Raw genomic sequence first — 142,231 nt, 5'->3', positions numbered from 1 at the left:
CATTAGAAGAGGTTCCAATTTATGATGAGCTTGCAAAAATCAACGAAAGAAACATTCAAACCTGTGAAGAATTTTTGTGAGTTTATTTAAGCCAAACTGGTGACAATTGCCAGGAAGCAAAATCTCAATGGATTGAGATAATGCTCCAGAGAATGGAAGTTATGCAACTTATTTTATACATTACAATCAAAAGAGAAGATGCAAGTGGGTTACATGAATTCCATTCATGAATAGAGAGGCAGAAGAAAGCAAAGCAAGGAAACCTCTGGTATTGGATTAAAAAATAAAATGATAGGCATATACTTCTTTTTTTATATATTTTTAAAATATTTTTATTGATTTCAGAGAGGAAGGGAGAGGGAGGGAGAGATAGAAACATCAATGATGAGAGAGAATCATTGATTGGCTGCCTTCTGCACACTCCCCACTGAGGATCGAGCCCACAGCCCATGTGCCCTTGACCGGAATCAAACCTGGGACCCTTCAGTCCACAAGCTGATGCTCTATCCACTGAGGCAAACCAGCCAGAGCTACATATACTTCTTTTACATAGTTGGGCACAGGATAATTAACAGTCAACAATGAACTCTATAACAATGAGGAGATTTATGGTCTCCGAAGAGTGGTGCCTGTGCTTTGAGGGGTCCAGAAAAAGGAAATTACTTTGACATTCCAAAGATACGTTACCGTAGCTGCAAAAAGACAACAGACTGGCTTAGTTAAGATGGAAATTTACCCTAGTCAGGGAAGATTTGTAGCTTCGGACATGACTACCGACCATAAACTGCTTTTAGGTAAAAAGTCTTCATTTCAGGCCATTCTTTGTGGTTACTGTAGGTCTCTGAGTTTGTAAGGCCACCACACGGGCCTCCCCTGAGCTTGTCAGGTTTAGTATGTGGCCCCTTTTCATTCACATGAAAAGGTGAGGTAAGCAGGAATTGGAGTTGGGAAAGGAAGAAGTAAGAATGTAATTAACCGGTTTGCAGGCACACATTGAATGTTCACTAAGTCCTTGTTGGATTATTAATCTATTGATGGAAACACCTGTAAATAACTAAGGATCAACTATGCTGAAGGCAAAACAGTCCTACTTTCATTTCCCCTAAACTTGAAGAGTCTCACAGAACTGTGTCTCCAGTACCAGTTGAATAGGACTTGAATGCTTCTGCTTTACAAAATCCACTTAAACCAGAATTTCCCACCTTGCACTATGGAAATGTGGGACTGGGTAATTCTTGGTTGTGAAGACTGTGTGATTCCCGTATTATTAGCAGCTTCCCTGAATTCTACACACTAGACTAGATAGATGGCAGTGGCACCTCTCCCACAGCTGTGAAAATTTAAGATGTCCTGGACACTAATAAAAGTTTTCTAAGGGGTAACATCGCCCCCTTGAGGACCACTGATTTAGAGTGACAACCCAGAGGAACTAAATATTTCTTCAGGGGTTGAGCGTCACCCTGTACACCGAAAATCACAATTTGATTCCTGGTCAGGGCACACACCCAGGTTACAGGTTTTATTTCCGGTCGGGGTGTGAACAGGAGGCAAACGATCTGTGTCTCTCTTCCCCTCACTCTCCCTTACCCTCTCTCTAAAATCAATTTAAAAAACATTTTTTTAAAGAAGTAACAGAAAGATGGCACAACCTCTGGGACTGCCCTTAAGAAGAGGAGCTGTCCCCACCCCCTTCCCCTTATTCTCTTCCCTTCCTTGGCCGGGTACACCTAGTGGCATGCCATGTGGGATCAGGAAGATGAGGAAGGAGGATTCTGGGATGATGGAAAAGGAGGAACAGGACACCACCAGCTCATCTCACCTGCCCTGGGCTGTTTCAAGGTGCCAATGCAACTTCTTCGTTAAGGCCCTCTTATCTGGGGGCAGTGTTAGAGTCACTGAATCTAGGTCATAATGAATTTTGTTTCCAAGCAAACAGGTCAGGCGGGGAAGAAGGGACACATAGCTTCCCAGGAGCTTGGCCCAATATCCAGAGGACACCAAGACTCCTGTTTCCAACCTCTCATGTCAGGCAGGGTAATCACTGGAAACCCAGGGTTATGCATAGCTCACACCCAGGGGAAATGGACAGTGTCCTCTCTCCTGTTACCCTGACAGTGGCAGCAGCTGGATGCTCTAAGACCTGAGGGGTTTACTCCCCCAGCTGCAGGGAAGCTTGTGAGCCAAGACTCTCAGTTGTCAGCCCTCCCTGGAACTGCCTCAACTGGTGGGAGTTCCTACACCAAGGTCAGGCCCCTCTCTGGTGCACCTGGAGAGTGCAAGGTTCAATGCCCTTGCCCCACTGGCCAGCCCAACAGCTCCCTGTGAGAGCCATTGTAGCCAGGGAGGGAGATGTGGTCTCAGTAGATCTCCCCTGGGTGGCACTTTGCCCACACCTGGATGGCTGTTGGTCAGCCGGTGGGCATCAGGAGCACACACTGGCATTGAGCAGAGGAGGGCCAGGCCAGGTTGGGACAGCAACCCCTCTGCATCAGTCCCTCACCACCTCCCATGACGACCACCTTGGAGAGGCCATACTGCCTCGCTGCCACCTTGAGGATCCCAGGCATGTGCCTCCTTTAGGGCTGACCTGGAACTGCAGGGAAGGGCCTGGGAAGCCGTCCCAGCTTTGCCAGGTTGACGCGCACCAACTAGGCCAGCAGAGACTCGAGATGCCTTTCAACTGGAGTCCTGCTGCCACAAAGCTAGATGCCGAGACAAGGCGCGTGATATGTGCTGAATCATGTCCCCTCAAAATCCTGACCCTACGAACCTTGGAGTGGGACCTTATTCGAAGACAGAGTTTCTAAGAGTCATTAAGTTAACATGAGGGCACTAGGCTAGGCCTTATTCCAAACTCACTGGTGTTCTAAGAAGAGGAAGTTAGGGGCAGTTGGTGGTATCACTAAATGGTGACATGGGAGACCCCAGCCTCTGCACTCCCTCAGAAAGATAAACAATTGGACAGTTATCCATGAACACGAACAGCTCTGGGAGAGCTCCGGAGTCCACCTAAGAAACTTCAGCCCAGCCGGTGTGGCTCAGTGGTTGAGCATCGACCTGGGAACCAAGATGTCCCCTGTTCAATTCCCAATCAGGGCACATCCCTGGGTTGTGAGCTTGATCTCCAATAAGGACGTGCAGGAGGCAGCCAATTGATGTTTCTCTCTCATCAATGTTCCATCTCTCTATCCCTCTCCCTTCCTCTCTCTTTAAAAAAAATCAATAAAAACATGTTTTAAAGAAAGAAACTTCAGCAACACATCAGAACGGAAACATGAGAATAACCACACGAGAAGAGAAGGACAGCGGCTACGTTTTGCCTGCATTATCCCACCCCCAGGCCAGCATGCTCGGCACCCAGAGGGCACTCCCCAACTAGAATGAGCCTCTCCCCGGGGAAGGAAGAGGGGCCACTGTCCCATATCAGCTCCCCCTTACCCAGGCCAGCAGAGATGAAGTGCATAGGAAACCCTTGGAGGGAGGAGAGGGGAGGGGATACACGTATCAACCCACAGTGGGAGCAATTGTGATTCACAGTGACCTGCTCTGCAAACCCAGAGATTTTACCACGGAAGATACTAGCAGCCGGCACACCCTTTGCAGATTTCACCTGCTTTTGCCTCACAGGTCATCGAGTTTGCTGACACCATCCACCTGAGTCCCCTATCGCTCTACCCTCCCACCCTGCCAGAGCCCAGGAACCATGCCAGCAGCCAGCCCACACGCTGTGTGGTTCTGTAGTGATCAACGCTTACATAATAATGTAAACCCTGCTGATTGGTTTTCAGCATTTAGGTTCAGACTAGGCCAGTGATGGTGAACCTATGACACGCGTGTCAGAGGTGACACGCGAACTCATTTTTTTTGGTTGATTTTTCTTTGTTAAATGGCATTTAAATATATAAAATAAATATCAAAAATATAAGTCTTTGTTTTTCTATAGTTGCAAAGATCAAAAAATTTCTATATGTGACACAGCACCAGAGTTAAGTTAGGGTTTTTCAAAATGCTGACACGCTGAGCTCAAAAGGTTCACCATCACTGGACTGGGCAAAGGATAAGAGAAGGTAAATGTAGTCAGACTTGACTGTGAAAATACTTAGATATTCCTGACTATCTTAGTTAGAATTTGGATTTGATAGCACCTAACAAATAAACTCAAAATGGCAAAATAGAATTATATTTCCCAGTCACGTAAAAGACATCTGTGTAAACAATCCAGAGCTCTTGTGGCAGCTTCATGAAATCACTATGGAGCCAAGTCCTACCTACACTTCACCATCCCTAGGCTATAGCCCACATCTGCCTGGTCCCAAAGGGCAGCCAAAGCACCAGCCCTCACATCTGCATTTCAGCCGTAGAATGGAGAAAGGGGGAAAGCTGGCCCAGCCTCCTTACCTTTAGGAAGTCCCCACACCGAAAATTTCATCTTCTCAACCAGAAATGTCATATGTCATAGCTGGACGTGAGAGAAAAGAGGAAGCATGGTCTTCAGACTGGGTGGCCATGTGTGACATTACACGTACAGACTCCTATAGACTCTGTCCAAAGATGGGACTTAGGAAGAGATAGTTGAAAGAACTTGCTATTTTCATCCAAGAGGACAGAAAGAGATGATATTCTCTATCATTGATATAGTAGGAAGCCGAGGAGTAAGTACTTATTTAAAGTTATAAAGGTAACCGTTAGAACTAAACACAATGAAATTGATTAAGAATCTATTTTGTAAGTGAGCTTTCTTGTAATGGAGTCACTTAAGACTGCCTAAGTTGATGAATCAAGCAAAAATTATAGATATAACAGTCAAAAAAACAAAAAATATAAACAGTATCATGGATTAGCAGGGGGATGGGAGGGCAGGACAAGAGGCAGTAGCTTTTCTTTATAAATTCTCTAATAGTATTTGGTAGGAATGCCATGGACCAGAACTTGGACTTAACATTATAAAATTTTTAAAATTTATATTTAGAGAGAGAAAGGGAGAAGGAAAGAGAGAGAAACATCGATGTGTGAGCACAAAGCATCTATCAGCTGCCTTCTGCATGCCACCTACTGGGGATCAAGCCTGCGACCCAGGCATGTGCCTCAATCGGGAATCGAACCAGCAACCTTTGGGTGCATGGGACGTTGTCCAATCTACTGAGCCACACTGGCCAAGGCTGGACTTAACATTTTAAGTTAAAGGCAGCACCTGCTTTCTCTTAGGGTGGAGGACAGAAGAGTTACTAGAAAGTAGGCAGAACCCCCTGGACATTCACTGACAGCCCCCTTCTTCACCCCAAAAAGCCAGGCCCTCCCAAGATTATGGAGAATGAGGCTAGGAGGCTGGGGACTCCATTGTCATGCTGAGCTGCTCCTCCCACCCACTCATCGGTTTGTCACTTTTCCCCATTCTATACTACTCCTCCATTGCCTTGAAACCACCCCGGGCCAAAGTTCAAAAGGCCAAACATTTTACAAAAACACTAACAAAAGCAGCATTTTGAGATAGCAGCTTGGGGATTCTAAATAGCACCCGAAGTGTAAGTCCCCCTGCTTTGGGAAGGCCAAGAACATGTACTTTCCGAAGCTTCTAAGACTTCCTCCCAGTGAAATAAAACACAAAAAAAGCCCCTCAGCACACTCACCTGTCAAGATACAAGCGATATTCTTGGACTTTGCAACATTTTCAAATGTTTGATCTAGAAACGGAACACTTTCCTTTCACGATGAGCAAAACCCAACCAGCTGCAGGAAACAGCTCATTCCAAAGCCTAGCCCACACTCATGTGGCAGTTGCTTTGAATAGCAACTCAGAACCTAAGAGCAGGAGAAGTCCAGACAACTTCAAACAGGAGAAAACTACGCTCGATAGTTAGGTCTGAACTAATTGTCAGGGAAGTGGAAAATGTTTGGTTTAAAACTTTAAAATCACTAGAGACGTAAGAGGTCCAGATTCCAGGTGTGGATTTGGAGGCATTTTGTTGCTGTTGTTAATGCTCCAGAGAATGGCAGTTTTGCACCTTATTTTCAATGAAAAGAGAAGACATAAGTGGGTTACATGATATCCACTGGTGATAAATTGGGGAGGAGGAACAAAGCAAAGCAGGGAATCCTCTGGGATTGGATAAAAAGTAAAATGTTAGACACTTACATCTTTTACATGGGTGGGTGCAGGGTAGTTAAAAGTCAACAGTTTAACTCAATAACAGTAACAATGAGGGGATTTGTGGTCTCCTCTCTGGCATGGTTGTTGTGCCCAGATGGGTCCAGAAAAAGGGAAGTGACCTTGACATTCCAAAAGTATGTTATCCTAGATGCAAAAAGACAATAGGCAGGCTCAATTATGGTGAAAATTGACCTTTGTCCGGACAGATTCTAGCCTAGGACATGACCACCTGCCATAAACTGCTTTCAGTTAAAAGGTCGTAATTTCAGGCCACCCTTTGTGGTTACTTTAGGTCTCTGAGTTTGTAAGGCCGCCACACAGGCCTCCCCTGAGCTTGTCAGGTTTAGTATGTGGCCCCTTTTCATTCACACAGGAAATTCCTTTTCTTGTGACATCATAAGAACGCCACTTCCACTGTAACAGATGGGGACATGGAGGGCACCCCACTGATAACAAAACGACCCCCTTCATGCCCTCAACCCTCAGGAATTGGTGTGTGAATGTTCCGGCTCCCTATCCCCTTTCCAGCCCTCCAGGTGGGTCCTGAGGTGCTGCTGCTCTGTGCTGAGTTCTGCAGCATCCTTGGGCTCCAGTAGCCCACAGTGGAGCTGGCTGAGTAATCTGATATTTGATTCCAACACCATTTCAATTGGTGGGCTTTTGCCCCACACCACGCAATTTTCAGACACCAGCTGGGTTTCCCACAATTCCACTCAAATCTGGCACTATCTACCTGGAGAAAGCATCGGTCGGATCCCAGAAGGTAAAGTATCTGTCCCGCAAGTCTGTCTCCACTTCAAATGACAATCACAAGTCCAGGTTATCACCTGTGCTTCTGACCGACTGGCTATAAATTAGGCTCTCATTGCATTCGATTAATCTGCTATGACAGTTTAGAACTCGCAGAAACATTTTACTTATTAGATTAACAGTTAAGACTTGTCAACATAAGAAACATTCAAACGTATAGAGAATTTTTGTGAGTTTATTTGATCCAAACTGTCGACAATTGCTGGGAAGCAAAATCTCAACGGATTGAGATAATGCTCCAGAGAATGGCATTTTTGCACTTCATTTTATGCATTACAATCAAAAGAGGAGACGAATGTGGGTTACATGAAATCCATTAGTGGTAGACTTGGGAGGTGGGAGAAAGCAAAGCAGGAAAACCTCTGGGATTGGAAAAAAAGTAGAATGATAGACACATACATCTTTTACACAGGTGGGTGCAGGATAGGTATTAACTCCACAACAATGAGGGGATCTGTGGACTCCGCAGAGCAGTGCCTGTGCTTCGAGGCGTCTGGAAAAAGGAAAATTACTTTGACATTCCAAGGATATGTTCTCCTAGATGCAAAAAGACAATAGATAAGCTCAGTTAAGGTAAAGACTGACTTTTGCCTGGGAATCTGGGGAGATTCTAGCCTAGGACACGACTACCCACCATAAACGGTCCTTAGTTAAAAAGTTTTGATTTCAGATGAGCCTATGTGGTTACTTTGGGTCTCTGAGTTTGTAAGGCCACCACGCAGGCCTCCCCTGAGCTTGTCAGATTTAGCATGTGGCCCCTTTTCATCCACACACTCAAGAGCAGCCTGAAGAAAGAGACACATAGGGCAAGCGCACCACTCTCCTCGAATCTCCGTGTATTCACCAACCTAGAAGCCCTCCAGTCCCTGTCTTGTTGGTTTTATGGAGGCTTCATTACTTAGGAAATTTATTTAGGCTTCATTATTTAACCAATCATTGCTCATTGGTATTGAACTCAAACTCCAGCTCCCCTCCCCTCCTGGGAGGTACAGGGGCAGAACTCAAAGTTCCAGCCCTTTCATCACTTGGTTGAGCCTCCTGGCAGCCTACCCCTGTCTTTAGGTGCTTCTCAAAGCCCCCTCATTAACATAATAGAAGATACCATGATCCCTCTCAGCACTTAGGAAATTCCTAGTGTTTTAGGAGTTCTATGCTAGGAAGAGGATAAAGACCAAATCAGTATTTCTTACGATAAATTACAGTACGACATCCACTCTCCTTATCTCAATTCCCCACTCCTAGACCTGTGCTCCTGCACTTACCAAAATCCACACTTTGCATTGAATCCCTGCTCTCGATGCCCTTATTGGAGAATCCCAAATAAGTCTACCACACACGGGGTACTTCATACACATTAATTCATGGAACCTGCTTAGAAGCAAAGAAATAGGATGGTCCTCTGATATTTAAAGGTCAGCGAGACATTGATTGGCACAGACATATACAATGTCATCTTTAAGAGGAAAGGAAATTCACGCCTCCCTGGCTATGTCAATGAAGGGATTAAGATCTCTCTCAGCAGAGTGCAGAAACGCACAAAAAAAGGAGTGGTGAACTTCACAGGGGCAAAAATGGGTGGTACTGGTGGAGGGCATTGTGCTCACAGCACTGAGTATGTCCCCTAGTGACACTTTCTTTTCTGGAACATAGATCTTCAGGCCTGTCAGCTCCATGCCATTTGCTTCTGGAATCATGCACCCACCATCTCTCCTTGTTCTGCTCTGTGACCTGGAGCCACCTCTCTGGGCTGCTGTGGCTCTCACCTCATCTGCTCACACAGGGAGAATATGCTTGTCTTGCAAAGGGGGTGTTCTAGTTTCCTGGAAGCTGGTTCTGACTGTAGATAAACAAACTGACCCACCACCACCCCATACAAACACAAACACATCAGAAGCACAGCCTTGTAATTCATTTTCAGAAATCAGTAGGGAGTCAGCCTCAGGAATGTACTGAGTTCTTTGAGGTGATGTCATCTTCTAAGGCCTTGGGAGTGGGAGGCTGTCTTCGGGGATCCTTTCGTAGCAAGTAGCAAACCCAGTTCATAGAGTTCATACCGTTCAAAGGGAGGTATAATTGACTGGAGGCACTCTCCTGGAGCCCCAAGGGGACTCCAAGGATGAGAATGGAAAGAATTCTAACTGGCTTGCTGCATAACAGACCACCGTGAACCTCAAGGCTTAACAGGGCAGCTGTCACTTGTTTTCACCAACCAATCTGCGCTTTGGGTAGGGCTTGGCAGGGAAGGTTCATGTCTGCTCTATGCCCCAGCAGCCCCAGCAGCCCAACCCAGGACTGCAGCATCCATTTCCCCAAGGCAGCCCATTCCCACAACCCTGGCTTCCAGGATAGCTCAGCTGGTTCTCCACACGGGCCTATCCATGTAGCCTGGGCTGGGCTGTGCACAGCCTGGTAGCGTGACTGGGTTCAAGGACATGAGTACCAAGAGCCCAGCAGAGGCTGTGTCTCAGAAGTTACACAGCGTTGTTTCTCCCGAACTCTGTCTGTCCCATTGGCCTTCCTGAGCCAAGGGAGGGGGCTTGACACCATCTCCTGATGAGCAAGGTGCTGGATGAGCACATGGGACTGCAATATTTTTGTGGCCATTTTTGGAAAATATAACCCACCACAATGAGAAATGAGAAACCAATAGGAATAAGGCAGCCACTCTCCATAGCTCACAAGTGTGTGTGTGTGTGTGTGTGTGTTTACTCTAGCTCTTCCTCTCCTTCCCTCTCTCTCTCTCTAGTCACAAGGCTTTTCTCCTCTACTTCATTATCTCCTCTCTGTGCTCACAGCCACACCTTACCTCCTAAGATTAGGGTCTCAGTTCTTCCTGCCTTCCCAGAATCTCCCCAAAAGGCAGGTCCTCAGGTGACCTCCCAGAAATAGAGTCCCAGCTCACTCTGATCCAGCTGTAGCTCATAATCCTTTTAAGTCAGGGAGATAAAAACAACACACATTCAGTTTTTTGGTGGTGATGCATTAGAGGTACAACTGCCCAGCCATCGCTGTAGATTGCCTGGTTCCAACCTCTCCTGGCAAACAAATATTAGGTCCTGTACCAGAAAACTAGGTTGAAAATGAGGAAAAGCTCAGTCCTATGTTTACAGACTTCAAGATCCAAAAGTCGTCTATCTTCAGAGCTGCCAGAGGCTCAGTGTGACCAGATGTGGCCTTTTTCCTTGGATGCACTCCGCACAGCAAATGGAACCACTTGCTCCACTGCTGAAGCCAGGCTCGTCTTCCAGGAGGTGATCATGTGACTTGGTGACAAATCCTACCAATTTGTCAGTACACTTGTCCCAAGCTTAAAAGCCAGTTGTTGGAGGAATTGTTGGCAAATAAGGCAGTTGCGGTCAATGCAAAATGTCAAAGCATATTAACATTTTCTAAATGCTTACTTGGTGCTTGGTCCTGTGCTGAAACTGAGCATGTATTGTTTCATTAGCTCCTCATGTCAACCCAAGAAGATGGATATTATTACTGTCCCCACTCTACAATGAGGCAGCTGAGCTTTCAGGAGGTTAACTCCCTTGCCACAATCGCTCCGCTAGTACACTAAGTCATAGTAGTTAACTGACAAAAGTACCTTTATATTTTTGCCCAAATTTAAATAGTATTTTAAAAAGGAATTAATTGGCTATTAAAACTGAGAGGCCCAAACTTCAGGGCTGATTTCTTTCCAAATATAGTCATCAAAAGTTTTATTTCTCCTTATCTCTCCTGTCTGCCTCATCCTTAAGGGCTCCCCCCCTCAGGGGATAAGATGACTGCAATAGCACCATCCACATATCACATGTCCAGAAGGAGAAAAGGGAAAAGAACTTTCCCAAAATCTCCTATGAAACCCTTCTCCAGACTCAATGTTCCAAACTAGGCCCCCCACTACTCCACAACTCAGGACAGAGCCTTAGAGCCAAGAGTATCTCTAACCTCCCCAAATCAAGGACTACAGGGGAGATAAACACCAGGCTTGCTTCTAAAAGTAGGGAAGTGACTGTTAGAGGGGAATCACCACCATTAGAATGTTGTGGAGCAATGATTTGAACCCAGACCTGTCTGTCTATTTACATAGTATTTATTGGGTCCTTGCTATGGGTCAGGCACAATTTTAGATGATGGAGGCACAAACCAGTCCTCTCACCCTCCTGCTATTGGTTCTGCTGGCTCTCAGGGCTAAAGCTTTGTTTTCACAAGACCTTAGAGCTGGACAAATGTCCTCCTAACCAGCTTTTCTAGATTTGAAGCAGCTCTATGGCTCCAGGCTGATCATTTAATTTGTCTCTCAGCTCCTCATCTGTAAAACTGAGAATAATGATACCTCCACCAAAGTTATCAGAATGAAACCATGGACTCTGAGAAAAAATATACCTGTCGGGAAGGGCTCCTCCTGGCTACTTGGACTCAAATTCATAACCAGAACCTGGCAGCCATTGCTGACTCAGGCCTCTCATGCATAATGCATCTTAGGGAGGCACAACAGGTCAGGCTGCCAAGATTTCTTGCCATTGGAGCCAATGCTTATAAAGAAGTTTCTGGAATCATATTTCGACCGAGATATGCCCTGTTCATTTGGAACTGTGTGCTACATCCTCCTTTGCATCTTTACCAACCAATCAAAGCATCTCCATAAGGACCAAGTGGGTGCATGATTCTAACCAATCAGGACAATGCTAAGTGGACCAATTAAAATGTATAAATTTGGATTCAGCATTTGCATAGAAATAGACCAATCAGGGACCAGGGCAGGGACTTTATAAAAAGTGGGCCTCTCCTTTGGAGAGCGAGTGGGAGAGCACACCTTTCGGTTTCCACCCCAGCTGTGTTTCTCTGGTTCGAAAACAGTCTCTCCTTTTAACCACCTCAGATTGTGGACTCCTGTTGGCATTGGATTGGTGGCAAGGACCATTTGTTAACAAAATAAAAATGGCTTTGATGGGAAACATGAGGAAACTTAAAGCAGTAGATATTCAACCTAATGGGCATGTAGTAAGTCAACTCTCATTTTCATTCCACTGATGCTATGATTTGGATTTCTGTACATTACATCCTAATTTTATTGCCTCAGGCTTTATAAAGTCATTTTAGTGTGAATACTGCTCCATAGATGCTAGTTCACCCTCTCTACTTGTTGTGCCCAGATTTCAAAGTTCCCAAGACCCCCAGGGAGCCAGTCAGTCCGATGCAAAAGCAAAGAGTCCTTTATTATGCAAGCCGGCCTGCGCTCCCCGTTCACCAGACCCACCGACACAGCGGAAAGTCCAGTGGCCGAGAGAGCGAGGCCTGATGGGACAGGGGGTTTTAAAGGGGGGTGGAGTGAGGGCAGGAGAGGGCACTGTGGGCCCGGCTGATTGGCCAGGCGCGAGTCGGTACAGGATGTGGTCATAGTGATGGCGTGCACTTCCCTTGATCACCATTGGTTAATTCAGAGAAATCCTGGGTGTGGCTAGCAGCGGCTTCTTCCCGTGAGGAAGCACATGGCCCCATCCCAAAATGGAGGACCCAAGGCAAGATGGAGGGTGCACATGGTTCTGCCCCAAGATGGAGACCCCAAGGCAAGATGGAGGGCGCAGTCCTTGTCCGGCTCCTGCTGCTGCCGCTCGAACTTGCCACAAGGCAGGATGGCCCCCCACATGGGGCCCGGCGGTCGGCCCACGCAGGCCCCGGTCCCCCCCGACCGGGCCCCGAGGGCCGCATGGACCCTCGGCCTCAGCGCGGGCAAGCGGGGAGCCGACCACGGGGGAAGGGAGGAAAGAGCGAGGCGGTGAGGCCTTCCGCCCCCATGACCTCCCCAGTGGTCGGTCGCCGCCAGGCCCCCACCCCTCGGCCGCCACCGGCCACCACGCAGCCGGTCCGGAGACTCGACCGCTCCGGGGAGGCCAGGCCCTACGGCGGGCGCGGAGGGATTTCAGAGCCAGGCGGTCAGACTCCTCCCCCCGCACCGCCCGGAGAGGCAGGCGGTGCGCCTTTCATACTCAGTCTACAACTTAATTTTTTATAATCCAAATTTTTCACCTACTCTATTTAAGTAGGTGGGGGTGGAGGGATACCTGCATTAGAACTCACCCAGTTCCTAATTTGTCCTGAAATCTGAGCAAGGATTCTCTTAGGAATTCAAGCAAAGGTACACCATAGTGTAGGCAGCTAACAAGGTACGAGCTGAATGCATGCACATTCTAAAGATGGGGCAAGTCAGTAAACCTCGAATTCCCAGAGGGCCCCCACAGATTTATATGCAAGGAATTATTCAGTCCCTCAGAGCAGCGGATGGACCTGAGAATCTTGTGTCTGAAGAAACCAAATTTTTAAATTTATGTTGTAAACTCTAAATTTCCCAAAGCCTGTGCTAACTGGTTCCATTCTTTTTTTAAAAAAAATACATGTTTTTATTGATTTATGTTGTAGAGCAAGAGGGAGAGAGATAGAAACATCTATGAGAGAGAAACATCAATCGGCTGCCTCTTACATGCCCCCTACTGGGGATTCCGCCTGCAACCCAGGCATGTGTCCTGACGGGAAATTGGACTCAGGACCTCTTGGTTCATGGGTCCACACTCAACCACTGAGCCGCACCGGCGGGGCTAACTGGTTCCATTCTACTGAGCCTGTTGTTTTAAACAAAAATCCAGTAAAAAAAAAAAAAAAATCAGCTTAGGTTCCAGATTAGCTGAAATGCAGCTAGTTTCAAGGCGGGAGAATAGAAAGAATCAAAATATCAACCAAGCTCTGAGACAGAGCTGGAGCCAGGCGGTTTTCCTAGCCCCGCAATTCACAGGACACAAGAAGGTAAGTTTCCCTATTTGGCACACTTTTGCCACTTCAAGCCTGACCCACACCCTCAACTCTTGCCTCACTTTTAGTTTAAATCCCCACTTAACGTAAATTGGTTTCCTCTATGTATTCTTTAGGACCAGCTCAGGCACTTGAGCAGGTGGAGCTCAGCAGAGGTTCTGCGGGCTTCACTCCCACTCTAGGCGGGGTTTTCCTGGCGCCCTCGGGGTGCAGCCTGACTTCCCCTCTGCCGGCCCACCCCCGCCCCCCACGGCACACGTAGCCCATCCTCCTACTGAATGACCGCCTCACGCCGGAGAGCCCACCCACCCCCGCGTCCCAGGACGGAACTTGGAGGTTTTATCCAATCAGAGGTCCCACTAGCCCCTTGGGCGGGAGTCTATGATCCGGTTGGACCAATGAGAACTTCGGCGTAGATTGGCCGCGGTCTTCTGGGAAAGCGCCTCTCCCGGAAGTCTCCCGCTCCTCTGAGCCACACGTAGGCGGAGCTAGCCTGCGAGCTCGCCGGGCCACTGGCTGGCACAACTGCCATTCACGGCAGGTGGGCGGGCGCTGTCGGGGCGCTCCGGCCAGCAGCGGAGGGGCGCGGAGCCTCCGCAGGCCCGCCCCGCGACCTCGGGGGGCCAGTTCTCCGAGGAGCTGTGGTCCGCGCGGGGGGCGCCGGGAGGAGAACCGCCAACGCCAACGCCAACGCCAACGCCGACCCGGGCTGACCGAGGTCGCCGCCCACGCCGACCCCGGCCTTCGCCGGCGCAGGTAGGTGATCCCCGGGCGGGCACTCGGAGGGATTCCCGAGACATCTCCCACGTGTGTCCCCCACGCCTCCATTGTCAGGGTGAAGCCGGGTGTTGCCCCTGCCCGGGCGGCAGCGCTGCGGGTCTGTGTCAGGCTTTGGCCTGTGCGAAACGCTGGGCAGTCGGTGCGCTTGTCGATGAAGTGCCCATGCCCTGGAGCAGGTTTGGGTCCAGGAAGAGCGTGCTTTCCTGGTTCGGTTGACAGCCACTCGCCACCAGAAACGGGGCCTGTTTCATCTCAGGTCCAGCCTCAAAGACCTGAGGGCGGGGACCCTGGGAAGCGGCGAGCTTCAGAGCCTCTCCGGTCCTGCTTGTTTCCAGTCTCCTTTTCTCTGACTTGATGGAGGCGGGCCCTCAGCCCTGTAAGTGACCCACGTGCCGTGGTCAGTGGTCGTTGTGTGAAGCCTCGGGGCGGGCAGGTGGTTACCTGTGTTTGGAAAGACCACTTGGGGAACCCCACAGGGGCTGGGAACGGGGGCGGGGAGCAGAGGCGGGTGTCTGAGGTCCGCGAGATGGGAGAGGGACTGAGGTTATGTCCAGGCGATGAATGTGGCTCTGAATTCCAGCAAGACAGAAACTTGGGCCCCTGAGCGGAATTTTCAAACTAGCATCCGGGAATTGTGCTCCGATAGCCTTGGTTGCAAAATGCAGGAACTTTAAAAAAAATAAGCCAGTAAAAGGTCAGCATAATCTTGACAACATGTTTTTAAGGGCTACACACGTTCTTGTAAATGATCAATTAGGAGTGTGCTTACTTTCAAGACCTTGACTAAACCTGTTTCAATTTTCTTATTAAGTACTAGGGGCCCGGTGCACGAAATTCGTGCACTGGGTGTGTGTGGGGAGGGGAGTGTCCCTCAGCCCAGCCTGCCCCCTCTCACATACTGGGAGCCCTCAGGCATAGACCCCCATCACCCTCCGATCTCCTCATCGGCCCCTTGCCCAGGCCTGACGCCTCCGCCAGAGGCATAGACCCCCATCACCCTCCAATCGCCTGATCGGCCCCTTGCCCAGGCCTGATGCCTCTGCCAGAGGTGTCAGGCTTGGACAGGGGACCCCCATCTCCCCCTGATCACTGGCTCTGGCCCCCGAATCATGCCTGGGCAGGGGACCCCCATCTCCCCCTGATCGCTTGCTCCACCCCCCGCCCAAGCCTGACGCCTCTGACCCAGGCTTCAGGCCTGGGCAAGGGGACCATCATATCCCCCCAATCCCCGGCTCCGCCCCCCACCCAGGCCTGATGCCTCGGCCAGAGTTGACCCTCATCACCCTCCGATCACCAATCACCGGATCGGCCCCTTGACCAGGCCTGAGGCCTCTGGCAGAGGTGTCCAGCCTGGGCAGGGGACCCCCAGCTCCCCGCGGTTGCAGGCTCCGCCCCTGCCCAGGCCTAATGCCTCTGGCCTAGGCGTCCGGCCCGGGCAGCGGGGACCCGCAGCTGCAGCGGCCCCGCAATCGTGGGCTCCACTTTAGGCCCAGGCAAGGGACCCCTAGCTCCCGGGACTGCCAGCTTCGACCGTGCCCAGCTCCCATCGCTGGCTCCACCCCTACTTCCTGCTATCACTGGCCAGGGCGGAAAAGGCGCCTGATTCCCCTGCCCCCCAGCTCTTAGCTCCCCCCTGGGTTTCCGATCACTGTCAGTGGCAGGGGGCTTCTTCCTCCTTTCCCTTTCGCCTCCCTGCATTGTGCCTACATATGCAAATTAACCGCCATCTTGTTGGCAGTTAACTGTCAATCATAGTTGGCAGTTAACTGCCAATCATAGTTGGCAGTTAATTTGCATATAGCTCTGATTAGCCAATGAAAAGGGTATCGTCGTACGCCAATTACCATTTTTCTCTTTTATTAGATAGGATAATTGTTGTTTAGTGCTACTCATACCCTCTCGCCCATTTGTGGCCACCATTCAGTGAGGCAATGCGTGCAAAGCATTTAGCAAATACCAGCCGAGAGTGTCTGCGGAGGCTTGACTTCAGGTTCATGGAGGGAGTGGGAAGACCAAGGTGGGCATCTGGCCCTGGACCTGCTCACCCCTAGGACGGTGCTCCCTCCCGGCGCCTTACAGTTCTTTACGGGAGGCGGAGGCCTCCACTTTTCTCAGCCCCAGCTTCTTCCAGGTCCTCTGTGTAATCTTTTATGGATTTCATTTAAAAAGTTAAGGTCTGAGAAATTTAAGGAAAGGTTTAATATTTAATTTTGTAAATGTAAGCATATCCACTATTTCAGTAATGTTGGATTCTCTTTTAGTGAAATATTTTATGATCCGGTTGGACTAATGAGAACTTCGACATAGATTGGTCCGACATGCAAAAAGGAACAGGGAACTATAACAATTGTACCATACCCTTAAAAAAACAAACACACACAAGTAATACTATTTCTTTATGCTTTGGGACATTTTGTTTTTGTTTTTTCTGAGGGAAATGTAGCATTGCAGCTACAGTTGAAATTATTTTTGCCGCTCTCATACCCCTCCCCACCACCCCATAGACTCTCTTTGGTTCTGTCTTGTCTTTCCATTGTGGCTTACAGGACTTACCCGGTGGTGGGTATTTGTGCTCACAGATGCTAGGTGTTCTCCATTCTCATTCCCAGCCAGCTGCCAGGTTTGCTGTTGATAGCTTATCATGAGAATTACGGCCATCATTTTGGTTCTGCCCTTGTGGCATTTGTTCTCTTACCCTCTTAAGAAGCTTGACTTTTTTTTTTTAAACCCTTTTTGTCTCTGGAGTGAACCCATGAAGACTGTCACCAACTGATGAGCTTATGCCATCTGATTGGCCTCTATTGGGCCACTGTTCCCTTCAACAAGGTCCACTGTCTTTACCGGATAAATTTTCCTCACTATCCACACTTTCAGGAAAAACTGACCTTCCATAGTCATGTATACTGTTTTATAAAATGAGATTTTTAAAATTCATAGTAATGGCTACTATTTTCTGAGATGTAGGTATCAGGCTTTTCTAACTAAGCAATGTCTCACATTACAACTGTGCCACAAGTGGTAATATTTCCATTTTAAGAGGAGCAAACTGAGGTTTAGTAAGATGAGGTGTCGGCAGCCATTTGAGACTAGAGTCATCTCTCTATAGTATGTAATTAAGTGTTTTACCACCAATAGAAAAGGAGGATTGTTCTTTGTTAGGATAGAGCGAAGTTTGGCATTCACCTGGGTTCTCTTCAACCTTCCTGCCCCACAGCCCCGGCTCCCTCAGGTGCAGGAAGCACCTGGGTGGAGGCCTCCTTCGGGAGAGCCAGAGATGGCATCCGTAGACTTCAAGACCTACGTGGATCAAGCCTGCAGGGCTGCTGAGGAGTTCGTCAACGTCTACTACACCACCATGGATAAGCGGAGGCGCCTGCTGTCCCGCCTCTACATGGGCACAGCCACCCTGGTGTGGAATGGAAATGCAGTTTCAGGACAAGAGTCCTTGAGTGAGTTTTTTGAAATGTTGCCTTCCAGTGAGTTCCAAATCAATGTGGTTGACTGCCAGCCTGTACATGATGAAGCTACCCCAAGCCAGACCACAGTCCTCGTTGTGATCTGTGGAACAGTGAAGTTTGAAGGCAACAAACAACGGGACTTCAACCAGAACTTCCTTCTGACCGCCCAGGCCTCACCTAGCAACACAGTGTGGAAGATAGCAAGTGATTGCTTCCGGTTCCAGGACTGGGCCAGCTAGTAGAGCTCTGGAGAGAAACACATCTCAAAATGTGGGGACACCAGTTCCTTTCTGTTGTTGTGGGCTACGCTGCCCAGGGTGAACTCTGCATTTGCTCAAGTCCAAGGAGCCTCTTTACGAGTATACTTATTTGTCATAGTTGCCTTTTCGTAGTACAGTTTTCTATTTTTCTACTTGTCCAGTAGAGACCCTGGTTCTGGAAATTCTGACAAATAAAATAATACTACAAATGTTGTTTCTTTTCTCTTGCCTAATGTGTTTGACAGGTTTTTAGAAGGTAGGTTAAAGGCAGTAAGCTTAGTAGAAGGCACCTGCAGAGGTATGAGGCCTGGGGGCAAGCACCTGCCAGGCACGGGTGTGCACCAAATGTACTGGAGCTGGGCTTCATGGCCATCTCCACACTGGAATTCCTTGCGACACTGAAATTACCTTTGCTCAGGCCACACATCCCAGACTAGCTGTACCCTAATGTCTGAGGTAGTGCTGGGCATTGGCATTTTACAAAAGACCTTGGTGTCTCAGTGTGTAGTTTACTCTAGAAAACATCAGAATCACCTAATGTAGGTAGCTGGGCCCTACCTTAGAACCTTAGCTGAGAGGTAAGTGAATGAGAACAGGTGAAATACTAAAGAGCTAATAACTGCTTGTAAATGAAGCAACTATATTAACTGCTCTCTTATGAACAGAAGATAAAGAACTGCTTTTATGAGGAAGAAGTACTGAGGTTGGGGTGGGGGAGACATTAGAATTAGAAGCTAGTTTTATTGGCCCTGAAGACCAACTCTAATTGCATTTCTCCAATGTAAACAAATAAATAGAAACCTAGAAAGTTCCATCATCCTTGAACCAATAGAGGAGATCTCGTAGCCAAGTGGCTTCCCCAGTTAAATTTTCTTTGATAAGTGTGCTAGTTTGGAGGTGGAGTAGCTAGGATTTCCCTTTGAGAAGGAAACTACGGATGTGTAGGGTGGTGCAGATGACAGTTTCCTCCTAATACGCTTCCCCTTCTCTAGTTACTGAAGCCCAATGCTGAGCGAAACAAGGTACCCACCTGAAAGAGGACTTCCCACTTGATTTATAGCTAAATAAATGACCAAGTCCCAGCTAATGTAGAAGGGTTGGACTTGTAGGGGAATATTGCTTCAAAAGACCTTTCTTCCTGTGCCCTGCTGCCTGGAAGGCAGCTTTGATGGCTGGACCACTGGCTCTGGCTCATTCTTGGGCCAGGAGGACAACTTGGCTGTACTCTAGAGCAGGGGTGAGGAACCTTTTTTCTGCCAATGGCCATTTGGATATAACATCACTCTTGGGCTATACAAAATTATCAGCTTAAAAATTAGCCTGCTATATTTGATGAAACATTTAATTAACTCACTCCTAATGCCTTGGCAGGACCAGACAAAATGATTTCGCAGGCTGGACTGTCCCCACCCCTACTCTAGAGGTAGGTTTATGTTGAGCTGGAAGGAGCCTGGGTCTCTGGTGACCATGTGAAACCATCAAAATGGCCTCAGTTTGCCTACCCCCAGCCTTAGAAGTAAATCCTATCTTCAGGCCATTATTGCTTCAGGGCCTGTGTCACGTAATGTAGCAAAACCTTTGCCCAAGCAAGAAAAAAGGTTTGGAACAGGCACTCTAGAGACCTAGAGCTGTGCTTCTCTGGACCATCCCCTGGGCATTTGCTAAGGATTCGGGTTCTCAGGGCCCCACCGCTGACCAAATAAGCTGTCCATGAAGGCCCTGGTGCTCAATAAGGCTGGAGGACCACTGAATTTTTGGAATAGCCACTCTTTTTCTTGCTGGGAGACTGATCTGTCAGAGAAGAATGAAGATTAAAAAATGGGCATTGCAGGGACACCAACTGCGGTCAAATTTCATCTACTGCTCAGCATCTGCAAGCTTCAGTTTCCTCATCTGCACCGTGGGGTAGGATTTTACGTGGCATAAGTGCACAGTGTTCTTAGGACAGAGCCTGCTACATGGATCATGGTTACAAAGGTGAGCAGGATGGTGTGTATCTACTGAGCTTGGAGCTGACTACATTTAGATGCTTTCTGGCATTTTCTGAATAGCTAATCTGAGTTTAAATGGTCCATTAGCACCCCCTCAGCTTTGCTCACTGTCCATTTCACCTCCCACCCATTTCACTTCTACCAGAGGTTCCAAGCACTCAGCCTTCACCCCCTCCCCTCCCCAGGCCAGCTCCTGCCCCTCCCACCTCTGTTCAGTTAGGGCAGTGATGGCGAACCTATGACACGCCTGTCAGAGGTGACACGCGAACTCATTTTTTTGGTTGATTTTTCTTTGTTAAACGGCATTTAAATATATAAAATATCAAAAATATAAGTCTGTTTTACTATGGTTGCAAATATCAAAAAATTTCTATAATGTGACACGGCACCAGAGTTAAGTTAGGGTTTTTCAAAATGCTGGCACGCCGAGCTCAAAAGGTTCGCCATCACTGAGTTAGGGCCTCACCACTTCTCCCTCAGACCATCCAAGACTTCCCTCTGCTCCCTGCCCACCTTACTGCGCTACCACTGTAGCCTTCATAGAATTAAAACCAATTTGAACTAACAGACCGCGCTTTGTCACAGCCTCCCAGCTGCAGTGTTGCCCCAGAGCTGACCTGCCTCAGGGACATGGAAGTAGCCATCATCAGGAGAGAGTGAAACAGAGAAAGCGAGCTCCCCTCCTCCCCTTCTCCACACCATAAAGTTTGTGGATTTGGGCCAGAATAAAAACCCACACAGGGATTAACATCACCCCTAAGCACAATTAATTTTTTTTTAAAATATGTTTTTTTAAAATATATTTTTTATTGATTAAGATATTACATATGTGTCCTTATCTCCACGTTGCCCCCTTACCCCCACCCCCACTCATGCCCTCACCCCCCCCCCCCCCGTTGTCCGTGTCCATTGGTTAGGCCTATATGCTTGCATATAAGTCCTTTGGTTGATCTTTCCCCCCTTACCCCCACCCTCCCCTACCTTCCCTCCAAGGCCCGACAGTCCAATCAATGCCTCTCCGTCTCTGGATCAGTCCTTGTTCATCAGTTTATGTTGTTCATTATATTCCACAAATGAGTGAGATCATGTGGTATTTATCCGCTCTCCAGTTCCATCCATGCTGTGGCAAATGGTAAGAGTTCCTTTTTCTTCTTCCTCTTCTTAAAGAATACCTTTCAGCATTTCATATAATGCTGGTTTGGTGGTGATGAACTCCTTTAGCTTTTTCTTATCTGTGAAGCTCTTTATCTGACCTTCTATTCTGAATGATAGCTTTGCTGGATAAAGTAATCTTGGTTGTAGGTTCTTGCTATTCATCACTTTGAATATTTCTTGCCGCTCCCTTCTGGCCTGCATGGTTTCTGTTGAGAAATCAGCTGACAGTCGTATGGGTACTCCCTTGTAGGTAACTGACTGACTTTCTCTTGCTGCTTTTAAGATTCTCTCTTTGTCTTTTGCTCTTGGCATTTTAATTATGGTGTGGTCCTCTTTGGGTTCCTTTTGTTTGGGGTTCTCTGCGCTTCCTGGACTTGTAAGTCTATTTCTTTGACCAGGTAGGGGAAGTTTTCTGTCATTATTTCTTCAAATAGGTTTTCAATATCTTGCCCTCTCTCTTCTTCTGGTACCCCTATAATTCTGATGTTGGTACGCTTGAAGTTGTCCCAGAGGCTCCTTACACTATCTTCATATTTTTGGAATCTTTTTTCTTTTTTCTTTTTCGGTTGGGTATTTTTTGTTTCTTAGTATTTCAAATGTTTGACTTGATTCTTGGGATCCTCTTGTCTGCTGTTGGATCTCTGTATATTATTCTTTATTTCAGTCAGTGTATGCTTAATTTCTAGTTGGTCTTTTTTCATTTCCTCCAGGGTCTCACTAAATTTATCGGCGGTTTCCATAAAATTCTTGAAAAACCTTATAAACGTGGTTTTGAACTCTATATCCAGTCGTTTGCTTTCCTCCATTTCTGTCATTTGTGACCTGTTTCTTTGTCTCCACATTTTTTATGCTTCCCTGTGTTGGTAGAGTGGTTTTGTGTGCTAGGTGTCCTGTAGGGCCCAGTGGCTCAGCCTCCCCCGTTACCTGAGGTGGACACTCTTGGTGCACCCCCTTGTGGGCTTTGTGCACAGTCTTGTTGTAGTTATGCCTTGATTGTTGTAGGATCACTGGGAGGAATTGCCCTCCAGGCCAATTGGCAGTGAGAATCAGCTGTGTCTGCAGTGGGAGAACTTCTGTGCTGAAGACACCCTTCTGGGGCAAGACTTGCTTCAGTAGGGCTTTGGTGCTCACTGAGTCTGCCCCCTGAGAGTGTCCCTTATGGATCTGAGGAGTTGTAATCTGGATGGTCCCCCTCTGACCACTGGGTACACTGGCTCTTGGATCTAAGGAGGTGCTAATTTAGCCTCTGCCTGAGGTTACCCAGCAGGAGCTACGAAGAGAACTGCAGATTCCCCTTCTTTTTTTGGAGTTTGGACGTGCCCTGATGAAGCCCAGCTGTGAAGCAATGCAAGCTGCTGTGGGTCCCTGGGCCTTCTCTTGGAAGTTCTGGGTCTGTCTGGCCCAGCTGCAATTTGTTAGGTAATTTTCAGGTTGCAAAGGGCCAGGGCATTCATATGCAAAAGCCTCTGCTGCAGCTTGGGTGGGGCTGCATCTCAGGGAATCAAAGGGCGGAGCAAGCAGCTATGGCTGGTCCTCAGCCCTGCCCTAAGGGGCCGAGCGTCTCAGTGTCCCGATAATTGCTGCAAGCACCTCTGAGGGAAAGCCGCCCTCAAGTTCAGAGTTCTGCCTGCTGCCAGGCAGTCCAGTTTCTCCCCGTATGAATCCTGGGTCCCCAGAGACTTCCCGGAACCGGAGTTCAGAGCAGTCGGAAGCTTGTGACTCCCTCCCGATTCAAAAAGATAGCCGCGTCCTCAGGTAACAGCCCCTTTCCACGCACTCGCTCGAGCCTCCATACCTTTGCACTTTACTTCCGCAGCTCCTCTGAGTCTCAGTGTGCTTTTCTCTTTTCTTCTAGTTGTAGAATTTACACTCAGCCAGCCTTCCTGTAGTTCTGGATGATGTCCGTTTTGTCTTTTCGTTGTATTTTTGAAGTTGTTGTGGGAGGCAGCAATTTCCCGGTGTTTACCTATGCCGCCATCTTAGTTTTCTCCAGCACAATTAGTTTTAAATGATCCTTAGTATTAAAATAATTTAAAATGTATAAAATTTGCAAAAATAAGTAGTAACTACACCATCTAGATTTGCCTTAAAATTAATTTTCTATACCAGATTTAGAAATTTGTGTCCACTTTCATCTGTTTTCACAGCCTGAAAATATAAATGGATCCGCAGCTTTGGTTTCAAGGTCCCTTCGCTGGGATGAAGGGAATGGATCGAGAAGGATGAGAAAACACTTAAAAAATTCAGACTTTCATTCCCAACTTTGTGAAAACCTTTGCCTGAATGTCTTGTAATCTCAGGAATGATGGAGGTGGGGGCAGAGTTGGGCCACCGAACTGGGTTCCTTTCCCATCCTGCCTGCCCTGCTCCAGCTCAGGGTCCCCTCCTTGGTTCCCACCAGCTTCCTCCGACCCCCACCTGGTGGGGCAGGGCTCCTGTCACCTGGAAATTCGGCCCATCTTCCACATCCAGGAGCTGCCTATAAGACTAACAACCTTGTTGCAGAAACTAGAGGCGCCAATCCTTTGCAACTCCCCCAGCCCTTTGCAAATCCCTAGCCCTTTGCAACCCCCCAGCCCTTTGCAAATCCCCATCCCTTTGCCAACCCCCCAGCCCTTTGCAAACCCCCATCCCTTTGCAACCCCCCAGCCCTTTGCAACCCCCCCAGCCCGTGTTGCCTGTAAACTGCCCATTTTGCATATCCATTCTCATCCCTTTTGCCTACTTCCCCATGTTATCTTTGTCCTTCTACCCCAGTATCAGCAGCCGGCTTATGAGGGAGGGAGGTGGAGAGCAGAATTTTGTGGGTGACCTGCTATTCTCCCATACTGCCGGCATTATTGGAATAAAAGCTCATATATGATTCAGCCCTGTCTCTAGTGAATTGGCTCAAGTAGTGACAGGCAGCCCAGACCCATTGATTGTCTGGCTTCAATTCCATGTGGGCTTGCTCTGTATGCATGGACTTTCTGGAAAAATTGGCAAAAACTTAATGATGGCTGCCCTTAGGGATTGGATTCTAGGTTTTTAATGTGGGGACAAGGTATTTGGTGAAATAAAGAGCTGGTTAGTGTGCAAAATGTAAGGAGGTGCTGCTCTCAAGACCACACAGGGACAAGATCAGCACCTGAACATACGTGAAAGTGAGCACTTCCTTTCACTGTGTGCCTTAGTGCCCCACTCCCCTCACCCTACTCTCAACCCAGTTTAGAAAAGCAATGGAAACAATCTTGTGACCAACTTTTCCACGTGGTGGTTAGGAGTGGGGTTGGGGCTGGAAGTGGTAGTGGAGGTAAGCTTGTGAAGAAAGAGATGTTCATGGCATCCTGAAGGATGCCAGCGAATGGGGGGAAATATCTGTTACATAAGACAAAGATAATTTAACACTTAATGAGTTTATAAATCAGCAAGGCTTAGCAAAACGGAAACCTTGGAAAAGGACTAATGCATGCAGATCACAAAAATATAGATGGTCTATTTATATTGAACAAGGTGCTCAACCAGCCTAAGTTTAAGTTGCACGTTATAAAGGAGGACTATAGTGGATGTTGTGGCCATTTTGAAATCCTACTTTGTAACTTATTTTCAGGGGATTGAACCCCTGCTCATCTGTGAGTAGACCTCCTGCTGGGTCTCAGGCAGAGGAATCCTATTGTCCTTGCAAGAGTGGCAGGTTCAGGGACCTGGCCCAGCAAACAAAAGCGAAGAGCAGAGGGGAAAAGGAAGCCTCGATCCACTATGTGACTGAACCAACCCCAAAGCCCATGTACTCCACCTCCAGGCCTTCTGGGAGTCAGCACATCCCTCTTAACAGGTAAGACAGTTTGATGGGCCTTTCTGCAACTTGCAAAGTTGTCCAACAGGTATGAGTCACCACTTTTCATTTATCATAGTGAGAATGGACCAACACATTTTGCTGTACTCCCTGTTGGCCCGGGTCCAGGAAAAGGAGCATTCCTGCTCCATTTTTGGGGGATTTGATTGGTGCAAGTTCTTCAGAGGGCAAGTGGCATTTAAAACTCACCTCCCTTATTCCTGAAGTTCCATTCCTATATGTATTTTGCAAACACAATTGCCCATATACAAGATAATTCATCGTAGCAGACTTTTTAATAATAGTAAAAGCACTCAAAGAGTCCACCAATAAGCAATTAAACAGGTTACACTATTCCCTCAGATGGATTATTGCGTAGCCTTGAAAACAAGAGGCAGACCTGTCCATGATATGCATGTTTTAAAAAAGGAGAGGGGTGAGATCCCATATAGTATAGGCTTGCTCTGTAGGCACGGATTTTCTGGAGAAATGGCAAAAACTTAATGATGGCTGTCCTTAGGGATTGGATTTAGGGTTGTTATTGTGTGGTTTTTTTAAAAATATATTTTACTGATTTTTAGAGAGGAAGGGAGAGGGAGAGGGAGAGAGAGAGAAACATCAATGATGAAAGAGAATCATTGATTGGCTGCCTCCTGCCCGCCCCCTACTGGGGATCGAGCCTGCAACCCAGGCATGTGCCCTTGGCTGGAATCGAACCGGGGACCCTTCAGTCCACAGGCTGACACTCCATCCACTGAGCCAAACAAGCCAGGGCGGATTTAGGGTTTTAATGTGGGAACAAGGCATTTGCTGCTACATATCCTCTTAGACCAGCTATTTTCAGCCAGTGATTTTTTTAAAACATGAAACACCTGACTATTTAGTCAGGGGCACTGACCTCTTTTCCCTTAGATTGTCAAATAATAAAATGATAAGAGAGAGAGAGAGAGAGAGATCAATTTATTGTTCTACGTATTTATGCATTCATTGGTTGATTCTTGTTTGTGCCCTGATAGGGGATGTAACCTGTAACATTTTTGTATCAGGATGAAGCTCTAACCAACTGAGCTACTTGGCCAGCACTAGGCACCTGATTTTTTAAAAAGTCACTTTGGAGTAAAAAGGTAATTACTATTATTATTATCGGTTAATCAATAAAATTATACCTATTTTTTGTCAGATCAGCAAAAATATATGTATTTTTTGATGTGGTACTGAATTTTATGTGTGCCATCAGATGAAAAAAGTTGAAAACCGCTGTCTTAGACTTCATTTTTTATATAGCCTGCACATCTTGCTTTTTCATGTATTTATGAATTAGAAGTGTTGCAGCCAGAAGTAAAGGGCTGAAGTTATTGGGCAATGTGGGAAGTGGTCTCACTTCTCCCCACAGAATAGCCCAATCTGAGACTGAGCTGAGCAATGAAGTCTCCAAAGAAGTTTCATTGAAATATGCTGGGGGTAGGGTCTCTCAAAAATATAGTAAACCTTTGATTTTTTGGACCTCAATTTAACGAACTTTGGACTTAATGCACAAAATTTCCAGTCCGTATGTCATATGTGAAAATTAACACCCTGCTAATTTAAAAAGGCTTTTAAGCAAGATTTGCTTATAGTTAAATTAACAGATTATTGTTTTGTTATTAATTCATTGTTACTTTGAACAAATTTAGTGAATAGGCCATATGTTGAAAAAAACACTATAGTAATTTCTCTGACATAAATATTACATATCTACAACTATAGTCTACATATTTAAATCCAAGAGTTATCACTCCTAAACAATGTTTGGTGAATGATTAGCACATGATCATACTGCATTTTGAGTAGTAATTGGTTCTGTTATTGAGTGGCATGACTTTCTGTAGCAGTTTTAACAAGTGCTGGCTGATTTTTCAGAAGTGTGCTAAGCCATGTCCCAGCCATGTGCATTTGTTTACTCTCAGTGATTAGTGAATGCACACATGTACTAGAACTATTCAGTGTAAGTTTAAAATTAAGTATAAATTTAAAATTATGTATGTACTAGAGGCCCGGTGCACAAAAATTTGTGCCCTGGGGGGGGTGGTCCCTCGGCCCAGCCTGTGCCCTCTCGCAGTCTGGGACCCCTCGGGCGATGACCACCTGCTGGCTTAGGCCCACTCCCCAGGGGATTGGCAGTCAGACATCCCTCTGGCAGCTTGGGAGCCCTCGGGGGATGTCTACTTGCCAGCGGGGAGCAGGCCTAAGCTGCAGTTGGACATCCTTAGCGCTGCTGAGGAGGCAGGAGAGGCTTCCACCACCACCGCTGTACTGGCAGCCATCAGCCTGGCTTGTGGCTGAGCAGAGCTCCCCCTGTGGGAGTGCACTGACCACCAGGGGACAGCTCCTGCATTGAGCGTCTGCCCCCTGGTGGTCAATGTATGTCACAGTGACCAGTCATACCCAGTCTTTCTGCTGTTAGGGTCAATTTGCATATTACCCTTTTATTACATTGGATAGAGGCCTGGTGCATGGGTGGGGGTCAGCTGGTTTGCCCTGAAGGGTGTCCTGCAGCAGGATGGGGGTCCCACTGGGGTGCCTGGCCAGCCTGGGTGAGGGGCTGAGGGCTGTTTTCAGGCTGGCCACACCCCCTTCAGAAGTAGGGGGGTCCTGCTGGGGTGCCTGGCCAGTCTGGGTGAGTGGCTGATGGCTGTTTGCAGGCTGGCCAAGCCCCCCAGCAGGGACCCTCACCCCATGAGGGTGTGGCCAGCCTGGGTGAGGGGCTGATGGATGTTTGCAGGCTGGCCAAGGCCCCCAGCCAGCCACCCAAGTTCCCAGTGGAAGCTGGCTGGAAGCAGGTATCTGGGATTTATTTATCGTCTATAATTGAAACTTTGTTGCCTTGAGTGGAGGCCACAGCCAGCCAGGGCAGGCAGGAAGCTTGGCTTCCTCCATCGCTGGGGCAACCAATCCTCCTGCTTGCTCCACCTCCGTGGCTGCTGGCCGCCATCTTGGTTGGGTTAATTTGCATACAGTCACTCTGATTGGCTGGTGGGCGTGGCTTGGGGTATAGCAGAGGTGTGGTCAATTTGCATGTTTCTCTTTTATTAGATTAGAAGATAGTAAAGCACATAGTTGTAACCCTAACCTTAAACTATGGACAAACGGAAAAGAGTCAATTTAACACTAAATCTAAAATTGGAAGCCATACAAACATTGAAGTCGGGAGTGTCTGTGTCTCATATATGTGAGCAATATGGCATAAAGAAGCAAACTGTATCAGACATTTTAAAAAACAAAGATAAAATAAAAGCATTGCATTAATATGTGATGTAGGTGCAAACACTAATTCCAGAAATCATGAATTGGCATATGAAACTTCAGTCGAAGAAGCACTGTTGAAATGGTACCCACAACAACGTTCTTGTGGGGTTCCTGTTCGGACAATTGAGTTGAAATCTGCAGCAATTAAATAAGCAAATCATATAAAGATATCATTGAAAGAAGTGATGGATGCCTTTGGCTCTTTCTCAAAGGCACGGAATTATGAACAAAGGAATTTACAGTGAAATTTCAAGTGCTCCAAGAGAAGATACTGAACCATTTAGGCAAAATTTAATAGAATGTATAAGTAACAAAATGCTATTACAATCTCAGATTTAGTGTGACAAAACTGGTTTGTTCTGGCATTCTGTGCCTGAAAACACACAAGCCTCCAAATATGAAAAATCGACCTCTGGAAGAAAAATCAGCAAGGATAGGAGGCACTACTTTGTGCCAATACAGATGGAGCGCATAAACTGACACCTGCCTGGCCAATGTGGCTCAGTGGTTAAGCATTGACCTATGAACCAGGAGGTCAGGGTTCGATTCCCAGTCAGGGCACATGCCCAGTTTCGGGCTCAATCTCCAGTAGGGGGCATATAGGAGGCAGCTGATCAGTGATTCTCTTTCATCATTGATGTTTCTATCTCTCCTATTCCCTTACTTTCTGAAATCAATAAAAGTATATTTAAAAATAAATAAACTGACACCTGTAATATTGGTGGAGAAGAGAAGTAGTTGAGGAAGGTGTTGTACAGTGGTTAGAAAATGAAGGTGACCCTGGGTATCACATCATGACAAAGTGAAACAGATGAGGTGATGACCTTGGAAGATGAGGATGGGAGTGAAGATAATGAGGAAAAAGAAATAACACACCCAAAAATGACGTTATCAGAGATTGTACCTCAACGTTCTAATAACATTTATTAACAATTCATCAGATAACAAAATTCAGCTTTATTATACCCATTTTCATAATTTTGGGGAGTTAATTATAAAAAAACACCAGACTTCAAAAGTTCAAACAAAACTTGATAGTTTTTCAAAGCAGGATTGCCTGAAGTAAGTGCCTCAGTATTGAACATTTCATGCCACAGTGGGAGTGTCTGGATATATCATCATCTGGAGACAATAATAGAAACATTTTTTGTTTTTATAATTTTTTTTTAATATATTTTATTGATTTCTTACAGAGAGGAAGGGAGAGGGATAGAGAGTTAGAAACATCGATCAGCTGCCTCCTGCACACTCCCTACTGGGTATGTGCCCGCAACCAAGGTACATGCCCTTGACCAGAATCGAACCTGGGACCCTTGAGTCCACAGGCCGACGCTCTATCCATTGAGCCAAACCGGTCAGGCAGTTTTTATAAAATTTTATTTGTTTAGTTAAATACTAGAGGCCCGGTGCACGGATTCATGCACATTGAAAGGCAATTAATTAGAAGGTGGCCAGCGGGGTGGGACTGGGTGAGATGGGCCGGACATGCCCTGGAGCCAATCTCCCCCAGTCCCTCCCTGGCTGGCTGCACCTGGGGCATCTGCAGAGTGAGGTGGTGTCCCTCGGCCTGGCCTGCAGGGATCAGGCCGAAACCGGCAGTCCACCATCCCAGAGTGCAAGAGGGCACTCTGCAAAGTTGCTGTCACTCAGCAGCTCCTGTGTTGAGTGTCTGCCCCCTGGTGGTCAGTGCACGTCATAGCTACCGGTCGACAGTCTAATGGTCAGACAGTTGCTTAGGCATATATATTGAGTGGCCAGATTATTATGCCCACCTGATGTTTGTAGGCAAATTAGCCATACACTGCATCATATGGGCTATGGAAGCCTAAGGCCTGTTCGAACACCTTTGCTGTCTGCAGTTACCAAGATAAAACATCTCCAATTTGCACAGCAACACAAGGATTGGACAGTCGAGCATTGGACAAAAGTCATGTGGTCCGATGAATCACATTTCCAGTTGCATCATGCAGATGGCAGAGTGAGAATTTGGCAGAAACAGCATGAAAGCATGCACCCCACATGCATGAGTACAACCCTTCAAGCTGGTGGGGGCAGTGTTATGGTTTGGGGCATGTTTTCCTGGCATGATTTGGGCCCTTTAATTCGTGTGGAACAACTTCTGAATAGCACAACATACCTAAGTATCTTTGCTGATCAGGTTCATCCTATCATGTTGATGGCGTATCCCAATGGAGATGGCTTCTTCCAACAAGACAATGCGCCATGCCACAGTGCTCGTATTGTGCAGGAATGGTTTCAAGAACATGAGGGAGACTTTACCTTGCTTAGGTGGCCCCCACAATCATCAGATCTCAATCCAATTGAGCATTTGTGGGACAAAGTTAAAAGAGCCATCAGGCAGCTGGTTCCATAACCATCAAATCTCACAGAACTGGACAGTGCTTTTCATCAGGCCTGGTGTCAGATTCCTCGCATCACCTTTCAACATCTCATGGAGTCAATGCCAAGAAGAATCGCCGCAGTATTGAAGGCAAAAGGTGGCCCAACGAAGTACTGATGGGGTGGTCATAATAATCTGGCCACTCAGTGTGTGTGTGTGTGTGTGTGTAATTAAAATGTACTTTTGGAAAAATGTTTAGTTCTATTTAGATTGCTTGTTTATTACAGTCTCAAAATTATGGTGAGTACATAAGCACTAACACATATAGAACACTTTTCTGTGAAATTAAACTTTTCGTATATACTTAATTTAATTGCACAAATGTGTCCACATAAGTAAAAACAGGTAAACTAATTTGTCATTTTTTAAACATATGCATTCGAAAAATTTACTTTATTATATAATGGACTTCAGCTTTAACGGATACCTCCTTGCCCAAATTAGTCAGTTATATAGAGGTTTTACTGTATATACATTCTAAATATATTTTATTGATTTTTCACAGAGAGGAAGGGAGAGGGACAGAGTTAGAAACATCGATGAGAGAGAACCATCGATCAGCTGCCTCCTGCACACTCCCCACTGGGGATGCGCCTGCAACCAAGGTACATGCCCCCGACCGGAATCCAACCTGGGACCCTTCAGTCCGCAGGCCGACACTCTATCCACTGAGCCAAACCAGTCAGGGCATATTCTAAATATTTAAAAATGACAAGTAACCCTGTGTGAAATAACTTAGTTCTACTAATTTGCCCAAATTAAACGCACGTGCAAAAACTCAAATAAGGTCTTAACCCCAAACTTCCCTAAATATGCTTAATTTGACCCACTGCAATATAACCTAATTTGTAGCACTATAGAGCCTTGGAATCCACGTATTAAGAAAATCGCCCACTAGGGGGAGACATCATTCCTCTCCTAGAGGCCACCCTGTGCCAGGGCTGCAGGTAGCCTGACCTTGGTCCCCCGCGGCTGCTCTCCCCTCGCGGGGGCTCGGAGGTTACCCACCCGGACACCCAGCCCGCAGCAATGGCCTTCTGGACTCACAGCGCCCTGCTGATTGCTCCCAGCGCCTCCGCGGGACTGAGTGCAGGGGAGAGGGGTGGACCAGACCAGACGCCTGGGAGGCCGAAGCTTCGGCCCACGCACGCTGGCTTAGCTGTACATCAGTATCCGGGATGGCGGCTTGTTTCATCACCTCCCGCGACCCACCCTCTTCCCTGGGGCTTGAGCTGCCCATCCAGCCCCTGCCCCGCCCCGCCGCAGCGCTTGGCCAGCCCTTGCAGGGCGCGGCCCGACCTGCCCCTCCAGCCCTCTGACCCAGGCAGCTCAGGAGGAGTGGTGGGGCGGTCGTGCCGGGCGGGGCTGGCGCAGGTAGGCTGGGCCTTGGAGCTGCGCAAGTTTCTTGTGCGCTCACTCTCAGGGCAGTTCAGAATTTGTTATAGTTATTTCCAGTCTAGTTTATTGACATGTTTTTAACTTAGATCATTCTCTATGTAAAAGAATGGAGCCTCCTTGACCTGGTCGGGAGAGTCCGGGTTGGAGCCTCGTTCAAAACACGGAAAAGTTGTGGGTTCGAGCCCAGGGCGAGGATGGGAGGCAGCTGATGGATGTTTCCCTCACATCAATGTTTTTCTCCCCGCGCCCCCCCCCCCCAATCAAACATATCCTCAGATGAGATACAAGTAAAATAATGTAGCCTTCTTTACTCATTATATGGTAAGCATTTCCCCAAGTCATTAAACATTTTTCCAGCTTTATTGAAGTATAATTGACAAAACAGTATTTTTAAAAATGTACATGATACTTTGATATGCATATATATTGTGAAATAATTACAAGTTCCACTGAACGTTTTTAAACGTTATTTTAATGACTACATAATAAATCAGTGCATGGCTGATGTATCATAAATTACTCAGTGGTTTCCTTGTGGGTGGATAGGTTGTTCCCATAGTACAGGAGGACCTGAGAGCAAGGCTTTATTTAGCAGTGGCTAGGAGCAGGACCTAAGGTCAGAATTAACTCGAAGCTTGAGTCCAGCCGAGTTTTGCAAAACGGGGTTTTTATTATAATTGCAAACAAATGGGTGGAAGCAACAAGGTTTGGAGCTGAAGGATTCAAAGACTGGTAGGGCATAAATTGTTTTCCACTGCGAAGCTGATGGGTCTTTGGGGGAAGTTCCATAATGACCAATCAAGCCATGTGCTTGGCTGGGGGCTCCCGGGACAATCACGCAATCCGAGTGAAGGATGTCCGCAACCGAGCAGGCGCCCGCCCGAGCGAGGGGAGCTTTGTTCGCTGTCCGCCAGCCCGAGGACTGCCGCAGGGCGCCTGCCCCTTCCCAGTACCTGGTTGGAGGACCGTGGCCCTCATCTCTGATCCCCCTTCTCAGAGACCAAGCCAGGCCTGGGCCACGTGCAGCACGCAGGCTGCCGGTACCGTGGGCCAGCAGCTGGGTCGGACTTAAATAGAACAACGCGCCCCCGCTCCTCACGTGACCTCCGGGGGTGCCAGCACCGCCCTCGAGTCACAGCCGCATCGCCGCCGTTGCTGCCTTCTGCGCAGGCGCAGATCTTGGCCTCGGGCCAGTGACGCAATCGTGCCCCGCTCGCAGGATGCCGGACCCCAGTATACGTCGGACTACGTAACTCTGGCCGGTCGGCCTTCGCAGGAGGACGTGGGTGCGTAGGCCCCGCCGCAGCCCCGCGAGGGGCCGGGCCAGGGAGGGGAAGGGGCGGGACCGAAGGCGGCCAATCGGCGGCGCCCGAGCCGGTGCCGCGCCGCGCCCCGCCCAGCAGGCGGGCCTGCCCCGCGGGCCTGGAAGAGCGGACGCGCGGCGGTGGCGGCGGCGGCCGGGAGGTGAGTACTTGGCCCACCCGCCCGCCCAGTCTCCTTCCAGCCGCTGTCTCCCGGTTGTCCGCGCGGGCCCATCCCGGAGGAGCGGCGGCCCGCAGGGTTGCAGGAGCCGGGCGGCGGGCGCGGCCGGGCGACGGGAACAGGCCCGGTCGCGCGGGCCCCGTGTCTACGTGCGGCGCAGCAGGCACCGGGTCCGGCCGCCGCTGGGGCTGGGTGTCCTTGGGAATGTGGGGGTTGGAGGGGCCGAGGGGCAGCCGTGCGCCGGCAGCGAGCTCGCTGGGGAGGGTCCGGGGTGGGCGCTGTCGGGTGCGGTGCCCACTCGGGCTCGGCCCGGCTGGAAAGCCGCGGACCTCAGAGAGCGGCCGAGGTAGGCGATGCCCGGGGACGGAGGTGCTGCCAGGGTGCCGGCCACTTACACTGGGAGGTGCCGCTGTCCCTCAAGCCGAAACATCTTTGTTGCGTGATCACTGCTTCCCATGTCCTGCGCGGGCAAACTGGGAAATGGTGCTCAGAAACCACTTTGACTTGGAAGTCAGCATCAGGCCGCCCTGTGAGTTCGCACATCTGCTCAGGGTCGGGCCCGCACGAGTTTGGGGAAAGCGGGGGCTGCTGGTGAGTCTGGGCAGGAGGCTGCGAGAGCCGTCCTCTGCGGTTTCTCCCGGCGTGGGGGCTGACAGCCCAGCCCGCGTGTTGGTGTTCCGCCCCCCACGTCCCCCTCCTACAGCCTTGATTAGGTTTGATCGGTTTCTCAGCTTACTGTGCAGTCTCCCCCAGGTGACTGCTCGGCTCCCGCACATGTCCTTTTCACAGCTAAACCTCAGACGCAGCCGTTTTTGGTGTTGGTGGTGGGGGCAGGCATCATTGATGGGACTGGGGAAGTGAGACTGGTTTTCAGGGGAGATGAGGAGAGTTCTGCTGCAGACACATGGAGTCTGAGGCGACACCTAAGACCTGGCTGAAGGAGGTTAGAAGGAAGGCGGGCACTTCGGATGGGTGGGTGGAGAGGCAGGAACCAAAGGGACTTGGAAGAGGAGGGAGATCCAAGAGTAGAAGGTTGGGGGCGAACCCGAAGGAGAAAACATTCAGGGAGCCTTAGGTGAGAGGAGGACCGGCCAAGCAGAAAGAACCGCCCAAGGTGGTGTGGGGTACCAAGGAGAGCAAGGAGGGGAGCCCTGGGGATGGGGTGTGCCCACGCGGCGGACAGATGCAGGGAGGGAGCGCAGCTCTTTGCATTTGGCAAGGCTGAGGTGAGGGGTGTGCTGAGCAGGTTCGTTGTCCAGACTCCCGCCAGGCTCGGCGGTAAGTCCCAGCCCCACCACTTCCCGGTGCCTTGTTAGGTCCTTCCTCCTCTGTGAAACAGGGATGATCGCGCCTAGGCCTGCTGCAAGGGAAGCAGGTAACTAGCTAACGGGTCTCCGGGGTAAGCATTTGACATGTTTGTCCTCCCCGAAGCCTCCACAGAGGACAGAACTAAGGTTCAGAGAAGTTACCTGCTCAAGGTGAAAGCTGTGGCCCTTGCATTACTTCAGTAGAATAATGGTAATTCAAATTGTCTGGGTTTTAGGGGTGTTGGAAATGGTCATGGATTGTGGACTGCATTTCCATGAAGTTTTCCCATGAAAGTAGTTTATTTATTTTATTATTATTTGGTTGTTTTCAAAGGCAGACATAATTCTCTTCTCAGGTTTGTTCCCAGATAGTGAGGGCATGTGTTTTGTTTGGTTTGGTTTCCTGATCAAAGAACTGGACATAAATTGTTGTCATAAATTGTTACAGTTTCGGGTCTCTGTCTATACGCAAATTAGAAATTGAACTAGAAAATTTACTGCATTTCATTAATTATAGTTTTAAGCATTCATGTTCATCCTTGGGGAAACCTTAGCAATATGCTATTTTTTTCATGCAAATATTATCTGATGAAGGTACTCCAGGACTTTGGAAAACTGCTAAAGTGAAGTGTGATTTCACACTTTACATGAGAAAAGTTAGGTTTAGGTTGTGAATAAGTTTATATCATCTAAAGAACGGAAATAACCCTCATTAATTTTTAAACCTTTTACCTCAGTAATTGCTTATGCATGAAATAATTCTTGTTTTTGTTTTCAAGGCTGTTTTTGGAAAGAAGAAACATGGAAAATGGTGCAGTTCTGCTGGAATCCAAATCCTCACCAGTTAACCTTCTGCATGAAATGCATCAACTACGCCTTCTGGGTCACCTGTGTGACGTGACTGTGAGCGTGGAGTACCAGGGTGTCCGAGAAGAATTCATGGCCCATAAGGCGGTGCTGGCAGCCACCAGCAAATTTTTTAAGGAAATGTTCCTTAATGAGAAGACTATGGATGGTACTAGGACTGTCTACTTACACGAAGTGCAAGTGGTTGACTTTGCTTCATTTCTTGAGTTTGTCTACACCGCAAAGGTACAGGTGGAAGAAGATCGGGTGCAGCGAATGCTGGAAATGGCTGAGAAGCTAAAATGTTTGGACTTATCAGAAACTTGTTTTCAATTAAAGAAACAGATGTTAGAGTCGGTGCTTTTGGAGTTGCAGAGTTTCTCCGAGTCTCAGGAGGTGGAAGGGAGCAGTGGCTCCCAAGGCAGTGTTACTTCTGACACTGGGGCAAGTGTGGCCGTGGACAGTCCTTTCACCAACGGCCTTGTGGCCTCCTTAGCTCCTCCAGTGCAGAGAATCAGCAACGGTACGTTGCCAGAGCTGTCCCCAAGGAAGTCCAAAGAAAAACCAGACAAGAAGAAAGATGGAGTTAAGCCTTCCTACCCCAAAGTCAGAAGAGCTAGTGGAAGGCTGGCTGGCAGAAAGGTATTTGTGGAAATTCCTAAAAAGAAATACACAAGAAGACTCCGAGAGCAGCAGAAAAGTGCTGAGGATGATGTGGGGGACTACGGGTGTACCCAAGACCCCAGCCCAGACACTGTGGGGACCGAGGATGAGCCAGTGACAAAAAGTGAGGATTTCAGTGCTGGAGTGGAGGTCGGGGAGGTGCTGCAGAAGGCAGGGCAGGTGGGGGAGGAGGAGGAGGAGGAGGAAGGGGAGGAGGGGGAGGAGGAGAAAAGGAAGAGCAACTTTAAGTGTACCATCTGCGAAAAGTCCTTTCTGTATGAGAAGAGCTTCCTGAAGCATATCAGGCACCACCACGGTGTGGCCACGGAGGTGATTCACCGCTGTGACACCTGTGGCCAGACCTTCGCCAACCGCTGCAACCTGAAGAGCCACCAGCGCCACGTCCACAGCAGTGAGCGCCACTTCCCATGTGAGCTCTGCGGGAAGAAATTCAAGAGGAAGAAGGACGTCAAGCGGCACGTGGTGCAGGTTCACGAGGGGGGTGGCGAGCGGCACCAGTGCCAGCAGTGCGGCAAGGGCCTGAGCTCCAAGACGGCCCTGCGGCTCCACGAGCGGACACACACCGGCCACAAGCCCTACGGCTGCACCGAGTGCGAGGCCAAGTTCTCACAGCCCTCGGCACTGAAGACCCACATGAGGTGCGTGGACCTGGCTCCAGCTCCTGGTGTGGGAAAGCAGAAACCCTCTCAAAATGTTTTTTCCAGAATGTGGCTTAATTTTCTTAAAATGCGTGTCAGGAATTGAAGTAGTTCTAGGATTTGGACCAGTGTGGCTACATTTCATTTCATAACTTGTTCCCTCTAGAGGTTTGGGGGCTGTTTTGAGATATCATTGAATTCTTTCTGGGTTGAGATGTTAGGAGGTGGTCTTGTTCTACAACAGAAACCCCCTAGTGTTCCTATAGGCCTTGGGCTGAGGACCTCCCAGCTCCTCCTGTCTGTGGTCACAGTGCAGAAGAGGACACAGAACCAGGGTGGCCGACAGCTGCTGAACATGCCAGGTCCTGCAGATCTTGGCTGGCATGTACTGGAGGCCAGGGCTCTCCCACTCCCAGAGGCACACTTCCCACCACACCTGATGCTAATAACCTGTATTTTTCTTTTGACTTATTTAGAATTTCGGCTTGTGACCATCCTGGTCCCACAGTCTCAGTAATGACCTCAGGGAGATGACATTTTTAGGGCTTTAGGACACTTCTCTGATCATGTTTGATCTCCGGGCTTGGAAACTGTGCCATTGGTTAGTCTAAACTCCAGAATTAGGATGGACAGTGTTTTCTGCTTAACTTTTGTACTGTAGGTGATACTATTTTTAAATAGATTTCCTTATGGTGCTCAGTATTTATGTTTCCAATCCAGATAAGCAGTTTTCTACCCTATTCTAGATCTGCCCTCAAACTTGGGCTGGTCTGTGGGGCAGCAGTTTGGTGTTCATCTTTTTACTGTATATAACAAGTTTAAAAACCTGGCTTATTAGGAAGGGCTCAGTAAATCGTGGTTGATAGCTACTTCATACCATTTGTGAAATTAAAATGAATATGCATTTTTGGAACCAGGTTTCTTCAGCATTTTGAGAACAGTTCTTTCTAGACTGGTTATGTTACACATACTAGGAAATGATAGTTAATTTTTTGGCTATGTGGTTCTTCATAGCAATAGTTCCTAGGGTGTTTGTGGTTGATTATTCTGAATAAGGAAACTTTAGCGATATTACACAATGCTCTGTAGTGTTTTTAAAAATATGTAAAGGCACGGTCTCTGGATGGGCTGTACAACATAAACCCCAAGACAGGTGTGGGTGGACATTCGGTGTCTTACTGGGCAGCGCATCGCAGTTAGCTGGCCTTGTGTGGACGCAGATTTGAGGAAGAAGATTATGGGTCTCTTCACCTTTCACTCTCATCATTCTCATCAGGTCTCCTTGAACAAACTATCTTTCAGGTTAGAGTGGAAATTGTATTGCAAAGTGAGGTTTGAGATACATCCTAAGTTATCATCTGAATGTTGTACTTTCAGAATTCATACAGGGGAAAAACCTTTTGTCTGTGATGAATGTGGTGCAAGATTCACTCAGAACCACATGCTGATTTATCATAAAAGGTGTCACACAGGTAAATACTCCTGCTGTTGTGATTGAATGTCTTGCCTAGCTGTAGAAGGAAACTGCAGTTTATTAATTTAGAAGTTGGCATCTACCAAACTAGTACAGGTTAAAGCCAGGAATTAGCTTTCCCATTTAAAAAGTGAGCAAAAACGAATAAATAAAATATGCTTTGGTGATGGCCTTTTGCATACTGGTACTTCGCAGTAGGAACTGGCATGTGAGACTTAGGTATCAAAAAGGTATGCAATAGTTCCTGCTGCCTTAGCTCCAAATTCCATTTTCAGGAGTCTGTCCTAAAGAGATTGTTCAGAATATGGGAAAAGCTCTATTTTCCTTCTTGCTATTTCTAATAAAAAAGCATTAGAAACAACCTGATTGTCTAATCACAGTAGTTTAGTAAATTAAAAACTCTACGCTCACCCACTGGCCATTTGGGCTGAGGGCTCTGAATATTATGAAAAACACCTGTACTTGCATATTGACTTGAAAAGTACACAGTGAATCCCAACTATATTGAACTCCTGTACAGAAGACTAGAAAATAGCTATATGATGTATTAAGGTGGTGGAATGATCTTATTTCCAGTTCCTAAAATTTTGTGATAGGATTTTATTATGTGAGGGACAAAATTTAAATTGGCTTTATTCTGATTCAGCATAGTAACCCTGAGATTCAGAAAACTGTTTATGACACAAAGTATACAGAACCTGCTCTATACTGTAGTTATCATGCTCAGTTCCTTATTTGTATTTCTAAATTTTTACTTCTAAACTCTGTCATATGATCCTTAAGTTCAAATGCAAGTGAGACAGACATGAGTCATTTAATGATATGAATTACTAGATTGTAAAATGTAAGCAGCAGAATTGGTGTTGAATGGATGGTTAGGAGTAGAGATGAAGTCAGGTTACATTGAAAGATTTAGAATCAATCATTTGATGAAAATATTAATATATTCAGATTTTATTAAACCCAGTATTGTTATTTTGATGTTTGTAAAATCAGGGGTACACCTGATCAGATGAATCTGATTTGTAGAATCAAAGGATTCAAACTACACAATAAAAGAGGGACTTTTATTCTGTAAAAGATCAATAGCAGTGCTTCTTTGAGAAAAATCTTAATTTCTCCAAACAAGTTGTATAAATTTCTAAAATGTGAGCTGGCTGGCCTATCTCTTATTTCTTCTTTGGGATTTTACACCAACTTTCAGCAGGTAGTAAGCATCTTACATGGCTAGACATTTTATGACAGCAGGCTGCCTGCGCTTTTGGAATTCATATGGATTTTAGAGATTGGACCCACTCTTCCTGTGTGTTTCTGTGTCTGTTATTTCTAACCTTTTGTTTCATCTTTTCATGTAGGTGAAAGACCTTTTATGTGTGAAACATGTGGCAAGAGTTTTGCTTCTAAGGAGTATTTAAAACATCACAATAGAATCCATACTGGATCCAAACCCTTTAAATGTGAAGTTTGTTTCAGGACTTTTGCCCAGCGGAATTCACTTTACCAGCATATTAAAGTCCACACAGGTATGGCTGGAACGTCACCAGAGAAGGGAGTTCAGTGTGCCAAGAAAAAATATCCCAAATGTTTTTAACTTACTGGAGAACTTGGAATTTAGCTTTAGGATAAACTTTTGTGTGTCATAATAGCATTTTTAAATTTTTGAAGTTTTAGTTTCTGGCTCTGAGAAACTGAAAAGGTATGGATATGTGAACATTTTGCCACTTTCAGATTAAAATCAGGGATAATCTATACATATCAGTGTATATATACATGCATACAAATTCAGTTGTGGGACTTGGGAACTTTATATTCCGCTAGAGGCCCGATGCATGAAATCCATGCAAGAGTAGGCCTTCCTTCCCCCAGCTGCCAGCACTGGCTTCCCTCTGGCACCTGAGACCTGGGCTTCCTTCTGGCTGGCCGCCGGCAAGCACTCAGGACCCAGGCTTCCCTTGCAGCCCCAGCTTTCGTCCGGAAGGTCGTCCTGTCTAATCAGCATATTATGCTTTTATTATTATAGATTACTATGGGAATAGGTAAAATTTCTATAGATATAATATGAGCTACAAGTATGGATTTTGGCTCTGTTTTAGTGTAGGCCATACTCTTGGTATTACAGGTATTCCCCCCTTCCAAAAGTTCACATTAGGCCCCTTTGTTTTCACAAGAGACCTACATTCACTCCTGTTTTCACTAACTGGAAAAAGTGTGACATGAACTTTCAGAATGTGAGGGATACTCTTCATTTTATGCCGTTTGGCTTACAAAAGGTTTCATGGGAACACTGCTTTGGATCATGGAAACCTGTGTAGAGGTGGTTTGTACCTGTCAGTTGACCCTCCACTGATCATCCTTATGGTGGAATGCTGACACTTCCTAGTGGTATACAAACAGCATTACTCCACATTTTATTCAAAATTATATACACCAGGCTAAAGAGATCAACCGTTTTCCTCTCTTCCCATCTCAGGCGAACGTCCCTATTGTTGTGACCAGTGTGGTAAGCAGTTCACCCAGCTCAACGCTCTCCAGCGTCACCATCGGATCCACACAGGAGAGAAGCCGTTCATGTGTAACGCATGTGGAAGGACATTTACTGACAAGTCCACTCTCCGGAGGCACACCTCAGTAAGCAACAGTGTGGCTTAAGAATGACAAATTGCTGGTCCCTAGATATGCAAAACCCTAGACAGTAAGAAATGCCTGGTGTTCCATAAGCTGGTTATAGAAGACAAACAACAGGTATTTTCTTCCTGAAGTTTTGTCTGCAGTGAGCACATTCATAGTGTGAATGAAGTAAAGAACTAAATCGTGAGGTCCAGGAAGGCACAATCCATGGTAAACATGTTCTAACAGTGACAGCAGTGGCAGAAAGATACTTGGCAATTAGTAAAGACATTGCTGCCGTAGAAACTTAAATTGAAGAGAGACTATTGTTTTAACAGATGTATTTAATAAGTAAGTAGAATTGGATGATTTACAGATATTTGTTCAGACACATTTGGTGACTTTTGTGTTTGATTTGTAGGTTCATGACAAGAATACGCCATGGAAGTCCTTCCTTGTTATTGTAGATGGCTCACCCAAGAATGATGAAGGGCATAAGACTGAACAGCCTGATGAAGAATATGCATCATCCAAACTTTCAGATAAATTGCTGTCTTTTGCTGAAAATAACCATTTTCACAACCTGGCCACAGTCCCAGGCAGCGTATCTACTGTGCATGAGAATAGTTCTGCCAACACAGCCTGCAAGTCGGACAATTCTGTGGTGTCCCAGGATGCTCTGCTGGCCACCACCATCAGTGAGCTTAGTGAGCTGACACCACAGACAGACTTGATGCCCACACAACTTCACTCACTGACCAGCATGGAGTGAGCTTGAAGTGACCTGCCAAGCAGGCCCCATCCTGCATCTCGTGTGATAGTGTGTGCAAGGTGATGTATCAGGAACCAAGATAAAGAACCGTCTGTAGGCAAAGAAGTGGGCATTCAAGAATGGCTTCTGATTTTCCACAATTTCTGATAACTTGCACGCTTTTATCAAAGCATTTTTGAAGCTTTCCCTTAAAAATCCTGATCTGCACGACCTCAGCTCCACTTTATCAACACATAAGGCAGTTAACATAACCTCACTTAATTCTGGTGTAGGCTGCTATAGGCATTCATCATTCTAATGCTTGATTGTCTTGATGTTTATGAAGCTTAACTATTTACCTTAATAGAGTACACAGCATTGATCCAGCTCATGAAATTGCTTTTAATGGTCTCCCTAGTCTCTCAGCCTGCCTTATACTTCCATGTGGGTGTATTTCTCTGATACTTTAAAGATAGTTTTCTACCAACTGAAATAAAACTGGGGCCATGTATTTTTAATTGTTTCTTTCCTGCCGAATTGAAGCAAATCAGATTTGCTCTAAGCACCCTTGAACTGAAGAGATGAATTACTGCATTCACCCCTTTCTACTCCCCCAACCCCGCACTAAATAAAGGAATGACAAATTGAACACCTGCAAAATAGTTTAGTATAGCCTCTACTCACAGCATATGTGCAGCTAGGAAATTTGTCATAAAGTAGCTTTTGAAATGAAATGTGGCTGTTCATTTTCATTCCTAAAAATCCGATAAGGTAAAAGCTGTCCTACCAAAGATTTTAGGAGCAAACTAGTATTTTCTTTTTATTTTTGCAGAGGTACGAAAAATTAAGCAAGAGGCTTTAGAACACTTGAAACTTATGTAGTCATTTTACTGACGAGTAGCAATGAGGTGATTGTGGCTAATCTTAGAGCACAGAGTATTAGTATTTCTGCCTGGTTTATCTGATTTAATTTTCAAGATTTTCAGAAAATCAGAACTTTCTCATTGCCAAATCAAGAGCTAGAAACAGGCAGGTAAATGTCACACCTTTGTTTCCTCGGGAGTATGCGAGAATATAGCAGAAGGGACCAAAAGCCTTGGCACACATCATTGATTATGCCTTAAGAGTAGATTGTGAAGAACCAATACTTGTCTTAAATGCTCCTTCGGCTGTCTCATGCTGGACTTTACAATGAAAAGATAATTCTGCTGTATTTGCTAAGTTTGATTCTTGGTTCCAGTGGCTTTTGTATGTAGCCGTGACTCATATGTAACCCTAAACATATTAATTTAAACAACCTTAAAGTCTTTTGTTTACCAGTTTTTCTACATTTTAATTTATTGACTTGCCGTGAAACACTTTAATTTTTGAGAAAAGTTCTAAGAGAAAGAACTTATCCATAAGTTCCAGGATGAACACAGCTGTACTATGCCAGGAACTAATGAGAGACTTTCTTCCTATGTGCTTATTTTCTAGTTTGTGACATGTTACATACTAAAGCCACTATAAGTTGTTTAGGTGCTGATAACACAGCAGTACTTAACTACTTCAAATACAGTTATGACAACATATCCTAGTTGTGTTTACAGAACAACAGTAACAAAAAACTGACTGTCATACAACCATTTTATTCTTGGTAAGAGAATGAATTGGCCAACTGATGTACTGTTTCATGGAGTAAAGTCATTTTAATGAGAAGGAATTTAAATAATAGATTATTTTGCTACCTACTAGAATTTTTGTCTTGAATTCGTTTCTTTAGAAATTCTACAAAAAAATTGTTTACTGTGTTAATAAACATTTGCTTTGTAAAATAGTTTTGCAAGTCTGAAGTTTTTCCCCCATTATTAAAATGTAGGCTCTGTAAATAGAAACAAGTATAATTTCCTTAATGTCATGGATAATGAAGTTTAATATCAAGGTTATAGTCTTAGGAGTAATCTCTTTAGTTATAACCATGTGGACTGCACATTAATTCTCTAGGAATAAAAGGCCGGGTGGTAAGTAACACTACCCTCTGCTTATGCAGAAGTAACCTGTGCAGCTGGCACTGTGGAGTGTGTAAATGGACTGGTTTCTTCAATGTCATGTTTAAGTTGCATCATGCAGACTTCAGTATATGTACTTCTTTGTCTGCTTCCCAGGAGGGTAAAACTGCATCTGAGAACAGAACTCTGAAAACTGGAAGACTCATCATTGAGGGTTTGTGGGAATCTACCCCTATTTCTCTTAATCCAAGTACAGCCTCCCGGAGTGAAGCAAGCTACTGCCTCACCATGTCAGTCCTAACGCCACGGTTAGGAAGTGCCCTTGGTGTTGGCACTGCTTCTCCTAGGGCCGTGGTTGGCAAACCGCAGCTCGCGAGCCACATGCGGCTCTTTGGCCCCTTAGTGTGGCTCTTCCACAAAATACCACGTGCAGGCGCGTACATACAGTGCGATTGAAACTTCGTGGCCCATGCACAGAAGTCGGTAATTTTGTGGAAGAGCCACACTCAAGGGGCCAACGAGCCGCGGTTTGCCGACCACTGTCCGAGCATCAGGCAGGCAATTGTGAGGTGATTTAGTGCCTTCCAACCATGGTGTGGGAAATAATCTCTGCCCGAACTCCAAAGACCTCTACTGCCTTTGGTTTTACCAAAACTTTTATGTTACAATTTGGGAAAAAATAGGTCATGTGGTAGGAGAAGACCTTTGTTAAAGGTAACTTTAAGAGAAATGTGGTTCTGCTATCAATAATCCAAACCAACAAATTTGAGTATGAATTATAATTTAATCCTAACCTGTTAAATTTTATACCTTGCACCCAGGGACATTTTTTGAGATAAAATGAGTGATTGTCCCTTTAAACTTGACAGTGTGAAACTTGAAGTAACCATATTATTTCAGTGGCGGGAGGACACTTGTGCGAAGGACCATTTGTTCACATGTTACTATTATCTAGATGGGGGCAGTATGACTGAGCAAGCTTCAAAGACAGGTCAGAGGACCAAATAGCATGTCACCTAGCCAAGCCCCAGAAACCACCCACTTACCTTTGCCAATTTTACAGGGACTCTTACCAAGGCTGGCAAAACCAGGTTTTTAAACCATCATTGTGGCTTCTTTCTGTTAGGAAATAATGACTGTGAGATAAACTAACCTTGAATGATCAACAGCTTCTCAGGATTCCTAAGATGGTCTGTTACACCATTCTTTTTTCAAAATTTAGTTTGAATTATCTTTAAGTTGTAAATATACTCACAGACTATAACACTGCTCTTTGATGGGATGAGCTGACCCACAGTAACCCACATGGCACTGTCTTCCTCCACAGAACTTGTGGCCTGAGTGGCCAGGGGGGTTCAACCTTCCCCAGGGGCATGTGCTGGCCCTGCACAGGTATCTGCGAAGGTAAATAAATGCCCACACTGCCAACAGAGTTGAGGGGCTTCATCGTTCCTTTATCCCCACCCCCACCTAGCAGTTTTCTGTGAACCAATCCTCAACTTTGCAAGTGACTGTAGCCCAACACTCCTTAACAGGGCAGCTGAAAGGGATGAGAATGGGAGGCGTAGAGTCACTGCAAACTTTGCGGATTATATCAACACACTAAAGCCAGGGCTTCTTTTGTAAATCCCCAGCTTCCAAAACCATTACAGTGCCCTGAATTCCCACCAAGTAATAGAGATTTTAACATAGTCAAACTTATATTTCAATGCATATACAAAGAACCTAGAGAATAATGCTCACTGTCTTCAACTTACAGGAACAACTTCAAGAAAAGAAAGCTACTTGTGACTTGTGTAGATTTAGGTAGGAAAGACCTGTCAAAAATATTACTCATAATTTCCACTTTATTTACTGTACAAGTTCACACAAAACATACATACTCTTTTCTGCTAAGGTAGATTTATGGTTAGTTTCCATAATACAATACTCCACCGGAGAGCATGGGAAAGAACACGGTGACCGGCTCAACTTCGCAGGCAGGACCCGCACGCACGGCCCTGGTGGTGGGTCACGGGCAGCATGCTGTGCTGCCAAACCCTCCAAAGGAAGCCACAGGTGTGCATTTGAATGTTTTAAACGCACAGTATCAGAGGAAACAATAAATGCACACACTTTGATTATAGTGACATCATCACACACAGTCAACTGCAAAAATACTGTCTTTAAGTCATTAAATAAAAAAGGAACTCGCAGAAGCTATAAAAATGTTGCCACCACTGATTTTGACTATGAACTAAACCCCGATTTGCTAAAATACAAGAACTATAACATAACAGTCATTACATTTTGTTCATAAATAACATTCCCTAGATCCTGAGAACATACCTTGGGCCTCTGTGTCACGGCACTACCCTACATTCAACAGTGGAACGTTTCAAGGAAGGAAGTTTGGGTATTGTTAATGGGATTTTCTCCCTCTCCTTTTCCTTTCACCTAGCAAGTCTGTTCTAGTCGTCACAGTTACTTTTACTCTTTCGTGTGAAATATTTGAAAATTCTTAACGCAGGCACTGATATCGTTGTTTATTTCGAAACAGCAAGTCCCTGACTGACATCACAAAATGTTACCAATATTATTTTGTAAAAACCATACCTCTTTTTCAGGTGTGTTTGTTAAGGAATCACAATAAAGCTAAATGGAACTGCCTTAAAACAAAAGCATTTAGTTTTTACTTTTAAGTGGTCAGACCAGAAGGCTCTTTTAAAGAGTGGAAACACACTTTCTAAACTAGTGATGGAAGAAGCATGTTGACTGGCTGGGATTTACATGCTCTTCAGATGGGCAGACCTATGGCCAGAGGACACGGGCTGCAAAAGCACTCCCCACGCCTCACTTTCGCAAAAGTGCATTTGGAAAAAAGCTTTGTTACAAAAGCACAGTTGGGTGGTTGTGGAATATATTAGATAAAGCAACAAAACCCTACTTTTCTATATTTTCATAAGAGAGTCCAACAGGAAATAAAGTACCAAACAAGCTCCGTTCCAAATTTGTACTGTAATAGCCAGCTTTCTTTTAAGAATCCCTGACTTTTGAAGGAAAAAATAAATCCTTATCAGATTCCGGGGCCCAATGCCAGAGTGCCCGTGTCTTCTGGTCGATTCCCTCTGCCTCAGATGATAGTACGACGCCTTCCTCTCCATCAGCCCACCTTGCACACATCACTGCAGGTACAGCCAGGGATTCCTCAGCCACCTGAGAAACAGCCTCCCAGCTGGGCCTCGGCTGCCCTTTTCTTCTTCTGCTACTTTCTCCTTCACCCCAGGTTAACCCATTCACCATCCCCAAACCTTCTTCCTCACTGAGCTCTTTGGGCACATTCTACTTCTATCCAACAAAGCCTATTAATTCCAGTTGAGGGCCACCCAAAAATGAAAACATCATTTAAATACTAGTTACTATCTAACATAACATGGGAAATTTCATTACCTGTCATTAATGAGAGCAGCACAAGTCAGAAAAAAACACAGGCTATATATGGCAACAAATGCACATCAAACATAAATCATTTAAGCCTAAAAATGTGCACAGAGGAGCTCTGGACAGTTTCCCTCAGTGGTTAGAGCGCACCAAAGGGTCATGGGTTTGATTCCCGATCTAGAGCACATACCTGGGTAGCAGGTTTGATCCCGGGCCCTGGTTGGGTCACGTGTAGGAGGCAACCAATTGATGTGTCTTTCTCACATCAATGTTTCTCTCTCCCCCGCCCCTCCATCCCCCCTCCCATTCACTCTCTCTTAAAAAATCAATGGGAAAAAATATCCTTGGGTGAGAATTAATAAGAAAAAAATATGTACAGAGGAGATTCAAAAAACAAGATCACATCTAAGTACAATGTCAGCATGTAACATAATGGGTAGGGGTCAAGTTCGTAAATTAATAGAGCACTTATCATGTAAAATAAAAGGATAGAATTTAAAGTTCAAATACAAAAGCTAAAGCAATCCCATCAGCTAAGAAGAAAATACAGTCTCCTGAAAAGCTAGTTGGAGGCATATAGTAAGCCTCTGTACCATATATACCCTACCTAACCCATCATGGTCAATAAATGGATAAAATTACTGAAACCCTTTCTCACGCTTTGACTCATAATCTCTGGGCCCCAGTGAGGATGTGATGACTGTGGCATAAAGGAAGGCATCTCAATGTGGGAAAGAGTATGGCCATGAAGGTAAAGAGAAGGGGGATGCCAGTTACACCACCTTTATGCGAATATAAGGAAAGGGATTTCCCCGCCAACTAAAAGTGGAACCAGGTCTAGGAAAAGGAAAATTTCCGTTTCTCATAAATCTTATATATTTGTGTGTGTGTAAATACAAAGCAGTCAAACCCACCTTGACATTCATCCACACACATAAGCAAGTTTAAGTGATGCAGGCAGACCTGTGTTCCGAATTTTCACATGCATGTTAGCATAGGGAACAATGTCAAAAGCAGAAACTGGTCATTAGTATCATCAAAAAATCACAAGATAACAACAACAAATTTATAATAAAGAAAGTCATCAACTGATTCCTAACAACCACCCTAAACTAAATACATACACTTAGAGAATACATCCAGATGCAAATTTACAGAGAGTATGCAAAGCAGCGATTAGAGCAAATTGGGTTAGATACTCAAGTCCAAGAAAAAGGACAGAATATGTGGCAAAACTAAACATGACTCTGCAAATACCAAACAAGAATAAAATTCTGAAGTAGTACTCGGAAAACTCTGGGGACTCTGGCAAGCATGAAATAGCCCATCACGCCCACAATATGCACAGGAGATTCTTTTATCCATTTGCTTAACAGTGATATAAACACAGAAACACACACGCATTGTTGGGTTCATGTGCAACAAAACTAAGCCATTAAATGGGCATCCCATAAAGATCACTTGGCCCTAAGAGGAACTAAAAAGGAGTTAGCTGCATGCCACAAAGACGTATAAATGTTTCACTTTAGGTCTCCGTCTCCTTCTCCATCCCCTTGGATGGACTTTTTGATACGAAGCAACATGGTAGTAAGCCACTGATCCAAGCGAGATATTGAGTCAAATTCCTTCACCTAGTTTAAGGTTAAAGGAACAGGAATTAGTCTATGGAAATGCAATTGAAATAAAGCAGCTGTTTAAACTTAAATAGTGATAATCAACCAACTTTCTTCATTTAAAATTATTCATTCCAGTTCATAACAGTCATTAAAAATTGTTTGTTTTTTCATTATTCTCTGCCTATTTTGATGGAGCTATTAACAAGTTTCTGTGCCTTTTATATTGCTCTGTATATAACACGTGATGACAAAAATCCCTAACAGTCTTTATAATTGGAAGAAGATCACAATTAATATGACAAAGGAAATTAGGCCGTGCATAAGACTTAGAAGGGAACATGGAAAATTAAGTGTTCCAATATTCACTGAACAAGAAAAAAGGTATTTGCAGAGACAGGATGTATGGAAGCAGGATTCCTTTAACTCACTGCAACACATTAATAAAGAATAAGACTTCAATAGGATGTAAATGGTTTTGCAGCAAAAGTTAAATGGGAAAACATTCCTTCCCACCACTGCTTCAAAGCCATGATAAATATATTAATGGCAGATACCGAGAAACTTGTTTGACTCTAAGCATAAGATGCCAAAATATGGGAAAACAGAAGATAGATGAATATAAAGAAAAAATCTTCCATTTATGTTATGCCAGGAATGTAGCAAACTCTCACAGCTTTATTTTTATATTTTAAATTGTACTGAACTGATTTGACTTTACACTTATTTCCGGAGCATATTATTTTCAAAAGAAAACATTCAAACAGCAAATTATAACAGTATATGATTTTTTTTCTTGAATTTGACTTATAGTTAAATTCACCATGGCTAATGAAACAATATAACTGTACAGGTTTGTGGGATATAAAAAAACATGATCTTTGGAAAATACAATTGGGTATACTGGAATAATGTTCAAATAAATATTTACAATGAAAAGAAGAAAAAGATCCTGTAATAAACCTTTTAAGTATGTATTATATTTCAAAGACATAACTTACTGCTTCAGTGTAAGCTTCACTGTTCTGTTCTTCATGAGCTTCTAGAAGTTTCTAGTAACATAAATATGGAAAAATTAGATTGGTAGGCTAAAAAAGTTCCATCTGTGACTAGAGATACTTTAAATACAGAAGTAGCCTCAGTATCACATTAACTGATGTTGCTAAATACTTTATAAAATTGGAGAAATATTCAAGTACAAATAAAGAATTACCCCAAGCCCTGGGTCCAGTATTTGAGCTAACATTTCTGAATTGCCTGCTTCGGAACACAACACTCTATCCCTGACTCTCAGTGGCATTTGAAACCTAATATGCAAAAGTAGGAAAGGCTCTTCCGCAGCCTCCGCAGATTTATCCTTCACTTCACACCCAGTTCCACCTGACAGCAAAGCCTTTTTCTTTAAAGTCCTAATATTACTTACTTTCAATAATTTACATTCTCTTGAATCAGTAAATGCTGGAAACATTTCCTCATATTTCTCAAGAGCCAGCTGAGAGAGAAAAAACACTTGTTAATGTCTGACTCACTAAACCAGGAAACACAGCTTTGAACATTCTTATTTTTTAAATATATTTTTATTGATTTCAGAGAGGAAGGGAGAGGGAGAGACAGAAACATCAATAATGAGAGAATCATTGATTGGTTGCCTCCTGCACACCCCCTACTGGGGATCGAGCCTGCAACCCCGAGCAGATGCCCTTGACTGGAATCGAACCTGGGACCCTTTGGTCCGTAGGCTGACGCTCTATCCACTGAGCCAAACCAGCTGGGGCTGAACATTCTATTCGCTTTAGTAAGACTCATCTACATTCTATTTAATTGTATAAGTATGTGTTAAATTCATCAAAATCAACACAGGACTCCATTCTATTCTGATTTTCAATTTCAGTTAAGAATCTAGTTCTAAAACAATTTTCCAGAATTAGGTTGCTGTAGAGAAGATGTTGTAAACCAAATCTAATTCTTAAAACTCATAAACAGGTGCCTTTTTTTTTTTAAGGTACCCAGTTTAGTCTTGCAACTAACGAATATCACCCAAACCAAATGATATCAAGAACAACAGAGTACCTGAGTGAGGCCCGCTCTCATGGACAATGTGCATCAGAAAACTAGTACTAAGGACTGACCATACCTTGGCATTCAACTCATCGACTATGAAGTGACAGAGGGCTGCTTTAAAGAAGTAATCCTTTGCACTGTACTTCAACAGAGGATTATCCATGGTGTTTGCCCCAACCTAGGCACAGAAAGCAGAGTTAGATATAAAAGGTTTGTGGTGTTTTTTTAAAGATTGAATTTATTGGGGTGACATTGGTTAATAAAACCATACAGGTTTCAAGTGTACAACTCAATAAGACATCATCTGCATAGCACACCATGCACTCACCACCCAAAGTCAAGTCTCTTTCCGCCCTGTTTGTCCCCCTTTGTCCACTTTCTCCTCCCCACACCCCCCTTTCTATCTGGCTATCACTACATTGTTGTCCATGTCTATGTGTCATACATAATATATTATTTTTTTAAAAGTTTTGGCTTCTTACATGAGGCAAACTGATTATCATCTATTGCCTTTAGAAAATAATTCTGTATCTTATGTTAGTTTAGCTATGAAATACATTTTTAATCCAATATTATAACTAGAAAATTTTACTAGAAGAAATAATATTTAACACATACAGTGCTAACCACTTAAAAATGAACTCAGAAGACTTTGACCTGTAGGAAGATGGAACAGACATCCTTTCCTCTATTCCTCCTAAGTACGACTAAAAGCCTCAGTCATTTTATATGAAACAAATGTAAAACTGAAAGGCAAAGAGAGAACAGAAGACTGATAGGGACCTTGAGACACAATGGAAAACATGACAGTGAATTTCCTGGGTTTCCTTTTTCTTTCATATATTCCTGACTTTTTATAGAAAAAGCTGGCATAAAAGTCTTTGGATACAAAAAAAAAAAAAAAGCCTAGACAAAAGTTTGCTGTCTCTAGCCAAAGGACTAGGGAAGGGGCAGCCTAGCATAGTAAGACAGAAAATGATTAGACAATAACTGCTCTATTCTAGCAAAATACCACAAGAAAACTGTGGCCTTAACCTCACTCACACCATCAAAGGCCAAAGAGGAAATCAAGATGTCCATCCTTTCGAGACTGCAAAGAGGAGCCCAACATTCCCAAGGTGACTTCAGAGAAGGCCAAGAAGGGAGCAGCCTTCACCCCGCCAGCTGGTAACGAGCCCACCCTTTTCCCGGGCAGCTGAGGCAGTGCAGCCCACACGGGCAGCCTGGATTCCACCTCTGCCCAGCAGAACCAGGCATGCTCACCTCCCAGCAGGCATGGTTTCAGAAGAAGCCTAGTGGAGGGTTAAGACCTTCAACATCACTGGCAGTAACAAGGACAACCCCACCATGGAGGTGGTGGACAGCAAGCAGGCGCTGGAAAGAAATGAGGGCCTGTCCCCAGATGTCAATGGAGGCCAAGTGGGAAACCTCCACCTGGCAATAAAGGGCAACACACTCTTCCTCAGCCAGGGCAATGCCACAGGAAACCAGCTGGCAGAGAAGGTTTAAGTAACAGGGTTAGGTTAGGGTGAGGGTAAAAATGTGCAGTTTTCAATGGAAACTTACTCGCCATACAAAAAAGGGGAAAGATCTTAAGCTGAATGAAAAAAGACAACCAAGAGATGACAGCTCTTAGATGGCAGAAATGTCAGTATTATAGAACAAAGGTTTTGAAAGAGCCCTCATAAAAATGCTTCAAAATAGTAACACAAAAACACTTGAAAGTACAAAAAAACAAAAAACAAAGCAAAATCAACATCAACAAAAAACAAAATTCACAACAAATCCCAGAAGACATAAAGAAGAACCAAATGGAAATCTCAGAACCAAAAAACACAAAACCACATAAAAAGGAGATGGGCTCAGCAGCAGAATAAATGGGACAGATGAAAGAATCAACAAATTGATGAAAGAACATTAGAAATTAGTCTCCACAACAGAGAGAAGACAAACTGAAAAACAAAAAACAAACAACAAAAAACAATAAACAAACCATCAGGGACCTACGCGACCATGAAATGAGGTCTAACATTGGGATCCTCTGAGACCTGGAAGGGGAGGAGAAAAAGAGAGCAGCTAAATATATACTATAAGAAATAATGACTAAAAATTTCCCAAATTTGGTAAGAAGCAAGAGCCTACAGATTCAAGAAGATTAGTGAAACCCAAACAGGATAAAAGCAAAGCTATCTATGCCACACCACATTAACTTCTGAAAACTAAAAGTTAAAGAAAAAAATTTGAAAGCAGCCAGAGAAAAATAGCCTCTTATTTACAGGGGAAAATCAATGTGAATAATAGCCAACTTTTTACCAGAAACCACAATGGCCATAAGTGGCACTTTTTCAAGTACTAAAACAAAACAAAACATCAACCCAGAATTGTATACCCAAAGAAAATATGCTTCAGGAAGGAAAAGAAAATCAAAACATTCCCAGATAAAGGAAAACAGAAATATATGTTGCCAACAGATCTACCCTAAAAGAATGGTAAAAGGATATTCTTTAAGCAGAAAGGAAACAATAAAAGACTGAATCTCAAAACATCAGGAAGGAAGCAAGAACACAGCAAACAAAATGTGGTGAATACAATGAGCTTTTCTTCTCTTGAGTTTTCTAAATTATATTTGATGGTTGAATCAAAAATTGTGGTTATAAAAGTAAATAAAGAAAACATTTAAGACAGTTATATATTGAACAGAGAGTAAAAAGAAAGGTAAGATTTCTATATTTCATTGGAAGTAATAAAATGAAGTCCCCATTAGCCTATGATAAGTTATACAAATGTAACAGCTAGAGCAATCACTAAAAAAGCCATGCTCAAAAACACTACAGCCGAAACCGGTTTGGCTCAGTGGATAGAGCGTCGGCCTGCGGACTGAAGGGTCCCAGGTTCGATTCGGTTAAGGGCATGTGCCTGGGTTGCAGGCACATCCCCAGTGGGAGATGTTCAGGAGGCAGCTGATGGATGTTTCTCTCTCATCGATGTTTCTAACTCTCTCTCTCTCTCTCCCCCTCTCTGTAAAAACTCAATAAAATATATATCTAAAAAAAAAAACAAAAAAAAACCCCCACTACAGGTAAGGCACCCACTGGAAGGCAGGAAAAAAGAAAACAGAGAAATATAAAACAACATAAATAGAAAACAAATATAAAATGGCAAACATAAGCCATAATATAACAATCCTATCTAATAAAAGAGAAGCATGGTAATTAGCCATACCTCCGCTACCCTTCCCATTGGCTAATCAGGGCGATATGCAAATTAATTGCCAGCCAACATGGTGGTTAACCGCCAACAAAGATGGCGGCTAATTTGCATATGTAGGCACAATGCAGGGAGGCGAAAGGGAAAGCAGGAAGAAGCCCCCTGCCACTGACAGTGATCGGAAACCCAGGGGGGAGCTAAGAGCTGGGGGGCCTTTGCCGCCCTGGCCAGTGATAGCAGGAAGTAGGGGTGGAGCCAGCGATGGGAGCTGGGCACGGTCGAAGCCGGCAGTCCCGGGAGCTAGGGGTCCCTTGCCTGGGCCTAAAGCGGAGCCCGCAATCGCGGGGCCGCTGCAGCTGCGGGTCCCCGCTGCCCGGGCCGGACGCCTCGGCCAGAGGCGTTAGGCCTGGGCAGGGGCGGAGCCTGCAACTGCAGGGAGCTGGGGGTCCCCTGCCCAGGCCTAATGCCTAGGCCAGAGGCGTTAGGCCTGGGCAGGGGCAGAGCGGGAGATCGCGGCGCCGCTGCCGCTGCGGGTCCCCGCTGCCCAGGCCGGACGCCTGGGCCAGAGGCGTTAGGCCTGGGCAGGGACAGAGCCTGCAACCACAGGGAGTTAGGGGTCCCCTGCCCAGGCCGAATGCCTCGGCCAAGGGGTTAGGCCTGGGCAGGGGCAGAGCGGGAGATTGCGGCGCTGCTGCCGCTGCGGGTCCCCGCTGCCCGGGCCGGACGCCTCGGCCAGAGGCATTAGGCCTGGGCAGGGGCAGAGCCTGCAACCGCGGGGAGCTGGCGGTCCCCTGCCCAGGCCGGACGCCTCGGCCAGAGGCGTTAGGCCTTGGCAGGGGCGGAGCCTGCAACAGCGGGGAGCTGGGGGTGCCCTGCCCAGGCTTAATGCCTTGGCCAGAGGTGTTAGGCCTGAGCAAGGGGCCAATCCCACGATTGGAGGGTCATGAGGGTCAACTCCTCTGGCCGAGGCATCAGGCCTGGGCGGGGGGCGGAGCCAGCAATCGGAGGGGGCTGGGGGTCCCCTGCCCAGGCCTGATGCCTGGGCCAGAGGCATCAGGCCTGGGCAGGGGGCGGAGCCAGGGATTGGGGGGATATGATGGTCCCCTTGCCCAGGCCTGAAGCTTGGGTCAGAGGAGTCAGGCTTGGGTGGGGGGGGGCGGAGGGGTGGAGCAAGCGATCAGAGGGAGATGCGGGTCCCCTGCCCAGGCATGATTCCTGGGCCAGAGGCATCAGGCCTGGGCGGAGCCGGTGATGGGGGGGGGGGAGAGGGGGGGTCCCCTGCCCAGGCTTGAATCCTGGGCCAGAGGCATCAGGCAGAGCCAGCAATCGGAGGGGTCTGGGGGTCCCATGCCCAGGCCTGACACCTCTGGCAGAGGCGTCAGGCCTGGGCAAGGGGCCGATCCTGCGTTTGGAGGGTGATGGGGGTCAACACCTGAGGGCTCCCAGTATGTGAGAGGGGGCAGGCTGGGCTGAGGGACCCCCCCCCCAGTGCACGAATTTCGTGCACCGGGCCCCTAGTAATTAATAAAGAGTAATACAAGAATAAATTCTGTGTTTTGCATACTCACAACTATAAACCTACTTTTGCCTCACTCTGTATAATGATAAACATGTCAACCCACCAAGAAGACATAGGAATCCTAAACATGTATGCAGCAAGCAACAGAGCTGCAAAATATGTGAAGCAAAGACTGACAGAAATGAAAGGAGAGAGACACAAACCCACAATAATAGTTGCAGACTTCAACACTCCAAGCTCATCAATGGATAGATCTAGAAAGGAAAATTAGCAAGTATGTAGAACTCAACAACATCAACCAAGGAAATCTAAGTAACATTCATAGAACATGCCACCCAGGAACAGCAGAACTACAGAACATATGCCAAGAAAGACCATGTTCTGGGCTATAAAACCAACCTTGACAAATTTATAAAAATTGAAACCACAGAGTGTTTTCCAGCAACAATGGAATCAAACTAGAATTCAACAACAAAAAGATAACAGGAAAATCTCCAAACACTTAAACTTCCCAACTCATTCTATGAGGCCACTTTACATTGCTACCAAAACCAGACAAACACATCACAAGACACACACACAAAAAAATTAAAGATCAGTATCCCTTATGAATATAAATGCAAAATCCTCAACAAAATATTAGCAAAATAATTTTGGCAACTTACAAAAAGGATTACATGACTATACAGTTAAGGATTAATTTGTCTAAAGTGACGTCTGGCCTTTGTCCATGACTCCTGGGTGGTAATTTCTAAATCCTTGGAATGTCCTGCCTGATAAGAGTCAACCACATCTACATGACTGAGCCCCAATAAAAACTTCAGCACTACATTCAGTGAGCTTCCCTTCTTGCCCATACTCTACACATACTTTCACACATTGTTAGGTGAAGTGCTGTCTGTACAACTCTACAGGGGGAGGACAACAGAAAGTTCCTTACTTGGAACTCTGGACCCTACCCTATGGCAGGCACCTCTTACTTTAGCTGATTTTAATCTGTATCCTTTTTATAATAAAACATAACTGTGAGTATGACAGCTTTCACTGAGTTCTATGAATCCTAGAGATTACTGAACCTAAAGATGTTCTTGGAGTCCCCTAAATGTTGCAATGACTAAGTAAGATTTGTCCCAGGAATATAAGGTTGGTTCAACATATAAAAATCAATGAAATATACTATATTAGTAGACTTAAAGGATAAAAAACACATGATCCTCTCAACAGATGCAGAAAAAGCACTTGACAAAATCCAATACCCTTTGATGATAAAAACAGTTAAAGTAGGAAGAAAAGAGAACTTCCTCAAACTAATAAAGGACATCTATTAAGAAACCCACAGCTATCAATACACTTAATGGTGAAAATCTGAAAGCTTTCTTCGTAAGATGGGAACAAGGTGAGGATGTGTGCCCTTGCTACTTCTATTTAACATTGTATTGGAAGTTCTAGCCAGGACAAATGAAAGAAAATGAAGTAAAGGGCATTCAGATTGCAGAAGTTATGAAACTATCGCTATTGCAGATGACATGATTTTGTATATAAAAACATCCACAAAACAAAAATTAGAGCTAATAAATAAGTTCAGCAAGGTTGCAGTATATAAAACTAGCATTTAATAATCTGAAAAGGAAATTAAGAAAATAATTCCATTTATAATAGCATCAAAAAGAATAAAATACTTAGGAGTATGTTTAACCAAAGAAGTGCAAGACTTGCACACAGACTTGAACAAAATTAAAGATCTAAATAAATGGAAAGGCACCTTGTGTTCACAGACTGTAAGACTTGACATTTTCCAAATTGGCCTATAGATTCAATGCAATCCCTGTCAAATTCTAGCTGGTTTCTTAGCAAAGATTGACAAGCTGATCCTAAAACTCATATGGAAATGCAAGAACTCCAAATAGTCAAAGCAATCTTTAAAGAAGAAGTTGGCCCTGACTGGTGTGGCTCAATGCTTAGAAGTGCACACAGAAGAAAGGTTGCCGGTTCGATTTCCAGTCAAGGGCACATAAGTGGGTTGCAAGTTCGTTCCCTGCCATGGCTGGGTGCACATGCAGAGGGCAACTAATCAATGTATCTTTCACATCAATGTTTCTCTCTCTCTTCCCCTTTCTCTCCCTTCCACTATCTCTAAAAATCAATGGAAAAATAATCCTTGGGTGAGGATGGACGGACAGACAGACAAACAAAGTTCCTTGGAAGACTCTCACATTTCCCGACTGCAAAATGTACTACAAAGCTACAGTAATCAAACAGTGTGATATCGGCATAAAGACAGACATACATATCAGTGGATTAAAACAGAGAGCCTAGAAATAAACCTTTGCATATTGGTCAATTTTCAACAGGGTACCAAGACCATTCAATGGCAAAAGGATGGTGTATTGAACAAGTAGTGGTGGGAACATTGAAAATCTACAGGTAAAAAAGAATGTAGTTGAATCCTTAACTAAGACCATATACAAAACATTAACTCAAAATAGAATGAAGAGCTAAAACTATAAAACTTTTAAAATAAAACAGGGGGAAAGCTTCATGACCTTGGGTTTGGCAATTTCTTGGATATGACATGAAAAACACAGGCAAAAAAAGGAAAATTTGAGTCAAGAAAAACTTAAAACTTTGTGTATCAAAGAACACTAACAACGGAGTAAAAGGGCAACCCACAGAACAGGAGAAAATATTTGCAATCACTTATCTGATAAGGGATTAATATCCAGAATATATAAAGAACATCTAAAACTCAATACCAGAAAACAAATAACCTGTTTCAAAAATGGGCAAAGGAATTGAATAGACATTTCTCCAAGGAAGATATATGAATGACCAATAAGCACATAAAAAGATACTCCACATCACTAATCATTAGGGAAATGAAAATCAAAGAAACATTGAGAGACTGCGTCACACTCAAACAAGCAAACAGAAAACAACAAGGATTGGTGAGGATGTGAAAAACTGGAACCCCTGTACATTGCTGATAGGATGGTGAAATAGTGTGGTAACTGTGGAAAACAATTTGGCAGTTCCTCAAAAAGTTAAAAATAAACTTGACACATATCCCAGCAATCCTAATACTAAGTATATAGCCAAAAGAACTGCAAACATACACGCAACAAAAACTTGAACATAAATGTTCATAGAACATTATTCATAATAGCCCCTAAATAAAAATAACCCAAGTGTCCATCAGTTGATAAATGGATAAGCTGTGGAATATTACTCAGCTTTGAAAATGAATGAATACATGTTATAGCATAAGTGCACCTTGAAAAAAATTTTACTAAGTGAAAGAAGCCAGTCACAAAAGGCCACACATATTGAATGATTCTATACGTACTAAGGGCCTACAATCAGCAGATCCGCTTAGACAGACAATAGACAGTCTTTCCAGGGACTGGAGGAGAAAATGGGGCTTCTTTTGGAGATGACAAAAATGTTTTTGAATTAGGAAATGGTGATGGTTACACACCCTTTGTGAATATACTAAACACCACAGACATGGTACTCCTTAAAAGGATGAATTATATAATGTGTGAATTAGTCTTAATAAAAAGGAAAATTAAATTTAAAAGTAAAAAAAAAAAAGATTCAGAGTAAATTCTGCTGGAAGTTGAACAGACAGCAGTAACCTCACCTGCTCATAGATCTCAATGGCTTTCTGGTATTGCTCAAGCTGGGCAGCATATGCTGCCACCTTTAGCAGACACTTGTTAGCTGAACTGAAATCAAGAACCAAAGCAAAGTAAGTAACAGAGAAATAAAGTGACATCCCAGTACACTTTCATTTGGTACAGTACAGTACAGTACGTTTCGCTAACAGAGTATAGTAAACATTTATCTTTTATCACACTTGACAAAAATCCATTTAATTATGTTAAGAAAAGTAATACTTGCCTGTTGGATTCTTCTCCTTTGTAATAATCAGCCGATTGTTCATAATGTGCAATAGCCTGAAAACACACACGTATCTTATTCAAACTACTTGTTTAAAGAGTTGCATTTAAAAAACTACACTTGCATGGCTATTTTTTCTTATAGATAAACCTACCCCAATAGTAAACCTTTCACAACTTGGCCTACTTTATTCAGGGAACACAAAAATGCATGCACCTCTCGAAGCCTGGCAGCAGACTGCTCGCTGTCCGTCAAAATCTCTTACCCGCCTCCCCCATGGCAAATACCCAGCTCTACACTTCCCTAGCCTGTACTGCAGTTAGAGAAGCCACGAGACCTATTCCTTCCAACAGAATATAAACAAACATGCTGTAAACTACTCCAGGCTTGGTCCATACATCTGACTCTGCATCCTTCTCCAGGCCTTTTCCCTTCTCATGAGCCAGAATGGCAATAGCCAAGTCTAGAGTGGCAACGGAAGCCTTGAGCTAAAGGTGGCAGAACTTCTGTCAGCCTGGTTCCTAACTAATTACAAAGAGCAGAATGGGCTTTAAATCCCATGCCCCACCACTGCCAAACCCAGAATAGCTGCACTGGATTGTTGTTTTTGAGATATGTGAAGCCCTATTAAATTTAGATTTAAGGTTTGCTAAAGCAGCACAGATTATCCTCACTAATACCTACGTGTCATCTAGATTAAAGGTCTTGTTTTCACTCTAAAATATGTGGTGCTGAATTCATAGTCAAGTGGAAAAGAAGAGTGCAGGCTGGAAAGCTCAAAGCTCTGGTCCTGTGGGGCACAGATTCAGTGAAATCAAGCATATGACAATTCAGAAGGCAAAACATATGCAAGCTCACTCTTTCTCTTGAGAACACCCATGCCTTTCCCCAGGACTCCCTCTTTTCCCTAGAGCAGACTTGGGCCTTTCTGCCAATATCTTGATTAGTTTGGAATGCCCAGGAAAGTTTTTCAATGAATTTATGATTAATCAAAAATAATCTTCTTCGAATTGTCCTCATTCTCAAGTATTCAGCACTAGTTTGCACTGTAATAAATAGGGTAACATAAGAAACATGACCAAATCTTTTTGTAAAGAGTATCAGTTATATAACTTCTTCCTAAGGAGGAAATGTAGCTACTTTCTTCCCAGTTCTTACAGCACCCCAGCACTCAATGAATAGAGAGAGTTGGGTTGAACCATATGGAACTATTGTTTTGGAGGTTAAAAAAACAAAAAAGGCCCAATGTCAACAATTTGGTTTAGCCTAATACTTATTAAATAATGATACTGGTTGATCAAAATGTTATAACTGTAAACTTCAGGTAGGTTTATTATAATAAAAGAAAAATTTTAAATTTAGTATTTAATAATGCTAATTAAACCAATAATAAAAAATTATGGTTTTCCCAAGTTTTGACAGAGACTAAAGTTGAAAGGAAAGCTTATCTACTGGCTTAGAGAAGTTTCAGAGTAAACAGGTCGGCCACATGTTATTTGTGATGTTCCACCTAGTTTGGAGTTTTAACAAGTAGTGAAACTTATGAAGCATATGCAGAACCTTACACACTAGAAATCAGCCCACTGTAAGTTATAGTCCCAAAGACAATAACATAAAAAGTAGAACAAAGCAACCAATAATAATAGCACACATAGCAATGAATCCAGAAACAACCCAGCTGATTGTCCTGTGATTTAAGGAGCATGCCACAGGGATCACACGGCTCCTTGGGAGAGCTGGGCGGTGGCACAGTGCTGCAGAACACATGGGTCCTGAAATGAAACAAGGCTTTCTAGGACTGCACCATCATCGTCATGAAGGCAAATGCAATTTCCAGGGTTCAAGCTTAAGGGTCCACTTTGTAGGTAAAATAGCTTTAAATATGGGATTGATTCTTTTAGAACACATACCCCCAGACAGGACCTAACAGGAACCTGACACACTACATGTAATAGTAACAAACAGTACTAAATCATGTCCTCTAGGGACTTAAGACAGAAATGAGTCATAATTCCTCTGGACCATTTAAAAAGGACCTATTTATTATTTGGTTCCATGTTTTACTTCGTGAAGTCAAAGAAGTAATGTGAGTTTATGAAACTTCACTGTTCACTATCTAAAATCTGTGAATGAATCAGACGACATATAGAGGCTAGTATTAAAAGGAAAGAAATTCATTTGTTAGAAATCAGATATAAAGTACTTGGTGTAACTGATTTTTTCAAACTTAAACTTCGTACACCATCTAAAATCTGATGGACCCACCAGAGACGCGAAGGCAATGTTTCTAAACATAGCAGGCCAAACATCAGAGAACACAATGAGCTAACCCCGTGTGGTTGAGTAATATTCTTAAATTGCTTTTTTAAAAAGAACACAACAATGAAAAAAGATGTCACCTACTGGTCAACTGGCAGAATGGCAGGAACACTGTGGGTAGTGAGTAATGGAAGTTTCAGAAGCTGTGTGGCAAATCATCAAATTTTTTTATAAAGAAAGAAAACAAGAGTGCACCTTAAGTCATTTTATTCACTCTCAATTTTAAGGAAACCCCTGTGGTGAAGTGGTTGCCCGAGTCCAGGTGCCGGAAGCCAGTCCATCCTTGCTGCTTGACACAGTCGCTGCAGGGAAGAAACATCTGCACAGCATATGTTTCAAGGGACCTGGCTTATATGGCATACTGTTCTTAATATGTTTGCTCCCCTTCTTAGCGCTATGTGTTTTAAGCAAGGTCACCTCTCCAGGAAAAGGTGTTTCCCCAGGTGGGGATTTTTCCCTGGAGTTAGGGATTAACAGGACTAAGGAAAGGAATCAGTAAAACCCCTTAACTAAGTGCCAGGTGGGTAGTTAATCACCTTAACTACTAACAATCTCACTTAAGCTACATAATTTTTACTTAGGATAATCTCCTTCAGTTACTTCCTTGTAGCTTAACAGAACAATAGAGTAGTGACCTTGGAATGGAGATAACAAACACCCTAACCTTTGGAATAGAATGGATAGGATTAAAATCAAATGGTATAAACACAGATGTAACAGGAGAATAAAAAAAGAACCTCACTATGCTGATCAACTGAACGCTGTCTCCGTGTCATTCCTTCTTCACCGACTCCATCCACATCTTTGGGAATCCCTGGACCTGCTGGGGCTGGACCCCAACACCCAGGCCCTGGCAGCAGAGATGGCACAGAGCACTTCAGGCTTCTGCCTCCAGAGCGCTCTTCTGACTACTGTGGACAAGGAGTTGATGCAGTGGCTCCAGCTGGCAAGATGATACACAAGTGCTCATCTCCCCAAGACTGAGGCCACCCCGATAAAGACAGGGAGAAGTGCTGAGACTCAGGAATTTTGAGGACAGTGCCTACAGAAATTGCTCACAGGTTGGATGTGGAGAAAGAGAAAAGGCAAGTATGCCCGTGGAGGGGGAACATCAGGTGGGAAGGAAGGCCAGGTCAGAATTCAGTTTTACACACGCTTGCCTTGAGACTACAGTAGAGAGGTTGGCAAACATGGGGACATAGCAATCTAAAGCTCAGATAGAGGTCTAGGCTGCAGACAGAGTTGCAAGTCCTGGGATACAGACAGTACTTAAAGTTGTGATCCTGAGTGAGTACAGATAGACATACCGAGGGAGCAAGACGGAGAGAAGACAACGACCCAATTCTGGGGTCACACTACAGGGTGAGAAGAAGAAAAGGAACCAGCTCAGGAGTCAGGAAGAGAGCGCTCAGTGAGGTGGCCAGAGAACCCGGTGGGAGACGTGTTCCAGAAGCCAAGAAAGAAGTAAAACAAAGGAGAGGAAGAATGACAACTGTTCAGTGCCACAGCAGGCACGGGGAGTGCCACGACCACTGAGATAGGAGGCAACTGGAATCTTGCAGTATGTTTAGTGTTCATTATTCTGAGAGTGATGATCTCCACTACATTTTTCTTTCTGATTCACACCTGTGTCATCCGCAGTACTCAGGAGGACAGCTTTACATAAACACTTGTCTCCAGTCTGAGTTGAGGCAGCCTCTGAAGTGTGGCCAATGTGTTTTCCTCTCACCGGGGTACACTCCAGCCCTGCAGGAGATCCCCTCACTGAGAAGACAGCAGGAGATACGACAGTGCTGGGCCAGCTTTGCGTATGCTCCACTCGTTCCAGTCTGAGTGAGCATAGGCAGTGGAACCATTGTGAGTCCTAGTTTTTCCATAGCCATAAAGCTGAAATGTGGTAACATTCATGGCATGCTACCAAGGACAATGTTTGGAAAACAGTATTTTCTCAAAAGGTGTTTCCTTCTTCCTTTTTTCTTTTGCTACTAGAGGCATACCTTGTTTTATTGCATTTGCTGATACTGCATTTTCATCAACATCAAAAAATAATCCAACCAGCAAACAGATTAGGACTCACCGAATGCTCAGATGATAAGTTTTTTTAGCAATAAAACCTTTTTATTAATTAATGTATATACACTGTTTTAATAGACATAATGTGCTACTGCACACTGAATAGGCTACAGTAAATCCTCACTTAATGCTGTCGATAGGTTCTACCACCTAAAGTGAAATGACATAACGTAACCAATTTTACCATAGGCCAATTAATATACACAAGAGTTAAGTTCCTACATATCTCATCATTACAATGGAACAACGCTGAACAAACGATGCTATACTAGGATGTGCTGTACAGTGTACACATAGCTTTCATATGCACTTGGAAATTCACATGTGTGACTCACTTTATTGTGCTTTTCACTTCATAGTAGTGGTTTGAAACCAAACCCATGATATCTCCAAGGTACGCCTGTACTAGTCTAAACCACCACTTAAAAAGCCAGGCTTGCCGAAACCGGTTTGGCTCAGTGGATAGAGCGTCGGCCTGCGGACTGAAAGGTCCCAGGTTCGATTCCGGTCAAGGGCATGTACCTGGGTTGCGGGCATATCCCCAGTAGGAGATGTGCAGGAGGCAGCTGATCGATGTTTCTCTCTCATCGATGTTTCTAACTCTCTATCTCTCTCCCTTCCTCTCTGTAAAAAATCAATAAAATATATTTAAAAAAAAAAAAAAAAAGCCAGGCTTGAGTGAAGCAGATATGTGGCCACGTTGGTGTTCAGCTACCTTCTTCCCCAGGTTTCAAGGCCTGAAGACAAAGACGTGCAAATGCCCACAGTACTTAAGCTTCCTTCCCAGGGTCACAGAAGCCTCAGCAAAAGAGATGAAGATTCTAACATGAATCACATAAGCAGACACAGCAAGTAAATCTTCACTAGCTCTCATCTCAAATACTGACTCCAGGAAAACAGTTCCTCTACTCCTTAGCCACCAAGCCCCTAAAACTTCCACGTGTAGCCATGCATGACTGTCACGCTACTCCATTCAACTCTGCTGGACGAGGCAAGAGTCCCTGGAGTCAGTTACCTGCTTCACACCAAGGTTATGAGAATGTGACCCATTGCTTACCTTCTCGATGTCTACAAGTTCAGTCTCATAAATCTCAGCAATAGTAATGTGGTGTTTGGCTGCGATTGTAAACCTTCCCTGGGGGAAACAAAAAACAGAGTTACATTCCTGTTTGACCTATTTTAATGCCAATCAGTTTAGGAACAAGATAAAAAAAAAATACAACTCTAAGCCATTTCAAGGAGTCCACCCCACAGTCACTCAAGCAAGGTAATGTCTTACCATGTCTGTGTAAATGTCGATGGCTGCATTTAAGCAGTTGATAGCCTCTGAAGCGTAGGCATTTAAGAAAAACAATGAAAAATCCATTCAGTCAAAGAGGGTTCAAGTGAGCCTATTTTCCTAGCTGCTACGAGAACATTACGGAGGCCCCATTTGGGGCAGAGGGGGGCATATTCGTTAATGAGAAACAAACATGAATCATACACAAGTCCAGGCCCCCTCAGCATGCTCTGTCTGTAGCAGCTGCAGTACAACTTAGGGAGCTGGAGCTAGAGTGGTATTGGCTCGGTTACTCTTAATCTACGAGTGAGGACTCCATCCAGGGGAGAGATTGCATTATAAAGCAAACAAATGGGACTGTCATCAACACCCATCATTTACACCTGCTAAAACACAAATGTAATTGTATTTTTCAGTGACATCATGTATATACAGTATATTAATTTTGGAAGAAAGTTCTCTATAAGAAAGACGACTTTAACAGACTACTCTTCATGCAGCCAAAATCAAAGCACTTTGAAATCCCTGTTCAGACAACTCTTAAGTCAACATTTTGTACAATGTTAAAGATACTAACTTTTGGTGGACTAACATACACACAAAAGGAATAAAAAAATCTAGTAAGTGACAGTGTTGATAAAGTATATTATTTTTCCAAAAGTTAGGCTGTGTTCAGAACCAACACACCATCACAAAATGGTGGTGTTTATAATTCTGGCACATGTCTGAAAGCTCCACATTTATTGCTTCTAAAAGAGAGGTGGCAGAGTAAAAAGACCTAACTAAAAAATCAGAAAGTAGATGAACAAAAGTTAAAAGCAATTTCCTCCTAAACTATGTAAGAAATGTGAATTCACTGTCGCTCCCTTAAAACTACAGGAAAATATAAAGAGAAAAATAAGCTACCTATGATCCCACTCAAACCCACTCTCATGTTTCCAGTATTTCCTAGGTGCATTTTTATGTGCACAGACTTTATTATGAATTTGAGATCTCAATTCTCAGTTACCATGTAAACATTGACCAGGTCAATAAAGATTCTCTGAAATCAAGGACTGTAGTAACTGCATCATATTCTACAATACTGATGTATTATAACTTTACCATTTCATATATATATATATATATATATATATATATATATATATATATATATATATATATATATATATATATATACTAGGGGCCCGGTGCACGAAATTCGTGCACTGGGTGTGTGTGTGTGTGTGGGGGAGTGTCCCTCAGCCCAGCCTGCCCCCTCTCACATACTGGGAGCCCTCAGGCGTTGACCCCCATCACCCTCCAATCGCAGGATCGGCCCCTTGCCCAGGCCTGACGCCTCTGACAGAGGCGTCAGGCCTGGGCAGGGGACCCTCATTTCCCCCCATCACTGGTTCTGCCCCCAGCCCAGGCCTGATGCCTCTGGCCCAGGCATCAGGCCTGGGCAGGGGACCCCCAGACCCCTCCGATTGCTGGCTCTGCCCCTTGCCCAGGCCTGATGCCTCAGCCAGAGGCGTAGACCCCTATCACCCTCCGATCACCTGATCGGCCCCTTGCCCAGGCCTGACGCCTCCGCCAGAGGTGTCAGGCTTGGACAGGGGACCCCCATCTCCCCCCGATCACTGGCTCTGGCCCCCGCCCAGGCCTGAGGCCTCTGGCCCAGGAATCATGCCTGGGCAGGGGACCCCCATCTCTCTCTGATCGCTTGCTCCACCCACCGCCCAAGCCTGACGCCTCTGACCCAGGCTTCAGGCCTGGGCAAGGGGACCATCATATCCCCCCAATCCCCGGCTCAGCCCCCCGCCCAGGCCTGATGCCTCAGCCAGAGGAGTTGACCCTCATCACCCTCTGATCACCAATCACCGAATCGGCCCCTTGACCAGGCCTGAGGCCTCCGGCAGAGGTGTCAGGCCTGGGCAGGGGACCCCCAGCTCCCCGCGGTTGCAGGCTCCGCCCCTGCCCAGGCCTAACACCTCTGGTTGAGGCGTCCGGCTCGGGCAGCGGGGACCCGCAGCTGCAGCGGCCCTGCGATCGTGGGCTCCGCTTTAGGCCCAGGCAAGGGACCCCTAGCTCCCGGGACTGCCAGCTTCGACCATGTCCAGCTCCCATCGCTGGCTCCACCCCTACTTCCTGCTATCACTGGCCAGGGCGGAAAAGGCACCTGATTCTCCGATCATGGCTGGGGGGCAGGGCAAAGGCGGCCCCAGGGCCGCCTTTGCCCTGCCCCCCAGCTCTTAGCTCCCCCCTGGGTTTCCGATCACTGTCAGTGGCAGGGGGCTTCTTCCTGCTTTCCCTTTTGCCTCCCTGCATTGTGCCTACATATGCAAATTAACCGCCATCTTGTTGGCAGTTAACTGCCAATCTTAGTTGGCAGTTAACTGCCAATCATAGTTGGCAGTTAATTTGCATATAGCCCTGATTAGCCAATGAAAAGGGTATCGTCGTACGCCAATTACCATTTTTCTCTTTTATTAGTGTTGATATATATATATTTCAGAGGGAAAGAGAGAGAGAGAAACATCAAGATGAGAGAGAATCACTAATTAGCTGCCTCTTGCATGCCCCCTACTAGGTAATGAGCCCACAACCTGGGCATGTGCCCTTGACCAGAATCGAACCTGGGACCCTTTAGCCACTGGCTAGGGGTACCATTCTTATCTCATTGCTCATCTAGGCTGTGTTCAGTATTTCACTTTTGGAAATCAACCGTGGTCAATCTCTACACAAAAGCTCTTGAAAATATCTTATTTCTGTATGATATAATCATAAAAGTTGGAATTTCTAAGTTAAAATGGACTGCTAAAAGAAAAAAGAGAAATTCCACAGCTACCAGTGCATGTGTGAGGGAAGGAATTAATGCTTTTAATTGTTAAATGTGCACTCCTCTAACTAAAAGAAGTATAACATTTGCAAAATTTTACCACTTTAAATATCCAACTTCGCTCTTTCCTTAAAACAAATACTTCGAAAAACATTTTAAAAAGTCAGATGAATACTGTGTAAATAAGTTGATTTTTACCAGCGGATACTGCCCTGACAGGGTAGCTCTGTTGGTTAATGTTGTCCCGATATGCTAAGGTTGCCAGTTCGATCCCCGATCAGGGCACATATAAGAATCAGCCAATCAACACTAATAAAAGAGAAAAATGGTAATTGGCGTACGAGCTACCCTTTTCATTGGCTAATCAGGGCTATATGCAAATTAACTGCCAACTAAGATTGGCAGTTAACTGCCAACAAGATGGCGGTTAATTTGCATATGTAGGCACAATGCAGGGAGGCGAAAGGGAAAGCAGGAAGAAGCACCCTGCCACTGACAGTGATCGGAAACCCAGGGGGGAGCTAAGAGCTGGGGGGCAAGGCAAAGGCGGCCCTGGGGCCGCCTTTGCCCTGCCCCCCAGCCATGATCGGAGAATCAGGTGCCTTTTCCGCCCTGGCCAGTGATAGCAGGAAGTAGGGGTGGAGCCAGCGATGGGAGCTGGGCACGGTCGAAGCTGGCAGTCCCAGGAGCTAGGGGTCCCTTGCCTGGGCCTAAAGCGAAGCCCACGATCACGGGGCCACTGCAGCTGTGGGTCCCTGCTGCCCGGGCCGGACGCCTCAGCCAGAGGCTTCCTGCAGGGGCAGGGGCGGAGCCCGCGCGATCGCGGCACCCCCCGCTGCCACTGCAGGTCCCCGCTGCCCGGGCTGGAGGGTGATGGGGGTCAACGCCTAAGGGCTCCCAGTATGTGAGAGGGGGCAGGCTGGGCTGAGGGACACTCCCCCCAACACACACCCAGTGCACGAATTTCGTGCACCCGGGCCCCTAGTGAATATATAAATAAGTGGAACAGCAAATTGATGTTCTCTCTCTCTCAAAAAACAAACAATAACAAAAAAACCAACATCGGATATTCTAATTTCCCAATAACTGGATCTTAAAACGCGCTAAGTATTTAAGAGTGAGGAAACATGGCGTTTCCTCTAATAAGCAATATACATATTCATAAAATTAGGACATAATAAGTCTTAGATAAAATTAAAGCTAATTTCCAAAAAGTTCTCCAAAATGCAATATAAATGAAGTTTAAAAAAATGCTATTAAGCAACTAAACCACCAGGTTAAATTTAACATATCTTCTCTTCATTAAAGCTGCAAATGATTAAACAACAATTCTTAAAAGTTACCAAAATCTCTATTATTCCAAAGTACAAAAGTTTATTTTTATCAGCGCTCTAAAGGCCCAGCAGTATAACCTGTGAAAAAGGTCACCAACTTCAGCCCTACCATCCTAGAGCAGCGATTTTCAACCTTTCATCTCATGGTACACATGAACTAATTAGTAAAATTCTGTGGCACACAAAAAAATATAGTATACTTTTTGCTGATCTGACCAAAAAAAAGGTATAATATTGATTCATTCACACCGGACAGCTATTGTTGCGTTGGCTACTGTCATTTTTAAAATTGGACAATTTAAGAGAAAAGAACTCAGTGCCCCTATCTAAATAGTCAGGTACTGCATGGTTTAATAAAAATTACTGTGGTTCGCCAGTATGCCACGGCACACAGGTTGAAAATCACTGTCCTAGACAGAGGTGTGTCTTACCGTGAGGGTCTGCCTTTTTGTAAGCATTCCCAGCATCCACAAAGCTGGTGGCGGAATCATGTTTGCTCTGGAGCTGCATATGGAGTTTGGCTGCCTGACAAAATGCATTTCCTGCAGCTGAGGAAGATAAATTATTACAATTAAACAGAGAGGAACAAGTATCCCTACAGAAAAGCCCATGCCCTAAGGGCTAGAAAGTTCCATGCCACTAAAAGAAGTATTCCAGTCAGAAGCACATGGAAATGCAATCAATGCATCTTAGGTATATATAAAAACAGTCAGAATCAAGTCAAACAGTGATAGAAGCTTCTCTCAGCCACAGAAGACCTCCCAAGTGGGCCTGCCCCGGAAGAGTGTGGTACTAACGTGGATCCCCAAGTCAAGTGCTTACACTGGCTCCAGTTACACGTGTTGGTCATTATCATTATTACACGCAAATCTACCCTACAACCAATACCAGTGGTTTGGTATGTTTAAATGTCATCACTTCCTTTATAACCTACATCTTTCCTCTTCTACCGGTAACTTCATTTTTTGCAGTTTATCTATGCTGACTGTCCCAGAACCAATGACGGTCCATCCTTTCCTCACTGAGTATAATCCCACAACTCCAGGCTCTCTAGGGCTGGCTCCATTTCCCCAGATAATATTAAGTGTTTTGATTTTATCATTTCATGCTCCAAAGCTAATTGCTGGCTTTTATCATTTAGCTCTTCCAAAACTAATTGCTGGCTTATTTTTTCACTGAGCACTCATTCTAATCATGCTAACAAATGCCACTCAATTTTCCCAAACCTAAAAGTGTATTTAAAGGAGCAGATATTAAACTAAAGACATACAACTTCTCAAGCTAAATTTCTGCACCTGTCAAACTGGTCTAATACCTGCCAGGATGATCTCTCAAAAGCTCAGTATCAATCAAATTAACTTAATCTTTCTAACTTTTAAAACTTGAGATGCAATGGTGTTATGATAACCACCACTGCTACACAGAAATAATTTCACAGAATCTAATATTTAGCCATTTACTACATGAGTCTCCTGAGCATCTACCATGCTGCAGGCACCAGTCCAGGTCCTGCAGGTATAGTAGAGATGAAATATCCTGGACTTCTATGGTTTACATTCTAGTGAAGAGACAGTATATAATAAAAACACATACACAATATAAATCAGTAAACATTTTTTAATTAATTTTGCTAGATAGTGAATTGCTATCTTTTTTTTTTTAAATATATTTTACTGATTTTTTACAGAGAGGAAGGGAGAGGGATAGAGAGTTAGAAACATCGATAGGAGAGAAACATCGATCAGCTGCCTCCTGCACACCCCCTACTGGGGATATGCCCACAACCAAGGTACATGCCCTTGGCCGAAATCGAACCTGGGATCCTTCAATCCGCAGGCCGACGCTCTATCCACTGAGCCAAACCGGTTAGGGCTGAATTGCTATCTTTAAAAGGGTTGGCCAGGGAAGACCTCACTGAAAAGATAATATTTGAAGGAGATAAAGAGAATCAGCTACACTCTATTTTGAAGAAAGAGTGCCAAAAGGGCTTTGAGGAAGGAGCCCGGCGAATGAGGGGAGTGGGTAGGAGATGAGGTCCGAGACAGGAAGAGTCAGAGATCAGAGATCAGGTAAGTCCTAGAAGGCCACTGTTCAGGACTTCAGCTCTTATTTGAAATGACATACGCTGACACGTTTGAACGGAATTACTTTGGTGGTTCATTAAAACAGACCAGAAAAAAATGTAGAAGCTGATATCAGAGTAGGCAAGAGATGATGGGGGAGGATAAATACAAAGCCTCTTTAGGTATATTAATGTTAATAGCCTCTCTGAAATGGAATTTCCTTAGGTTAGAACATTTGATCACCAGATAAAACAAGTGGTCTTTTTAGATAAGACCACTCCTTCCCCTACTATTACAGGCCCTGAACAAAACAAAAGATGTGAATGCTGAGATAATATTCCTTTCTCCTCCATTTTTTTTGCAGTAATTTATAATTCAGGCATAAGTGTATTTTGAAAACATATAACATGACCTTTTTATCCTAAACTAAACCTACAAAAAAATTTTAAAGCCAGAAAAAGACCTTTCATATTCATCTAGTTCAACAGCATTTCCTTCATTGAAATGATTTTTAAAAGCAAATGGGTAAACCAACCTTAAGCTTACACAAAGTTTTGTGTCAATTATCTATAATAATCTATAATAATAAAAGCATAATATGCTAATTAGACCAGACAGCTGGACGACCTTCCGGACGAAGCCACTGCGGCTGCGAGGGCTGAGCCCCTTGCAAGAATTTCGTGCATCGGGCCTCTGGTATCTTAATAGAGCTGAGGGTGGAAGGAATAGGAAATGGGGAAATGAACGTGTGGAGGGCAAGGACCCCACTGTAGGCCAGGGTGCAGAGACCATGTCCTTGTTCTGGTTGAAGGCCATCTTCATTTCACTAGAGAGATACCCTACTATGACAAGCCCCTTTTTCGAGGGATAGGGGATAACTTTGTTTCTCAAGTCAGTGTTAGAAAGAAACATCCCCTCTCAGACCAATGAAAATAATGATTCTGTTGATTTTGTTATGTGTAATTTCACTGGGTATAAAGCATGACTTTAAAACATGACAAAAAGTCTGTTGGGGTATATATAAGTAACACTCCCATTGTCACACTTCTCAGTGGAACCACAATCAATTATCACAGAGTTGTTCTCAGAGCAAGAAATAGAAGTTCTCTGCTAATGTGTAGGTAAAGAAAAGTAGGCATTTTTACTTGTTTTCATTGAGTTTTACTACAACTTTCAATTTTTATGGCAATAGATTTATTTGAGTACATTAATAAGAAGCAAAAATTACAGTTTGATCCTTAGTCAAGGCAACCAGTCTATGTATCTCTCATATTGATGTTTCTCTGTCTCTCCCTTCCTCCCTCTCTAAAGTGAAAAAAAAAAAGAAAGAAAAAGAAAAAAATTACTATTACTGTAGGAAGTGGTTTATAGAAACTAAAACAGACCCAGTCCTTATGTTTAAATTTTATGTCAGGATTTCAACTTCATTCACTAAATCAAGGTCCTTTAATCCTAGTTCTGACACCTGGCTTGAGGCCTACAATCTTATTCTCTAAGGGGAGAGCAGTCATTTCCTCCTTCAAAATGATTTTAAAAGTATCTTCCTCAAAAGCAAGCAAACAAAAACTGTATACATACCACTCCAATTTTTAGCCATCTTGAACATATTTGCAGCTCTGGTATACATTTCACAAGCCTCTTCTATTCTTGTGTTTCCTCTGAGAAAAATTTAAAAAATGAGATTAAGTTTTTCTAAAATAACCATCCAAATTCCTAATCCTCAAATAATAATTATTTAATGAGCATATACTATGTGCCAGACAAGCAGCATAGAATCCTAACAGCTGCTTAAAGGGGAGACTCTTATTCCTATTTTGCAGATGAGGAAACTAAGGCAAACAAAAGTAAAATAGCTAGCCCAAGGTCACATAGCAAGGATGCCACAGAACTGAGACTCAAATGCTGATCTGGCTGACCCCCGATCTTCACCCTTAACCAGAGTCCTTTCCGTGCATGCAAACTAAAGTTTATATCAATCTGAGAAATCAGAAGTACCTTTTTCAGAGGAGATTAAAATTGGAAGGATAAAGACATCTTTTCCAAGTTAATTTCCAACAGTTTGGCACTATGTTTATTTAGACTTGAAAATGAAAACAAAACCTGAAGCCAGAGCATATAAGAACGAGTCACACTGCTCTATGGCTAATATCTGTCAGCTGTGCCAGGGAACAAGCCCTTCCCCAGGGTGGAAGGGGCCTTTGGGTCCTGCCACTCACTGGTGTGGAAATGCATTTTATAACATCCTTAGAGGAGGGAACTCCACTGCTGCTTTCAGAACATTCAGTTCTAGAAAGTTCTTCACCAGGCAGCTGATTACATTGAGGAACAGTTTTAGCTGCTTAGAAATTTCTTCTCACATAAAGACCAAAATAACCCTCTATAACTTCCACCAATTTTCAAAATCAACCTTGTTTTCACTATGCTCAGGCCCCTCAATTAAAGATGTTTCTCTATCTTATCTATCTATATTATAAACACAGAATAACCAGAGGAAAACCATGACACAGCAGACTGTAACTGTGCAGAACACATGATGAGTAACTGAGAGTGAGTATGGACATAAACACTAATAGTTATAGCCAGTTTGGCTTAGCGGATAGAGTGTCGGCCTGCGGACTGAAGGGTCCCAGGCTCAATTCTGGTCAAGGGCACCTGCCTGGGTTGTGGGCTCGATCCCCAGTAGGGGACGTGCAGGAGGCAGCCGATCGATGATTCTCTCTCATCATTGATATTTCTATCTCTCTCTCCCTCTCCCTTCTTCTCTGAAATCAATAAAAATATACTTTTAAAAAAGACTAAGAGACAAGAAAGGTCAAGGCTGACAAAAGTGAATATGACATGAACATGAATGAGGGCATCTGCATATGCAAGGAACTCCAACAGGCTTCAAACTCCAGTTTAGAGGCATGCAGTTCACTGCAGTTTAGCTGGTAGGCCCAGGTATGAATTATATCTTAGACAACAGTAACTACTAACTGACTCTAGCCTAGTTCTTTAATTCTTAGGGCCTATATTTTAGCATGTGTAAACTGAGGATAATATTATCTATACCTCTGGGTTATTATGAGGATCAAAAGAAATAATCCATAATAATTGCCATTGCAGGACTTGACCCAGAATATGTACTCAATTAGTACGATTATTATAATTGGATTTATATATTGAAGGCATAAAATCCTTTAGAAGTGTTTGTACACCACCTATAATAATAAAAGCGTGATATGCTAATTAGACCAGACAGCAGAACAACCTTTGGTTATCATTCCAGACATCCTTCCGGACAAAGACGTGGCAGTGGGGGCCGAGGCAGAGGCAGTTAGGGGCGATCAGGCAGGCAGGAGAGTGGTTAGGGGTGATCAGGCAGGCAGGTGAATGGTTAGGGACAATCAGGCAGGCTGGCAGAGTGGTTAGAGGCAATGAGGTAGGCAGGTGAGCAGTTAGGGGAAATCAGGAAGGCAGACAAGCAGTTAGGAGTGATCAGGCAGGCAGGCGAGTGGTTAGGGGTGCTCAGGCAGGCTGGCAGAGTTGTTAGGGGCAATCAGGCAGGCTGGCAGAGTGGTTAGGAGTGATCAGGCAGACAGGCAAAGTGGTTAGGGGCGATGAGGCATAGGCAGGCAGACAGAGGCAGTTAAGTGTGATCAGGCAGGCAGGCAAGTGGTTAGGGGTGATCAGGCAGGCAGGCAGGCAAGCAGTTAGGGGCAATGAGGTAGGCAGGCAAATGATTAGGGGTGATCAGGCAGGCAGGCGAGTGGTTAGGGGTGATCAGGCAGGCAGGCAGGGTGGTTAGCGGCAATGAGGCAGGCAGGCGAGCGGTTAGGGGAAATGAGGCAGGCAGGCAGAGGCAGTTAGAGCAATGAGACAGGCAGGCAGGGGCCATCAGGGGCCATCAGGCAGGCAAGCAGTTAGGGGCGATCAGGCAGGCAGGCGAGCAGTTAGGGGCCATCAGGCAAGCAAGTAGGTGAATAGTTAGGGGTGAGCAGGCAGGCAGGCAGAGTGGTTAGGGGCAATCAGGCAGGCAGGACAGTGATTATGGGCGATCAGGCAGGCAGGCAAACAGTTAGGGGCATCAGGCAGGCAGGCAAAGTGGTTAGGGGTGATCAGACAGGCAGGCAGAATGGATAGGGGCAATCAGGCAGGCAGGTGAGTGGTTAGGGGCGATCAGGCAGGCAGGCAAGTGGTTAGGGGCGATCAGGCAGGCAGGCGAACAGTTAGGAGCCAATGGTCTCGGATTGTGAGAGGGATGTCTGACTGCCAGTTTAGGCCCGCAGGACCAAGCCTAACCGGCAGTCGGACATCCCCCAAGGGATCCCGGACTGTGAGAGGGTGCAGGCCGGGCTGAGGGACCCTTCCCCCCCTCCTCCATGCATGAATTTCATGCACCGGGCCTCTAGTTATTCAAAATAGTCAAAAAGAGGAAACAACCAAAATATCCATCAACTGATAAATTAATAAATAAAATGTGGTATACACATACAGACATATTATTAGACAATAAAAAGGAATGAAGTCCTGATATATGATATAATGTAGATGAGCCTTGAAAGCATTATATGTTAAGTGAAAGAAGCCAGTCACAAAAGAGCTTATATTGTACAATTCCACTTATGCTAGAGGCCCGGTGCATGGATTCGTGCACAGGTGGGGTCCAGCCAGGGGGAGGAAACACGGGAGGTTGGCTGGCCAGCCCCGCCCCAGATTGGGCCGGATGGCTGGCCGCAGTGCATGTCATAGCAACCAGTTGTTCCAGTCGGCTTTTATATATATAGATGAGAGGTATAGAACAGGCAAATCCATAGAGACAGAAAACAGATTACTGGCTGCCTAGAGGGGGAGTGCTGAAAAAAAAAATGGCAGAGCTTCCTTCTGGATTATGAATATGTTCTAAAACTGATTGCTGCAATGGTTACACAGCTCCATGAATATGCTAAAAGTGATTGATTTCTACACTTTTAATGTATATATATATATATACACACATATAAAAAAACAAACAGCCCTAACCGGTTTGGCTCAGTGGATAGAGCGTCGGCCTGCGGACTGAAGGGTCCCAGGTACGATTCCAGTCAAGGGCATGTACCTTGGTTGTGGGCATATCCCCATTAGGGGTGTGCAGGAGGCAGCTGATCGATGTTTCTCTCCTATCGATGTTTCTAACTCTCTATCCCTCTCCCCTCCTCTCTGTAAAAAATCAATAAAATATATATTAAAAAAAACGTTTGGGGGCTATGTCACACAGCAAGTGACAGGATGGCAACAAGCCATACCAAAAGTGAAAGTGAAGAATAGCAAAGCCTTTTCTTACTCACACCTCATGCTCCTTTTCCTCCACTTCAAATCTGCACATATATATTTTAAAAAACCAATTAGCTAATTTCCACAATGAAAAATTCCCAACATGACAGAGTTTTCAATATTAACCATAGCTCTTTGGATCTAACAAAAACTTGCTATTTTCTTGTGTCTTGTTTTTCTAAAGTATACCAGGAATCTTTAACTATAATTATAACACAATCATTCTTATTAAAGGTTTCCAAATAGAACTAGCTTAATTAAAATATACTTCATCCTATTATTTTCAGAGATAGAACGCCTACATTATGCCAGGTTTTATGCTGGTTATTTCCACGTTATGTCATTTCACTATTGCAACAATCATGAAAGACGCTATATCCATTTTAAAGAAGAGAAAACTGTATCTGGAGGTCATGGCTCACCCAAGGTCATTCAGGCAAGGTCAGTGGTGAAACTGAACACCTGATTTCAAGTTTAGTGAGCATTATAAAAATATTAAGTGCACCCTGCTAGACTCAAGACCCTCACCTCTCTTAAAACATAAATATTTTTGCCTGGGCCAGCATGGCTCAGCGGTTGAGGGTGTTGACCTATGACCAGGAGGTCACGATTGGATTCCCAGTCAGGGCACATGCCTGCGCTGTGGGCTCAGTCCCCACTGGGGGGATGTGCAAAAGGTAGCTGATGGACGATTCTCTCTCATCATTGATGTTTCTTCTCTCTCTCTCTCACTCTCCCTTCCTCTCTGAAATCAATAAATATACGTTAAAAAAAAGAAAGAAAAAACATAGTATTTTTATTTTCAAAGTACTAGAGAAAGTCACTTATCATAAAGATAACTTAAGTTTAAAATTTAACGAAATAAAAGGACTTTTGAAATTATTTCAAATGCCTATTCTAATAAAAGAATAGGCATATGAAAGTTAATTTTTATAAGTTTTAAGGACATTCAGAGTTCACAATCAAATAATGCAACTGATTTTTATCCAGAGACCACATAGTGAGGTCGAAGAGTCTAGAAAACACAAACAAGTTTCTGTGAGGTAAACTACATTATAAAGTGGATATAATGTATATAATGATACTAAATTGACATTAAGAAAGCTAAATTGGGCCAAATTGACTATTTTTTGCTATTACGGTATCTTAACCTTGAAGAAGAAAACACTTTACCACCATGAAGAAAACAGTGACCAGCCTGAACAAGAACCACCAGCACCATCCCCACCACCAAGCAGCCCAGCGGGCTTTCCCCTTCCCTCCAATTCCTGGGGCAAGGCTGACCTCCCTCCTCTTTTCGATCATGCTTACTCAGGAATCATTCATTGAGATCAGTGTGTGCCAGGAAACACAGGAAATAAAGTTCCTGCCCCTTAATGCTAAGGAAAGAACATTAAACTTCAGGTTAGAAAAAACAGAGTGTCCAACCCCCACTCATGTTACACTGAGGAAGCTTGGTCACAGCCCTATGTTCCACGGACATCAGCGAGTAGGGGAGCTGTGTCTTGAGTCCTTGAAGTCAGCCTGTGAGTCCCTGCTTCTCCTCACTATGCCATCCTGTTCGTTCCCATTTAGAGGGCTGGCAGGGAATCAGCTCAGGAAAATTACAGGCCCATTATTTCAGAGAGCTCGGATGATACCTACATGCAGATAAGTCATTTGTATGTGTGTTTTTTATTTTTTTTTTATTTTTATTGATTTCAGAGAGGAAGGGAGAGGAAGAGAGAGATAGAAACATCAATGATAAGAGAGAATCATTGATTGGCTGCCTCCTACATGTCCCCTACTGGGGATCGAGCCTGCAACCCAGGCACATGCCCTTGATCAGGAATCGAACCCGGGACCTTTCAGTCCGCAGGCCAATGCTCTATGCACTGAGCCAAACTGGCTAGGGCAATGCATTTGAGTTTTAAAAACCAATTGATCATCAAATAATGTGAAGTCTTGTTTTTGCCCTGTGAACCTAAATAAAGAAAACCTCATTTAAAATGGAGCTGGACAGCCCTGAAAGGGGAATATCTTCCCCACCCAGGCACTGAGGGAGCTGGGTGGGGGGCCTGCCCCAATCGATCGCCCCGCAGGGGAGATGGTGAAGCAGGTGAGGGGATGGCACCAGGCCAAGGCGGGGCTGCGGGGCTGCAAGGCTGGGGTCGCGAGCTGGGGCTGTGAGGCTGGGGGCACAAGCCAGGGGCCGATCTCCGCAGGCCACCCTGAGGGACCCCACCTGTACAAGAATTTGTGCACCAGGCCTCTGGTTAGAAATAAAATAATTAGAATTAAGATATTTAAAAACAGAATCCATTAGCCCATTAAGAGAAATACATTATAACCTAGAGGGTTTATTCAAGGAATGCAAGGACAGTTCATTATGAGGAAATTCATGAATTAACATATTAATAACAAAGGAGAAAAATCATGTTTACCTCCACAGATATTGAAAAGGCCTTAAAAATGTAACTTCATTCAATAACTCATGAAAACATCCATTAAGACAGGAATTGACAGATACTTCCTTACCATGAAAAAGTATATACTTGAACCAAGAAAGTAGTGATATATTAGTTAGATTTTAATTAAATACCATTCTTACAATAAGCTCCATTTAAATACAGAAATAGCTAACATTGTGAAATTCTCTTACTAAGTTTCCTTACTGTGAACTCTGTCAGTCACTGAAAAAATTTTGAAGGTATAAAAGCTTTACTGATTTTATAATCTAATCATATAATCAAAAATTAAAAGCATAAAAATAGATTATAAAGTCTTCTATAACTAGGATAACCCTATATCTTGGTTGTATGAACACCCTTGATTTATATCTATTTTCTTGATACCTCAAAAATATCCCAGTTTGGCCAAGGTTGTGGTTTCAATACTTGATCAGGGCACATGCAAATAGCAACCAATGAATGCATAAGTAAGTGGAACAACAAATCTATATCTGTCTGTCAGTCTCACTTCCTCTCTCTCTAAAATCCATCAATCAATCAATCTATCAATCAATCAACCAATCCCAGTTTGGACAATATGTTCACAGCCAATCTATAACCCACAGAAATAGGGAAATATATTCATATATACATATTTTTTAAACCTTACCAGAGCCTATTTTCCATTGATTTTTAGAGAGAATGGAAGAGAGAGGGAAAGACAGAGAAATATCGTTGTGAGAGAAACACATCGATTGGTTGCCTCGTGCACATGCCTGACCAGGTCCTGGGCCAGGGAGGAGCCTGCAACCAAGGTATGTGTCCTTGGCCTGAATCAAACCTGGGACCCTTTGGTCCGTAGGCCGAAGCTCAATCCACTCAGCCAAGCTGACTAGGGCGGGAAATATGTTTTTTAAATTTTTAAAGTAGAATTACAGCTTTACATATTATTTACATATAAAAAGTAGTATTTAGAAACTGAGAATTAATTTAGTAAAATCAGGAAGTAAAGGAGAAAATGCAAGGCCATGTAAGCTATGCTAAATTCATCATTTTTAGCACAATTGATAGATACTGTCTAATATTAATAAATCAGCCCGACTGGTGTAGCTTAGTAGTTGAGCATCGGCATATGAATCAGGAGGTCATAGTTCGATTCCTGGTCAGGGCATATGCCCAGGTTGCTGGCTTATCCCCAGGAAGGGGGCAGCCGATCAATGATTCTCTCTCATCGATGCTTCCATCTCTCTATCCCTCTCTGAAATCAATAAGAAATATATTAAAAAAAATAAAAGAATAAAAATAAAAAGTCACTTCTAGGAAGTAATGTTTAGAAGAGAGAAGCTTCAGGGAAAATTTTACTTTTTAATTGAAATCTTTCTGTATTCCTTGCATTTTTCTACCATATATAGCTACTATCTACACTAATAAAAGAGAAACATGGTAATTGGCATACAACCACTACCCTTTTCTTTGGCTAATCAGCGAGATATGCAAATTAACTGTCAGCCAAGATGGCAGCCGGCAGCCAGGCAGCTTGAAACTAACATGAGGCTTGCTTGCTTCAGTGACGGAGGATCGTTGGAGGAAACCAATGTTCCCCGCCTTGGCTGCAGGCCTCTGAGCAGGCAGTTTAAGAAACATTGTAACAAATACCTCCAGACTTCAGCCAGCAGATTTGCAATATTGTAAGCAAGGGCCAGAAACCTACTTTCAGCCGGAGGCCTAAGAGCTGGAGCCAAGCCTCAAGGTAAAGCTGGCCCAGAATAAAAAAAAAAAAAAAAAAAAAAAGGAGCGGTTGGGAACTTCAGTCACTCCCAGCCTGAAAATAGCCCTCAGCCCCTCACCCAGACTGGCCAGGCACCCCAGTGGGGACCCCCACCCTGATCCAGGACACCCTTCAGGGCAAACCAGCTGGCCCCACCCATGCACCAGGCCTCTACCCTATATAGTAAAAGGGTAATATGCCTCCCGGCACCGGGATCAGCGTGACAGGGGGCAGCGCCCAAACCCCCTGAGCAGCCCTGCTCTGTGCCTGATAGGGGGGAGCTCCCCAACTCCCCCCCACAGGCCCTGCTCTGTGTGTGATGGGGTAGAGCCATAACCTCCTCATCATCCCTGCCCTGAGTGTGAGAGTGGCAGCACCCCAACCCCCTGATCGGCCCTGCTCTGTGGGTGATAGAGGGTGGTGCCCCAACCCCCTGATGGGCCCTGCTCTGTGTGTGACCGGGGCAGCGCCCCAACCCCCTGATTGGCCCTGCTCTGTGTGTGACAGGGGGTGGCGCCGCAACCTCCCCATTGACCCTGCCTTGAGTGTGACAGGGGACGGTGCCCCAACCCCCCAATCGGCCCTACCCTGAGCATGACTGAGGGTGGCATCACATCCTCCCAATCTTCCCTGCTCTGTGCATGACGGGGTGGCGCCCCAACTCTCCAATTGGCCCTGCTCTGAGCCTGACCAGGGGCTGCACCTAGAGATTGGGCCTGCCCTCTGCCACCCGGGAGCAGGCCTAAGCCAGCAGGTCGTTATCTCCCGAGGGGTCCCAGACTGCGAGAGGGCACAGGCCGGGCTGAGGGACCCCCCCGCCCCCCCGAGCGCACAAATTTTTGTGCACCGAGCCTCTAGTATTTATAATATACAGATATTTAAGTAAAACATAGAAGTGACATGAGCTCCCTTTCATGTTGTTGCCTTTCCTCTTGAAAACCAGACAAAAGAGTAAAAAATAAATAAAAATAAAAATCAGCATTTGTATTAGCATTCATATATTCTCTCCACCAATATTCACTAAGTGCCTACTGCATACCATGTGCTGAGTGACTGTATAGAGCAAGAGTTATCAGACTTTTTGGACACCTTTAACCATATAAAATGGAGTCACTGTCAGTCATGACAGTTATGCCAAGTGCTATGTCAAGGCTAAGGTAAGGGGGTGCATCAGGAATGCTTCTAAGAGGGGGCTGGAATGACCAAAATCGTAAGTCTGGACACTTGGACAAGGGCTCCATCTCGACACCAATATGAGTGGGACCTCCACCACTCCTTATCTACACTAATAAAAGAGAAAAATGGTAATTGGCGTATGACGCTACCCTTTTCATTGGCTAATCAGGGCTATATGCAAATTAACTGCCAACTAAGATTGGCAGTTAACTGCCAACAAGATGGCGGTTAATTTGCATATGTAGGCACAATGCAGGGAGGCGAAAGGGAAAGCAGGAAGAAACCCCCTGCCACTGACAGTGATCGGAAACCCAGGGGGGAGCTAAGAGCTGGGGGGCAGGGCAAAGGCGGCCCTGGGGCCGCCTTTGCCCTGCCCCCCAGCCATGATCAGAGAATCAGGTGCCTTTTCCGCCCTGGCCAGTGATAGCAGGAAGTAGGGGTGGAGCCAGCGATGGGAGCTGGGCACAGTCGAAGCTGGCAGTCCCAGGAGCTAGGGGTCCCTTGCCTGGGCCTAAAGCGAAGCCCACGATCGTGGGGCCACTGCAGCTGCAGGTCCCCGCTGCCCGGGCCGGACGCCTAGGCCAGAGGCGTTAGGCCTGGGCAGGGGCAGAGCCTGCAACTGCGGGGAGCTGGGGGTCCCCTGCCCAGGCCTGACACCTCTGCCGGAGGCCTCAGGCCAGGTCAAGGGGCCGATCCGGTGATTGGTGATTGGAGGGTGATGAGGGTCAACTCCTCTGGCTGAGGCATCAGGCCTGGGCGGGGGGCGGAGCCGGGGATTGGGGGGATATGATGGTCCCCTTCCCAGGCCTGAAGCCTGGGTCAGAGGCGTCAGGCTTGGGCGGGGGGTGGAGCAAGCGATCAGAGGGAGATGGGGGTCCCCTGCCCAGGCATGATTCCTGGGCCAGAGGCCTCAGGCCTGGGCGGGGGCCAGAGCCAGTGATCGGGGGGGAGATGGGGGTCCCCTGTCCAAGCCTGACACCTCTGGCGGAGGCGTCATGCCTGGGCAAGGGGCCGATCAGGCGATCGGAGGGTGATGGGGGTCTACGCCTCTGGCCGAGGCATCAGGCCTGGGCAAGGGGCAGAGCCAGCAATCGGAGGGGTCTGGGGGTCCCCTGCCCAGGCCTGATGCCTGGGCCAGAGGCGTCAGGCCTGGGCAAGGGGCCGATCCTGTGATTGGAGGGTGATGGGGGTCAACGCCTGAGGGCTCCCAGTATGTGAGAGGGGGCAGGCTGGGCTGAGGGACACTCCCCCGCCCCCACACCCAGTGCACGAATTTCGTGCACCGGGCCCCTAGTCCTATATAATAAAACCTTATATGCAAATCGACCGAATGGTGGAATGACCGGTCGCTATGATGCGCACTGATCACTAGGGGGCAGATGTCAGCGCATGAGCGCACTGATCACCAGGGGGCAGATGTCAGCGCAGGAGTTGCTCCCTGGTGGTCGGTGTGCTCCCACAGGGGGAGCACCACTCAGCCAGAAGCTGGGCTCACAGCTGGTGAGTGCAGTGGCGGTGGCAAGAGCCTCACCCGCCTCTACAGCAGTGCTAAGGAGCAGTGAGCCAAGCGTAAAGAGCAGCGAGCAGGCAGGTGGTAAGGAGTGAGGGGTCCCAGACTGCAAGAGGGCGCAGGCCGGGCTGAGGGAACCCCCCTCCCCTCAGTGCACAAATTTCGTGCACCGGGCCTCTAGTGGGCTATAAAAACTCAGAGCTCTGACCACCCAGTCCTCAAGCTTGGCTGTACCAAGGGTCATGCTCAGAGCCCTGCCAGACTTCCACTCCACTGGACCTGTGCCACCGCTGTAGCCACCTGGCTAGAGAATGACACCGCCTCTCCACCTGTTATGCTGCCAGTGACTGGAACTTGGTGCCAGATGCTTGCTCAGCTCACTTCTATTGCATAAGCTCCCACTCTTTGTGTATAACCTGTGTGTGATTCTATTGGCTTTTGGGGAGGTCTCCCCTAATTAAGCAGTGATTCCTTTTAGGGATGCTCCCTTGCTCACCACAATGAGGTATGCCACAGTAATAAAATAAGACAGACTCCCTAGGGGCTTACATTCTAGAGCCACACACAACCACTGGGTTATCCCGGCCTTTTATAAACAAGTACTAGGGGCCCGGTGCACGAAATTTGTGCACTGGGTGTGGGGCGGGGGGGGGGGGGTCCCTCAGCCCAGCCTGCCCCCTCTCACATACTGGGAGCCCTCAGGCGTTGACCCCCATCACCCTCCAATCGCAGGATCGGCCCCTTGCCCAGGCCTGATGCCTCTGGCCTAGGCGTCCGGCCCGGGCAGCGGGGACCTGCAGTGGCAGCGGGGGCGCCGCGATCGTGCGGGCTCCGCCCCTGCCCCTGCAGGATGCCTCTGGCTGAGGCGTCCGGCCCGGGCAGCGGGGACCCGCAGCTGCAGCGGCCCCGTGATCGTGGGCTCCGCTTTAGACCCAGGCAAGGGACCCCTAGCTCCCGGGACTGCCAGCTTCGACCATGCCCAGCTCCCATCGCTGGCTCCACCCCTACTTCCTGCTATCACTGGCCAGGGCGGAAAAGGCACCTGATTCTCCGATCATGGCTGCCCCCCAGCTCTTAGCTCCTCCCTGGGTTTCCGATCACTGTCAGTGGCAGGGGGTTTCTTCCTGCTTTCCCTTTCGCCTCCCTGCATTGTGCCTACATATGCAAATTAACCGCCATCTTGTTGGCAGTTAATTTGCATATAGGCCTGATTAGCCAATGAAAAGGGTAACGTCGTACGCCAATTACCATTTTTCTGTTTTATTAGTGTAGATGCACCTCACAGGGCTCACAGGAATCTATAATAATAAAAGCGTAATATGCTAATTAGCCCAGACAGCCGAACGACCTCCCGGATATCCTTCCGGACGAAGCCAGGTCTGCGAGGGCCGAGCCTCTTGCACGAATTTTATGCATTGGGCCTCTAGTGAGAGAATATATGGTGAACACTGCAAAAATGCAAACAGAAAACGGCCAACCTGATGTGCACTGTGCAGTCTATCCCCAATCTGGTCTCTTAGTAACAAGATGGAGAAAATAATAAGAGAGGCCTTAGCCATTCAAAACTATCTTACTGTCAAACCCAGGCCATTCTAAGCAGTTCATTTAGGGATCATTGTAAGCCAGGGTGGAGAATCTTTTTTCTACCAAAGGCCATTTGGATATTTATAACATCATTTTCGGGCCATACAAAATTATCAACTTAAAAATTAGCCTGCTATATTTGGTCAAACATTTAATTAACTCAACCATAATGCCCTGGCAGGGCCAGACCAAATGATTTTGCAGGCCTTATATGGCCCAAGGGCCAGACATTCCCTACCCCTGTTCTAAGCAGTTCACTAAGATTCTAAATTGGAATTTAAAAATCAAGTACCAAATTCAATAGCTCACCTCTGGAAACACATAAAATGAAAACATAGCTCTTTTGCTGGCAGTTTTGCTATACTAGGGTAACCCATACAGTTTGATACACAAACTGTAACTTGACACTATAATTGGAAAACCCAAATGATATAGTAGCAATATAGCTCTGTGCAGCTTAATAAGCATTCTGATACCTCATTCAATCCTTACAATTTTGAAAAGTATATTATTTCCCTCTGCCTATTTGAAAGCTGAAAAATACAGAAGCTCTGGTTATGATTTACTTGGCCAGGGTCATCAAATTAGTAAATGAGAGAATTAGAGCTATATTTATTATAGTTCATATATAATATATATATTATGTAATATATAGAAAATAACTATCCAGTAAGTAGAATATTCTATTGCTGATATTAGTACATAAGAAATATACTATAAGCATAACCAATGGACATAAGACACTGGGGGATAGGGGAGGCTAGGGGACTGTCAAGGGCGGGGGGGAAAAAAGGACACATATGTAATACCCTTTGTAATACTTTAAGCAATAAAAAAAAAAGAAAGAAATATACTACTTGTCTCTAAATCTGAGCTATTGACTTTTTAAAAAAATTTAATCTACATTTGAATATCTATTGTAACTGAGGGAGACTTAAATGTTTTACAAATGGTATCACATATCCCCACATTTTAGAAAAACTTAAAGCAAAATCTTTCTCAAAATAAAGTTGAGTAAATACTGAGTCCTGGCTGGATAGTTCAGTTGGTTAGAGCGTTACCCTGATACTCCAAGGTTGTGGGTTTGATCCGGGGTCAGGGGACATACAAGAATAAACCAATGAATGCATAAATAAGTGGGACAGCAAATTGATATTTCTCTCTCATTTTCATTCTCTCTCTCTTAAAAAAGCAAACTGATAATTAATAGCCCACAATGAGTAAGAAATATTCCCTATTTTCACAAATAGAAATTCTAGACTTATAATTATTTCAAGATAACCCAGTAGGGTTATTTCATTAAATTTATTTTGACACTGCCAGATTTATGTCTCTGTTATAAGCTTTGAGATGGGGGAACATTCAAAAGCAAGAGAAGAAAGCATTAATCATCCAGAACATCTGTCATTCTTAAGCAGCCACTCTCTTTGAGGTGCAGGCTATCCCCAATCTGGTCTCCTAACAGCAAGATGGAGGGGTAGTAACAGAGGCCTTAGCTTTGCAAAACTATCTTATTGTCAAAACTGACAAATCCAAGCCCTACTAAGCAGCTCATTTAGAGATCATTCTAAGCAGTTCACTAATATTCTAAATCGGAATTTGAAATCAAGTACCAAATTCAATAGCTCACCTCTGGAAACACATAAAATGAAAACACGACTCTTTTGCTGCAGTTTTGCTAAACTATGGTAACCCATTCAGAAAGAGTGAGTTTTAATTGAATTCCACAACCACAAAACACATCACGGTTGAACTGGCAGTCAAGAAGAAACACAAAGCACCACTCACTAACTGGTTTCTTGTGATGGTTGTGCCTCCTCGGCATCTTTTTTCCTATGGGAGGGATGTGAGAAAGGAACACTGACATTTCTAAAACAAGCACGGGACTTGTGCCTTACACACAAAATAATACATGACTGATTTTTTCTTGGAACTATACAATGCATATTTTCATTTAATTTTACTGAAAGCCAAAAAAAGGAAGAGCTATAGAATAATTTTGAGGATACATTACTGCCACAAATGTGGGTGGTGGATAAACAATGAGTGAAGAAGATGAACTCCTAATAGGTTTTAATGTGTAGCTAAGACTGAATACATGATGTAAAATATCTGCAAAATGCTGAGCACATTTTAATGGCTGCCATATCCTCAAAACAGCACCACCTGTCCCCTTTAAAGCACCAGCTGGGCCCTAACCAGGTTTCTCAGTGGTTAGAGCGTGGGCCAGTGGACTCAAGGGTCTTTGCTTTGATTCAGTCAAAGGCACATATCTTGGTTGCAGGCTGGATCCCCAGTTCCTGTTGGGCTGCATGCGGGAAGCAACGGATCATGTCTGTCTCTCTCTCTCTCCGCCCCCCACCCCCTTCCACTCTAAAAATCAATGAAAAAATATTAACAACAACAAAAAAACTGGTGATTACCAGCCAAGGAAAAATAGATGTTTCTTTCAAAACAAAAAGGCCTTCAAAAGAAAAAGAAAAAAAAAAGGCTTTTCAAAATCCTTTTAGGATTAATGACAAGATTTGGCCTAGTTTTACAAAAACAATGATACAACACCTCTTTAAAAAAAAAAAAAAAAAGGCAATGTGTTCCTCTGAAACAAGAATCAAGTGCTGGCATGGTTTTTTTCTCCTGCCAATTACAAATTCTCTTCCAGGGAAGGACACCATGGCTTGAAATATGCTGTGACATTAAAACATCTCCTGACATGAGACACTAGGTACAGGGGTGGGCAAACTTTTTGACTCGAGGGCCACAATGGGTTCTTAAACTGGACCGGAGGGCCGGAACAAAAGCATGGAAGGAGTGTTTGTGTGAACTAATATAAATTCAAAGTAAACATCATTACATAAAAGGGTACGGTCTTTTTTTTTTTTTTAGTTTTATTCATTTCAAACGGGCCGTAGTTTGCCCACAGCTGCTAGGACATTAAATTTTATCTAAATAAATTTTAAACGTTTTCTGAATCAGAGGAAGAAGCTACTGTTTGGTGTTAGCATCAAGTATTGGGCAGTGTTCCGTATGCACTGTGGTAACTTTTTTAAAGGGGAACAAACTTAGGATTCATTGCATTTCAAACTACACATCACATGAGGAATTTTGAACCCAGCTGGGATACATGCCCTCGGAAAGGTTCCTGAAAGCAGGAAGCCTTATCTCTGTATCTTTGCACCCCACACTGCTGTGCACAGCGTGGAACCTGCATTTAAGCAGTTCCTGGGGATGTGTCAACAACGGCCAAGGACCACAACCTGAAGAATGAAGCTGGCAAAACAAGCAGATTCCAAATTGAATTTGTACAGAAATAAAACCGCGCCTACTAATGCAATGGTTGAGTATGGGCCACTTGCCCTTCTCAAGAATAAAAAATGCGCTCCTGGTGTCAGCAGAGGATCTTTCACTTTCAAAAGGGAAAAAACAACAACAACAAAACCCGCGATAGTTTGCCTCTCTAATTCTAAACAGCTGAATCATTCACATATTCACCTGCCCATAATGCTTCCAAGAACTGTCAATGCAGGCTTTGCTTTCTGCAAAGTCCGAATTTAAGACCTTCCCCAGAAGAGCATGGAAGAATTACAGGAAATGAGAGTGATTCGCTGCATTATCCTTAACCAAAAAGGAGGCCCCGGCAATTACATCAATCTCTGGTGAAGGAAAAATGTAAGCTGAGAAAACATCCGTCCATCCAACGACTATTTATTAAATGTCTACTTTGGCGCAATGAAAATGGGCACACGGACGCTGGGCTAGGGGTGCTGGGGGCCGTCTGCTCCACCGCGGGGCGCATCGCCCAGCCAGACGCTCCCCAGATGCGCGAGCCAGGGGTCCAAGGTGCAGCCCCGCGGGCTCCCCGGGCCGCCTCGCGCCGACGCCACACAGGTCTCCCTAGCTACGCGGGCTCAGCGGGGGCGAAACGAACCCATCCGTCCGGCCACTGCGGTTAGGGCCACCGCACACCCGGCTGCCGCGGACCCGTAAGGCCGTGGGATCCTCGCACCAACGCGAAGACAGCTCCGCGCCCGAGGGGACACAGTGGGGCATAGGAGTAGGTTCAGTGGGCCCTAGAGAATCGCGGGAGGGTGCTCTGGGGCTGGAGGCCCCTGGGCTTTCTAAGGGTTGCAGAGACCGCGTCGTGCAGAGGTGTGGGGGCCCTAGAGGCTCCCAGAGGGACGCGTTGGGGGGCAGTCGACCGGGGATGGGCCGGGGATGGAGACCCCCTCAGGACGCGCGCGGCCTGACGCTCACCCAAACAGCCCTCGGAGGAAGGAGTGGGAGGCCTTAAGTCGCTTTTCGGCATCCGCCATCAGCTGGACTGCCTCGCGCTCCTTCCCTGCGTTGTCCATACTTCCTACCGCCGCCGCCACAACCTCCTCTGCCGGCTGAATGCGCCTACCACGCCTTCGCTCCCTTCTTGCAAGGCAGCGCGCGCAGGCGTGGTGAGCGCAGGCGCGGTGCGCACAGCCTGCCGGAATTTGTAGTCCGGGACCCACCCTGGAGGCGGGAGCGCAGGCGCGAAGCGCAGATTGGTTCGGCTGGGGTCAAGGACAGCTCCCAGTGGGATGCAGAGCAGGCCAGGGTGGGGTCGAATCTCCCTGACCGCTGGCGCTGGGGGTGGGGTCTTAGGCCAAGGTGAAGTTTAGTCCTTTAAGTATGCGGGAAATGGAAAATGACCCCTGGCTTCCAGAAAGATCACCGTAAACGCTCAGCATTATGTTGGTTCAGGAATTCCTGCTCAGCACAACTGGCATGTGGCCAGTGGATGGATGCGATACCCGGATCCCAGAATGGAATGCTCAACCTACAGTCTAGTTTTGCAAAAGGAAATCCAGAGTGGCCACACACAAAAATACCTTCATTTACTGTGTGATGCCCCTTTACCCACTCACCCACCCAGGAACAGCTGGCAGAAAGAGACATTTTTACCTCCAGAGCAAGACATTTAAGAATGTATCATTTCTCCCAATATAAATTCAGAGTTATTTTTCAGTCTCCCCATATTGCAACCTTCTAATGGTCCTCTCTTGCTTGATGATAATTGAGTTGCAGATATGCAATATATGGATAATCCACTGTTTTTATTGACTGAATTCTTTTCAATGGATGTGAGCCATTGGGCTCTCTTTATCCTTTACATAATGTTTTCCATTGGCGGTGGATCTCCTGGGACACAATATCTGACTTCCAATAAAAAATCTAATCTCCTAGGAGAAGTATCCATAGATAGATGCCATTGTCTGCCAAAGAGTTCCAGGACTGTCCCAGAGGGAGTTGTTTGTTTGTTTTTTAATATAAAGCCTTGTCTAGATCGTTTACATTTGGCAATGCTAAAGCAGAGGTGGTTACGCAAATACAAAGATCACTGCCAAATGAGAGCTTGTGACCATTTTAAACTATTAATTGGTACTCTGTGGTCACTGCCACACAAAATCTATCTAAGACAATGCTTTCAGAGGGCAAGACAAGAAGGCCCAAACTCCTAGAAAGATGACTGAAGCAAACGTCACAGAGTTTACACATTTCAGTGTTATCTGTAGGGAGCTCTCCACGTACCTACCTGTTGCTGGGAGGAGAGGGGGAGTGAGCTTCTTGTGATATCATGAGAAAAGGAATTTTCTGAGACTCGCACGGGAGGATGAGATATTGTAGAAAGCTTTATTTCCGTGGAATTAAACCCCTGCGCTTCCCAGGTTCCATTTCCGTAGTCCCACCAAGGAAGAAGTCCATCTTTGCCTTCAGCAGGGCTGGGATTAAAGCCATTGCCCAGAGTTTCCGTTCCATGTTGGGGCAAGTCCAACCCAGCAGGCTAGCTTCGTGTGTGTTCCCCGCTGCAGTCCAGCAGTCCATTGCTTGTGGGGTCTGCATGGCCATCTGCCATGGGGCCTCTAGGGCCACACGGCTATGGAGGAACATGGGCAAATGTAAGAGAGTCACAAGAGCCAAGAGGGTGAGAATTCCTTTGTCTTGGGATTATATATCTCCAAATTTTCACAGGTTTGCAGTGGCCCCAATCCCTCTAGCAAATGATTTCTGTTCCCAAGTTTGACTGACAGGCACCTTCCCTACGTCACCCTGACTTTACTGCACACGTGCCCATCTCCCCTACCCTTAGTGATCTTTGGGGAATGGGCCAGTGATTCCCTGGGGAGTCTAAAGTTTCAGCTTCCTGGTAAAGGTTCCCAGATGGCTGTGCTTATAATGTCTGACCTCCCCTTTTGCTCCTTTCCCCGATAACTAGCTTATTACAACCATATCAGCTGGACTCCAAAAGTAGAAGGAAATCTCAGATCTTCAAGTAGAGTTTATTTACTATTACTACATGCATTATCCTAACTTATGTATTTTGGGAGCAGGAAATTGGAGGTGGCATAAATGCAGGAGTAAAGAGGAAAACTGAAAAGAACAAAAAAGAACGTAAGCACTTGAAAAGCAGAGCCGTCTACGGGTGAGGCAGGATTGTAAGAAGCTAGGAAAATTCTTTGATAAGTGGACTAGGGAAACTAGGACAGAGAGTTAAATGGCCAGGCAGTTTACAGCCATCTAGTAAGTCACAAAATCCTATCTTCCATAACCAAGGACCCAAGAGTAAATGCTTTACACTTCTTCTTCCTAACCAGAGAGTAAATAGCTTAAATCATCCTACTCAAAGAGATGCTAGTAGATATTGGAAGTCCAATTAGCACCATTTGCCAACCACCTACAAGGACAGATGAAATTATGGGAATAAATCTCATTTGACCTATCAGCATAAAATTGATGAATATTGTATGAGATCTTCTCCTGAGACCTCCCCTAAACTCCCAGTCTTTTAAACCCTTCAAGACAAAGGACCCAGCAAAGCTCTCCCTCCCAGGAGCATGCCCATACCTTTCCCTTCCCCCACAGGCATGCATCTCCTAAGGGACCCCAGGAAACTTGCACCCAGAGGAGCAATGGGCAGCGGCAGCTCACCCCTGGCTAACGCCTTGAACTTGTCTCCAAGGTCCCTTTTCTCTGACTTTCCAGTGAGCTGGCAGAAGCCTTACCTTGGCTCACTTCTTTCCTGTAACATTTCTAGAGAGCCAAAGCAGCCCTGCCTCTCTCTCCTGTTGCTTCTATCCTAGGCTTTCCTGTTTCACTGTCCCTAGCTTTAATCAAAGTACTGTCTATATCACCTGTACTTATGCTGTGAAATCTCTCCTGCATAAAGTCAAGAACCCACACACTGCAGGCTGGCAGAGGTTTACCTGTTCTGGGTGGTCCCTGTGCAATAACATGGGGATTTAATGGAGCAGGGCCATCTCAAAAGCTCTGAAGTGCAGCATCAGTATGGTGATTAAGACAGTTCCCAAACTTGGCTCAATGTGGAAACTCTAAAGAATGTCCAAGAAGTACGGACTCCTGAGTCACTAGCTTTTTGTATCAGGATCTTCTAGAGGTGGGGTCCAGGGAGTGTACATTGTAAGAACTCTCCACAACTACACTAAAACGTACAATTCTAGGTCCTCCCATCTAGTCAGCTGGAAAGGTGGAATGGACTACCTCCTCTAAACTAGAACTTGTGATTTAAGGGTATTTCCCTCATTCATATTCTCTCTCTCTCTCTCTCTCTCTCTCTCTCTCTCTCTCTCTCTCTCTCTCCCTCCCTCACAGTAAACCTACAGGAACTCCCACTTTCCCCCAGGCCACACCCAGAGGCTGGTGAGCAGAGGTGACAGGGCAGAGAGACAAACCTGATAGAGTGAGGACTGACTAGGGCAGTGGTTCTCTACCTTCCTAATGCCACGACCCTTTAATACAGTTCCTCATGTTGTGGTGAACCCCAATTTCATTGTTACAAATTGGACATAATTAAAGCATAGTGATTAATCACAAAAACAATACGTAATTATATATGTGTTTTCCGATGGCCTTAGGCGACCCCTGTGAAAGGGTCGTTCGACTCCCCAAAGGGGTCTCGACCCACAGGTTGAGAACCACTGGACTAGAGGGACAGATGAGAAAACAGCAGAAGCAGGAAAGACACTCTGACCTCCCCATGCCCTTCTCCTTTGAAAGCAAGAGATAAATGTCCCTGTGTAAGTGCCCTCCTGGTATCAGAAAGAAGGAAAACATCTTTATCACTAGAGGTGGGGAATTTAGGGCCGTGAAGGCTTTATAAACAAACCTTGAGACTTTACCACTTACTACCCCTCACCCAAACTCCTTTGTCTTGCCAATTCTTTACAAATCTGTTTCTTTGTCTACAGGTATAAAAGCTTTCTGCTCAGAGCACCTCTTTGGGTTGCCATTCTCTTGTAAGGTCTCCCACATAAACCTAAAAATTCAATTAAATGTGTGTGTTTTCCTCTGGTTACTCTGTCATATACCAGTTTAATTTTTAGGCCAACCCAGAGCCCCAAAGAGGGTACAGGAGACATTCCTTCCCGTTATAAGCAACACCCAAACTTTAGAAATCAACTTTCTTTTTTGAAAAATATTATTTTTAAATTTTCAATTACAGGTGACAGATATTAGATCCAGGTGTACAACATAGTTATTTTACATTTATATAACTTATGAAGTAATTACCTCAATGAGTAGTACTCATCTGATACTATACATAGTTATTCCGGTATTATTGACTATATTCCCCATGCTGTACTTACATCGCCGTGACTGTTTTATACCCAGCCATTTATACGATGTAATCCCTCCCCTTTTTTCACTCACCCACCATGGCCCCTCCCACTTGGCAACCATCACAAGGGCATGATTAAATTCTGAATAAGTAAAGTTCACAATGTATTCCTCCCTCACAAGGAGGCGGGTGGGGCTTACCTCACAAAGCTCTGCTGGGCTCATATGAAGATAGCTTGAGCCAGTGCCAGGGCCTGCAGGCACAAGTGAGAAATCCAGCCGGCAGAAATCTGTGGTGAGGAGCTGGCGGGGGAGTACAGAGAACCTCTAGAGAAGCATAGGAAATAGGTGATGGCTGGGTGAGATAGTTGGAACCCAAAGTAGGTAAGTAGAATGCCCCTGACCCTGTTCCATGCCCCTGATTTCTTATATCCTAGTCCAAACATTATGTTCTCCATAAGCCTTTCCCTATTTCCATGAATGGTGTTCCTCTGTCCAATACACCGGGTCTTATTGCATAGCACTGCAGAGGTCTGTTTTAGAGTTTTCTTTCTTTGTAGGTGTAAAGGCAGGGAGAAGGTCTTACCCACCTTGGCAGGTGTTTAGAAATTACGCCTGTCTGAAACACTGAAGAACCGGATGGGGGTGGGAAATGACCTGACCTGAGAGTAGGTTGGACAGCCACGCAGAGAGACTTCTCTATCTGGTCCTTCCGTCAAATTGTGGGCAGGGTGTTGAAAGGAAGAGGCCCAGGTCTCAGCCTCTGTTTAAATGCAGGCAGCTGTCTCCGGGGAAAGGCTGCGTCGGCTGTGGATGAGCAGCGAGCGAGCCTGAAGGTGCAGTGGATAGGCGGTTTCTGAAGCTGCGGACATGGGAGCTGAATGCTGGAGAAACCTTCTGTTGTTGTTGGCTGCTCTGGTCCTGACGGCCAAATTGGGTCACTTTCAAAGGTGGGGAGGCTTCCAGGAGAAGTCCACAAGCAAGAAAAACATGAATTCAACACTCAGATTCTTCATTGAAAACTACAACAATGTGAGCAATGACACCTACTTATTTCGAGTAGACAAAGTACTTCAAAGTTATGTGCAGGTTTGTATCTCGGTTTCTCTGAATATGGGTAGTACCCCCATTCTTGCCCATTTTTTACATTGAATTTATTCGAGTGACACTGGTAAACAATATGATACAAATTTCAGGTGCACAATTTTACAACACATCATTTGTACACTGTATTGCAGGGGTCCTCAAACTTTTTAAACAGGGGGCCAGTTCACTGTCCCTCAGACCGTTGGAGGGCCGGACTATAGTTTAAAAAAAAAACTATGAACAAATTCCTATGCACACTGCACATATCTTATTTTGAAGTAAAAAAAAAACAACAGGAACAAATATAATATTTGTATTTGCATGTGGCCTGCGGGCCGTAGTTTGAGGACCCCTGCTGTATTGTTGTTCACCACCCCAAGTTAAGTCTCCGTCTATCACCATTTATCCGCCCCATACCCTCCTTCACCTCCTCTCCTCCCCTCCCCTCAGCAATCACCACACTGCTGTCCATCAGTTTTCCATCATTACTTTTTCTAAATATCTTTTTTAAAAATTTTTTTTATTGATTTTGTACAGAGAGGAAGGGAGAAGGATAGAGAGTTAGAAACATCTATCAGCTGCCTCCTGCACACCCCCTACTGGGGATGTGCCCACAACCAAGGTACATGCTCTTGACTGGAATCGAACCTGGGACCCTTCAGTCCGCAGGCTGATGCTCTATCCACTGAGCAAAACCGGTTAGGGCTCTAAATATCTTTTCGATTTCTTGCTCTCTCCCCTCCTTCTGGCACCCCTGATGCCAATGCTGGGCCCTTCTTTGTCTTTTGTTATAGCCTTTTTTTTTTTTTCTATTTTGCTTAATCCTTCCACCCTCACCCGAACACCACCACCCCTCCCTGAGCTATCTGCCTACTCTTTATCTATGAGTCTGTCTCTATTTTGCTTGGTAGTTCACTTTGTTCATTAAATTCCACATATGAGTGAAATCATATGTTACTTGTTTTTCTCTGACTGGCTTATTTCACTTAGCATAATATTCTCTAGGTCTATCCCTGTTGTTGCAGATGGCAAGATTTAATTCTTTTTTTATGGCTGAATCATATTTCATTGTATAGATCTTTATCTTTAACCATTCATCTATTTTTTTTCTTAATATATTTTTATTGATTTCAGAGAGGAAGGGATAAGGAGAGAGAGATAGAAACATCAGTGCTGAGAGAGAATCATTGATTGGGGGCCTCCTGCACACCTCCCACTGGGAATCCAGCCCACAACCTGGGCATGTGCCCTGACCAGGAATAGAACCATGGCCTCCTGGATCATAGTTTGATGTTCAACCACACTGGCTGGGCTATCCATTCATGTATTGATGGACACTTAAGTTGCTTTTATATCTTGCTGCAATAAACATATGAATGTATAGATCCTTTTGATTTAGTGTTTTGGATTCCTTTGAATAAATACTTAGAAATAGAGATGTTAGGTCTTTTTTTCTCTTTTGGTATAGCTTTTGTTTTAAAGTCTATTTGGTTTGATATAAGTATTGCTACCCCACATTTTTTGTTTTGTGTTGTTTCCATTTTCGTGAAATATCATTTTCCATCCCTTTACTTTCAGTCTGTGTGTGTCTTATTTATTTTATTTTATTTATTATTGAATTTTTTTTAGAGCCAAGAAGGGGGAGAGAGAGAGAGAGAGAGAGAAAAGAGGGAGAGAGAGAGAGAGAGAGAGAAAAGAGGGAGAGAGAGAGAGAGAAAAACATTGATGTGAGAGAAGCCTCCTATATATGCCCTGACTGAGGATTGAACCTGCAACTTGGGTATGTGCCTTGATCAGGAATTGAATCCACCACCTTTCTGTGTACAGATGATGCGCCAACCAACTGAACCACACTGACCAAGCCTGTGTGTGTCTTTTGATTTGAAATGAGTCCCTTACATACATACAGAATAAAATAAGGGTCTGGTTTTGTAACCTATCCAAACACTGTATCTCTTTTGATTGGTGCAGTTAATCCATTTGCATGTAAAATAATTGTTGACAGATATATATTTAATGCCATTTTATTATTCATATTTTTATTTTTAAAAAAATATATTTTATTGATTTTTTTACAGAGAGGAAGGGAGAAGGATAGAGAGTTAGAAACATCAATGAGAGAGAAGCCTTGATCAGCTGCCTCCTGCACACCACCCACTGGGGACGTGCCCGCAACCAAGGCACATGCCCTTGACTGGAATCGAACCTGGGACCTATTCATATTTTTAATCTTTTTTTCTCTTTTTCTCCTTTAAGAAGACCCTATAAAATTTCTTGTAATACTGGTTTGGTGGTAATAAACTTCTTTAGCTTTGTCTTGTCTGGGAAGTTCTTTATTTGTCCTTCAATTCCAAATGATAGCTTTGCTAGATAGAGTAATCTTGGTTGTAGGTCCTTGTTTTTCCTCACTTAGAATATTTTATGTCAATCGCTTATGGCTACAAAGTTTCTGTTGAGAAATCAACTGACAAACTTATGGGAGTTTCCTTATAGGTAACTAACTGCTTTTCTCTCGCTGCCTTTAAGATTCTCTCTTTGTCTTTAACCTTTGGCATTTTATTATGATGTGTCTTGGTGTGGGTCTTTTTAGGTTCATCTTGTTTGAACTCTGTGCTTCCTGGACTTCTATGTCTATTTTCTTCACCAAGTTAAGGAAGTTTTCCATCATTATTTTTTCTAAATAACTTTTCGATTTCTTGCTCTCTCTTCTCCTTCTGGCATCCCTATGATGCAACTGTTGGTATGCTTGAAGTTATCCCAGGAGCTTCTTACACTATCCTCATTTCTTGGGTTCTTTTTTCTTTTTGCTGGTCTGATTGGGTGTTTTCTGCTTCCTTATATTCCAAATTACTGATTTAATACTCTGCTTCATCTACTTTACTGCTGATTCCCTTTAATTTATTCTTTATTTTGTTTAGTGTAGTCTTCATTTCTGCTGGTTCTTTTTTTTATGATTTCCTTGTCTTTTTTATGCTGTTGAAGTTCTCACTGAGTTTTCTGAGCATCCTTATAAACACTGTTTTGAAATGTGTATCTGGTAACTTCCTTGCCTCCACGTCATTTAGTTCTTTTTCTGAAGATTTCTCCTGTTCTTTCACTTGGGATCTGTTTCTTTGTCTCCTCATATTGGCTGCTTCCCTGTGTTTATTTCTATGTATTATATAGAGCTGCTATGTCTCCTAGACTTGGTAGAATGGCCTAATATAGTAAGTGTCCTGCAAGGCCAGGGGTACAGCCTCCCCAGTCACCCATGTTGGGTGCTTTAGGTATGGCCCTTGTGTGGGCTGTAGGAGCTGTCCTGTTGTAGTTGAGTCTTGATTGCTGTTGGCACATCACTGGGAGGGATTAGCTGCAAAGACTGGCGGCAACTACAATGGGGGAGCTGCTTGTAGGGGCTGACCCATAGAGCAGGACTTTCTTCAGTGGGGCTTTGGTGCCTGCTGAGGCTGCACCCTTAGTGTGTCACTCATGAAGGCTGTTGGGTTGTAATCTGGCATGCTATGAAGCTGTCCACCATGTGCACTGGCTCTGGGACCTCTTGGAAGGTAAAAGGTCGCCACCACCTGTGCCCTGCTTGGGCCCAGCATGGTCTACAGATGGTTGCTGCTTTTCCTGGACTAGGAGGTGCCCAGAAAAAGCCAAACTGTGAGCCAAACTGTGAACCAAGTCTGGCTGCCACTAGTGCTGGCCTTGGGGTCACTTAGCATTATATACAGGGTATGCAGAAGCCAGACACTGCTTGTTTGAGAGATTTTAGGAAAATCTGAAGCATGAGCCAAGAGAAGTCACTTGTATGGAAAAAACACTGGAAACTGCTTGAATGGGCCCCAAAGTTTGGTGAGGCAGTGTCTCAGGGAATTACCAGGGCAGGGTGAACAGTGTTAGCCAGGTTGATGGAGACTTAGATATGGCACCAGACTGCCAGCTCTTTGGGCAAAAGGCTCAGCAAAGGAACAGTATCTGCCAGCACTTCTGTCTGGAAGAAAGTGGCTCCTCTAGCTTTTGTAGTCAAGATATCCCTCCTGATTTTTAACCACCACATGTGGGTATGGAACCAGTTTGTTTCATGTCTCCACCCTTCTTACCAGTCTCAACCTGGCTTCTTCTTTATATCCTTAGTTATAGGACTTCTGTAAAGCTAAATTTCAGGCATTCTGAATAATGGTTGTTCTATAATTTAATTGTAATTTTTGATGTGGTTGTGGGAGGTTCCCAGTACCTCATTTACCTGTGCCACCATCTTGTCCAGGCTGTTTTCTCTAACAGTCTCATTTGGCAAAATATAAGTGTTCTCTGTAGGTTCCCCTCAACAATAGTATTTCAATGTCCAGGGCTGTAAAATCTAAGTCTGGACTTTCTAGCTGCATTCTATAGAAAATGAATTATACAGAGGTGTGGGTTTTGTTTGTTTGTTTGTTTGTTTGTTTTTTTAACAGGAGGAGACCAAGAGGAGTGAGGGCCAGGCTTCAATCAGATCATCTCTTCTTTTATTTGTTTTTTGTGTAAAATTTTCTGATATCAATTGAAGGATGATAGAGGATGAAAAAAGTTGTTTGAAAATCACTTTTGCTTGTCTAACCTCTCCTCAAGGTCAGATAGTAATGTTAAAAACAACAATTTTAATTTCCATGACTGAAAGTTTAAAAGTGCTAGCCAAAAAGAAGATTGATCTTGAGGCATGAAGTCCAAACCACCAGCAGATGGTTTGGTGGAAAAGACACATATAATCCATTGTCTTGGACTCTGCAAGCATTTTTATACATCACGTGGGGGCAGGGGAAAGAAAGATGTAAGCCTTCTGAAAGAATTTACATGAGCTACAGGAGAAGTGGTGGGAGAAAGCAGGGCCAGCTCTGAAGTAGGTGCAGAGGCTGCAAAAAGAAATGTCCATTCCCGTTGATGGGCTGCGGGCAGCATTCTTGGAAACCCACATGTAAACAATAACTGGAGCTTCCTGGAGTTTGATGGTTCCTGGCTAAAAGAATCTGTAGAAATAGCCAACTGGAAATTAATTCCAAATTCCAACGGACAGACGGAATGTGAGCAGTCTTTTGTTAGTTGACCTTCAGCCATTAACAGATGAACAGTTCCGTCACTTTTCTCTCACTCTTTGACCTCTGTAATTTAATTTAGAACATCTCAGAATTTTCTCCTTGTCAGTAAAATATGTAAGTTAGGTCAAAGGCAATACCACATCTTAGTTCAATTATGTATTATTGAACTAATAAAAAAATTAATAGACTAGCACAGTGATTTTCAACCTTTTTTCATACCATGGCACACATAAAGTAATTAGTTACATCATGTGGCACACCAAAAAATACATTTTTTGCCTATCTGACCAAAAATATGTATAATTTTGATTCATTCACATCAGATGGCTATTGTTGTGTTGGCTGCTGTCATTCTTTTATTTGATAATCTAATGGAAAAGAAATTAGTGCCGCTGACTAAATAGTCAGGTATTGCATGTTTTAAATTTTTTTACGACACACCGGTGTGCCTCTTGCGACACATGGATTGAAAATCGCTGGACTGATTAGAGAGGAGCAGTGGGAACGGGAGAAAACAGCCAGGGCAGGGGGCAGAGAGGGATGGGCGGTGTTAATGAGACACAAATGGGCCTCATAGGCATCAGCTTGTTTTTTCAGTAACTCACACTTGTCACAAAATTGTGGCTTATGAAAGCCTAACATTGGGGTGACTTAGCCACAAGGGGGCAGCCCTTGACCAACTTTCTTGTGGAAGTTGGCTTGTTCGCCTCTTGTCTTCCCAAGGATAAATCTGACCATCTCAGGTCTGTCGTGTGGAATCAATCCATTGCCATTAACAGTTACCTCTGAAAGAGTTGTTTGTGAGTAAACATGCGATGTCATTCAAATGGATGAATTGTCAGAGTGACTATACCTTTTGGTAGCTGGGTGACCTGGGGCAAGGATCCCTGGGCATCCCCACCCCTGTTACGGCATGATTGTGTTTGTTCTAATACCTCACAGAGGGATGCAGGAGGTGGGCACCTTCTGAGTTTGACGTCCAGATCCTCCTAATCATGGGATTTTGGTCAAGTGCCACCCATACCTGCAGCCTCAGTTGACTCACTTGCAAAGCAGGCAGAAAAGAGTGAAGCAGCATTTATGAAAACATTTGTATTATTATGATAATTCCTATTATTATTTAACAGTCAAGTCTTATAATGAATAAGAAAGCACTACATTCATTGGAATGTTAGTTAAATTTATGGCCAATGTTTTAGTTTCTCCATACATGCAGAATGTGCTGAACATCAATGCGACAGTGCTTGGCACAAGCCCTGCAAGCTGCCAACAATACTTGGATGAAACTGTCCCTTGATGAAGAACTCAGGAGCCCTGCATCCTGAGGTCCTTCCCTTAGACGTGGGGACCAGGGTGGTGGTACTGCCCTCAGGCCTCCTCCCCCAGCCACACTGCACACCTTGAGGTTTTATAGTGGCGCTTTCCTCTCAGGGGTGGTATGAGCGCTCTCTCCTTCTATCACCACAGCAGAGAGTACAAGCCTTCTTATGTGGTTGGCCACTGCATTTGGACAAGGAAGCAGGACCTTCTAGGAGCTTCTCCCCTCACCAGGCAGAACTCTCTAGTGACTAGTCCCCACGGTTACTGGAAAATTCAGCCATTTCCAACACAACCATGTATTAGTTTCACCTCTGCATGTGGGGCTTACCTGCCACCAAAGGCTTTCCCAGTCTTTTGCCCTTGCGTCTTCGGATCTTGCACTTGAACATGAGTACGACAAGAAGACAAATCACAACGATAGGAAGTGGCTCTTGTGTGCATTCTCCATGGTTTATATATTCACCATTTCCATACATCATCAGAGCAAATGGGCACTATTCTTCCCATTTTCTAGACGAGGAGACTGAGGCTCAGGTAGGTGGAGGGACTCTACTTGCTCAGATAAAGTTGGCAGGGGTTAAAGCCAGAACTTGAGCTCAATTCTTCTGTCTTCTGTTCTGACACTCTCCCAACTCCATTGCTACTTCAGAGTAATGTTCCCAACACTTGTTAAAACATTTAATAATTCGTAATTATGTAGTTTCTTTGAAATGTATTTTGTGCATTCAGTGAAATGCGTGCTTCTCTTAAGCCAGTGGCCCTTTAAATACAGTTCCTCATGTTGTGAACCCCAACCATAAAATTATTTTCGTTGTTACTTCATAACTATAATGTTGCCACTGTTATGAATCATAATGTAAATATCTGATACGCAGGATGGTCTTAGGCGACCCCTGTGAAAGGGCCCTTCGACTGCAAAAGGGGTCACGACCCACAGGTTGAGAACCGCTGTCATGTAACAACTCCTAGAATAGGCATAATTATTACCTATACTCTGTCGGTGAGGAAACTAAGGCTGCTAGGCTCAAGGTCACAGCATTCCTGTATGGAGAACACATGCTCCAAATCAGTTAGAGTCCTAAGCTTATGGGCTTTTTATTAACAATTTTAATGTTGACATTGTTGCAGATGTCCCCCTTTCTCCCCCCCTTTGCCCACCTCATCCACAGGCACCTCCCCCTCCCTTGGCCTTCACCGAACTATTGTCCGTGTCCATGGGGTATGCACGTACGATCTTTAGCTAATTGCTCCACCTTCTTTATCCAGTCATCCCCACCCCTCTCCTCTCCTGCAGCAGCCAGTCTGATCCACGTGTCCATGCTTCCGGTTCTATTTTGTATAACAGATTATTGTGTTCATTAGATTCCACATCTTAGTGAGATCATATGGTATTTATCTTTCTTTGACTGACTTATTTAGCTTAGCATAATACTCTCCAGGTCCATCCATACTGTTGCAAAGGGTAAGAGTTCCTTCTTTTTTTTACAGCCATGTAGTATTCCATTGTGTAAAAATACCATAGCTTTTTTATTCACTCATCTGCTGATGGGCACTGGGGCCATTTCCAGATCTTGGCTATTGGAAATAATGCTGCTGATATTGCTCGGCCTCTCAGCCAAGCACCTGCTCCAGGGGGGCTCCCCCTTTCCGTGACTCCCCTTCTCTTTCCAGTCTCTATGTTGTTTCTTTGGTGCTCCTTAGATAGATGTCCAACCAGCTGCACTTCTCTTGACTTTTCAAATTGATTGCAAAGTACTTGAACTGTAATTCCAGTGCTTGGCTGGGAGCAAGGGTTATGTAACTTGCATAGCTACAAGTTACACTGCAGCCCACTTGAATCCTCCAAGCTTATGTTTTGAGCTGTGTTGCTGACCGCCTCCCATCAGGTTGGCTGGGAAGGAGGGAAGAGAAGGAGGACATGGCTGAAGGGGCTGGGAGACCAGGGGGATAAGGTGTGGCTGGTTCTATGCATTCGGAGGACCATGTGTGCAGACCTGGGGGTGCTCTGGCACTGCCAGTCAGCCAAGCTCAATGTGTTGCCCACCTTGTCTGAGGATGCAGGGGGGATAGGTGCGATCCATCTGTGCCCATTGCAGTGAGTCCAGTGCAGAGCCAGGGAATGGGTTATGCACATGCTGGGCACTGACCAGGGGCCTTAGTGCCTCTGTGCATCCTCAAGCTGGAGGGAGAAGAGGGGGCCATGCTTGGGTGGGTGAGCCAGACCCAGGGGCGTGGCTCCTGGGGCTTCACTCTCCATTCTAGCCTTCCTTGGAGAGAGCCAGCAACTGGATGCTTTGACTCCAGACTAACAGTGCTATTGCTTTTCTGTAGCTGACCACAGGAGTGGAGTATCTGGCCACCGTAAAGATCAGCCGGACGAAGTGCAAAAAGAACAGCACAAAAAGTCATTCATGCCCCCGACAAAGCGAGAAGAAGATGAAGAAGGTATGTGGTGGCAGTCATCTGAAAAGAGACTCCTAACCAAAGGGAGAAAAGTCAAAACTTTAAAAGTTAACACAAATTGGACATTGACAGCTTTTACCGCTGTGTGGATTGGGGCATAGCAAGGGCACAGCCCCAGGGCTGCTGAAACCACCAGAGGTGCTGGGGGTAGGAGGGAGGCTCTCTGATTGGACAGTCCCCCCCAACCTTGGCCATGGCACAGACCTGGACCCTGGCTCCAGGTCTCCAGGACCCTTCCCAGCCTTCGGTGGAAGCAGCATTATTTCCCCATGGGGACCTTGTTCTGGTCATGGCTTGCCCTCTCCAGGCCGCTGAGGATTGTTTAATTGCCCCCTTGTCTTCATGAATTTGCTCACTCTTTTCCTGGCTCCTCTGGGTGGCACCACTTACTGGCAAATATGACAGTCTCCCTGTGCCTGAGTGCATGTGTCTGGGGACTGGGGTCCGAGGAGGGCTTTCCAGTTGTACCTGCTCCAGCTCCCAAGTCGCTGGGCAGAGGGAGCCCCAGGTGACATTCCTGTCCGGGCCTTGAACCCCCTCAGTCCCTTCAGCTCCCTCCAGATGACTGAGCAGATTCTCCCCACCCACATGGCCAGTGTGCAGCCTCAGCGATGGTTCTGAACTCCCCCTGAGGGTCTCGGGGCAGGAGATTTCCCTGAAAGCTGATTGTGTCTTTCTCCTTCCACAGAGTTTCATCTGCGATTTTTTGATATACACTGTGCCCTGGATCAACTATTACGAGCTTTGGAACAACTCCTGTCTGGAGGCCCACTTGTAAATGGGTTTGTGCAAAGATCCTCGATGAAAACTTAGATGGCTGTGCTGTGCATTTTCTATTACAGACCCCTGGAAGGACCTCATCCCCCTCAGCAGGGTCTCACTACACACACACTCACACATGTACACACATATGCACTAGCTCTCACACACTCACACAGCGCTCGCGCGCGCGCGCACACACACACACACACACACACTCACATAAACCCAAACACAATTCACACTCACTCACATTCACACTCACTCATGTACATAGACAGTGGTCTTTAGAGGGCTGGTTCAATTTGAGTAGAAGGTTGTTATGTATTTGGAGGAATCTTATAACTTTTTCTACATCAGACCGTATCTCTGGGGCACATCTTGACCTCTGACCCAAGCTTGAGGGAGCTCTGTTTCTTCTCAATGCACATATAATTCCGTGACTGACACATGTCTTTTTGAGTGTGTCCAAGACACCCTAGACCAGCGGTCCAGCGGTTGAACGACCCTTTCACAGGGGTCGCCTAAGACCATCCTGCATATCAGATAGTTACATTACAATTCATAACAGTAGCAACATTACAGTTATGAAGTAGCAACGAAAATAATTTTATGGTTGGGTCACAACATGAGGAACTGTATTTAAAGGGCCAGAAGGTTGAGAACCACTGCCCTAGACCAACCCCCCAGTATCAGATTCACTAGAAGGATTCCCAGGACTCAGCATAGAGTCATACTCATGGCTGTGATCCATTGTAGTGAAAGGACACAGAGCTAAATTTGCAAAGGGAGAAGTAGAGTGGAGAGAGGAGCCTGGTGACTTGGTTTAAAATCCTGAATCACGTTGTTGGGTGCTGCTTATTCTCCACTGCTTATCGCCATCCATGGAAGAGGAGCCCCTACATAGCCTCCCTGCTTTTGCTGTCCTCATCACTTCTCTCCAGGAGAACTTAATCCAATTGGCCAATTTGGGAAGGAAAAACTGGGCACTGTAGTCCTGGTCCTACTCTTTCCCACCGGGGCACACATTTTCCTTGTCAACTCCAGGAGAGGAACCTCTTTGTGAAGAGACCTGCTCTGGTCCACTGTTGCTGGTGCTGGGCGTCTAAATTGAATTCTAGAATTTGGTATCAGGAAGTGCACTTGCCTATCAAAATGGCACAGCTCCCAACTTAGTCCTGATCAGCAACAAAGGCCTTTTAGCTTTTGTAGTTATATTATTTCTCTGTGTTTTGCATGTTAGACAAGAAAGGGGGTGCTCTTTATTGGACTCCTCAGAGGTGCCATCATAGTCCATACTTGCCACTATCTCTTGTCTTAGCGTTTCCTTCCTCTTCTCTCTTCTTTCCCCTTTCTCTGTTTTGTTTTAATCTAAAGAAACCTCCTGGATGTGAAGTTCTGCTATCATGCAGGTTATGTAGGCTATAAGGCCTGAAATTATTCATGTCATTTCATTTGGACCCCAAAACTGCCCTGCCCAGAAGACCTTCAGACTATATTATTATGAACTGAAGAATTTGGGGAAAAATGGAATTTTACACATTAAGAACATTAAGAGAATAGGTGGACAAACATTTATTTTCTGTACAGGGAGTTACTGCTTATTGCAGGACACTTTCACATATAGTGACCACAGGTGTGTGCTCCAGGTCACCTAGCCATTGGTGCAATTTTTGCGCAGAATTTTGTACTTTTCAAACCAGGGGACAACAAACACTGAGTAAAAGCACTCGATTTGCTAAAAAACAAAGAAACAAAAAACAATATTTTAAAAAGATAACATGCAAGGTGGAAATTTTAAAGGGGAAAGACGAGGATATAATACTTGTGGATAGTTTATTCTTTATTGTGATTTTAATCACTTGATAGTATTAGAGTTGAGGTCATTCCAGAAAATGTTCTTCTGTTTGTAGTTAAACGTAGAGACTAGAAATGAAGTGCCCCCCCCCGCCACCGCATATATTCACTGATTGATTTCCCTCTTCATTTTTACTTGTGTTGTTTACTTCACACTTTTTCTTCCTTGACCTGTACTGGCTTCATCCATCCATTCATCCATCCTCTCATCCATCTCCACCCATCCTTATTTCCATCAATATAGCCTTCCTTTTTTCACCTTTTTTTCACCCAGTCCATCCATCTTTTCTTTCTTCCTCCCATCCTTCATTTACCCATTTGTATACTCATTCATAACCCTCTCTCTCTCTCTCCCTTGCCCCTATTCTCTCTCAAGATATTCTTTTTAACTTCCTTCTTCCTCCATAATGAAAAATCAATCAATAAATTTTGCACATTATCATTTTATAGTGTCAGCTTGTTTTCCTGCTCTTCATTGGAAAGTCCAGGCTGGGGGATGTGGTGGTGGTGGGAGGCTTAAGTATGCATTTACATTTTTCCTAAAATAGAAATCAGAATACTAATTCCACCAATTAAATTAGTCATATCAATAAGATCCTCTAATTTTGCTTTACTGCGATCTTCAATTACTTTGTTAATAGATTTCATGATCTTCTTCAGGGAAGAACTAAAAAAGTCCATTTTGCTAGATTTTGAAGAATTATTTGTGACGAAAGTGCAGAGGGAGCTCCTGATCACATGTTTCTACATTGAGAACACCCCAGGCCATTACAACCAGGGTCACCATATAATTGATGAACCAGGACATGTTGTAAGCAAATGGGGATGCCATTAGTGATGACACAAAGAAGCTAGGTGCAAGTCAGGACTATCCAGGCAGGGTGGGACATAGGATCATCCTCATTCTAACTCATTTGGGTAAAAGAAGCGATTTGCAGGGCCTGTGGGCTTTGGGACCTTCAAGGCCCTATACAAGTGGGCCCATCCTGACTACACACTGCAGCTATGCATGTCTGGCCAGCCTCCCTCCGATGTGACAACACTGGGTGGGAATGAAGCATGGAGGGGTGGGGGGGAGAGGGAGGAAGGAGAGGACTAAGCCACTGTTGTGGGAGTGGCTCCTCAGCAGATCACACACATACAGCTTTGACCTCCCTTACCCCAACCCACTCCTACCACCCATTAAACTATCTCTGAACTCAATTTCTTATTTCCTCTCCCATTTTGCCTCCCACACTGCTGGACGAAAGGGACAGGCCAGTAGCCCAGTGGTTTTTGTGTTAACTTCAGGCTGATATTCAGAAATTCATCAGGGCACACCGTGAGGTCCCACTGGCTGCTGAGATAGCTAACTACTTCCTTCAGCTGCAGAGTGTTCCCCGGAGCTCAGACACTTCGCTTCCCCCTCTCAACCCTTCCGACCTCCCCATTTTTCCAGCAACGAAGGAGCAGCACCTGCCAGGCACCTTCGCTGCTCTGTTTTGAGAAAGCAGGTGTTGGTTACCCTCCTTCCTTTTTAAGTGAGCTCAAATATAGCCCCAATAATTCCACCCCACACCATCCCAAAACCATAGGCAAACCCCACTACAAATGAGTTCGCCCTGAGTGAAGGCGCGTTCACCCAGTACCTTGTAAAGCTCCCCTTCCTGAAAGCTGCAGTTGTTGGCCTCCAGCCTTGGGCAGGTGGTCCGCCGCATCTCGAAGTTCACGTGGTACTCCATGTGGTCGGTAACCTGTGGGAAGCAGGCGGCAAGGAGACACAGGATTTCTCCTCCTCCATAGCTGCTGGGGGCGGGACCTCTTTCCCGTGGTGCCAAAGGGCAAGGACCCCATCCTAGGTAGAGAGATGGGCCCCTCTCTCCCCTAACCATCTGACTCCCGTGCCTCCTTTTGTCATGTGAGGACAACTCACTAGAAACCATTCTGTGGGCAAAGCCATCCCTTGGAAAACCCAAAGGATGCCAGTGATTCCGGTACAGGGTCTGCAGACTATGTCTACAAAAGACCAGAGAGTAAACATTTAGCCTTTGGGGGCATGTGGCCTCAACCCTGCAATTACAGCGCAAAAGCAGCCCCGCAGGACCTGGCACACCTGGTGTGGCTGGGAACCAATGAAACGAACCACAGAGGCAACAACAGGCAGATGTGGCCCTCGGGCCACAACGTACCGACTCCTGGTATTGGGCACCACTTAAGCAACTTAACTTTATCGGTGAACTTAGGTTTCTCTTCAGAGGCCCACTTCTCATGAAATGAGGCTGAATGTCACGTGAATGGGCTTGCCCCCGAGTGCCAGCCGTCCCCTGGCATAGGGGCACGGGGAAGAGGGGGAGAGGAGCCCACTGACCAGCTTCTTGACCTTCAGGACGCGCACAATCCGGAAGTTGTACTTGTCATCACTTTCCTGGTTGAACTCACTGGTCACATACTCCAAGGTGGTTACCACGAAGGCTTCTGATGCAGGCACTTCTTGGACACTAATAAAGGTTTTCTTCCTTTCTTGGTAGGCGATGGCCACCAGGGCCCCCAGAATGGCCAGTAGAAGCTGTGGAGTCTGCCTGGGTCTAGCCATTGCCCCTCAGCTCAGGGGGCCTAGGAAGAGCTCCCTCCACGTCCTGGTTCCCAGGGACCCTGACTGGCCTGGCGGATTTAAGCCCATGCATGGTGGACGCCCACAGCTCTCCTCCCCGTCTCTTCATCCGCAGCTGATCCTGATGAGCAGGGGAGATTGTGCAATGGTTGGCAAGCTCACCCTCACCTCCTCTTACCCTTTTGCATCCGTTCGTGTCTTTTACTCATACACCCATGCAAACACCCATCTCCTCTTTTGGGGTTTGTTCTCTCAGCAACACCCCCTCTCCTCCTGCTGCTGCCCCAGCATTATCTGGGTGGAAGCCTGGCCAGGGGCCTCTGTTCACAGAGCAACACCCCCTCTCCTCCTGCTGCTGCCCCAGCATTATCTGGGTGGAAGCCTGGCCAGGGGCCTCTGTTCACAGAGCTCGCCTCGGCTGGGGATGTGGGAGGTCCGGAGCGACAGGAAGCACTTGAGACACAGGGGATGCGGATGCCAGGGCAGTGAGGCATGAACAGGTGAGCGGGTGAACACCACCACATCCTCCCTGTCCTCTTGACCTTCCCTCTGATTGTTCTTGTCATCGCTCCCCGCTTTATCTGGCCAACCAGGACACAAGCGGTCCCTCAAGCCCAATCCTTGGCCTCTTCTTCCATGTTAATAATTCTTAACTTTGGGAGGCCTGGGCCCCTTGGAGAAGCTGATGTCCCCAGGAAGCAGAGGATGTGCCCTGTATGGGAAGCAGGCTCCACTCGCAGATGTAGTCATTCAGTGGCTGTATTTTCACTCTCTACTGTCCTTTTGGGTGGACACAGCCATGCTGTTTGTCCCTGGGACCTTCTAAGACACTCTCAGACAGTGCAGATGGCCTCGGCCCAGGAATGGAGATGCTCCCTGTGGTCAGTAACCGCTCCAGATGGTCAGAGCTTTGAACCTCCTGGATGTCTGCCTGTGGGAAGGAGTGATGGCTTCCCCCTTCCCCATCTACTCTGGCTACTCTCTCTCCACCGTCTCACAAGCCTGGGTTTGAGGACCTTCCTAGGGCTGGTACTAGCGAAGGAAAAGGGGACTGGAAAGTTCCCACTGGCTTCAGCTTCAGTGCTCCCCAAACTCGGTGGAGTTTTAAAGCTGACTCTTCTGCTGGTGCCCTCCTGGCTCTCCCCTAACCTCACTGCTGGTTAGTTAGCCCTCCTCTCAGCCCTCTCGGCAGCTGTGTTAGTTTCTTCCGACTGTCCTATCAAGTCACCAGCGACAGTGGCTTAAGGCAGCACACACTTATTATCTCACAGTTTGGGAGATCAGAAGTCCTAAATTCAAGGTGTTGGCAGGGCTGGACTCCTCCGGGAGACTCTAGGGAAGGACCCATTATCTTGTCTTTTTTTTTTTTTTTTTTTAACACTTGTCACAAACCATAACAAGCTGCATTTAATCTTTTTTCCTCCAGTTTCAAAAAGCTGTTTAGGATTTTGCAGCCTACCAGGGTCATCGTTTTCTTTTTTTCTTTTTGTTCCCCCATCACCATTTATACCCCCTATACCAGGGGTGGGCAAACTTTTTGACTCGAGGGCCACAATGGGTTCTTAAACTGGACCGGAGGGCCGGAACAAAAGCATGGATGGAGTGTTTGTGTGAACTAATATAAATTCAAAGTAAACATCATTACATAAAAGGGTACGGTCTTTTTTTTTTTTTTAGTTTTATTCATTTCAAACGGGCCGGATCCGGCCCGTGGGCCATAGTTTGCCCACGGCTGACCTATACCCTTTTCCATCCCTACTCCTCCCCCCTGCAAAACACCATCCTGTTTTCATTCTCTGATTTTGCTTTCCTGCCTTCTCATGGGTTATTTGAACATTTTTAGGGCATTTCATTTCAATTTATCTATTGTGATTTTACCTGTATCTTTTGTATAGTTTTTCATTGGTTGCTCTAGGGATTGTAATACACATTTCTAACCTTTAAAGGACAACTTAGGATCATTAATTCCATTACTGTAGCTGGAATGTAGAAATCTTACCATAATAGATATCCCCTTATCCTCCCCCCATTTATGTTAGAATCATTTTACCTATCAAATCATATACACCGAAAACTCCATAAAATGTTTGATTTCTGCTTTCAACCATCAAATGTACTTTAAAAAGTCAAGAGGGGAATAATTGTATATTATGTTATCCAAATATGTACATTCATGTTGTTCTCTTGTATTTCTGGTGTTTCAGGTTAACTTTTGGTATTGTTTTTGGTTGTTGAAGAATTTACTTTAACCCTTCTTTTGTAGCTGGTCTGCTGGCAATGGACTATCTTAGCTTTTCTTCATATGACAACATCTTTATATCACAGTCTATTTCCAATTTCACTGAATATGGAATTCTGGTTTGGCAGTTTTTATCCTTTTGTAATAACACGGATCCTTTGTCAGGAGCAACACGATATTTTCCTGTTGCTGAAGGCGGAGAGAGGGGTCACAATGCTGCACTAGGATACACCTATCTCTTCCGTTTTTATCTCCCAGGGCTGGGGCAATGCGCTCATCTTTCCACTTTGCTCACCATGAGCCCAGGGGATTGCTGTGCCCCAGTTCTGCTTTTAAAAACTTATTTCTTAAAATAAGTTTTACTTTAAAAGGATCTTAAATGCACAGAAATATAGTTACAATGCAAAGAACTTTCCTCCTGAAACATTTGAGGGGAAGTTGACAACATGATGCCTCATTACCCCCAAAATGTCAGTGAGGAATTCCTACAAGCAAGCACACTCTCCTCCCTGACCACAGTGCTACCCATGGGATCCAGGGCATAAACGTGGAGGCATCCGTCCCTCCTGCTCTATCCTCAGACCTGGTCAAGTGTCACTGGACGGGCCTGCCTCCCCCAGGCTCAGCCAACGATAGACCATGAAGAGCGTGTTGCTCCGAGGATGCTCTGTGGGCTGGGGTGGGGTCATGGCTTTCCAGAATAAGGAGCCCTTTCTCCTCCCAACTGCCCCTATGACAAAAGGATGCACAATCTTGGGTTACATTTGTTCTCCCACCTGGAACAGTTCCTTAGTCTTTCCTTGACTTTTATAAATTTGACACTTTTGAAGGGTCTTTATATTATAGAATTTTCATAAATTTGTATTTGTTTAATGTGTACACTAACATGGTATCCTCGTCAGTGCAGAAACCTAGCCATAGGTCTGTCCTGGTCTGTGCCCATTGTCAGTCCCCGTGAATGCACCTCCCACATCTGCTCAAAGCCTCAGCCCAGGCTCCACTCCCCCGAGATAGGACGCTCTGTTCTCTCAGTGGGTGCCTTGCCAGCAGTCTTGGTCCCTCCCAACATCTGAAATAGTAACAATCAGACCAGTTGAGAGCTAAGGAATAGGAATGTCCCTGTAGCAAGCATGTTCATGCACTGGTTTATCATCCCAGGGTCAAGGCCAGAGGCGTGGGATGAGATAGGAGAGCAGAGGCCTGGGGGCTGCGGGCTGGGTTCCTTGGGCACTTGAACGATGTTAGCCAGAGCTCTATCTTTTCCAGCACACCCATTTCCTTCTAGAAAGGTTCCCTCAAACACCCACAGAAGTGCTTGGCCAGATGCTGGGAAAAAATTCCTATCCTTTCTCAAATGGTGAAATAATGACACTGATGCTTGATTCTGGTTCTGATCGATGGCTAAATGATTGAGGAAGTGGCTTTCGTTTGCACCATTTAAAATTTTTTTTGCTACCTAGATGTACTTTTCAGAGCTCTCAAGAGGATAAAACATGCTGCTAACAGCCAGTAACTCTGCTGTGATCTGCTTAGTTTTGATGGTTCCTTGGGAGTGAATGATCTCAAATGTACAGAAATTGGACATCTATCTGGGCAGGCCTTAGATGTTCTGAGACATGTGACACAGCTTTGAGAGTGGCCAATATCAGCCCCCAGTGCTCTTGAAAGAGCCAGCAACCTAAGGCTAACTGGGGGGAGGCGTAGCAGGTTGAAGTCAGGTTGTGTTTGGGGAAGAGGAGCTCTTCCTGCTGACAGTGGGACACCAAAGGGTGAAGACAACGGGCATTATGGGAGCAACCTGCCCTTTAAAACCACAGGCTTCTTTTTTTTACGATGCTAAATTTCTAGCGCCCCTGATTTTTTTATCGTGGTAAAACATACATAACACAATATTTACCACATGAATCATTTCAAGTGAACAGTTCAGTGGCATTAAGTACATTCATATTATTGTGCAACCCTCACCACTATCCATCTCCAAACGGAACCTCTGCACCCATTAAAAAATAACACCTTAATCATTCTTCCCCCAATCCCTGGCAACTACTATTTTACTTTTCTTTCCTTTTCCCCCCCTTCTTAGCCTACTGCTTTGATTCCTGTCCTGGGAGTTAATGTGTATATTGTTCTCTTTGTCTCAAATGACCTGCTTTGCTGGTGGTAAAATCTTCCACATAATCATATATATATATATATATATATATATATATATATATATATATATATTGATTTCAGAGAGGAAGGGAGAGGGAGAGAGAGATAGAAACACTGATGATGAGAGAGAATCATTGATTGGCTGCCTCCTGCACGCCCCCTACTAGGGATCGAGCCCACAACCTGGGCGTGTGCCAAGACTGGGAATCGAACCATGATTTCCTGGTTCATAGGTCGATGCTCAACTACTGAGCCACGCTGGCTGGGATTTTTTGAAAATAGAAATCACAATGTTTTCTGACAATATTTTTGCCTTATAGCACAAAGGCTAGCACAAGGTCTGGCACATAGTAGGTGCTAATTAAAAAATCTGCAAATATTGTTTGATTTTGTGCATGGTATATTTTTAAACAATATATACCAGTAAGATGTTTAACAAAATGTAACCCTATAATTCACACATGCACATGAACTTGAAAAATAATTATTGATGTTAGGTTTGTTTTCACCCATCCCCTTCCTCTCTCCCGTTTGGCAACCATCAGATTGTTCTCTGTATCTATGGGTCTGTTTCTGTTTTACTTATTCATTTGATTTGTTTTTGAAGTTCCCACATATAAATGAAATCATAGAGTATTTTTTTTTGGTCTGACTTATTTTACTTAGCATAATATCTTATGGAAAATTTTCATTCTTTGGGGGGGATGAATTATACTCCATTGTATTTATGTACCATTTCTTTTTGTGTGTGTGTACCTCTATTGCTTCTTTATCTTGGCTGTTATAAATAATGCTGCAAACATAGGGTACGTGTACCTTTTAGAATAGTGTTTTTGTTTTCTTCAAGGAAATACCCAGAAGTGGTATTACAGGATTGCATGGCAGCTCTATTTTTAATTTTTTTGAGGAACCACCATAGTGTTTCTCATAGTGGCTGCACCAATTTGCAATCCAATCATTAATGCACAAGGGTTCCTTTTTCTCCACGTCTTTGTCAACACTTGCTTTTTATTGATTTTTTTGATGATAGCAATTCTGACAAGTATGAGGTGGGATCTTATTTTTTTTAAATTTGCATTTCCCTGATGATTAGTGATCTGAGCATCTTTCCATATGTCTGTTGGCCTCTGTATGCCCTCTGTGGAGAAATGTCTATTTAGGTCTTCTGGCATTTTTTAAGTTGGATTGCTTGTTTTTTTGGTGTGAAATTGTATAACTTCCTTATATATTTTGGATAATAACCATTTGGATGTACTGTTGGTGAATATCTTCTACCATTCAGTAAATTGTCTTTTTGTTTTGTTTATGGTTTCCTTCAGTGTGTAAACGTTTTAAAGTTTGATGTAGTCTCATTTATTTTGCTTTTGTTACTCTTGACTGAGGAGACATTTCTAAGAAGATATTGCCAAGACCAATGTCAGAGTTTATTGCCCACGTTTTCATTTAGATCTTTTATGGTTTCAGGTTTACAGTTCAGTCTTTAATTCATTTTGAGTTTATTTTGTTTATGGTGTAAATGGTCCAGTTTCATTTTTTTGTGGCATTTATTTATCCAGTTTTCCCAACACCATGATTGAAGAGACTGTCTTTACCCCATTACATATCCTTGCCTCCTTTGTTGTAGATTGACTATGTAAATGAGTTTTTATTTTGGGGCTATTCTATGCTACTCGTCTATATATCTGTATTTTTTTTATGGTTGTACCAATGCTGATTATTGCAGCTTTGTAGTACAGTTTGAAAGCAGGAAGCATGATACCTCCCACTGTACACCACCATTCTAGTTTCTGTGTGTGGATTTGGCTATTCTACATACTTCATACAAGTGGAATTATATAGTATTTGTTCTTTTGTCACTAGCTTATTTCACTTACCATAATATTCTCAAGAGTCTTTTTAAAAGCTGAATAGTATTCTGTTGTATGTATATACAATATTTTGTTGATCCACTTATCTGTCAATGGACATGGGCTGCTTCTGTCTCTTGGTTACAGTGACTAATGCTACTGTGATGTGGGTGTGCACATATCTGCTCAGTCCTGAGCCCCATCCCAGAGCTGTAACTACTGGGGTCCAGCAGGACCTCTAAGGCCTTGACTTAAGCAGCTCTCTGCTTTGTCCATAAGCCACAAGTGGGTCTAATCCTATGGCCCTGCCCCTGGGGACCTGACCTCCACAGGGAAGAGGAGAAATACCTCTGTTGACCCTTACAGGGGCAGTGCTCAACCCTGGACTAGAGGCCAAAAAAGATGAAAGAACCCTTTAAGGCAAAGCCAGGTTGCAAAATTTGATGTTGTTTCAAATGAAACAAAAACTTTCTTCTTTTTATATAAACTTCCTGAATGTCAAGGATTGCAGGAGAACTTCTCAAGAAATAAGGCTACTTCTGCTCAGGCCACAAGGCTTATAGGTGTTAATCAGTTTTGAGCAAGAATTGCAAGGCAAACAAAAGTTTTAATTGTTTTGTTTTGTTTTTAGAAATTGCAATTTGAGGGACAGATTTAGGCAGAAATCCAACTGGGTTTCCAGGGAGAAAGAAAGGGACAGAGTTTATAAAGGCATAAAAAGGGTCACTTGCAAAGTGATTACACAAGTTGCTTTGAAAGAGCCGTGATTGATGCTATCTATGATTGATTGTTAGATTAAAAAAAACTTTCAATAGAGAGCTCAGTGATGCAGAGCCAGTTCCAGGAACTGTATCAGGATGTAGCCTTTTGGTTTAGCCCAATTAAAAGTTCAGTTTCAGACGGAGGAAATGTGTTAGCTCAGCTTGTTGGAGATCTCTGGCTCCATTTTAGATTGCTCTCTTGACAATACCAGCTCCATTTTATAGCTTTTCTTTCATACATGACACAGGTCTTCTCTGGAGGGGCCATGCCCAGGCCTGAGAAGAGGAGAAGGGTGGCCGAGGGAAGCTCTTTTTATCTGTAGATACCCACCAAGAGCACTGCATGGGGGTCACTGTTTTACATGAATATCTTTATCAATAAAATAATAAAATAAAAATAAGAGAATACCTTTTCCAGGACTGCACTTGACCTTCAAAGGCATCAGCTCAGCTCTGCATGTGCCTACCTACTCCTTGATGCATAAATTATTCTACCTGGGGCCCGGCTGGCATGGCTCAGTGGTTGAGCATTGACCTGTAAACCAGGAGGTCACAGTTTGATTCCCGGTCAGGGCACATGCCTGGGTTGAGGGTTCAATCCCCAGTGTGGGACGTGCAGGAGGCAGCCGATCAATGATTCTCTCTCATCATCGATGTTTCTATCTCTCTCTTCCTCTCCTTTCCTCTCTGAAATCAATAAAAATATATCTAAAAAAATAAATTACCCTACCTGGGGACCCAGACTGCCCTCCATGCTGAGGACTTGGACGGCAGACGCCAATCACTGCCCTTGGGAGAAATGCGTGGTGATGGACACTCACCTGGTGTGGACTGTCTCATCCCTAGTCTGCCTTTCTCGGAACAAGACCTGTAAGGGAGAGATGAGAGACTGGGAGGGTACTGGGGGTGTGAATGGAGGAGTGAGAGGTGGTGATTTTCAATGTCTCTGAAGAAAAGGCATTTTCTTTGTTTCAATTTGGGGAACAAAAACTGGAGTTCAGCAAAACTTCCAAAGAAGAAGGGCTGTGGACAATGAGGTTTAGAGATTGGCTGCACAATTTGTAAAAAAATATGATGAAGATATTGAAAACTGCCCCTTGCAAGAAGGCCCAGGAGCGGAAAAGGTTTGAGAATAAAAGCAGCCCCAAAGCATCATGAATCTTCTGAGAATGAAAAATAATATCAAGGAAGGTTTATTGCAAGGAAAACTTACAGTCTTGCTATATGTTTTCTTTACTTCTCACCCAGAATACTTCGTTCCTGATACTTTTGGTCACCAAATGGGTGGAGGTGTTCTCACAACAAGGAATTCTGTAATACCAGCTAGGTATCTTACAATGTAATGTAATTCTAATTCTATCTGGAGGTAGTGCCAGATCCCACAGGTTAAGAGCTCAGTCCCATAAGACTACTCTCCCCTCACTTCAGATGCAAATCACAATAGTAGGTCCCCAGGATACCCACAACTTCTGTTTGATTTGGCTAAAAATCCGAGGTTCCCACAACCACCTCTAATTTGCTAGAGCAGCTCACAGAATCAAGAAACACTTAACTTATGTTTAACAGTTTGTTAAAGGACATGGTGAAGGATACAAATGAACAGCCAGCTGCAGAGATACACGGGGTGAGGTCTGGGGAGGTCCAGAGGGCAGGAGTCCTGTCCACATGCAATCAGGGGGCATCCCCTCTCAGTGCATGGATGTGCCCACCCACCGGGAAGTTCCCAAATCCTATATTTTGGGGATTTTATGGAGGCTTCATCGTGTAGGCATGATTGATGATTAACTCCATTTCCAGCCCCTTTCCGCTCTTTGGAAGATAGGAGGTTGGTGGGGCGAAGAATTCTAACCTACTGATCATGATTTGTTCTTTTTGTCGCCCAATCCTCATCCAAGAGCCCATCCAGAGTCACCTTAATAGAACAAAAAATGCTCTTAGTGTTCTTATCACTTCAAAATTTATAAGAAACTCAAGAGCTCTGTGCCAAGAATCAGGGGGCGGATATATATGTTTTCTATTATCTCACAGAGGAACTATACTATGAGAGGAGGCTTACGAAAGTCTTCAGGAACTCTCCTGGGGTAAAATGAGGGACCTGACCCCATTCCCAAAGGACTCAGAGACACGTCTGGGGTAGATGAGGGTCTTAGCCTCTCTCCCGCCTGGTTCCATAGCTCCCATCTTGGAGGGGGAAGGCAGACAGAGCTCTCCCTGTAGAGCAGTGAGCTGAACCTCGTGCTCCCAGCCTGACTGGCTGACAGACACACTCTGACAACACCCTACCTTTCTGCTTGGATGGAGCCCTCTCTTGGGGTCACAATGTAGAAGTTTCCTAAGACCTCAGGTTCAGGTAGATGCTGTTCTCCCCGTGATCCTCACTCTTTATTTGCTCCTGTTCTTCCGGAACTTAGACCATCTAGTGAGTCTGGTCATCCCACCTCCCCCTCTAGCGTCCTGGGCTGCAAGGACATGCCTCATCAGTCCAAGCCCTTGTTCATTATCCTATGAGATGACATCTGATCCATGGAACTCGAACCTTGGGGATGGGCCTCACTCAGGGTGACACTGTCAGTGGGGCTGGTCTTCCCCTCCTACCCCAGCTTTGGGGATAGCCTCCCCTTGGGGTGGGTTTGCAGCTTTTGCTGAGTGGGTGCATGTCCACCTGGACCATCCCATGGGCATTGTGCTGGCTCCCTAGAACTCACGGGGAAGGGGCCATTCATCATGTGCCCTGGGAGACCCTGAGAGCCAGGTGCTGGCCCCAGCAGGCATCCTCTTAGGAGTCTCTGGGCTCAGGTGGACAGACTCAGGTAACCACTGCCTATCATCCTGTTTGACCCTTGAGCTTCCTAAGTCCACCTCAGGCCACTGTTGTTTTTTTTCTTTCCTTTGTAGTTTTAAATGCGTCTTGAGCTCCTATTAAGTTCTTCATGGTAAGTGCTCTCATGTGCTACATGGCTCTGATTTTGTCCTGCAATTACATTTTTCAGGTGAACTGCACTTTCATTGTGGATGCCCGACCTTGGATTTCCCAGTTCACCCTCCTGGACAGCACCTGCCTGCAGACATAGGTGGGGAAGGGGCGCCTGCTTCTCACAGCAGAGGATTCCTTTCCTCTGGAGAGTGACAGTGGGTCTGTCTGTGAAGCACAGGGGGATTAAAGGCATCTCAGAGCACTTCCTGGGTCCCTGTCAGTTTTGCATTCTCCTGTTGTTTATTTCCCAGAGAAAGCTCTGCTAGTGACATGTGGTAGAGAATTTATCACTATTGTTCTTACCTTGGCTGCAGGTGCAGCGTGTTGAGTAAATCCAACTCCCCAGTTCATGTGTGGCTGTCCTTACTGGTTCTTGTAGAGCCCCACTGGTTTGTTTGTATATCCATCCATCCATCCATCCATCCATCCATCCATCCATCCATCCATCCTGTTGTCCATGTGTCCACTTATTTATCCATCCATCTATGTGTTTACTCATTTATTTTCCAATCTCTCCATGTCCTCATGTGTCCCCTCTGCTTCCATATCTGTGACCATGATCACAGTGGGTGGCCCTTTGGGGTGTAAACCCATCCCAGTATAATAGAAGTCCCTCTCTGCCCTGCCACGCCTGGGCAGGCCTCATAGCGAGTGGGTCAGCAGGTGCCAGAGGTGGTGTAGGAGACTGTGCACTGACCTCTCCCTGACCCTTCCGATGTTCCCTGAGATTGTTTGCTGCAGCCAAGGTCAGAGGTTGACCTGGCTTTTATATCAAGTCCTTAGGGGCCATCGGTATTCCTAAGAGCTCCTGTGACTCTGTCATCCCCACGCTGTACTGCTGTGAGGGCAAGCTAGCGGGACTTCAGACCCCTACCCAGGCCCTATCAGGCCTGGCCTGGGGCAGGAGGAGGCGGCCCTGGAAATGTGCAGGGAACAGGTCATGTGGCATGAATGTCCTTGGGTTCAAGGCTTACGTGACCAAGGGTTGGACAATGTTCTGCCTTCCGTTTGGTGATGACAAAGAAGGGAGCAGAGAGGAGGAGCCGGTCAAGGCACAGGTCAGCCGCGTGGATTCTGGGGGCAGGGCTGTGTGGGATGGGGAGCTATGGAGGCGGCGCCAAAGCAGCTGCCACTCAACACTGGCGCGCTGCTGGCCCCCAGGGCTGACACCAGGCAGCATGCTCCTGAAGGTGCCTCTGCTCCTGGGGCTCATTGCACTGGGGCCTCCTGTCTGCAGTGCCAAGTTTGTGGACGAGAGTAAGAACACGCAATTATTTGCCATCGGTGTGGAGTTTGCCATGTTTCAGTTCAACCAAGCCCAGGAGGATGAGTATGCTTACAAGCTGCTGTGGGTGGGGAGAAGCCAGCGCAAGGTAAGCGGTGCTTCAACGCCCTCCCCCACACCACCACCCCAGGCTTCATGTTGGCCCTGAAACAGACCTGGGAGAGGTGACTCCTTGGTCTGCAAAGGAGGAAAGGAAGATTTTTTGTTTTTGGTAAATATTTTTAGAAATGCAAGGTATCATTACAAGTGCTTCAAGTTTCTGTTTTGGTTCCTTAACGAGTGAAGCCCCTGGAAATCAGGGTAGAGAAGGAAAGGAAACAGCAGGAAGGAGAGCAGTCAGCGGCCGGCAGTGTGGGGGAGAGAAAAGCAACCTCTCAGGTGAGGCAGCTGAGAGAAGCAGGGCAGCAGAGATTGACAGGTGAGAAGACAAAGAGAAGCGGCTGCTGGAAACAAAAGCCCCAGAAGGAAAGGCGGCACAGAGGCACCTGGCTGCAGCCTGGGCCAGGCTCCTGGGAGCCCCGCTGTGCTGATCTGAAGGCAGGGGCTGCGATGTTTCCTGCTTGAATCGAAGCCGGCAGGCCTTGACCTGGCAGCCACTGTGGGTCCAGGCCTGGTGGGAGGCAGCAGAGAGGACAGACGGAGACATGTTCTCATGGGACTGTTATGCCGGTGATGAGAGGCAATCAGGCCTCAGGTTCATGAGTGAAACAGGTTGGGACAAGAATGTCAGTGTAGGGACTCAGGGCCCTGGCAGGCAAGGTATGTGGGGGCGGTCAGAGAGGGCCTTTCTTTGATGGGCACTCCTGGAAGGACCAAGTCACATGGTGGAGGTTTGGGGACAAGAAGGGCAGGCAGCCACCAAGAGGCCCCTGGACCAGGACAAGCCCCGGGAGTCCTGGCAACAACCAAATAGTCTGAACCTGTGTCACAGAGGAGGGTTCTAGGGGAGGTGAGGCTGGGGCATGCTCAGAGCCACAGGTGAGGAGTTAGGATTTTATTCTCAGAGTAATGAGGACCCATGGGGGGAAGTAATTCAGATGCTTTAGCGACATCTCTCTGGATGCTGTGGGCACAGTGGGGTCCACAGCCCATGGGCAAGATGAGACCAAGAGGCAGGGACGGTTTCCTGGTCACCAGGAGATAGAAGAAGTGCTGGCGTCTGGGTCTGCTTCAAGGTGGATGTGGGGTGCACTGAGGTGGGATGTGAGAAAAACAATGGGGTCAAGGGCAGACCCAAGGTGGAAAAATCTAGGTAGAAATATGACATTTAGTATCCCTGAACCAGCTACGGAAGGTCAAGAAGGCAGTGGGTTAGCCTGGCCGGCGTGGATCAGTGGTTGAGCATCGACCTATAAATCAGGTGATCATGGTTTGATTTCCCATCAGGGCACGTGCCCAGGTTGCTGGCTTGACCTCTAGGGGTTGTGCAGGAAGTGGGTGATAAATAATTCTCTCTCATCATTGATGTTTCTATCTCTCTCTCCATTTCCCTTCCTCTCTGAAAAAAAAAATTATATATATATATATATATATATATATATATATATATATATATATATATATATATATATATATATATATATATATGGCAGTGGGTTATGAGCTTTAAGGGTAGAAAGAGATTGGGCCTGAAATAAATGTAGGTGTCATTAGCATCTGTTTATGCAAACCTTCCTACTGATGTTTATTCCTACCACTTCCTGTCTACATTGACTTGAATGAAGAATGTTGTTCTCAAGTCGTTCTGTCCATGCCCAGATTCTGGTTCCCCGTGAACAGCCCTGAGCCAGGCACCCTGTCACAGGATCCCGCCACAGACCACACTCTGGAAGAGATGGACAGGAGGGTGGACCTCACCTGCACAGGGACACCGGCTCCCCTCAGTCTTTCCCATTTCCTGATGTCTGCCTCTTTCTTGTGCTGCATCCGGGTAGGCCACACAGGCCCCTGGGACACCAACACGACTGCCCCTGCACCAGACCCTGAACCCTGTCCTAACTCAGGGTCTGATGACTATTCAGAGGGCCTGGGCATGCAAGAATATCTGTGTGTCTGAGTGTGTTGTTGGTGTGTGTCCAGGCACGAGTGGGTGTCATGTGTCAGCTGCAGGAATTCCTGAGGCCCAATGAATCAACTTTCTAAACAATTCTAGGTCAGTCCAGTGAGAGAGGTATGTTCCTGCCTGCACTGGTTTTTGGCTAGATTTCTCTTTGAGTTTGAATTCTTCCCTAGTTTTCAGAGACTATATCTAAAGAAAGGAGATCATAACTTTTTTCTTATAATTTGAGAGAGAGAGAGAGAGAGAGAGAGAGAAAGAGAGGGAGAAATTGCTGTGAGAGAGAGATATTAATGAGTTGCCTCCCATATGTGTCTCTACCGGGAATCCAACCTGCAACCTAGGAAGGTGCCCTGACTGGGAATCAAACCCATAACCTTCCAGTGCACGGGACGATGCTCCAACCAACCGAGCCACCCCAACCAGAGGAGGAAATCACAACTTCCAATAACTTCTTGTAGAAGCCTAAAAAACATGCAAGCAGCACCTGATTCATAAATATCACCTCAATGTATGTCTGCAAGATGAGCCCTTTTGTGCAGCCAGCTCCCACGGGGAGAGACAGAGTTTCCCCGCCCCCAGGGCCTCCAAAAGGAATAGTGCAGCTCTGATGTCCAGTCAGAGGACAGGCAGGCTCATTGTCCTACTCTCCATAGCAGCACTCATTCCGTGTGTTCTGGTGTCCGGCTGTGCCCGGCATAGAACTGAGAGACGGGTCTTGTGTCAGGTGTGGCTGCAGCGTGTGTAGGCTGCTTGCTGTGGAGGTTTCCATCCTGTGTACATGTCCCCCTGTGTTCATGGCATGTTGATGCGGTTGCCTGGTATCGGCCATCAGGAGGAGTGTGGCAGGGGAGATGCTAGTGCATGCTTTGTGTGCACACATGAACATCTTTTTGTAATGGAAATGGAGACTATCAAGGAGCAAGTGAAATAATAAATAAATTAAAAAATAAGAAAAGTAAGGAAAAGTGCACCAATGTATATCATTATTGATATGCATGCAGCTGCACATTCATATCTTTCCCCTGCTTTTCTATTTGGTTGTCTGTGTTTTACTCCTTAGTTCACAGTAAATATTTATAGCAGTTTCTACAATTTCTTTTTGACAGCTATTTTCTTGGAATTATTTAATGGACTTGAATATGGGCCGCACGGTTTGTAAGAAACATGATGAAGACATTGACAACTGCCCCTTGCAAGAAGGCCCAGGCATGAAAGAGGTTTGAGACTAAAACAACCCAAAGCATCATGAACCTTCTGGAAATAAATACTCCTGGGGTAGATGAGTCTCAGCCCTTCTCCCACCCAGTCTCAGAGACACCTCTCACCAGGTCCCAGCACTCCCCCCTGGAGGGGGAAGGAGGTCATTCTAAGCAGACAGAGCTACTCTCAGCAGAGCAGTGAGCTGAATCCTGTGTTCCCAGCCTGACTGGCTAACCAGAGACACTCTGACGACACACACTCTACCTTCCTCCCTGAATGGAGCCCTCTCCCTGGGTCCCAGTCTCCAAGTTTTTGAGACCTCAAGGTCCAGGCAGATGCTGTTCTCCCCAGGGTCCTCACTCTTTCTTCACTCCTGTTCTTCTGGAACTTAGACCATCTAGTTAGTCTGGTCATCCCATTTCTCCCTCTAGCCTCCTGGGCTGCAAGGACATGCCTCATCAGTCCAAGCCTTTGTTCCTATATCCTATAAGATGACATCTGATCCATGGAACTCAGACCTTGGGGATGGGCCTCACTCAGGGTGACACTGTCAGTGGGGCTGGTCTTCCCCTCCTACCCCAGCTTTGGGGAAAGTCTCCCCTTGGGGTGGGTTTGCAGCTTCTATTGAGTGGGTGCATGTCCACCTGCACCATCCCCTGGGCATTGTGCTGGCTTCCAAGAACTCACGGGGAAGGGGCCATTCATCATGTGCACTGGGAGAGCCTCAGAGCCAGGTGCTGGCCCCAGCAGGCATCTTCTTAGGAGTCTCTGGGCTCGGGTGGACAGACTCAGGTAACCACTGCCTCTCATCCTGGTAAAGCCTTGAGCTTCCTAAGTCTATTCAGCCCACTGTTGTTTTTTCTTTCCTCCTGTAGTTTTAAGTGCATCTTGAGCTCCTATCAAGTTCTTCATGGCAAGTGCTCTCATGTGCTACATGGCTCTGATTTTGTCCTGCAATTCCATTTTTCAGGTGAACTGCACTTTCATTGTGGATGCCCGACCGTGGATTTCCCAGTTCACCCTCCTGGACAACAGCTGCCTGCAGACATAGGCGGGGAAGGGGCGCCTGCTTCTCACAGCAGAGGATTCCTTTCCTCTGGAGAGTGACAGTGGGTCTGTCTGTGAAGCACAGGGGGATTAAAGGCATCTCAGAGCACTTCCTGGGTCCCTGTTAGTTTTGCATTCTCCTGTTGTTTATTTTCCAGAGAAAGCTCTGCTAGCGGCGGAGAATTTATCATTATTGTTCTTACCTTGGCTGCAGGTGCAGCGTGTTGAGTAAATCCAACTCCCCAGTTCATGTGTGGCTGTCCTTACTGGTTCTTGTAGAGCCCCACTGGTTTGTTTGTATATCCATCCATCCATCCATCCATCCATCCATCCATCCATCCATCCATCCATTTTTCCTTTTGTTCATTTATTCATCCATCCATCTATTTGTTAATTGATTTATTCCCCAATCTCTTTGTGCTCCTCTTTCATTCCACTGATAGGAATGCAGATAATTTTTCCCCCTCTGGACCCAGGTGACAGTATAGTGGCCTTTTTATAGTGCGTTATGCCCAGACATAGGGATGGAAGGTGGGCGACTGAAGCTGATTGAAGGCTCTGTCCTCCATGTACATTCATCAGAGCATCTGCACAAAGAGCTGAATTGTCGACAAGAACATCCTCTGATGCTCCCTGAGAAGGCTTATAATGTAGCAGCTGTAGTCACTATATTGCCACATGCTCCCTGAGCCTCTGTTTCTCCATCTTGGCTTAGTGTGATGTTAATGGCTATCAACACTACTCGCTTCCCCTGGGACAGGCACTGTGGCCACTGACACCCACTCTGATGAGCACCTCTCTGTCCCTGGGTCCTAGGGAGGAGCAGACTGGAGAGACAGATGGAAGGCATGGGAGGGCGCAGAGCATGAATGGGGACAGAGACACAGTGGCAATGCCTTCTGTCGAGATATTTCAGAGCGAAGGGTTGATGGGACTTCCTTCATCCCACCTGGGTCTCTGGGAACTCTGGTTTAATTGGTCCATAGTCGAAAGGCTGGCTCTTTCCTGGCCATCCCATTGCCATGAACTGGTTGTAAGGCTGACAGTGTAGGATTTTCCTGAACAGTTGAAGACAGCACGAAGACAGTGGCCTGGGCCAGCTTGGGAGTTTTTGACCAATCTGTGTATAGAGTTTGAAACATCCACCCACAGTTCTGTAGGGGCAACTATAAAGTTGCAAGAGCATGTGTGTAGTCAGCAAAGCCAGCCTATTGCCCACTCTTGCCTATGATAGCACTCGGGTTCCTAGTGGTTGAGACATTGTTCATGGTTGAGGACAGCCAGACCCTGCCTGAATACTAGTTGGCATTCCTCATGGGTGGCATCACCTTCACCCCTGACTGCTGTTTTACATCAGAAAGGCCTGGTGTCCTGTTCCTTTTGACTGTACTTCAGTTGTTTCCTACCTTGATTTGTGTGAAAACCTCATTGGTTTTATTATACAAATTTCCTAGAGACTAGGCCACACCCCCATCTCTACGATAGAAGAATTTCTGTGACCTGACATCAGAAATATATAAAGCCCCCAGGTGATTGGCACTTGTGGCCAAGGTCGTGTAACGGTTCTCTAAGGAACTTCGATATTTAGAAATTGTGTAAATCACAGTTAGTGAATATTGTTTGTGGCCTCGGTCTTTCCTCCGATTCCCACTCTCACCGAATTACAGGTCTGTGGTAGGGTTGGTACATTTTGTGCCTGACACCACGGTCCTTGACCCCACACTAGTAGCTTTGAATGATGCGCCACTCTCTATCCTGTGTTGCTGTGTCCTGGAGAGACCTCTCCAGATTCAGTGCAGCCACTATTTGTCCCAGATCAGGAGGGAGTAAAAATGCACTTAAAGTCACAATACGAGCACACAATTTGAAAATGGACACATTTTAGAAATTCTTGATTTCCACAAAACCCAGATTGTTTTATGGAATTACCAGATTGTTTTATGGAATATATTTGCTGAGGACCCCCTTCCCTCCTGAAAATGGGGCTTAACCCAAAACGCAGCACTGGGGTCTTTGGGGAAAAATTCAAGGCAGAGGGAAGAAGGTGGAGGAGAAGTAGGAAAACCGTGCTCCCTACACATTGGATATAGTACATTTTGAGTGATGAGATTATCTCTGTGAATCTCCACCATCAGCCCCCTTTATCCATTTCTATATCAGGAAACTAGAAACTTGTCTTGTGGTTTTCTGAATTGAGCTCAAGGCCAACTGAATCCAGCACTCTTATCACCAATTTCCCTCTTGACTCTTTGGTTTCCAAACATGAAGATTCATTGTTATTAGCACAGAAACAAAGGCTTAGAAACACTTGTAACTAACCACTTCTTATTTCCTTTCTGTGAGGCCCTCCAAATATTATTTTCAGAACAACATCACCTGCCCCAGAAACCACTGTTGTTTATCTGCTCTCCTGTCCTCTCTTATGAGGTCACATTATCAGCCTAGGAATACCATCAGTGGATCAAAACCAACAAATCAATGTCTCAAATCATTGCATTTGTCAGGATGAGCCCCTCACCCCGTCGCCAACTGCCCCAAACTTTTGGGCCTCATAGCATCTGCCTCAATCTATCCCCAGCAGAACAAAGATAAATAATAGAAACAAACCTGAAAAGCTATCTAGCCAACGTGGTTATCAGATATGGACTTTAACATACTAGGATGAATTGGTTCAAGGAATTCAAAGATGAATAATTTTGGCAAAGAAGTTGGAGTTATCAAAAAAGAATAAAAGGAAAGTCCTAGGACTGGAAAATACAATAACTGAAATGAATAATGAGACAGGCAGGTTAACCTCAGATTAGAAACAGCTGAAAGGAGAATTAGACAACAGGAGGCAGGACAAAGGAGAGACTGCAGGATGAAAAGTATGAGAAGGTCAATGTGAGATCTGCCTCATAGTGAAAGGAAGAGACAATGGGGCCGAATCAATATTTGGAAATGCAAAGCCCGAGTTATACAGAGCTGACCAAAGACATCAAACCATTTTTTTTAAAGCAGTATTACAAACTCCATGCAGGATAAGAGAAGAAATCCATAGCTGAGCATGAAAAAGTTAAAAATCAAATTTAAGGAGAAAAGTCTTAAAATCAGCCAGAGGTATTTTATCTTCAAATAAGCAAACATCAGGCTTTCTGCTGCCCTCAGATAGGAACCAATGAAAGTCAAAAGACATTGTCATGCATCTTCTAAGTGATTCCTTAGCCAGCAAAAATATCTCTCAAAAGTGCATATAGAACTAAGTAATTTTAAACAAACAATGTGGATGTAATTATTGCCAGTAGAATTGTTCTAAAATAAATACTAAAGGGAGTTTTCTGGGCAGAAGGAAAAGATGAAATAATAGTATAGTAGGAAGAAAGACACAACATTCAAAAGAATAAATATGTGGATGAATCTAGATGATATACAGACTATAAATATAATATTTTATTGAAGATTGTAAAATGCATATAGAATTAGTGTACATGAACATCATGGCACAAAGCTGGGAGAAGAGTAAATGTAGCTAGAATGATATAAGTGAACTTAATGCTCCAGTTAAAAGACAAATTTAGTTTATTGTTGGAAAAACAAAAGAAAACAAAGCGCCCAGCTGGTGTGGCTCAGTGGTTGAATATCAATCTATGAGCCAGGAGATCATGGTTCGATTCCTGCTCAGGGCACTTGCCTGGGTTGCGGGCTCAATCCCCAGTAGGGGATGTCCAGGAGGCAATTGATCATTGATTCTCTCTCCTTCTCCCTTCCTTTCTGAAATCAATAAAAAATGTCAAAAAAAGAAAACAAAGCAAAAAGGAAACATCATAAATATATGAAAACAGATTTTTGAAAAATAAGGAAGGACTAAAATATACTGTGCCAACGGCTATGGTGTAACAGTACTAATCGCCTATAAAATTAACTGTAAGACAACAAGCACCACCTGAAATCAAGGGGGCTATTATGCTGATGAAAATGTTCACCTGTTTCAAAATACTTACAGCAAAAACAGAAAGAACAGAAAGAAGAAATAATCAAATATATAATCATAGTGAACGTAGAAAACACAACTTCCAGAAACTGGTAAAACTGACTGGACACAAGGCATCAGTCAGGGTCTCAAATTCTGATACAGAAGATCTGAATGACACAATATCAGATTGTCCGAACATCACTGAAACATTGAACATGAGTTCATGGTCTTGCCAGGTGTACATGAAACATTTTCAGACTTGATCAATGGGGTGTCACGAAGTAATTCTCAGCGAAATTCACAGACCTGATACCATGCAGACTCTTCTAAAACCACAGTGAAATTAGGGTAGAAATCAAGAAGAAATCATTCATTGGAGACTCTTCAAGCTGATCTCCATGCCACACTGGGCAGGCAAGGACTCACAGCCCTCCCCTCCTGTGCAGGAGGTACTTGACAGATACACTGCTTACAGGGGACCTCCTCATGGGGGAGGGGCACTTGAAGGCACTTTTCTCCTCTATGACTCAGTTCTCAGTACTTTCCCACTCCTAGGCCTTACCCCTTGCCATCCCAAGGGTGCCAGAGCCCTCTCTGGTTTGTCTGCTTCCCATTTATTCATTTATTGATTCATTCTCTTTTTCTCTTACACCTACTCCGGTGTTCCCTGTCCATTTCCTTCTTAGATAACCAACCTTATGACTTATATGGGTATCTTTATGCTGGTATTCTTGAAGAATTGGTAGTATTGTTCTGTGTTCATAATGTTTATGTAATTGTGTCGTTATGTACCTTGAATTTACTTTTTATGGTTAATGCTCACTGAGCATATTTTTCCATAGATTTTTTTTTAGAGAGGGTGAAAGGGAGAGAGGGGGAGAGAAAAGAGAGACAGACAGAGGGAGGGAGAGAGGGAGGGAGGGAGGGAGGAAGGGAGGGAGGGAGAGAGAGAAACATCAAGGTGAGAGAGACATATTGATTGGTTGTCTCCTGCACGCACACCAATGGGGGCCAGGGATCGATTCTGCAACCTAGATATGTTCCCTTGACCAGGAATCAAACCTGTGACCCTTCAGTGCGTAGGCTGATGCTCTAACCACTGATCCATACCAGCCAAGGCCCTTGAATTTACTTTTTCCTGTTAGCATTGTCTTTTAAAATATCTGTTCTTGTTTCTCTGTATACATCTAGTCTAGTTCCTCACTTTTACATAGTATGATAGGAATGCCCACTTATTTTACCTACCCTTTCTTCCATTCCTAAACTGCTTCTGATTCCTTGCTGCCAAATTTGCTGCAGTGAACTTTTACCTTTATGTCCCTCTTGTACCTAAAAAATTCTTTCAACTGGTACTTGAGGATGGACTTGCTGCATTTCAGGGGTTGCAAGCCCTCAATTTGTCCTCCAGAATAGAGGCAGCAGTTCTCATCCCCACCAACTTCGCAGGAGGCCTCCTATGCCCTCATGGCCAGTCTCATCTCGTTTATTTATTTATATTTTTATTGATTTCAGAGAGGAAAGGAGAGGGAGAGAGAGATAAAAACATCAATGATGAGAGAGAACCATTGATTGGCTGTCTCCTGCACACCCCACACCCCAGAACCCAGGCATGTGCCCTGACCAGGAATTGAACTGTGACATCCTGGTTCATAGGTCGACACTCAACCACTAAGCCATGCCAGCCAGGCACTTTGAATATTTTTTGCCAGTTCCTTCTGACCTGCAAAATTTCTGTTAAAAAATTAGCTGATCGTTGAATGGGCTCTCCCTTGTAAGTAACTAACTCCTTTTTTCTTGCTGCTTTTAAGATTTTCTCTTTGTCTTTAACCTTTTGCATTTTAATTATGATGTGTCTTGGTGTAAGTCTCTTTGGGTTCATCTTGTTTGGGGCTCTCTGTGCTTCCTGCACTTGTATGTCTATTTCGTTCACCAGGTTAGGGAAATTTTCCATCATTATCTTTTTTACATAGGTTTTCAATTTCTTGCTGTCGCTCTTCTCTTTCTGGTACCCCCATGATGCAAGTGTTGGTTGGTACATTTGAGGTTGTCTCAGAGACTCCTTATGCTATCCTTATTTTTTTTGGATTTTTTTTTCTTTTTGCTGTTCTAATTGGGTGGTCTTTGCTTCCTTATACTCAAAATTGCTGATTTGAGTCTTGGATTCTACTCTACTGTTGATTCCCTGTAAATTAATCTTCATTTCAGTTAATGTATCTTTCATTTATGACTGGTCTTTTTTTATGCTGTTGAGTTTCTAAGTTCATTCAACATTCTTATAACCATTGTTTTGAACTCTGTATCTGGTAGCTTGCTTCCCTCTGTATCGCTTAGTTCTTTTTCTGGAGATTTTTCCTATTCTTTCATTTGGGACCTATTTCTTTGTCTCCTTATTTTGGTTGCTTCCCTGTTTTGTTTCTATGCATTAGGTAGAGCTACTATGTATCCCAGACTTAGTAGAGTAGGTGTCCTGTAGGATCCAGTGTCATAGCCTCTCTGATCACCCAAACTGGGCACTTGAAGTTCACCCCAGGTGTGAGCTGTGTTCACCCTCCTCTTGTAGTTGAGCCTTGATAGTTCTTGGCTGATCAATGGGAGAGATTTACTCCCAGGCTGATCAGCTATAAGGACTGCCTATGACCACTGATCTCCCCACACTGTCCAGGACCAGCTGTGCAAGAGCCCACACCAAAGAGCAGGACTTACTTCATCAGAGTTCTGTTGCCTGCTGAGCCTGCCTCTGGAGTGTATCACTTGTGGAGGTGGTTGGGTGGTGGTGCTTAATGTGGTCTAAAGCTTTCCACTGCATGTACTGCTCTGGGGCCTTCTGAGGGGTGCAGGCCAAGGTCAGGTGAAGGCACCCTGGGACCAATGCTCACCTATCTACCTTTCTAGTAATTTGCTGGACACCGATTTGGGATTTTCACAGAGAAGCAGAATTTCTAAGAGCCCAGGGGGTGCATGATCCCCACAAGGTGGGCTGTGTTACCTGCTCTCTGGCAGAACAGTGGAGAGAGGTACCATTGGGCCAGAGGGAGTCCAGAGGCCAGGCATTTAGGAAGCTAGGGTCATGGCACATGTGAGCAGGAAACCTTTGAGGGACCCTCACTCCAAGGGCAGAAGCAGGAAGGGTTTGCCTGGACTGAAGGTCAGTGGCAGCAGGCTGGAGATGCCCTCCCTGAGGCAGGGTCACAAGTGCTAGATTACATCACAAAGTGGGACCTCTCTGCAGGGCATGGACTCAACAGATGAAGAGAAACCAGAGATTAGGAGGCCACAGGCCAGGGTATAGCTGCAAGCTGAGAGTGCTGGAGACCCAGGAGAACCACCAGCTGGCACCTGGGGCAGAATCTGACTCCACAAGGAGGAAGGAGCAGCTGGCAGTGGGGTAGGTTTGAAGGCCCACTGAGTGCTGGAGCCAGGAACCCAGTCACATCTTATAGGCCTGAGACACATAAGCAAGAGTGTGTGGTGAGGCTTACAAGGTAGATGTTGGTACCTCTGGGCCAAGTGCTGTCCCTGGGACTGCAGACCACACCCAGGATAAGGAGGGCAGATGCCTGGAGCAGAGACTCCTCATAGCTTCTCTAGGGGGGGTTTCCTTTGAGGACAGGGGTAGCCCTACAGGTGACCCTGTCTTGAATCTAGCTGGGCTGATGTTGTTGTGGTAAGATCTTTGAACCTATAGCAGTAGTAGCAGCGGTCACCCCATCTCATCTGCAGCTCCATCCCTGAGAGGACAAAGACGCTCACCTGTGCCCCTGGATGGAGAGACCATGACAAGACTCTGGGGGTCCTGCCTGTTCCTGCTTACCCTTGTGGTGGCTCATGTGGCCAGCACAGACCCAGACAAGAATAAGGTCAAGGTGGTAAGGGAATTAAAAGTTATCGATGCCTCTAATTACAACGTGAAGCAGTGTCTGTGGTTTGCCATGCAAGAGTACAACAAAGAGAGTGAGGATAAGTACATCTTCCACGTGGTCAAGATAGTGCAAGTCCAGCTGCAGGTAAAGGCGTTCTCTCTCAATATGCATATTTGCTTCTGGTGTAAAGACTGAAGCCAGTGTGTAAAATTTGGCATCTGAGAAAAACATTAATATATGAGAATCCTAAATATGTAAGTGCTCAAGCACATATACACTTGCACATTACTATAACATCAGTGCATTTCCTATATGTGCTTGGACTGTCGTTTTAAGTACTTTACATATATTAACACATTTAAATCCAACACTAAAAATCAAATGTTCATTATTTGTATCTGCTAAGGTTATTGGGAGACAAATTGAGTACTATGAGTATTTTGCAACAATGCTGCCATGGGCCACATTTCAATCTACCCACATAATGTGGAATGTGGAGTTGAAAAGAAACACATGGCACACTATCTATTATGTAGGCTAATAAGGTGCCTCCTCCTCCATTATTTAATACCTTTAATCCAACATTTTCATGGAAGTGGAGACTATGATTTTCTGTTTATAGAAATGTATCCATCCTCACAGAACCATGAATTGCCCAAACTGAGGAAGTGTTACTGACTTGGATTCTAGTGTGTGGGGTGTTCCCTGGAGTTTCCAGCATGTGGCCTTGGCTGCCATGTCTGATAAAAGGCTCTGTGTTGGAATTCAGCCTCAATGGTTGGATGGTGGGATGGCGGTGTGGCTTATAATTGCACCATGCAACTTATGAGAAGGAATTTAAAATGGAAGGTCATTGTTAGCAGAGCTTATTTCAGTCTCTACACTCCCCAGATTGTCTCTTAGCAGGAGCTGGGCCACTTAACATGTTGATCCTTATAACTCCATCTCTTAGGAATATGAGAGCCAGGAGCACCATATTTGCAAACATTATGCTGCTGGTGCAGCATGCTTTACTGATTGGACACATGCCACAATCCATCAGAAGGTACACTCTTGTGACATTTACATATATAAAAGGCTAATATGCTAAGTGTCCAACCATCCAACCGGTCACTATGATGCACATTGCAGGAGCTGCTGTGATGCACACTGGCCATTTACAGAGAAATGGCACCATGGACCTGGCGCTGACAAAGCAACACTCAGCTTCCCCCAAGTGGGACATAGGCCCCCACCACCACCCCAGAGTGACACCCCACCAAATCCCAGCAGATGCTGCTGAGACCCCATGGTGCAAAATGTGGCCTACAGCCCAGCCCAGCCTAGAAACGATGGCTATGGGCACCAGGCAATGAGGTCATATAGCAACGTCCAGCTTCCTCTTCCTAGCGACTAGACTCCTTGGAGTTTCTTCAGCCCAGAAACACTACTTGCTTTATAGCCAGGTGGAAACATTTTACACTTTAACCAAATATCTTTGAATCGTTTTCATGTGTCTCATCTCACTTGATCCTCACAGAAGTTCTGGAATAGGTAGATAGGAGACTTGATGGAATCCTATTTTCTTTTCATTAGCTGGAAAATGGAGATTTAGGAAGCTTAGAAACTTGACCCGACTGAAAAGAAGTAAAAAATGGTGGACCTTGAAAATGACTTCAGGTTTTCTCACTGCACAGAATATAGTCAAACACTGCTGCAGTTAAATATTTTACCCTTCGTTTTCCCTACAATAATAATCTGCTTTGTGTTGATATTTACTGCTGTGTTGCTGACAATTAAAGAGAAGTTGGGGTGCTTCACTGGGCTGGAAAAAGTTTAGCTAAATCAGAAAACAGGTCTAATTAAGCAAGTTTATCTATATATATAAAGCTCTCACTGGCACCAATCACACACATGTGTTTCAATCTGTCATTGTCAATTGTGAATTTGGTTGACACTTCTATTATATTTTTTTCTAATTAATTTCCTTTCAATGTGCACGAATCCATGCACCAGGACACTAGTTTTGAGATAAAGGAATAGCTCCTAGGTCTTGTAACTTTCTTAGTCTCCCTCACAGTTTTTTCCTTTGGCACCCCAGGAACATACACATTTAGCAAGTTTCTTCAAAGCCACTTCTATGCTAGCCATTGTAGGTGGGGCTGTGAGATGGACAGAAATGATCACAGCCCTTGGGGAGCCATCAGTCCAATTAGAAAGAAAAATGCTCAACCATGAATGAGAAGCCACAATGTTTGTTCCAGAGACATGGAACATAGACAAGATCTGGTTATCAGGGGAAGACTTCTTCTGACAGCATTTCTCACCTGAGGAGCTTGTAAATGTCCTACTGCATCCTCATCAATTAAATGAGAGTCTTTAGGGGGGACCTCAGCCTCAGTAGGTGTTAAAACCCTCCAAGAGGTGACCCCTATATGCAGACAAGGCTGAGTGCCACTTCTCTAGGTCAGCCCAAGGTCAGACTAGGAGTGAAATAAGGTGAAGAAGGTGGGTAGGGAGTGTTTCAGTTTGGGTTTCCCAGAAGCAGACTCTTGTGCTAGAATTCAAGTGCAGATATTTGGAAGGTCATCCCAGGAAGCACCAGGAGGCCAGAAGGGGGAGTGTGAGGGGTCAGGGGGCACCCATGTGGGGTAAATTACTGAGCAGGTTACCACCTTGGGCAGCTGGGCTCAGTCTACCTGGGGAATCAGGGAGAGGGCATAGAGCCTGATTAGAAATGGGCCCACCCTGTCGGTGAGGAGTTGGGCTACTTATCCACCAACTCTTACCCGGCATTGTCCAAGAGCTATTCTGGGAGTCCTTGCTCCTGTAGGCAGCAGGAAGCCCCAGCATGGAGCCCCAGGACCTAGCAGTGTGCTTAGGAACAGCATGGGACATGGGGCACCACTCATAGCATTTGCCACAGAGGAAGGCAGGGAGGTTTATGGTGCATGGGGGTGGGGAAGAGTGTTTAGGCATAGCAGGTTGCCAGTGGGAAGAAACAGGGCCCATTTGGCAACCCAGGAGCCAGTGTGACTGGCCAGGAAATAAACAGGGACCACCAGGCCTGTCCTTGCAGGCTATGGGCAAGACTTAGACTTTATTTTAGGAGCACTGAAAAGCCAGGCAGACATGCGGTCTGGAGTTCTCAGGATCCATATTATTAGATTTGGGTTTTAAAACTGTCATTCTAAGTAACTTATATTTAGAAAGAGGTTATGCAGATTCAACAAAGGAGTCCATGTAACTGGATGGCTCCCAGCTTTCCCACACTTCAGGTTCACGTTCCCCAGGAATCACACACAGCAATCCTCTGCCTTCCTCTGGCTGGACAAGAAGAGTGGTGGGAAACAAGAGAGGGGTGAGCATGGTGGTTAGGGATGCTAGTCCTCATGCTAGGATAATCTTGTTTGAGCCCTGGGTTGGCCGATAGTTAGATGGATAGTTAATTAGCTCTCTGTGCCTCAGTTTCCTTTCCTGAAAAAATGGAGTGATAGCCTTACCCCAGAGGCTTGGTATGTGGGTTAACTGAGTTATTTTTAAAAAAATATTTTTATTGATTTCAGAGAGGAAAGGAAAGGGATAGAGAAACAGAACATCAATGATGACAGAGAATCATTGATCAGTTGCCTCCTACACACCCTCTACTGGGGATCGACCCTGCAACCTGGTCGATCAAACCATGACTTCCTGGTTTATAGGTTGAGCTTCAACCACTGAGCGCACCGGCCGAGCTGACTGAGTTGTGTGCGAAGCCCGGGTGTAGTGTGTGACAGAGAGCGAGGGTCAGCAGGCATTATGACTGACAGGAAGTCCTGCTCCTGATAAGGTTTATGGCCACAGTATTTTTGAGATTCTCTAAATACAAACTTAATTTCCAAACTCAAGGTGTACCTCTGCTGGTCACTTCTTGGTGTCTAACCAGCTTCTCCCCAATAGGCCAGAGTCTTCCTTGTTAATTCTTTGGAACACAGCCACAATTTAACACAAATTTATCAAGGGTCAGAGATGGCAATGAGGAGTGGAGTCCAGGGAAGGGTGAACCAAGGCACAGATACCCCTTTCTGTGGCTTGCTGTAATGTTTTATGACCTGATGAAAGCAGATTTAAATGACCTCCTTCACCTTCACTGCACTCAGTCATTAATGAATTCAGTAAATACTGATGCCTTATTACAAATCGACTGCTACACTCCTTGCTAAACACTCAACAGAGAACAGAAAGACAAACTCCCTTGGCATAGCCCCTTAAGGACTGTTTGCTGAGGAGGTGGGAGGGGCCTTGAGTAGAAAAAGGGTAGGAGATTTAAGCAGATGACAGAGCCTGAGGGGTGTGTGTGTGGAATAAGAATCAGGGGGGGATGTCCAATGTGGCTGAATTGTCTGCCCCTCCATCTGGCCCACATGAATATGTAACATCCTGGGCCCAGAGGAGCTGCTGGTTCTGGTGACTTCATTTTTCTCCCCCAGCCCATCCCTGAGTGTGCAGCATGCCTTGGACTTTGGGACAGAAAATGGAATTAGAAGACTTTGCCTTCCAGGAGGCCCCACACTGGAAAGAAGCCTCTTCCCTGCGTATCCAGCTCCACGTAGGGCTACATAACTAGTATCAATGTGCAAAGGAATCCAGGCAGTGGGCATCACTGGAGAAAGACTGGCTAACAGATAGGGAGGCAGGATGAACGTGAGAGTAGTTTTTTAGTGTTCACTAAAACTTCTCAAAGGTAAAATACAACTTTCTGAATAAAATCACACAATTATTATAATTGCTGATTGACAGGTCACAGACCGTTTGGAATACTTTATTGATGTTGAAATTGCCCGCAGCAATTGCAGAAAGCTTTCAAACAGTAATGAAAACTGTGTCACTCAGGAAAACTCCAAACTGGCAAAGGTAAGTGGCAAACCAAGTGTCTGTGGTGGTCTTGGCGACTCTAAGCCCCAGCCAGCAGAACTTGGGGTGACCAGACTCTCTCTTTGAGGTCTGGATGACTCCCAATATTTAGCCCCAGAAGTGGTCAACTCCGTGGCTTTTAGAGTGGAGAGAGTAGGTCTGCAGAATGTGGGGGACTTCTCTGAGACTTTCCCCACCCCTCAACCCAGGGACAGCATGCTATCAATGTCACTCTTACTGCAAGGGCTCCATCAACTCCAGCCTCTTGGTGCAGGAAAACTTGCCCATGCATATTTACTGAAAGTCTGCTCTCTTGGGCCCGGATGAGCAGTCAGCTGTGGCTGCCCCCACAGTTGCTCATCCTTGTGAAGACACAAGAGGAAATTTGTTCATTCACTCAGCTACTCATCGAAGCTTACTTGTACCAGTGCTGTTCTGTGCTGGTGATTAAGCAGTGACTAGGCCACACAGTGTCCCCATCCCAGACTTACAGTTGATTCTTGCTAGGCTCAGCCATAGTTTCAATGAAGGTCCAATGACTCTCCCCAAAGAGCTGGGTTGGCCCAGGGCCTTTCGCTTGAAGCCTGTATTTTTAATTTCAGAGGTGGGAGAGCCCTGGATTATCCAAGTGCTTAGACTGAGATTAGTGGAGGCCCCTAAGTTTTGCCTAGGAGGGGTGTCTTTGTCTCTTATTTATTCCAATGGTTCTCCACATGAGTGGGCATCAGAGTTACCGGAAGGCCTTGATAAACCCACATCCCACCTGCAGACTTTCTGACTCATTGGTCTGGAATGGGATCCAAAACTGCATTCTTGACAAGTTCCCAGGTGTTGCTGCTTCTGGCATTGAGTACAGGAGCTTGCAAAGGCCTGATCACCAAGGACACTCCCTCATGCCTGGGACTGCCTCTGTGTGCTCCACCTGAGCAAGTTTGATCATTTCCAGTTAACAGGAGATAGCCATCAGGGAACACATTTAAGCTGCGAGCGTGTCTCAATGCCATCTGATCTTTTATGCTAGTATTTTTAAAAATCTTTTAGTAGAATTATGGTCGGTTTAAATATATTCTTTTATACTGGACTTATTGGAGTTATAGTGAACGTTGTTGCTTTTTACCTGTTTGTAGAACATATTAAAAAGAATTAAGGAGAATTTTCCTCAAGGAGCTCACTTATTATATCTAAAGTTTCCATGGACAACCTCAAGCTTTTTTCTTTATTGATTAAGGTATTACATATGTGTCCTAATCCCCACATTGCCAATCTCAGTTTTAAGATAATATGTTTTTAAGCATGCATTTATCAACACTGAAAACTTTCTTTCCAAGCCTTTGAGATAATGTTGAAGAATAACAATGCCAAACAATTGTTCTTATTCCTACTTTAATGGAAATGTTTTCAGTACCAGCATTTATATTCTCTTATTAAATATTACATAAGTGCTACTTTCTGAAGTCTCTCCAATTCTCTCTTTATGAAGTGTTATTTTTAAAATTAAGAATATTTTCTTCTATTGATTATTCTTTCAGCATCTACAAAGTATAGTGAATTCTTTCTCTTCTTCGAACGATTAGTGTAGTAAACTGAAATAATAGATCCCCTCATATTGAGTCCTTATTCTTACATGTCTGGACTGTGGTACACTTTTCTTTTTTTGTGTAGCTTTATAACTTTATTTTATTATTAGTTCTCATCCTCCTTGACTGACGATAGCTTTTTGAAAATGGTGACAGACCCATAGATCACCAATAAATATAAATTTCCTGGATAACCACACACAGATACAGTAGGGGGCATTTCTTATTCCTTTGACTCAGACAGCTTTGCTGAGCCTGGAGTTGAGGGGCACATCTGGCATTTCTGTCTCTTTCACTGCAAATGTTCAGCTCTCTCTGAGAGTTGGGATGGGGGAGGGTGTGCACCTCTTGAAGGTCACTCCACAGATGTGCTTGTGAACATGATGGTGTATTCTAAGTCACCACCACGTTGACAGCAGACAGCTTCTCCTTCCCACCTCCTTTCTTTGTTGCAGCCCTTCTGCCAGCCTCAGGTTGGAAAGAGTGCAACAGATTGTGTCTGCACTCATCTGTTAGAATGCAGTTGGGTTCAATATGCCACTTCTTTATCTAGGACGTTTGCTTTTATATAGTATATTCAGTACTCTCAAACTAGTATTAAGAACCTTTGGAGAATGAGGTGAAAACACAGACACACATGCACACACAGATGCACACACGGGCCAGTTCCATTGCTTCATCCTAAACCTATCGATTCAAAATTTCCAGGTATAGACACCCACATATACTTGATATCGCTGGAAAGGCTCAGAGGCACTGCTTTAGAACTGTCTAAAACTCGGCAGCCTCGAGCTAGCAGTAATTATTTAACTTGCTAGTATTTTTAAAATCCCGTTTATTCATTTTAGAGAGATAAGAAGGGGGGGGGGGAGGGGAGAATGAGAAACCATACATCTGGATGTGAGAGAGAAACATGGATCTGCTGCCCCCCCCCCCCACCCCCGTGCACCCTTGGAATTGAACCTGAACCTTTCCGTATACAGGATGACGCTCCAACCAACTGAGCCACCTGGCCAGAGCACTGGTATTTTTAAAAATGAGTTTTGTTCTATTTACTAGGACAAACACTTAAGCAGTAAGAATGCCTTAATGCCATTTTTGAAGTTCCTTGGTAGTACTGCTGCTGCAGGCCCTGGGACCAGCCGTCCAGCTTATGATTTGGTCTTGGGGTTTCTCTTGTCTGGTGTAATAAGAACGGAGGCTTTTTAATCTGTTTCTGTGCTCTGAGTCTATTTAAAAACAAAGGGAGCTTTTGGTTGCCAAGCTGATATAATTCCCCTGCAAAGCCATCTTGATCTGGTATTGTCTGTGGGCCTGAGGGGCAAGAAGCTCCATTGTCCTCTGTAGGTGTCTGATACTCAGCAGAGATCAACTCCTGACTCCATTCTCTCTGACTCCGTTTGCCTCAGAGCTCCTGGAAATACCTCCTTGTTGCAGTCAATTATTTTTTCTTTTTATTTATTTATTTTTTTTTATTGCTTAAAGTATTACAAAGGGTATTACATATGTATCCATTTTATCCCCCCGCCCTAGACAGTCCCCTAGCCTCCCCTATCACCCAGTGTCTTATGTCCATTGGTTATGCTTATATGCATGCATACAAGTCCTTTAGTTGATTTCTTACCCCCCTACCTCCTGCCCCCCAACCCTCCCCGGCCTTCCCGCTGCAGTTTGACAATCTGTTTGAGGCAGCTCTGCCTCTGTATCTATTATTGTTCAAAAGTTTATAATGGTCTCTATTGTCCATGAATGAGTGAGATCATGTGGTATTTTTCCTTTATTGACTGGCTTATTTCACTTAGCATAATGCTCTCCAGTTCCATCCATGACGTTGCAAATGGTAAGAGTTCCTTCCTTTTTACAGCAGCATAGTATTCCATCGTGTAGATGTACCACAGTTTTCTAATCCATTCATCTACTGATGGGCACTTAGGCTGTTTCCAGATCTTAGCTATGGTGAATTGTGCTGCTATGAACATAGGGGTGCATATATCCTTTCTGATTGGTGTTTCTGGTTTCTTGGGATATATTCCTAGAAGTGGGATCACAGGGTCAAATGGGAGTTCCATTTTCAGTTTTTTAAGGAAACTCCATACTTGCAGTCAATTATTTAAATGCCCTTTGCTGCTTTCCAGGACTTCTATCTATATCTATCTATCTATCTATCTATCTATCTATCTATCTATCTATCTACCTATCTATCTATCTATCATCTATCTACCTACCTATCATCTATCTATCAATCATCTACTTATCTATCATCTATATAATTATCTATCTATCTACCTATCATCTAATTATCTATCTATATCTATCCATGTATGCATTCATCTATCTACCCATTCATGCATCCCTCCACCCATTTATCCATCCATCCACCTATTCGGTCCTTTATTTACCCATTCATCCATCTATCCTACACAGATAGAATATTTTATTTCAAAGGTATTTTTTAATCCTGTTTATTGATTTTAATACTAAACAAGAGAGAAGGGCTCTATAAAATGAAAGTCAGGTTAGGCCCTAGAACCTTCTAAATTTCTCTTATTCTGATTTATTTGTTATAAGAACAAAAGGCATTATTTAATTATTAATACAACATACATTGATTCATATCTGGTATAGCATTGCTTTATTTACGTTGTAGAATATATTTATAGAGATTTAAAAATAAAATGAAGTTGACATCTGATCTCCCACAAAAATATGGGATTGTTTGTATTTGCTGTCTAATGGTTGGTATGGAAACAGAGAATCCTCTGGGGCCATCAGCATTTGCTAATCACTAAGAGGGTTTGCAGCATCCAGCTAGCAGGCTCCTGGGAGCACTTCAGCTAGCAGGTTCCTGGGTGCACTTCTTGATGGATGATAACCATCTTCAGCATATTCTAAGCTGGTACCTTGTGGCGCACTACTGATTGTGGTGATGGTCTCTTTCAGAAACTGACGTGCAGCTTTATAGTTGGAGCACTCCCCTGGAACGCCGAGTTCACTGTGATGAAGATGCAGTGTGAAGACCTCTAGGGGCTTCTGGAGCGCGCCCCACTGTCTCCGCCTTGCTCTGTGAACAGAACTGGGAGAAACATGCTTTCCTCATGCACGCCTCTCTGCTTGCCGTTTGTTTTCCAGTTTCATAGTATGTGGTAACGAAAGATGGGCCTGTCCACGTCCTCCTTCCTGGTCTCCGGGGGCCCCTTGCCTTTAGCCAGCCTGATGGTCCACCACCAGGAATATGCT

The 142,231-nt window shown here is 45.2% G+C and overlaps 7 protein-coding genes across 11 annotated transcripts; 5 read left to right on the top strand and 2 right to left on the bottom strand.

The window, feature by feature from the left end:
* Window positions 1-14,268: 14,268 nt before the first annotated feature.
* On the top strand, window positions 14,269-18,461 carry NXT1 (nuclear transport factor 2 like export factor 1). 2 transcript variants are annotated; one of them, XM_059705395.1, is made up of 3 exons: window positions 14,269-14,506; window positions 14,787-14,906; window positions 17,745-18,461. In XM_059705395.1, the coding sequence occupies exon 3, from the start codon at window positions 17,805-17,807 to the stop codon at window positions 18,225-18,227; it is 423 nt and encodes a 140-aa protein (XP_059561378.1). In that variant the 5' UTR covers window positions 14,269-14,506; window positions 14,787-14,906; window positions 17,745-17,804; the 3' UTR covers window positions 18,228-18,461. The 2 variants fall into 2 exon arrangements, with proteins under 2 accessions (XP_059561378.1, XP_059561377.1); XM_059705394.1 differs by lacking the exon at window positions 14,787-14,906 and having other exon boundaries at window positions 14,271-14,506.
* Window positions 18,462-33,648: 15,187 nt separating this feature from the next.
* GZF1 (GDNF inducible zinc finger protein 1) lies at window positions 33,649-43,895 on the top strand. Of its 3 annotated transcripts, none has more exons than XM_059705389.1 (6): window positions 33,649-33,756; window positions 35,861-37,249; window positions 38,627-38,721; window positions 40,079-40,246; window positions 41,194-41,351; window positions 41,752-43,895. In XM_059705389.1, the coding sequence occupies exons 2-6, from the start codon at window positions 35,883-35,885 to the stop codon at window positions 42,100-42,102; spliced, it is 2,139 nt and encodes a 712-aa protein (XP_059561372.1). In that variant the 5' UTR covers window positions 33,649-33,756; window positions 35,861-35,882; the 3' UTR covers window positions 42,103-43,895. The 3 variants fall into 3 exon arrangements, with proteins under 3 accessions (XP_059561372.1, XP_059561374.1, XP_059561373.1); XM_059705391.1 differs by lacking the exon at window positions 33,649-33,756 and adding an exon at window positions 34,330-35,252; XM_059705390.1 differs by lacking the exon at window positions 33,649-33,756 and adding an exon at window positions 34,330-35,292.
* Window positions 43,896-45,898: 2,003 nt separating this feature from the next.
* NAPB (NSF attachment protein beta) lies at window positions 45,899-89,862 on the bottom strand. 2 transcript variants are annotated; one of them, XM_059705392.1, is made up of 11 exons: window positions 89,689-89,862; window positions 73,257-73,336; window positions 70,047-70,163; window positions 65,461-65,507; window positions 65,239-65,316; window positions 59,790-59,845; window positions 59,530-59,614; window positions 51,237-51,341; window positions 50,526-50,594; window positions 50,104-50,154; window positions 45,899-49,120 (listed from the first exon to the last, which is right to left on the bottom strand). In XM_059705392.1, exons 1-11 carry the CDS (start codon window positions 89,784-89,786, stop codon window positions 49,010-49,012), a joined length of 897 nt encoding a protein of 298 aa, XP_059561375.1. In that variant the 5' UTR covers window positions 89,787-89,862; the 3' UTR covers window positions 45,899-49,009. The 2 variants fall into 2 exon arrangements, with proteins under 2 accessions (XP_059561375.1, XP_059561376.1); XM_059705393.1 differs by lacking the exons at window positions 65,461-65,507; window positions 89,689-89,862 and having other exon boundaries at window positions 73,257-73,272.
* A 4,366-nt stretch (window positions 89,863-94,228) lies between these two features.
* On the top strand, window positions 94,229-104,773 carry CSTL1 (cystatin like 1). The gene is made up of 4 exons (XM_059707541.1): window positions 94,229-94,333; window positions 94,816-95,127; window positions 103,830-103,943; window positions 104,650-104,773. Exons 2-4 carry the CDS (start codon window positions 94,909-94,911, stop codon window positions 104,737-104,739), a joined length of 423 nt encoding a protein of 140 aa, XP_059563524.1. The 5' UTR covers window positions 94,229-94,333; window positions 94,816-94,908; the 3' UTR covers window positions 104,740-104,773.
* Window positions 104,774-105,808: 1,035 nt separating this feature from the next.
* On the bottom strand, window positions 105,809-109,149 carry CST11 (cystatin 11). The gene is made up of 3 exons (XM_059707540.1): window positions 108,925-109,149; window positions 108,206-108,310; window positions 105,809-106,458 (listed from the first exon to the last, which is right to left on the bottom strand). Exons 1-3 carry the CDS (start codon window positions 109,147-109,149, stop codon window positions 106,375-106,377), a joined length of 414 nt encoding a protein of 137 aa, XP_059563523.1. The 3' UTR covers window positions 105,809-106,374.
* An 11,147-nt stretch (window positions 109,150-120,296) lies between these two features.
* On the top strand, window positions 120,297-124,737 carry LOC132240236 (probable cystatin-15). The gene is made up of 3 exons (XM_059707539.1): window positions 120,297-120,515; window positions 123,593-123,703; window positions 124,657-124,737. Exons 1-3 carry the CDS (start codon window positions 120,321-120,323, stop codon window positions 124,735-124,737), a joined length of 387 nt encoding a protein of 128 aa, XP_059563522.1. The 5' UTR covers window positions 120,297-120,320.
* Window positions 124,738-132,458: 7,721 nt separating this feature from the next.
* CST8 (cystatin 8) lies at window positions 132,459-142,018 on the top strand. Its single transcript, XM_059707538.1, has 3 exons — window positions 132,459-132,689; window positions 137,304-137,417; window positions 141,935-142,018. The coding sequence occupies exons 1-3, from the start codon at window positions 132,459-132,461 to the stop codon at window positions 142,016-142,018; spliced, it is 429 nt and encodes a 142-aa protein (XP_059563521.1).
* Window positions 142,019-142,231: the final 213 nt, after the last annotated feature.

The sequence above is a fragment of the Myotis daubentonii genome, chromosome 8, assembly GCF_963259705.1.
Source record: "Myotis daubentonii chromosome 8, mMyoDau2.1, whole genome shotgun sequence".
NCBI classification, from domain to species: Eukaryota; Metazoa; Chordata; class Mammalia; order Chiroptera; family Vespertilionidae; genus Myotis; species Myotis daubentonii.
This window is presented reverse-complemented; position numbering and strand designations above follow the sequence as displayed.

Coding starts and splice junctions, on each gene's coding strand:
- NXT1 (XM_059705395.1), top strand. CDS start 17,805: ATGGCATCCGTAGACTTCAAGACCTACGTGGATCAAGCCTGCAGGGCT.
- GZF1 (XM_059705389.1), top strand. CDS start 35,883: ATGGAAAATGGTGCAGTTCTGCTGGAATCCAAATCCTCACCAGTTAAC. Junction 37,250..38,626: donor GCACTGAAGACCCACATGAG/GTGCGTGGACCT, acceptor TTGTACTTTCAG/AATTCATACAGGGGAAAAAC. Junction 41,352..41,751: donor CTCTCCGGAGGCACACCTCA/GTAAGCAACAGT, acceptor TTTGATTTGTAG/GTTCATGACAAGAATACGCC.
- NAPB (XM_059705392.1), bottom strand. CDS start 89,786: ATGGACAACGCAGGGAAGGAGCGCGAGGCAGTCCAGCTGATGGCGGAT. Junction 59,615..59,789: donor AAAGGAGAAGAATCCAACAG/GCAAGTATTACT, acceptor TCTTGATTTCAG/TTCAGCTAACAAGTGTCTGC. Junction 50,595..51,236: donor TCGATGAGTTGAATGCCAAG/GTATGGTCAGTC, acceptor TTTCTCTCTCAG/CTGGCTCTTGAGAAATATGA.
- CSTL1 (XM_059707541.1), top strand. CDS start 94,909: ATGGGAGCTGAATGCTGGAGAAACCTTCTGTTGTTGTTGGCTGCTCTG. Junction 95,128..103,829: donor TACTTCAAAGTTATGTGCAG/GTTTGTATCTCG, acceptor GCTTTTCTGTAG/CTGACCACAGGAGTGGAGTA. Junction 103,944..104,649: donor GCGAGAAGAAGATGAAGAAG/GTATGTGGTGGC, acceptor CTCCTTCCACAG/AGTTTCATCTGCGATTTTTT.
- CST11 (XM_059707540.1), bottom strand. CDS start 109,149: ATGGCTAGACCCAGGCAGACTCCACAGCTTCTACTGGCCATTCTGGGG. Junction 108,311..108,924: donor TCCTGAAGGTCAAGAAGCTG/GTCAGTGGGCTC, acceptor TGCTTCCCACAG/GTTACCGACCACATGGAGTA. Junction 106,459..108,205: donor AGGAAGGGGAGCTTTACAAG/GTACTGGGTGAA, acceptor TTTGTTTTTTAG/CAAATCGAGTGCTTTTACTC.
- LOC132240236 (XM_059707539.1), top strand. CDS start 120,321: ATGCTCCTGAAGGTGCCTCTGCTCCTGGGGCTCATTGCACTGGGGCCT. Junction 120,516..123,592: donor TGGGGAGAAGCCAGCGCAAG/GTAAGCGGTGCT, acceptor TCTTTTTGACAG/CTATTTTCTTGGAATTATTT. Junction 123,704..124,656: donor AAGGCCCAGGCATGAAAGAG/GTTTGAGACTAA, acceptor TCCATTTTTCAG/GTGAACTGCACTTTCATTGT.
- CST8 (XM_059707538.1), top strand. CDS start 132,459: ATGACAAGACTCTGGGGGTCCTGCCTGTTCCTGCTTACCCTTGTGGTG. Junction 132,690..137,303: donor TAGTGCAAGTCCAGCTGCAG/GTAAAGGCGTTC, acceptor GCTGATTGACAG/GTCACAGACCGTTTGGAATA. Junction 137,418..141,934: donor AAAACTCCAAACTGGCAAAG/GTAAGTGGCAAA, acceptor GGTCTCTTTCAG/AAACTGACGTGCAGCTTTAT.